At 34.0% G+C, this 144,179-nt stretch overlaps 6 protein-coding genes, 2 long non-coding RNA genes and 1 other non-coding gene across 12 annotated transcripts; 3 read left to right on the plus strand and 6 right to left on the minus strand.

The window, feature by feature from the left end:
- The first annotated feature begins 739 nt into the window (after positions 1-739).
- LOC133197723 (kinesin-like protein KIF12) lies at positions 740-46,334 on the plus strand. Of its 3 annotated transcripts, none has more exons than XM_061333903.1 (20): positions 740-820; positions 12,003-12,083; positions 13,873-13,951; positions 14,367-14,488; positions 19,711-19,786; positions 21,888-22,025; positions 23,342-23,477; positions 33,255-33,413; positions 34,409-34,492; positions 36,606-36,724; positions 37,413-37,517; positions 37,817-37,897; positions 38,361-38,445; positions 38,645-38,738; positions 39,031-39,144; positions 39,887-40,136; positions 41,563-41,684; positions 41,792-41,895; positions 44,492-44,545; positions 44,733-46,334. In XM_061333903.1, exons 1-20 carry the CDS (start codon positions 744-746, stop codon positions 44,870-44,872), a joined length of 2,220 nt encoding a protein of 739 aa, XP_061189887.1. In that variant the 5' UTR covers positions 740-743; the 3' UTR covers positions 44,873-46,334. The 3 variants fall into 3 exon arrangements, with proteins under 3 accessions (XP_061189887.1, XP_061189886.1, XP_061189885.1); XM_061333902.1 differs by lacking the exon at positions 740-820 and adding an exon at positions 5,213-5,639; XM_061333901.1 differs by lacking the exons at positions 740-820; positions 12,003-12,083; positions 13,873-13,951; ... (2 more) ...; positions 21,888-22,025; positions 23,342-23,477 and adding an exon at positions 29,445-31,084.
- Trnas-aga (transfer RNA serine (anticodon AGA)) lies at positions 19,470-19,543 on the minus strand. The gene has a single exon. It is a non-coding gene; the product is annotated as a tRNA-Ser (tRNA).
- LOC133197725 (uncharacterized) lies at positions 33,279-34,073 on the minus strand. Its single transcript, XR_009722443.1, has 3 exons — positions 34,046-34,073; positions 33,905-33,927; positions 33,279-33,373 (listed from the first exon to the last, which is right to left on the minus strand). It is a non-coding gene; the product is annotated as an uncharacterized LOC133197725 (long non-coding RNA).
- Positions 46,335-50,716: 4,382 nt separating the features above from the next.
- On the minus strand, positions 50,717-95,978 carry LOC133197726 (phosphatidylinositol 4-kinase alpha-like). 2 transcript variants are annotated; one of them, XM_061333906.1, is made up of 50 exons: positions 95,880-95,978; positions 93,982-94,098; positions 93,759-93,852; positions 93,250-93,335; positions 92,951-93,023; positions 92,242-92,726; positions 90,288-90,359; positions 90,004-90,103; positions 89,543-89,740; positions 89,353-89,453; positions 88,952-89,208; positions 88,655-88,750; positions 84,882-85,065; positions 84,502-84,605; positions 84,091-84,250; positions 83,740-83,790; positions 83,234-83,342; positions 82,908-83,038; positions 82,027-82,157; positions 81,861-81,943; positions 80,589-80,659; positions 80,013-80,137; positions 79,482-79,563; positions 79,292-79,375; positions 78,477-78,686; positions 78,142-78,234; positions 75,868-75,952; positions 72,556-72,615; positions 71,819-71,946; positions 71,458-71,616; positions 71,123-71,274; positions 70,885-70,992; positions 70,488-70,618; positions 69,390-69,527; positions 64,834-64,913; positions 63,884-64,065; positions 63,116-63,248; positions 62,672-62,698; positions 62,485-62,583; positions 61,939-61,992; positions 59,299-59,419; positions 59,056-59,185; positions 58,722-58,792; positions 56,085-56,157; positions 55,706-55,865; positions 55,177-55,281; positions 54,878-55,003; positions 54,439-54,559; positions 53,597-53,756; positions 50,717-51,924 (listed from the first exon to the last, which is right to left on the minus strand). In XM_061333906.1, the coding sequence occupies exons 1-50, from the start codon at positions 95,964-95,966 to the stop codon at positions 51,699-51,701; spliced, it is 6,213 nt and encodes a 2,070-aa protein (XP_061189890.1). In that variant the 5' UTR covers positions 95,967-95,978; the 3' UTR covers positions 50,717-51,698. The 2 variants fall into 2 exon arrangements, with proteins under 2 accessions (XP_061189890.1, XP_061189888.1); XM_061333904.1 differs by lacking the exon at positions 62,672-62,698 and having other exon boundaries at positions 62,485-62,610.
- LOC133196716 (uncharacterized) lies at positions 57,886-58,679 on the minus strand. Its single transcript, XR_009722403.1, has 2 exons — positions 58,140-58,679; positions 57,886-58,012 (listed from the first exon to the last, which is right to left on the minus strand). It is a non-coding gene; the product is annotated as an uncharacterized LOC133196716 (long non-coding RNA).
- Positions 95,979-104,290: 8,312 nt separating the features above from the next.
- Positions 104,291-107,710, minus strand: LOC133196717 (cytochrome c oxidase subunit 6A2, mitochondrial-like). Its single transcript, XM_061332574.1, has 3 exons — positions 107,552-107,710; positions 105,198-105,337; positions 104,291-104,500 (listed from the first exon to the last, which is right to left on the minus strand). Exons 1-3 carry the CDS (start codon positions 107,682-107,684, stop codon positions 104,366-104,368), a joined length of 408 nt encoding a protein of 135 aa, XP_061188558.1. The 5' UTR covers positions 107,685-107,710; the 3' UTR covers positions 104,291-104,365.
- Positions 107,711-109,963: 2,253 nt separating this feature from the next.
- LOC133196718 (uncharacterized) lies at positions 109,964-111,912 on the plus strand. The gene has a single exon (XM_061332575.1). The coding sequence runs from the start codon at positions 109,978-109,980 to the stop codon at positions 111,910-111,912; it is 1,935 nt and encodes a 644-aa protein (XP_061188559.1). The 5' UTR covers positions 109,964-109,977.
- A 6,419-nt stretch (positions 111,913-118,331) lies between these two features.
- Positions 118,332-119,015, minus strand: LOC133197026 (4-diphosphocytidyl-2-C-methyl-D-erythritol kinase-like). The gene has a single exon (XM_061332866.1). It carries the CDS (start codon positions 119,013-119,015, stop codon positions 118,332-118,334), a length of 684 nt encoding a protein of 227 aa, XP_061188850.1.
- A 12,671-nt stretch (positions 119,016-131,686) lies between these two features.
- LOC133196719 (ribosomal protein S6 kinase-related protein-like) lies at positions 131,687-137,860 on the plus strand. Its single transcript, XM_061332577.1, has 14 exons — positions 131,687-131,835; positions 132,091-132,288; positions 132,577-132,660; positions 133,482-133,550; positions 133,760-133,832; positions 134,202-134,309; positions 134,438-134,478; positions 134,821-134,848; positions 134,955-135,044; positions 135,171-135,259; positions 135,850-135,960; positions 136,422-136,523; positions 136,753-136,854; positions 136,983-137,860. Exons 1-14 carry the CDS (start codon positions 131,776-131,778, stop codon positions 137,031-137,033), a joined length of 1,206 nt encoding a protein of 401 aa, XP_061188561.1. The 5' UTR covers positions 131,687-131,775; the 3' UTR covers positions 137,034-137,860.
- The last annotated feature ends 6,319 nt before the right edge of the window (positions 137,861-144,179 follow it).

Raw genomic sequence — 144,179 nt, forward strand, 5'->3', positions numbered from 1 at the left:
ACTGTCTTAGAGATAAATGTTCCATAAAAAATAAATTGCTGTTGACGACTTTCTAAATTGGAACTTTGCGTATGAAATCATTGTTTAGAAATTTCCCGAGGCCAATCCTGTCTACGGAATGAATTACTTGATACATAAAATATACACTAACCACAAACTAAGGAAAGCGATCAAAGAGATGAAATGCTGAAAGTTTCCTTTTAGCAACTGTCTCTTAATAAAAACGAACTGTTTCAATTTAGGTCCCTCTATATAACAAATTAATCCCATGTATTCAGTACGCAGCATTCAAACCATTGTTGGCTGTGAACGTTATTTTCCACTTTATATTTAGGAACAATTTAGTCCTTCAATCTTGGGTGATAAAATCAAAAGACAGTGACGTCTTGGCTGTCTTATAAGTAAGGTGCCACCTCTGTACATACTCTTTGTGAAGTGCACGGGGTAACTTTTCTTTAAATGGATAGTAACATGCCGTGATTGTGTCTTTAAAGCAATTATTATTGAAATTACGCATGAAAAGGGGGTATATTTAAAAGTTTGTTTCTAAATAAATGCAACGTTAAAGAATTGTAATGGTTTTTGTACCAGGTGGTAAAATTATTACAAGAAAACTGCAAGCTCTAACATTTTTTAAAAATAATAAGCAGCGGAGGGTTATTTTTCCACATTGTTTTCCATCTGATTTAGTTTGTACGAACATAACTGCTGAAAATGCAATGACGTTCGAAATCAATCCGGAAATGAAAAACAGAAGAGAGTCACGTGTTTCTCTGGATTCTATGGACCGGAAGTACAGCATCATCTCCAATGCCAGTCTGTGAGTATCCACTTTGTGTACAGAATGTGTCCCACTATAAAGAGCTTTAGCAAAGTGTTAGTGATGTATTGAAAACTGTTAAGTTTTATTTACATTGGCTCAGGTAAACGTCTGCAGTCCTCTAACAGTGGATGGAGTGCATGTTCTAACAATATATTTTTTCAAATAAAAAAGGAGTAAATAAATTCTTGGATAAAGAAAAATATGTATTTGCAAACGTTTATATTATGAGTTATATACGGTTGTCATATCGATGTTTCATGTAGGCGATTGTTTTGCTTTGGGTACACCAAGGGAACGGTTTCTTAGAGAATAGCGCAAATTTCACATTCCAATATATTTATACGTTTCATGATAATGAGACACTTCTAAAAAAAAAATATGTACAAAATATCTATGTAAAAACAACTCTTTGTTCTAACCAATTTAATCTTCCGTTATTTAAGATTTAGGTGCGTTTAGCGCCTTGGATTCAAGGAACATGATAATAAAGTAGATGTATACAACTTACACTAAGGAACAGATTAGAAGACTGAAAGTCGTTTCCATGATATCATTTACGTGGAGATGTATAACGTTAGATTTACTGTCATTAAAATCCTTGATAGGGATAGTATACCGCTTGATTTATTAAAGAGAGGGGAATTCGAATCCGATCCATCACGTACTGTTTTCAATAATCCTATTCACTTTATATATAAGTAGTAGACCTTGTAAACTCTGTTGTAGCAATCAACAGATGAATATCAAATTAATGAGAAAAATAAAAGTTTTTTAAAAGCGAGAGCAATTTATCATAAGATATAGTGCATAAAAAGGTTCGAAGCTTCAGGTTTGTTCGCGATCTCGTGCACGGCCAAAATAAAAAAAAAAGACTAGTACCAAGTACTAGTTGTTCATATACTTCATAAATTCACAATAAGTATGCTGTCTTAATAAATATCTACTTTAAAGTAAGCATATTTAATACCAAATTAACATATACAGTCGTCGGAAGAATGTTTTGAGATGTTTGACACAGCTGTTTGTCGAGCCCCTTAGAATGGATACAGTTACTATAGAAAGAAGCCATGGATCTTTTCAGCAACGTACAAGAAAAAACATTTGCACAACCAATTTTAAAGGAGAAAGTTCTACAAATAATTCTGTCTGGCAAATTTCAAGTTGTTTGACTTGGGATTACTCGCTGTGGGAGAGATGCATTAAATTATTAATCTCTATAGTTATTACGAGTCATATTTTGGACGATAAATATTAGATATTTGTAATTGCTAGACGTGTTTGCAGATGTGACTATAGTGTAGAGCTAACAAAACGTAAAGTTAAAACAGAGGTCTCTAATCAAATAACTGAGTACACGTCTATAGTTCATCTTAAGGTCACGGTTCCTTTTAATTTTAATCGAGAATTTATTAATGATTTGCATTAATGTAACAAGAAAGTGTGAGAAACTATCAAAGGAAAGTTGAGATGCTGCAGTAATTGTGTTTTTTCTATAAATAAACAGAATGGACACGGAATTACCTCTTTCTCATGAGAATTATATCTTAACTGATTACGCTCACATGGGAATTTCTCACAATATTAATTGTTTGGTTTGAATTTTCTGAGCACGGTCCATTTGCGAAACAACCTCTGTTGTCCATTTGTGAACTACTATATATATTTCTTCTCTTAGCTCTACTGGTCGAAGGCCTGGGGATTTCATGCAAAGTAAAAAAAAAAGTATACTTCTAGTTTCCATACGATTTCATTAAAAAATGGTACACTTTCCTTAATCAAAACACTGTACATGTAGTTTTTGAAATTTCACATATCCTACACCCATATATAATATAATCAATGCAAATTTAACTTTTCGCCGAAATATAAAACCAATAAATAGAATTATCATAGAATGTTACCTTGTCCAGCTCATAAAAGTATTTGCAAAAGAGTTGCAAATCTCTGGGGAACAAGTCCTGGTTTCCGAGCATTGGTTCAAAAGAGTGTGGTTCCGTAGTGAAAAGCTTGTCCTTGGGATTTGTTCCGAAGTTTATAGGGTTTGACACTAAGTTTGTCACGGAATGGTGTACTAAGTTTGCAGAAATGCAAAAAGGGTTTTGAATGTTTCGAGTGACTTTATATACACGTATTTTCTTATTTTCTGCAAATTCTCGTTTGGAGATCATATAACTATCAGTGACATACTTTGCATTTGATGCTAAAATACCTGAAGGTAATATAAAGTCTAGGTTGACCAAACTTATGAAGATGTTGCATCGGTGGATTCAATGCCATTCATGTGTCGTGATAGGGTAATTCATGCGACCAACATTGTTCAAATGAAGCATCATGGAGAAGCTTTTTTTTGGTCTACTACTATCTTCTATTCAACTGGGTTTAATGATATGATAATTTTACATGACAAAATCTAACTCCGTAGATGTAATTCCTTGGATTAACACTCCATTTTAACCTCTGACTTACGTGATGTAAACGACGTATTTGTTAGCAAAAGTTCTGTTTTCGAGAGCTTCTCTCTCTCTCAAATGCATTTTCACTCATCATATTTGTTAATGATATTCAACGTCATCTTAGTGTCTTTGGTTAAACTAGAAAAAAATTCTTTTCTTCTTTACGATACTTGTACATAAATTCTAGATATTTTAATTCCATTACTGAATGGTCTTAAATTTTGCGAAATTCAAGTTTGAAGAGTCTGGCAATAAACTTTTTATCTGGTTGACGTTAACCTGTCGCTTTTCCACATTTTGCTATAAATATCGAATCATCGGTAAGTTCAATACCCAAATCATAAGTGTTGGAGGTGCATTGTTGTACGATGCAATACATCTCTGCTAGCCAAGTATCCGATTCGAATACCGATGTAGGGATACGAATCGGACACCAGGTAAGTGAAGATGAGGCGATTCAAATCGGACAATTGGCTAGCGAAGATATATTGCATCGTACTAACATTCACCCCCAATACTTCATGTAACGCGCACTTGCATTCCCTGTTTTACTGTCCTTGGATTTAAAGCAACTACAATTTTATAAATGTTGATCTAAATTTCGCTGTATATTCTTTCATTGTATTTCATTTTATTTATTTGGTCTTATACCACCTACAAATCAACGAACAAAAACATCACATTCCCAAAACACACGAGACAATATGTTTGCTGACGGTTTGGATGACGTGCACTTTTGCGTTTGCCGATGATATCTATTGCACTATCTTGTGCATCGCCTTTCTGTCTGTTTAACGATGTCGAAGATGTCCCCAATACTTATCCATCTTAGATTATCTGAAGTGTTGATTAGTCAACTCGTGTCTACGGATCAAGGTGACATGGTTCTATTCAGGGAAAGGTTGTAATGCAGTAATAAATTTGGGTCTTATATTCACGATTAATTCCCGGGACATCTACACCAAAAAATACCAAAATTATTCTCATTTGAGAAATATGATAAATGAAAACGGTATCTTTTAAAGAAAAGCTTCTGCATTTACCTTGAACAATTCTGGGCGAACATTCAATGAATAACAGTTGACTTCCCGAACTTTGAAGTTCATATTTCTGTTACAAATGTTCTCCTGTCTTTCTTTGGTGACTTTATGGTAACATAAAGAATACATAAACATTGATTATAATTAATGCGTATTGATTACCTTTAATCATGACAGAGTCAGTTTGGGACAAAGTGACTTTAATTATGCAGTTCCCTAGTGAGAATCAACTCTACTCCCGTGCTTCTACCTGTTGATTCTTGCCTTAGTTCTGTAAAAGGAATAATTTGTTAATGAAGTTAAAAGCCTCGTTGAAAATTTGTAGGAAAAAGGTATGATAGCTCTTGATTCTTGTAGTATAAGATACAATTTCCTGAAGGAGGCAATAAAATAGTCCTGCAATATATTTTAAGTTGTTGTGTTGTCGATAGGCAACAGGGGATCATGATAAAAGACCAGAAATTGTATTTATTGTTTTACATTGAATTAAAATCCGTGGGGGCATTTAATCGGGTGTATTTATATTCTTCCATTGAACCTTTGCTGAGATAATACAGACTACGGGTAGATCGGGAGACAATACAGCGACCTCATCACAACCATTTAGAGGGCGCTTATTGGATAACACAGACAAGACCTTTCTGTTTGGATTTCTTGATAATAAAATCTCTTTAGTGGAGTACTCCCGAGGGAGACCAGAAACTCTGATTTTTTTGACAATGGGGACTCTGCTGCGAAGATGGAGTATTTTGTACTAAAGAGCGGTTTTGTGCGTTGTTGCTAAGGATTTTTGAAGGTTGTGAAATATTTCATTACGTTAAAGGAATAGTCGAGAATTACCTGCGAAAAAAAGGAAAGAAAAAATCCCAACAAAATTCTTAAAGAATTATTTTTTCTGAAGGAAATTTAATTACTTAATTGCCCCATCAGTTGGTCACAATTAAGAAAACAATGTTTAATTTATCCCTACTTAAGCAACGGACCGCACGCTGTGCTGTTAATTATTAATCGTTGAAGGTACCTGCTTCGGGCGAAGTGTATACTTTCTCATAATTCAGCCTTCTTCACCTGGATGGAGTGATTCTGTAGGCTTGTCCCCTGGGATTGGAAGAAAATTTATGGAAATATGGAATTGGGAAACCCAGGAAGTGTTAATTCTAGTCGGAATGCTATTCCAAAGGAAGCTATGTCCAAACAACCGGGATCGAGTCAGGGTGGGTTAAGGTTTGTCCAAAGTGACAGCGCCATCACCAATGGGGTGGAGAAACAGGGGGACCGGAAGGAAAAATTTACAGGAAGATCAACCCTCCCTAATTCGTTTGGGTAAGTTTAGTATCCTCCTTGATGTCGTTGTAAGTCTTATGCACCCCTTATAGTCTGGGAGTGAAAACAAGTAGACGTTAGTTGCTTTTATGAAAAACACGATTGGGTCCTTCCTTTCATATCCTTTGATAATGAATTTTAATATGATTTAAAAAAGAAGAAGAATTAATTTTGATGAGACAAATTAAATTGGAAGATTTCGTCAACAAAAAAAAAAAGATGTTTGGTAAACGGACCTCAGATTTGCTTTCATAATAACAATTGTTAACATATGTTCTAGAGAGTGTAGATTGTATTTAACCACGGATAATCCATAGACTTTACAATTTGATGTAACCGCTTTTATATGAAAATTAGGAATCATATAATGACAGTAAGGCGGATAAAATTTTATCGCTCAATCTGAGAACAAAAAAAATCTCTGAAATACATAAAAACCTTTCAGAAGGGTCAAACTAGTTTGCATATATAATCTCCAAATGCTCTGAAATGACCGTCAAAGAAATTTAACCCCATGTATCTACTTTAAAGAGTGGGATTGAATAAATTCACTATAGGTCCGTAAACTGTGATTTTTTTCTCTCCCAATTATTCCTTAGATAAAAGGGTAGGTTTAAGACGAGATCGGAGCAGTTGTCAGTCATCGTACTGTTTAGGATTAAAGACGTAGGCATCAATGTCCTAAAACAGGTTCTATAATCGGTTGATTTTGGTGTTAACAAAAGGTATCTATTTACCTGTGTATTCAGTATTTACACCGCATAAAGCTCAGAAATGCAATTTCCACTGTGCTTAAATTTACATATATGTGTAGAACTAGAACTAATTAATAATATAGGATGTACCTGAGGCTGTTATAAGGGAAAACTTCTACAAAATACAAATGATGGACCCACAATGCTCAAGAACTATAAGAATATAAATTTGTTGATTATGGCTTTCTCTGACACTGTTGAGTTGACTTGGGTCCATTCTTAGGGCGCATTGTTGACAAAGTCGTAGAAAAATATCGGTAAAACAACAAGCAATGTGATTGTATCAAATCCATTGTAACCAGCAAATGGCAGGTTTCCGGGCTATGCCGGAGAAATGGCCCAGTATTGGAAAATCTTACGGGATCTTAATCAATTGGCACTTGAAGCTGAGATGATAAGAACAGCTATAAACAGCCCCGATCTGACTATGAATAATTCAGTCACAGAAGTCCGGCCAGGATACCCCAAGTGACAGTATGTCTTTGCTTTTACGTGCTATGGCTCAGTTGATGAGTTGCTGAGTTGGGGTGATTAAAAATGAATTAATCGCTAGAAAAAGAACAAGAAATGCTTATACCTCTGATGATAATACCATACACAAAAAACTAACACAAACCTTAAATGTGAAACTTTTATAGAGTAATTGTTTTTTTATTATCTGGTTAAAGTAAAGAACTCATAAAACGTATATCACATTGTGATGGCATTTTAAACCTAACGATCTTTAAGACAAAGGATATGATTTCTTGGCAAGAATTTCTTTTGTTGGCCTAAATAAGGTGTGAAACTGTCGGTCGTTCAGAAGACACTGTCGCGCAGTTCTGCTATAGCTGCATTCTGAAGAGGGTCTTTCGTCACGCCAATGAAATGTAAACAGATTACAGATTATTAAAGAACGATTTGACAGTTTATTTCTCTTCTACAAATATTTGTAAGTATTTGAGGGCTTAAAACAGAAACTTGAGGGGTCGCCCGATCGAGTGCCCGATCTACACACTGGCTGCACTGTATATTTGCACAATCATAGAATGACTTCCTACAATGTATTCTTTCTTAAATATTTCATTATACCCAAAATACCGTTATTGTAAAACATTTTTTTTTGCATTCATATATACTGATTTAAAAGACTTCAAAGAAATAGATTTTAGAAATTTCCCCAATGATCGGCACTGCATGTCATTTTTTCTCTCAAGTTTTATGAATCCACTAGTAGTAGGTATTAAGGCTCTGAGGCCTAGCAAAAATGCGTATTGTTTTTTTTTTAGCATGCAACCAAAGAATAAAAAAAATATTGTCTGAAAATGTATGATTTATTCTCGGGAAAAAACGCTTGGATTATAACAAAATATATTACCTCTAATGAACAGTTCCCCATCACTTGGTAAAAACCAAATGAAATCTATCGATGACGTCTACAACATTGTAAACGTATTTTAACAAATAGATTAAATATATTAAATCGGATTTGGAACCTGTGGAAATGTCAAAACATTGGTCATTGACCTTGATATCATCTTCATGTTGTCTTATATAAAAGATTATTTTCTTTCCATATCGGAGATTTCAAGAGAACATTAAGATGTTTTTAGTATTCGACTTCCGGTGACTCCAGAAACGTTTGGTTGCCAATAAAAATACTCAGGTCTTGCATTGCATATAGTGACATTTAAAATTTTCTTGTCTTTTTTTAATTTCAAACTTTTTTCTGTGATACACATTTTTTTTTTAAATTGATTATTTGGACTTTAAAGGAACAATTTTATTGATTGGGTCAAAAGAAAAGGTTAAAAAGTACCCTCATAATCCAAGATTAGTAATTACCGGAGTGGTTTTAATCCAAGGGTTAAGGAAATATATCGCCATTATGCTGGCCGAATATTTGTTGTTCAAAATTCATTAAGAAAATTCTCCATGAAATCAAGGGAATTCTGCGTCAACCACTGTGTTTCGCGTCTATTACTACAAGCACTGTTGTTTCATCATGTAAAAATCAACTGACCATGGAAAGATCCAAAAGGAAGAATTCTGATATCCACAGAAGTTCGCAGTCTCCAAGGATCCCTCCAAATTCCCCGTTAAAACAACCCACAGAAAACACTTCAAGAAATCCAACCGAACGCGATGCAAATGAAAGATCGACGTCAGGTGGCACCAGAAGGGGGACAGTAGACCCCAGCGCACTTAATGTTATCAACGAAAATAATGCTGGTCCAGAGGAGGAGACTGATGATGGGACGGTTACTCCTTTGTCCCTCCGTAGTATGGATTTGCGGTCAGTTCCCGGAAGTCCTCATGGCGGGACTACAAGCAGACGATCATCTCAGTCGTCCGTGACACCTCGCACTGACTCCAGGATCAGGGCGGAATCCACAACACCTCGTGAAAGTCGGCAAGGAAAACTGAAAGTAAAACAAGTTCAATGTGCCTGGTAAGCTAGGTCCGTATGTTTGTTTGTTAGTAGATGCTTAATGCATTTTGTAAACCATGTTTATACGGTTATTTCAAGCTCATATACATATATGTCAAGTTCCAAGTACATATATTTGGATGAATGAGAGATACATGTACTATGTCTTGCTTTTATGCCACTTTATATTAGTTTGTTAGATGCCTTTCATAACCATATTGGTGATAAATCTGACCTTAAAACTATAAAACAAATAAACTTGAGTGTAAATTCATCCCCATGTGAGCATTTATAGCGAAACCTATCGCTAGTCCCAATAGTATGTTCCTGTGTAAAATGGAAATCATTTAAAATTGGAGATAAGAACCTATTCATTCTCCAAAGGCAGTCAACACTAATCTTATTCATTTGTACAACTTTTTGATTCGGTCCACACAACGGAAACATTCCGACTTTAAGTTTGGTCCATTGATGGTCTTACTTTTTCCCTATAAGCAATGGTTTTTGTTTTGGAACTTTTGGGATTGCGCAGCACGATGACGTAATGTGGGATTTGACGGTTATTGAGCCAGAGAACTCGCCCCGAGAGTGTTCTTATTCTGTTCTGTCTGATTATGAAGACGAAAGGTAGGCAAGGTATACTCTGGTGCTAAAACGAAAAGCCAGGGAATTCAGTGCGATTCTTTTTTTGGCTAATTATGTTTCAGTTTCGAATGGTTTTAGACGTATTACTTTGAACTCTTCATAAAGAATGTAAAATTGACACTATAAATCGAATTTATCATTGGAGTAAGTGATTAGCTTTGTTAAATTAAGTGCAATTCACTAAACAGCTGGTAAATGGATTCCAAAACTGGCAATTTTGTCATGCCGAGAATGTTATGATACTTGTTCTCCAGAAGGTACTTTTTATACATCGTAAAGAGTATTATTGTTCAAAAACTCCTTTTTACATATCGTAAAGAACGATAAGCTCCCGCATGGGGTATTGCTCCCCTCCCAGGCAGGTGGCATTTATAAATGGCCATTTAAGGACGTCTTTAAATAAAATGGAAGATTTTAGATGAAATCTCATCGTGAAAGGACAATTTTTAAAACGGTTAGTGTTGAAAGGAATTCTCAGCATCATCGGAACTCTTCTGTATTGGAGGAAAATAAGTGGTGGCGCAAATTCTTGAAAACAAGATGATGATGGGTTCAACTGTTCAAGATGATGAGGCTTAGATGAAGGGCTGTAAATCCGCTATTTGATATCTTATAAAACGATACGCTTACAAATGCAGAACTGTCGCTTTTGATATGTACCAATGGCATACCAATTTTGAAAGGTAAAAAAAGAAAAAGAAAATGATGAACATAAGACAGGACAATTGACACGATTGACGGGGTCCCAAAAACCAAGGGACAGCCCCCATCCCCCGAAAATGACGTATTTTATTTTTTTAATAAACCATGCAGAATAACTTTTATGAAGTTTTACGAACATTGCTTAAAAGTTGAATTTTGCAAAAGCCACTTTATAGTTGAACATGTTGAATTACAAAAACCGAATATTCCAAAACTTGCATTATTGAACTGTTCTCGGTGATTGAAGCTTGTAATAAAAATGTGTATGATGAGCAGCAAGTAGTCATTATCGTATAAATTTTTATGAATTAGTTCTATTACAATTCAGATACTAAATAAATGTTTTTTTATGTCTTCTTCACATGTGTAAATTTGATCTGTTAATTTTTTATGCTTTAGTACATGTTACTGTTGGTTGCCTTCTGTGTAGGTTTGTAATCATTAAGTTGTTTTTATATTGTAAATATTACTATTATTAACTATTGCTGTTTTACCCAGAAGCATTTAAATTTCATTCAGCAACAGCAGGTTGTGAGGCAGTTCATGTTATTTTACAATTTCCGTGGTTTTGAATTTTTACATGCAAAATGGACTGTAAGGCAAACAATACACAGCATTCCGCCTGTCTGGGACAATATTCCATTGAACTGTTGTAACAATAAAGATACAATAAGGTTTAAAGCCAGCTGATAATGATCCCAAGAGCTGCTGTATTATTTCTATTTAAACCTGACACATTATATTTTGCAATTCATGGACACATGTGTATGAGTGCTGGACAGATTCCAATTGATTTAAAGCACAGAAGACAATTCTCAAAGCATCAATGATAAAGCTGTGTAGTTATGTCATGTATATGGTTAGCAAATGTGATCAAACCTTATATATGTTATATGTAGAGGTAGTTTCTTTAAAGTTTCAGTTTTGTTCAGTACTTTAACCAATGTCCCTGTTGCTTTCAGAAATTATAAATATTTTTGATTTGAAGCTTGTAAAAATACCAATGATGTCAACATATTGGTTTTCCTTTTGTTTACAATAGGGTTTACATTTTTCTCATACAATTTTACCATTATTGAGCATAATGACTTTTATAAGCAGTTGATTATATAACCAAGAAAACCACATCTGAATGGTGATCTGAATTATTGTAAGAGTGTATGATGATTGATGAAATATGTTTTTAGTTCGTAGTATTGTTGTATAGAAAATCAGAAAACATCAATTAATGATGGAAAAAAGCTTCTGATTCTGATGATCGATTATTTTTTTCTCATAATTGATTATCTGATTTACAAATCTAACAGAATTGCATCAGAATTTCATCTGATTCCAACGGATGATCCAATTAATAATAAGATTAACCGTTGTGTCTCATCACTAGTGGGTAGAATTATAAAGTATGATCATTTAATGAATACATGTATTGAAAAGAATCTGCAAAATTGATTAGTTAGTTAAATTTGAAAGTGTTATATGTTTTGACTTGAACATTCAAAACAATTTACATGTATATATTTTCAATTCATGATTAGTTTGAGAAATGTAAATATTTAATGAAGAAAGCCAAACTTTTTAAAATCAACACTTTTTTCTTTATTTATACCAAAAATAACATGTCAGTAGTCAAGTATTCCCACTATAAATGACCACAAATTCTGTTCTGTTCTATTTGGTAATAAATTATTGTATACAGTAAAAAACTTGAGATAAAAATGGAAAGTAACAAACCAGAAGTAAGAATTTAAATGTAAGGCAACACATTACATTCAAGTAAACTGGAACATTGTTTGCACAACTAATTTATGGAGTTGGTTGAAGAAAAGTTGATGTGATGTCGTCTAATTTCAGGAGTTCTACGACTTTGTCCTCAGCTGCTGCCACGGAAACCTCTGATGACCAACTAGATGACCACATCAATGTCGTCCTCAGGTAAGGCTTCTAAAGCTGGACTCTCCTAGGTATCAGATCAATGCATCAATTTTTATATCTTTCACGAGATTTTCCCATTTTGGAAAAACATGCAATGCAGCATTGCTCCTGGGTGAGACATCTTGTGACTGTATATGGGTATTACATATACTGTTTTCTATCCTTTGCTTTTTGAAGCATTTTCTGTCTTTTGTGTAGTCATATTGACCAAAATGTACAGCATGGAACCATATTAGTCAAAGGACATGCATCCGTCTATGATGCCCAGAGTAGCTTATTAGACTAGTATGTTTTTGTTGCACAAATTATGTGTTTAATCATTGAATTCTTTTTTTTGAACTGTCACCTGTCAAACAGATAAGGATATATTGAGGGATTAGACAGCACTAAATGTCTACTGAGGAGTTTGTTGACAGTAAGAGGTTAGGATTGTTAGTGCATTTATTTGGGTTCCTCAGACTGGATTTGGAGTGGTCACTGAAGTGTAGTACATGACAGTGTTGATCCCTCTACCAGGCTTTCTAGATTCACAGAAAAGCAGCAGATGATCATACATCAACTGGCACAGAAAACTGAAATAATTAAAAAAAAAACATTTTCTTTTGTGTAAGTTTGTAAATGTTCTAAGCCTGCATCTGAAGCAATGCATGGTTTTGACATGGAGTTCAGTTGATACTTCATTTCTACGTTTAAGAAGGTACCATGTTTATTTTAACAGTGTTTATATAGGGGCTTTTATTAGATAATGCACCTGCATGTCCAGTGTTTGTGTGCATTTTATTTACCTGTAGTGTCAGATGTGAAGAAGGCACCCTGGGACAGGACAGGGTATTTACAGATCTTGGAGGGAACAATTCAGGATACATTTCTCTTACCTTTCATGTTTTTATATTTCTACAAAAGAAAACTCTTGAAAATGTCAGATATATTTGTCAAGGTAACTTGAGATTATTTAAATGTTTATTTTTTTGGGATTGAATTCTTTGAGGAAATTAAAAGAGGCAATTGAAAAAAGGGTTTTCCTAATATTTGGAGACATTTTGTTTAAGTAGAGGTGCAAGTGTCAGCCTTGGTGAACAGATACGACACGATGTTTTGTTTGTGAATTCCAGGTACATGGTTTATTCTGAGCTTTATCACCAGGTTGCATGGACAATTTGAGATCAGATTTGATTGCTTTTACATTCAATCTAAAAGAAATTCAAACGAGTGCAAAATTGGTACTTCTGCCCCCCAGGAACCTGCCCTGTGTAGTATTTTTATGGTAAAACCCAAGGTCATGCTAGTCTTTATTATCTCTTATGTTACTGATATTGGAGCAAATTTCATTCTGAAAGACATGTAAATTGTAATTAATCAACCTCAGATTTCAATAGCCTGAGTTATTGGGTTCTACTGTCAGAGGAATAAGACCATTTGAGGGACATCCGTAAACACATCATTCACTCTAAAGTACTGTACTCTGCCCTCATATTCAGATGAATTAAACATAAATAATTCCGTTATTTATTCATGTCAAATCATTACCATTACTAAACTGTGTTTGATTACATAGCATAATATCTAGAGCAGTGAACTTGTACATACTTCACTACAAAAACTTTGCAATATTTAACCCTAAAATCATTGGTGGAAAATAAATAAAATGAACAAAACGAATCATGAGAATAGAATTAATATCCCAACTCAGCTCTTATTTGAAATAAGTAAAATTTTTGAGTTTGAATTAATTTGCTCCATACATATACTCTGTCAAATATATTAATTTTCCTTTATTTTTCTTTGACAGAGTTCGACCTTTGAACTCCCAGGAACAGACCAGAAATGACACGTTCTGTGCAGCATTTCATGGAGGAGGCAGACTTGAGGTACAATAATATATTGATATTTATTTGATCAGTGGACACAAATTCTTGTATTTGAAATCAACTTGAAGAAAAATGATTGAAAAAAAAAAACAGGGAAAAAATATTGTAGGTAGACAGCCTGGGCCAGGGTGAAAATAGGAATTCAAATAAGTTGAATATACTTTCAAGAATTAAAAAAGAAAAAAAAAGAGATGATTTGTCATACACTGTTTTATAAGATTTTGAAATTTTGTTCTGAAAGGGGTTTTATTTAAGATTCATTTTTTAATGGGAATATAGTGGCCGAGGTGATGAATGTGGCCCATTTTTTTAATACATGTACTTCTATAATTTTTAAAGAAACATCCCAGTAATCAGAAACCCTTCCCTTGCAGCATTAATATGGTTATACTGAAAAGATGTATATCATTTTTAGATTCAAAACTTCAACCAGCCCAAACAGTTTGGATATAATGTGGTGTTTGAGCCAGAGGCCACTCAGGAGGATGTGTTTGAAAACTCTGGGATGAAGAAACTTATTGATATGGCTCTAAATGGGTAAAGCAGCCTTAAACTCTCTTACAAATAGTTGATATGACTGTAAATAGATAACATAACCTTAAATTCACTTACAACTAAATGATATGGCTCTGAATGGGTAACACACCTTAAATTCTCTTACAACTCATTGATATGGGTTTAAATGGGTAACACAACCTTAAATTCTCTTACAACTCATTATACTCCCCGCAAACGAAGTTTAGGGGGGGTATATTGGAATCAGCTTGTCCGTCTGTCTGTCCGTCTGTCTGTCTGTCCGTCTGTCTGTCTGTCCGTCTGTCTGTAGACAAGATTTTGTCCGGACCATTTCTTGGAAACTGTTGCAAGGATTTGTCTGAAAATTTGTATACTTATTCTTTGCCATAGGAAGGTGTGCACCTGGTATTTTCATCATGATTGGATAATTTTTTTGCATTTTACAGGTGTTTTTTTCATTTTTATTACGTTGTTTTGTCTGGATCTGTTCCCAGAGACTATTGCATAGATTTGTATGAAAATTTGTACACTTATTATTTACCATATGAAGATGTGCACCTGGTATTTTCAACATTATTTGATAATTTTTCTGCATTTTACAGGTTTTTTTTTTTTTCATTTTTATTGATTTATTAATTTCGGTTCATGTCTAAGGTTTGAGACATAGAATCTAGAACATCTGAACAAAAATGTGAAGTACAGCTTAAAACTACTCATTAGAACTAAAAAAAAAATCACAAAGTATTAAAAACAGTTTTTACATTACACAGCAGAAAGTGTAAATCCATTTGTCCCTTGGGAGTAATGAGTGGACATGCATCCAGTTAAAGATTAATTAATGAGTTCAGTGTGGGAAGCTGTTAGGGCATCTCTGATCAAGCAGGTCTTATCTATATCTCCTGGGAATTGGGCAGAAAGAAATAAAGATCTCTGTTGTCTAAGTCTCTTAATTGTAATTGATGTCTGTCAAAATACATAGTTACTGGAACCAGCCTTTTATTTTTAAAATGAGTTTGATATAAAGGTATTAAGATCAATTTGATTTTGTATAATTAATTATGATATTTTTTTTTTCAACAATCAATTTGCAGAGTGTCATGTCTCACAAAGATGACAGATAGTTGCAAACTATATTTTCAATGTAATAAAAAACACTGTAATTACTAGTATTGATGTTTTATTAGGTTGCACCTTAGTTTCATTCATTAAAAAAAATATAATGAGTAATTAAATTTTCACTCTAAATGTTTTAGCAAATTGTGAACACCTCTCACATCTAGAAAACATTAGTGATTTGGTACCTTCTCTGAAAAACCCAGCGGGGGGTATTTGTCCCTTTTGGACAGTTCTAGTTGATATAGGTTTAAATGGGTAACACAGCCTTAAATTCTCTTACAAGCCATTGTGAAAAAAAGTTTAAATGTGGATAAGTGTAATTAATGAAAGCAAATTCTTGAAATTCAGATGAAAATCAAATTTCATATAATTTATGGTTTAAATGACCTTGATGCAGAACTGACTTGACATTTAAAACTTTGATGTGTATAGCTCAAGATGTGATATCTTCAACAAGTTTCAGATATACTCAAAAGAAATTTACAGATACCCAATCTTCTTCAAGTACTTTTGATATGATTAGGATTATGAGAGTTTGATGTGAACTTTGTTCAAGTGTTTATAGTTCCTAGTTTTCTGGCCCTGGTTTCTATTTGAATTAAGACGTACATCAAATCAAATTTAACAGCACTTCAACAATATCAAATTAAACCCGGAACAAAAGTGCGAATTCCTGGTGATCAAACTGATTTACATGTGTATGAAGTAAGATGATAATCTGAGGATTTTCAATCTTGATATAATATCATCATGAGGTGGACCCAACTTTCTGAATACTCTCTACTGTATAAATAATGTGCATGTTTTCCTTTATCTTCAAAATTTTACGCTTTGAATGGATAAACTTCCCTTTATTCACTGAACAATAATTGATGTAAAGTTATGATTTTTGAACAACTACGAAATTTTAAAACAACATTTTAATAATCTAGGTTAGTTTACAATTACGAGATCAAAGTTCAAGGCCAAGATTAATCCAGATAGTGGCATTTGAAACATCTCATCCTGTTCAACCTATCCCTGAGTTAGAAGAGATAATTTAATAGGGCATCCTCAACAGAAAAAAAAGTTTGGGTGCTCATCTTGAGGTCAAGGTCAACTCTAGTGACCCTCAAAATATCTAATCTTATTTTACCTTCGTTTGAGTGAGAAAATAAGAAACGAATAATCAACAGTGAGATAATTTGTTTATTTAATATATTTGTATAAGGTCAAGGCCAAGGTCAACTCTGGTATTGTTTATTCTATGGGTGTGTAATCATCCCTGTCAGATTCACTAATGTTAACATGGTCAATGTCAAAGCCCTAGTCAACATCTATAGCTTAGAATAAGCATCTCATTCTGATCTAAGTGTGGTAGTCATCCACAATTTAATACTAGAGCTAAACAAAACTATAAAACAAAAGTGGTGGTGCAGATAGATGCGTTGTCCACTTAATTTGCTCTATGATATACTTGTATGATATACATGTACTTGTATGATATACACTGCCTGTTAGTTTTAATTTTTGCTTAGTTTGTAAAAACCATTTGAAAGTTTTTCCAAATGCAAGAAATAAATAATTCATGGAAAATCTGCACAACTAGAATCTAATTATCTATCTTCTAAATTCACAGATTATTTAGCAATTGAAACAGTTTCCAGACCAATTAATTTGTAATTGAAATGAATTATTTACCAGAGTCTTAGACACGTTAGATAACTAGTATTTATTTATTGATATTATTTTTACTGTGTAATTCAAAAAATCTGATTGGTTTGCTTGATATCGCATGCAAATTAAATTATATTTTACGATAATGACTTAAGTTACTAAAAATGATTTTGGGGAAAATCAATATGTGTTTATGATTGTGGAAAGTATTTAAAACTTACAAAATCTAATAATGAATTTGTTTGTCTCTTTTTTATTCTAAAGAAAATAATATAACAAATGTAGCCCTTTCATGAGGTCGATCCATAGATATATCCGACGTCACAGAGAAGCATATTGACTTTGCATTTCATGCTTGTTATGCCTTTCTGTGAAGTCAATATATCTATGAATCGGCCTGATAAAAGGACTACTGTGGAATCATTTTGATTTGTGGGGGTCAATTAATTTAAGTCGTTCATGGGGATATAATTTCATGGGTTGCTCATTTATATGATGGATTTAATGAATCACTATGTTTACAGAATAAACGTTTGTGGGGATGTAAATTTGTGGGTAAGGGTGACTCCCAAAATCCACGAACATTGGTCCCCCACAAACAATGAAGATTTCACAGTGAGAAAAACTAGGATTAACATAGTTACAACCAATAGAAATACTGGAAATGCTTCAGTCATATAATAATACATAGCAAAAGGAGCAGTTGAAAGTTCTTTCAACTACTGTAAGTCATTTTAATTCCACGGTGTTAAAATTCACGATCTTTCAAAAAGTACCAATCGCGATGGTTTTAATTTCATGCAGCAAGAAATTAATTTTTTTTTCATATAAGCATCAAAACGTTTTTAAAAACTAATGATAGCATTCACGATGGGCTTTTATTTCGCGGATAAATGATAAATCGTGAACATAGTGAAATTAAAACCATTGTGGTTATTTCCCATTCTACAGTAAGTTAATTACTGTAGTGAATCCTGTCCTTATAACACATATAATGGTTACAATGATTCTCAAACATACATAATATGTAAGTTAAACAGTTAAGATACATGTATCATGTTATTCATGTACATTAGGAGATATAATATGGGCAAACAGTGAATTTCAAAATCTACCAAAGTCTTAAGTTTAATTTTGCATTGTAAATATGATTGTTTATATCAAAAGAAAGAGGATATGTGCAAAATGATATTCATAGAAAGGAATTATTCTACATGCTTGACCTGAATAAATTTGAATCTTGGCCAGGAGTAATTGTAGAAGTAGGTCAGGATTAGGGGATTAGGATTATGTCCTTATAAGTGCAAAGTCTCAGTCTGGGGTTTTATCTGTTTACAAATATGAACATATACTTGATAAGTAAAAGAACAAGTTGATTCAAAGAAAATAAATCACTTCATATATTTAAGGCCAAACAAAAAAATATGTGTGGTTCCGGTTACACTTCCAAAAAAATTAGGGTAGGTAGGTAGGGATTTTTTTTTTTTTTTTTTTTTTTTTTTTTTTTTTTTTTTTTAACAAAATGATTTTCTTAATTTTTTTCTAAATAATACCTATCATTGCTTTGCAAATGGCATTTAGATGTGGTGTGATAATATACTAGTCAATATTGGTAGGGGACACCTACATGCTAGCTTGCTTTGGATTTAACACTATTAAACACTTGCACTATGTTTTGCAAGGAGGCCGTCATTGCTGAAACTAAAACTTAAACTGGATCCATTGATGGAAATCGGGGGAAATTCCGGAAAAAATATGAAAATTGCCAAAAAAAGGTTTAGGATTGGGGGTATAAATTAGGGAAGGTCGGGTAACCGGAACCACACATATTTTTTTATTTGGCCTAAGTAATATGTGATAAACACAAATGTGGAATTGTTATGTACATGTATACAGTAAAACTTGTTTAGTACTTAAACATAGATATATCAAATTTATGGATAGTGAAGTTTTTTTGAATCCCTGGCATTTCATTTTTAAGTCAATTAGTAAGGAGGCATATTTATTAAATGATACAAGTAATTTTACCTGCAAACACTTAAACTGCAGTTCTGCCATGTGGGAATCCATTTGGAGACTATGATGTTCCTTATTAAAATTTATCAAAATAATTTACAATTAGTTAATATATGTTTAAAGCACACAATGTTTAAAAAAAGTAGATATGATCACATAATTAATTGAATATTCCTGACATATAGTTGTTTAACAGGAGAGGAGAATAATGCGATGGACCAGACTGGAATTCGAACCCAGGCCCCCTGAATTTCTAGTCAGGTGCTCTACCAACTGAGCCATCTGTCCACTTGTGATCAAACCCCTCTGGCCGCCACTTTCCTCCCTCCTTAAAGGTTTTCACCCCCGAAGACACCAACCCAGGCTCTTCCCTGGCAGGTCTTTCACCTGTCACATCCTGGTCACCAAATTTACTTTTTATTCTTACTGAAGAAATATTTGATTCTATTTTACAGATACGCCTGCACTGCCCTGGCCTTTGGACAGACAGGAAGTGGAAAAACACACACCATGACAGGGCCTCCACAACAGGTAAAGGGAACCATGGGATATGTTTCTCGACTTCATGATTTCTCGTTTTTTTTACCTCACTAAATACAATAGTGATGAATGCACTTACCGTCAATGGAATTCTTCTATCCTTTAAATTAAGAGGACAATTTTCCCCAAGTGTATAATCCTAAGCTATAGTTTACTTTGCTTGATATGATGAAATATTTTTCTTATGCAGTTTCTGTCAGGTTTGAAATTTGTCAGCATTAAAGACACACCAATTTTTTTTTAAGCTACAGCTCCTCTGTGATCTGTTTTTTCACCTAGATATCAGACTTTTGTGTATAGACATTAACTTAATGTAGAGTTAATCTGAAAACTATGCATAAACCATACATGTTTTAAAATATTACTGTTGTGCTGACTTCATTAAATTTGAACCTTAAGTCAGTGTATTGTGTTCTAGAACAGGTGTATAGTGGAAAATATAATATTTAGAAATTTGTATAATTTTTTTATTAGCAAAATCCTACAAAATGAGCTGTATCATTTTATTTCTTTAACTATCTATCCTTAGAAGAGTGAGGGGGTAAGGAGATGTATTGTTTGCACTCTGGCATGTAATTGTTTCTGTTGACTAGAAATGTCAGAAAAATATCTGTAGAATGTTTCTCTTTAGTCTTTGTTTTCAGTTAAGAGTAGATTTGCATTGTAATACATGTATAGATGCAAGGTAAAAAAAGACTGGCCAAGTACACTCTTCAATGATATTTTGCATGTACAAACCAGGCCTTGAGACCATAAACTGAGAACAGACTTAAGTCAAAATTTTGATTTTGAATATCTTGAGTTTTATTTAACATGTGTACTTAAAATTCTGCAGGTTTGTATATTATTCCAATTTTAACATATGATGAAAATTTTGTTTTCTTATCAATATTATTTCAAAAGTTATATTGATTTCAAATTTTGACTTAAGTCTGTTCTCAGTTTATGGTCTTGGGGCCGGGTACTTATAATTTAAAAATTAACTTAGGATACTGAAAATATTGAAATTTACATGTGGAACACACTGAGTGCCTTGGAATGAACTTTAATTAGTGGCAATGATAATGATCACATCATCATTTCTTTTGTTGAATTAATATATCCGACAAGGAAAAAAAAGCAAAATTCTCAAGAAATAAAATTTTCCCTGCATTTGTTTTTAACAATTAGCATCTAATTTTCTGTGGTTAGCAGTACTGATTCAGTTTTATTATTTGAAGCAGAAATCACAAACTGTAGTCTTTTATCTAGAAAAAGTAAATTACACAGTAGTCCCTATTCAGGCTGCTATTAAGTCTACTGGCAGTTTTCAGGGGAATTATGAATTAATTCAATGTTTAAATTAAGGTAGAACTTTGATATGATCTTTGTTTACCTTTACAGTCGTGTGAAGAAGAGGTGTGTACAGGTGTTGAAGATCCTCAATTTTGCCCCCTCCCCTTAATAATATCCTATTTTACCCTCACCTGTTTTGTCCACTCCAGACTTGACCATTGCTGACCATTACTAAAGATGCCTAGTTTCTTATTACTCACATGTTTGAAGAATTTGAACTTCTTGAAAGAAAAATTAATAGGTCCATTTTGTGCTGCTATGTATCTATAATCTATGTGCCACTGGGCAACTAGGCATGGATGTTCCCAAGATTCATGTGTACACAACTAAGCATGTTTCATCAAATGTTGGGTCTGAGAACAGTTGCCCAGTTCATCAGCTGCCAACTGGTTTGAATTAATACTTTAAGAAAATTTAAAAATTTTATATTCATTTATATAAAAATTTTAACAATCTCTTTGAAACAAAGCAGCTGAATGTTTTGTCATGCATGGGGAATGTTGCTGGGTCATTAACAATGCGAGATGTTTATAATTTCTACTTTTCACATCACTTTCACCAGTGATTTATGATATGTCACAAGTGCACTTTCTGACACCATGTATGGACATTTTGCACGTCTTACCAATCACATCACTTTTCACTTTTCCAACTTTACGTTGAGCTTGCTTTTTTTGTGATGAAGTGTAGACTGTATTTTACCTAGCACCAGTTTACATGCTGCCTCTGTGATTGATATTGATCTCCTGATTTACAGTTTGAGGGCGGGAAGCACCCAGACCCCGACATGGTAGGGCTAATGCAGCGATCGTTCGCTTACCTTTTAAAGCAGGCTGAGGGTGTGAGTGGAAATAAGGTCATCAGGGCCTCCTATCTAGAAATCTACAATGAACAGGTAAATACAACAATGAACAGGTAAATACAACACCTGGCCATCTTCATTGAACAGGTTAATGTCATATCTGGCTATCCCAGTAGTGGATATTATATAGCTAATAAACCAGGCTCATTGAACATGATAATGTCATATCTGGCCATCTTTATAATATTACCTGGAAAATTATAGGTACACCACGGCAGATACATAGGACAAGTAAATGTCACATCTGACCATATGGTTAATCATTGAACGGGTAATGTCACACTAGACAAATAACTTACCGTACATATCTACATCGAATGAATAATATCACCGGAGCCAGATCTAATTCTAAAAAGAAAAAAGAATACTGCTGAATGTTTTGATAAAACTGCAGCTTTTTTATTTAATGATCATGTCATGAATTGCATTTGAATACTCTGTTGTCCCACTAATGCTTCAGTCCAGTTTTTGTAAAAGTTTCAAGTAATTAGTCCAGGAAAAGTGTTCTGTCAAGGAAGCTAGAATCTCTTGTTGTAGTTAATACAGCAAATGTGTATGGGACAGTAACATCAAGCTTTTAGGGAATTAAAATTCTAATACTCGGCACCAATAAATGCTTTCATGACAAGAAATTGTGGAAGGCACATGGTAATTAAGCTTTTCTTAATGTTCTGAGGGTAAAAGACTGGGGAAAGTGCTTCACAATACTCTGTATGGTGTTAATTGGTCCAGTTCCTTTCTTGTGTGAAGGTTCATTACGGACAATAGGGAGAACTTCCTCCCATTAGTTTTTGCTTCCTTTAGCATTCAAGTCAGCCATTAAACCAATATACCATACTGATTAGACATACACAACTGTAACAGCACACTTTAAGGCTCTCCCCAAATACTAATATTAGACTTAGGTCCCACGAGGAGCAATTTTTAGTATATACACATGTGTATGTGTTTTGCATCTTAGTTATAGATTTGATTGAGATGAAGGAAATTTATTTGACCTATACACTTGATTGATTTACTTGTAAGGTCTTTCTTCATTTCATAATATAGATCTTTGGACTTCTTAGACCTGTGTTACAATGCATGCCATGTCATATACAGTCAACCCTTGTTATCTTGAACTTGAAGGGACATGGAAAAAAAACAAACTGAAAGATATAAAAGGATTTGAGATGTTCAGGTTAAAATACTGAAAGAAAAAGTGATTCCAGGGACTTCCAACTCCCTTTGACATGTCCTTTGTATTCAAAATATCAGCGTTCAAGATACCAAAGTTCAACTGTACAGCTAATTGATAAAATGATATATTTACTTCATTGAGGCTACTGAAATTAGACCATTACTTGTAGGTGATAGACCTTCTGAATCCAAACCAGAAGCGCTACCTGATGGTGAGGTGGTCTAAAAATAAGGGGTTTTACGTAGAGAACTTGTTTGTGGCGGAGTGTGAATGTGTGGACGACCTCATGGCAGTACTAGAGGAAGGTTAGTTTGACCAATCAAATCTAAGTTATTTCTTTGCTCTGAAGTAGTTATAAAAAAATATAGTTATTCAGTACAGTTGAGCTTTGTTAATCCAGAAGCTTGTTTCTCAAGAAGATTATTTGGATTAATGAAGTGTCCAGACTACTGAGGCCCTTTGCCCTTTGTGTAATAGGTAGATATAAAGGTAAATTCTGTTCCCCACCAATTCCCTCCCCCTCCAGATTATTGGTGTCAGGTTTATTGAGGCTCAACTGTATTTAAAATTTAGCATATTATCCCCAAGTTAAAACATAAACTTAGAGTAATACAAACAGCTAGGTTCACTTTATGCAGAAAATGGCCCTGTTGATATACCAGTTTATTTAGTAACCCCCTGTGTCTCATTTCAAACATCAGTATACAGACTTAGTGCTTCATTTCCTATATCAAAGTTTGATCTGAGAGCCCAGGTATTGGAAAACAGGCTTTGTGATATTGCAGTGTTTTTTAAATTTTGCAGAAAACTTGCATATTTGAGTACCTTCAGCAAAGAAATTAAAACAAGTTTTGTAATCTTCAGAATAACATCTATCATTATATAATGCACATTTTGGATCTGAGGTTGTGCTTTCTTCAAAATATTGAAAAACAGATTAAATTTTTGGCCACTGTAGAAGCAATTTTCAGGATATGTGAATAATGACGCAATTCATGACATCATTTAAGCATTGAATTATTATTGTTTGAAAGATGTAGTCTCATAACTGCAACAGTGTCTGTAAACAAATTGAGCAACGTGAGTTAGCATGTTATGAAAATTTGTTTGCAGACAACATTGCAGTTATGAGGCTATACATCTTTCAAAAAAATAGTAATTCAATGTTTATAATTACATTTTTTTAAATCACTGCCTTATCTGCTAATGTGATTTATATTTCAAAATCCTGTATCCTTTGGGTAAGTTACAATTAATGAAAGATCCATTCCAACAGCTTCTACCGTTAAATTCTTCAGTGTGAGCATTGATTTTGATTTTCGCTTATGATGTTACACTTGAAGGTGTTAAGTGTTTGTGACGTCAACATAAAATTCTGAACATTTTGACCTTCCCATCTGTGTTATGGTGTATTGAATGCCGAAGTTTTCCACACAGCAAAATACATGTGGAATGTAAATATATAATGCATCGAAAATTATGTCATTTTCAACAGATATACAGTCACCATGGGTCTAAGTAATACCTAATGCATTGTCAATTAAAACTAAGCAGTTTTGATTTTTCACAAATTCACAGGGCCAAAAAAGGCCCTATGTGAACCTTGCTCTTTTCAACATTGAACCTATTAGAATTTATCATTGTTGTGGAAATTTCAATAAGCATGGGAAAATATGACTGTCTTGTTAGATTTTATCAATTCTTTTTCACCCCCTTTATTTCACCCATCACTTTGACAACAACACTTCCATGGTGCTTGTAAAGCCAAAAAAAAAAGAAAGAAATAAAGTCAGTACCTAGTTCTATGATGTACTCTAATTAGGGGTAGATATCCTAACAAACTCATTGATATCTATGGTTCATCAGTCTGACAGCAGAAATGGGGCAATAATTAACGGTAAATTTATCACATTCTTTAGTTACATTATAATTATGGTCTAGCAAGCTCATTGATTACAGTTGCTGTGTGTATTTAAATGTTTTTTTTTTTATTTTCTCAGGTCTCATTTTCTGTGCCGTATGAATGATAATGTTACAACACGGCTAGTCATTCATTGATTCCTTTTGTTGGAAAATCACATGTCAGAATATAGCAATCTTTAAACCATTTATAATTGTCCCCATAAGAAGTGTTCCAAACATGATTGATTTATGAAAGGAAAATAATTTTTCTTCCATACATTTGTTTGATATTGATCTGACTTGAGAGCCTTTAAATTTAATTCCAGAAATAAAACATGTATTATACCTCTCATTCAGGTTTTTAGACATCAGTTTCTTTTAAAATTTTTAAACTTTCTTCTAACTTGCTACTTTAAAAAGTAACACAACAAGAGTGGCTTTATATAATTTTATGGTGTAGGCAGATTTTGGTTCTAAGGTCAAGACTATAATAAAGTTCCTACACTTGAGTGCCTGCTCTGCATTGGTCTGTATTCAAATTATTGATCACGGAGTCAAGTGTTATTGGTAAAACTTGGAATATAAGTTGAAATTTAATGCTTCCAAATTAAAATTCTGAACCAGGAACAAAGTTGAAGTGCATCATCAGAATACTTAATGTAAGCTATTTACAGAAAGACTGACCACTTAAGTTCTCATTAATTTAATTTGAAACATAAGATGTCATTTTTATGATACCTGTACCAAAAAATTAAAGTACCATACATTTAAAAATGTTTCAAGTGCAGTGATGAGGGTGGGAGGGGCAGAGAAAAGGGTAAAGTTTGGGCATGTGACAGATGTCTGAATGTCATTAAATCATTATATTTAGATGAACCGATATAGGGGTCAGAATATGAGGAGAAGAAAATATATAGTTTTGTTTAACAAAGATAAAAAGATTGAAGAAAAATATATCGGTTAAACAATCAGTCTTCGTTGTGATAATTAATGTATTTATTTAGTAGAAGTGATTAGTTGCTCATGCAAGTCCCTGATGTGGACCATCAAACATGCGTTTTATATTGGTGAATGGGAGAGAACTCTAGTTCAGTTTTGTTCACGGTGAAAAAAAATCAAGTTCTTTCCCTTACTCTACAGTGACTTTTTTTTCTTCAAAAAAAAAAAAAAAAAAAAAAAAGATTGCTAAAAATATTCATTAAGCATTTTTGGGGTTACCATACAAGTGCCAGCTAGGACCTTTTACATATGTATTCATTGATTAATGGAATTAACTTTGTGAATTTTAAAACTGCTCTGCACTAATCTGATATGATTACAGAAGAAGGAATTTTAATTCCATTATCTACTGGTCAGAATAATTCAAATCACTGTAGGTTTTTTATACAATTGTTAGAAGTCACTGTAAGAATATTTCAGATCTTTGTAGGTTTTTATATATTGATGGAAGTATACTCTCTGAAAAAGTCTGAAAACAAGGGAGTATCTCTCTCATTGTCATCTCATGAAATATTCATTATTATAAGTGTTAATTGACTCTACATGATTGATCATCATTACATGTTTACATGTAATCTTAGTTTACTGGGTGTTTTTTAATTAAATGTTTATCTAGTTCCTCTCAAATATTAGCCATTATAATATGAAGTCTTAAAGGGAATAAAGATTGTGCATTTCTGTCCTTGAGATTAAAATGAAAGTCCGAATATAATTTGTCTTATTAAAAAAGGAAAACATACTTATTCCTCACAGATATGGAAAAAAAAATCTTTCAGTTATATATACATGTCATAAATAATTTGAATGGTATTGATTCTATTGATGACATATTTTTCTCTGTTATTTGCTTTGTGGAATAAATAGGAAATAGTCCCCCCCCAAGCCTGTAATCATGGTATATTTCTGACTTTTTGAACTTTTCACATTTATACTAGCCCTATAGCTATTTCTAAAGTCAACAGATGAATATGCCCAGGACAAATGGAATAAAACTTGTACAACAGAAAGTTATTATTGATAATAATGGGGAATCAAGCCACGTGGAAAATTGTCAATACTGCCCAGTAAATGATTTCTGTAGGAATTCTGTATACTGGGTTGGGATTGACAATGGCAGATAGGGGAGGACAAGAACAAAAAAGTTTACATATTGAAAGGTGGGCAAACAGTGGCTATGTAAACACTGCAGATAAAACTATCTGCACTGTATAATAGAGACCTAACAACATTTATCACACAGTTGGAAATTTTTTTTGGAAATATTTCGGTGTTGCGTTTGTGATCATTGCATTGCCATCTCTTTTATATAAATTCTTGGTGTGATTCGTTTAATCCGAGCAGAGGAAATTATAGTAGCCAGATCAAATAAGCCCTGAGAGATTAAGTCCTGCACCTCTTATACCTCTGCCAAGTCTTAATAATAAATATTTTAAACCTACAAAGACATTGTAATAGTCCAGGATATATTCTCTCAGTTTGTATATACTGGCTAAATCTGATCAATATTGAATCTCGCTGTAAACAATTATACCCAAAGATAACCATTTCATTTCAATGTGGGACGCTCGCTTTGCTGGAGTTTTAAACATCGTCGGATCATGAGTTTGGTCTGTCTCTCTTGTGTTCTCTTCCTTTTGTGTTGAATGACCATATCTGTGTTTGGATGCTGGGTGGGTTTAGTTATGGAAATTTATCAGTGTAAAAACCATGTGTTGGAATGTAGAATTCACACCTGTAATTAGTGAGGTATATAAGACAGGTAAACTAAATAATTTAATCAGAAGATGCACTAGTGAATTGTATTAAAGATAGGTTTTTACTCCAGACTTAATTTTTTAATTTAAAGTTTTTGAACCTTAGATGTTTGTGTCCACAAGTAAAGGGGGGGGGGCTTTTTAAATCATGCTTTGCCTGCACCTAAGGCTATGGCTTAGAAATTTAAATTGAAAACAAAGAACTTGTCTTATCAAGTTATCTTGAAAAATATGACCTGATGAATTCCAGAAGAACAAATAAGAAAAACTATGGTATTGTTTTCACAGCTTTGTGCTAAATGAGTTTTTCTTGTAAATTCATTTGTTATTTGTCACTTAGGTTGTTTTATTAAGTCAGAAGTTTAGTAAGGTTAGCTGTAGGGTATTTAATTATCAACAAATACAACAAATGTCTGAGTTCTTATAAAATCACCATGACAGTTTACAAATAAAGATGAGGGTGGATTATTTAAATTGTCAAATTGTAGTTCTTAGCTCTTTGAAAATTGTGGCATATAAAATTCTCCACTTTGTTAACCATGTTGAAAGAAAAATTATATAAACTTTTCCTTTTATACATTCAGTAAAACCTTTTATGTACAGTGCAGATTTTCTTTTCTAAATTTTTAATTTGCCAAGTCAAGAAGTTATATCCTTGCTCTTGACTTCAAATAGGGAAACAGTTCTGTTTATATATACAGATATGGAATGGCTTGTATCCATATACAAAAAAAAGGCATCAGCATATCAAAAATAAAATATATCCATGAATTTAGCTTGTGAAGTTGGCTTATGACCATTGTATGACATAGTTTCATGTCTATGTATATTTTACTGCTGTTTAAAGGGTCCAGGAATCCAGGCCTTTCTTAAGTGGAACACTATAAGTTATAGGATTTACGAAAAGTTGGTCAAGCTCGGCCAGCTTAAGTTTTCATTTAAACTTTTCAATTCATTATACACGCAATAACAGTATCTATAATGATCATTTGTCAACAAAAGTGACTGTTACTGTTTGTCTGTGACAAATACCTGAGCTGAAACAACAGGAATTTAAAAACCATTAACAACACTACAGAACTATACATTAACTAGACACTTGTTCCTTGTTAGTACATTGTTAATTAATGTAGGAGTTTAACTGTGTCACATATAGTATTGATATGACAGATAGTTATTGGATATAACTAATGCTGGCTTTAAATGTCATTCAGGGCCTTAATGGGTGAAAGTACAGGGATTGTTTCTTTGTGTGTATGGAATGTTTCGCTCTTTGATATTTATGTAAATCAATCCAAACTCCAGTTAAAACAAAGCAGTTAGCACCTGTGAAATATTGAAATGACAAAAAAGAAAATGAAATGGGAAGAAGTGCACGTCAAATTTTTACTTTATGCGTAGATGTTGTTTATATGGAAGGATCTCGAGTCATTGATTAGGTTTTTCTTGGCAGAGGAATTGTATTTGATGTGAATTTTAATTCTGGAGGATAATCTCTTTTGTTTCTAAATCTATAAATGGACTTGATTCTTGTTCAGAATGATTTTAGAGTTGTGAAGCTAGTGTAGTTATGTGAAATTGGAATATTCACATATAAGAAATTTTGCTACCTTTTACTTCTTGTGAACAAGGATGAATACATGTATTAATTAACGTAAAGTTTATGATCATGAGTTACTGGTCAGGAGCCCCTAAAGAGTCTCGGGTAACTAAAACTAGTGAGGGGTCAAGTAGGGTAAGTCTGAGGGACAGACCAAAGTCTTACCAATTCTCTGATACCCTCAGACCGGACTACAGACCACATGTGGAGTTAGACAACAAAGGAAATAAGTCACCGAGGAAAAAGACACGTCCAACGTCCTTCCCTTCAGATCTAAAGGAACACGAGATTAAACACAACAAGGAGAATTTAAATCAAGATGTCCATCAAGGAAATAAAACTCACCGTGAAAGAGCAGAAGACATTAAGAATAATGTGAAGCATTCTAAAGTAACAAAACATAGGGTAGGAGTAGTGAAAAGTGAGGACAGCAAGCATGGAAAAGGACACAGCTCTGTACGCATAAACGATCATACTGCCCACAAACATACCCCAAAACAAACCAAAATGTCACACCATCACAACTCTAGCGCTAACCAGGTATGGGCAGAATCTCCTAGAAGTGAAGGAGGGACTCACAGAAGCAGACGGCATCAGCAGTTTGAAATCAATGTAGAGATTACACCACACCAGAGAAAAAGGGTTCCTGATCAATTAGATGATGGTCCGCTATCTACATACAGAGGCAATCCTGGGACTTTTCGTAGCCGGCCACAGGATAATCCATCCAGGAACCAGTATGTTCCGTCTCAGTTCTCTCAGCAGGATGGACGTGGAAATCATAGAGGAAACCAAACTCAAAGAGGCAAGCACTACCATGAGGATCAGACTTATGACTCAAGGTCACTCGCATCAAACCAAAGTGGAGAGAGCATGAAAAAAGTAAACAATAACAAAAACTCAGACTCTGTAGTGCAATATGTGATGAGATCCAAGACCAATTCTAGAGCCTCGTCCACATCTAAAGAGGCCCCATCCATAAGTGCTAAATATAATCCTGTCCAGAGGGTCTCTAATACGGCTCAGTATCTGGACAGTCCAAATGTTGGTGCTCCTTTTAGGGATGAAAAGGATGAACTTTATCATCGGAAGGAAGTGAAAATTGCCAGTTATGTACACAACAACACTCAGCAGAGGTATATAGATGAGAATTCTGACTCTTCTTATTCTTATAATAGTCTGCCTCAAAGTAATGGTGAACATTCTGGAAATGGAAAGTCAGTGCAGTTTTCTGATGATGCACGCAGTAGTTCCGTGTTGAGGACAACTCAGCAGCTAGGTCCTCAATCCTATCAGGGTGAGAGGCCAAATATGCAAAGAAATCTTAACAGTAATTCTAATGGACAAATGATGAATGTTAAACCTACTCAGGATAACCACGATCAAAGAAAACCTTACCTGCAGGATAACCTACCAATGCAAAACTCGGCCAATCAGACAAGCAATAAACTAAATCAGGAGTACAAGTTCCCAGAATCTGAAGATGAAGATGAGCCATTAGATTTGGGTGACATTGATTCTGTTTATGAGGGAAATGATGCATATATATGCTATCTGATGACGGATGATGGTGGAATGGCCGGTCCGTTGCGTCTGGACATTGACGATGTCCAAGTTGGCCTCCCCAGTGAGGTACGGCTTAAGGAGAACGAGCCAGGTATTGTATCCAAATTTATTCTTTAGACCATTTTATGGCTGCTAGCAGAAATTGATTTTATTTACCTCTGTCATTTTTTTTAGTGTCAAGGACCTTAACAACAAAGGGAGGGAATTTTTATGTAAATTTTTGCAGCTTGAGAACCTTTAACGGAAGGCTTGCCATGTTTGTTTTATTGTATACAGACTTTGAAGTACACACTCCTAATCTGCCTTTATTGAGGCTTGAATTGATATGTCTAATGAAAAGCTACCTGAACATGCTCTCTCTCATGACATGCATGGAAACAATATACACAATCCATAAATTTTTTTTTCATTGAGAGTAATTCTGATTGAGCTGCTATTGAACTTTACTTATGAAATACAGGTATATACATTGGGGAAATAAGAAAAATTACAAAAACGTACCAAACATTTCTGAGCTTCTTGTCAGCGTTACATGATAGAGGAATGTCCACCGAGTTTCCAGATTTATTAATGATAGGTAACCCCTACTGTTTTATCAGCTTTCTCAATTATTAAAGATTCTCTTCATATTAGCTTGATCAGGACTTAAAGGCTTATGTCCGAATCCAAGATTTAATGAATTTTCAGTAGTACCGGTATATCTGAACCATATCATTTCTACAACTGGGAGATGGTTAAGAAAAGAGAATCTAAAATGGAATGTTCACATGTCATTGGTTTGATAATGGTTATGTCTAATGGTAAATGTTAACCTAAACCAGAGTTTCATAATACAAACAGTAGAGCTATAGTCTCTCCAGAGACTTGTAATTGTTGAATTGGTACATGTATTTAGTCATATGATCATCACACAGACACATTACTTGTTATACCTACCCGGTATACGGCCTCTGATCCTGTCAAACAATAACATTATCCTATGCTGTGTATAGGGAAAAGTTTCATCCTATTTAATTTTCACCCCTTTCAGTCTCATCACAAGTGGATGAATTTAATAGATGCAAATTCAAGGAATACAGTATAATCTCAAATTTACATCCATTGAATATTTTCTCCCTTATTTCTCATGAAAACCAATTCACACATTCAATCTATTAAAGCTAAACTAGTTAGAACTGTTTGTGAAGCTGTGTGAGATTTTTTAAGCAGTGGGCTCTTCCATCAATGAAACATACAAAATTGTACCATGAGTTAAAGAACAACAATACAATATTTAAACCTGCTTTATAATTATGATTATTTACACAGACATAAATAAACAATAAAATATCTTTCTTTGTTATTACAGGATTAACTGTTGCAACTAATTACATACCCTGCTTAACTGGGCTATGTATTTTTTCTGCAATAGTTGCAACCATTAATTTCTGCATTAACAAAAAAAGAAAGCATAATTTTATTACAACTGAGTCTCAAATGGGACAAAAGACAAGGTTCACTTAGGGCCTGTTTTTGGCCCTGTGAATTCATGAAAAATCAGAAATGTTCAGTTTAGTTGAAAATACATTATATTTCACTTGGACCCTTGGTGACTGAATATCCATTAAAATGATGTAATTTTCCAGCTAGTCTGTGTATTATGATGTCATGAATCGCATCATTATCATCAAATCTTGAAATTTCATCAAAAATGGCCAAAAATTTAAGCTGTTTTCCAATTTTTTGCATAGATCCCAACCTCTCATCCAAAATCTTCATCTATGTAATGAAAGTACTGTTTCAGAAGATTATAATCCATGTTTTATTTTTTGGATCGAGGGTTGGGCTCATATTTTAGTTCTTTGCTGAAGGTAATCACACACATTTTCTTCAAAATCCAAGAACAGTGTAATTTCACAAAGCCTGTTTTTCAATACCTGGACTCTCAGAGGAAACTTTTTAATAGGAAATGAAAGCACTAAGTCTCTACTTTATACCATCAGACCATTCTTAGTGCTATACCATTGTCATTAGTTCTAGGTTAAGGTAAACTTTGTCCATGGAATGGTTACATTAAAAATTTGTTATAATTCTTGCATTTAAATATATCATCACTGGTAACCAGCATGATCGTATATCCCAAAGTGAGACTAATAAACATTTTTTTCCCTTCGAGTTAGATTTAAACAATTTAATTTGGGCATTGTCATACATAGATTACAAATGTTGTCAGGAACTAAATATTTAGAGTAATAGAGACATGGTATGGATTTTGATTTTAGGTATGAGGAACAGACAGACAGGGTCTCACGGTCTGAATGAGTTCTCCAGTAGAAGCCACAGCATGCTGACCCTGACCATAGACACAGAACAGCAGGACCCTGACGATGAAAATCTGTACCTCACAAAACGAGGAAAACTCACCTTTGTAGACTTAGCAGGTAACTGGAAAATCTGTACCTCACAAAACGAGGAAAACTCACCTTTGTAGACTTAGCAGGTAACAAGAAAATCTGTACCTCACTAAATGAGGGAAACTCACCTTTGTAGACTTGGCAGGTAACAGGAAAATCTGTACCTCACAAAATGAGGGAAACTCACCTTTGTAGACTTGGCAGGTAACAAGAAAATCTGTACCTCACAAAACGAGGGAAACTCACCTTTGTAGACTTGGCAGGTAACAAGAAAATCTGTACCTCACAAAACGAGGGTAACTCACCTTTGTAGACTTGGCAGGTAACAGGAAAATCTGTACCTCACTAAATGAGGGAAACTCACCTTTGTAGACTTGGCAGGTAACAGGAAAATCTGTACCTCACAAAATGAGGGAAACTACCCTTTGTAGACTTGGCAGGTAACAAGAAAATCTGTACCTCACAAAACGAGGGAAACTCACCTTTGTAGACTTGGCAGGTAACAAGAAAATCTGTACCTCACAAAACGAGGGAAACTCACCTTTGCAGACTTGGCAGGTAACAAGAAAATCTGTACCTCACAAAACGAGGGAAACTCACCTTTGTAGAATTGGCAGGTAACAAGAAAATCTGTACCTCACAAAACCAGGGAAACTCACCTTTGTAGACTTGGCAGGTAACGAGAAACTCTATACCTCACAAAACGAGGGAAACTCACCTTTGTAGACTTGGCAGGTAACAGGAAAATCTGTACCTCACAAAACGAGGGAAACTCACCTTTGTAGACTTGGCAGGTAACAAGAAAATCTATACCTCAAAAAACGAGGGAAACTAAGCAGGTAAAGGGAATCAGCAGTTCATGTATTAACATTTCCAAAATTTTGTTTTAACCTCTATATTTAACTGTTTAAGTTACAAATAGAAGGAACTTTATAAAAAAATAATTTTTCTTTTCTGAATTCTGATTATTATTGCATGATTATCTGTATTGACTTGCAGTAAGTTTAAGTTGATTATTTCAGGTAGTGAAAAGGTGAAAGATTCCGAGTCCAGTGACCAAATGCTGAAGGAGTCAAATAACATAAACAGGAGTCTATTGGTGCTAGGTGGGTACTGTGTGTCCACTAGTCTTACATTTACAACATGTATAATGAGTCTGTTGGTGCTAGGTGGGTACTGTGTGTCCACTAGTCTTACATTTACAACATGTATAATGAGTCTGTTGGTGCTGGGTGGGTACTGTGTGTCTACTAGTCTTACATTTACAACATGTATAATGAGTCTGTTGGTGCTGGGTGGGTACTGTGTGTCTACTAGTCTTACATTTACAACATGTATAATGAGTCTGTTGGTGCTGGGTGGGTACTGTGTGTCTACTAGTCTTACATTTACAACATGTATAATGAGTCTATTGGTGTTAGGTGGGTACTGTGTGTCCACTAGTCTTACATTTACAACATGTATAATGAGTCTGTTGGTGCTGGGTGGGTACTGTGTGTCTACTGGTCTTACATTTACAACATGTATAATGAGTCTATTGGTGTTAGGTGGGTACTGTGTGTCCACTAGTCTTACATTTACAACATGTATAATGAGTCTATTGGTGCTGGGTGGGTACTGTGTGTCTACTGGTCTTACATTTACAACATGTATAATGAGTCTGTTGGTGCTGGGTGGGTACTGTGTGTCTACTGGTCTTACATTTACAACATGTATAATGAGTCTGTTGGTGCTGGGTGGGTACTGTGTGTCCACTAGTCTTACATTTACAACATGTATAATGAGTCTGTTGGTGCTGGGTGGGTACTGTGTGTCTACTAGTCTTACATTTACAACATGTATAATGAGTCTGTTGGTGCTGGGTGGGTACTGTGTGTCTACTAGTCTTACATTTACAACATGTATAATGAGTCTGTTGGTGCTGGGTGGGTACTGTGTGTCCACTAGTCTTACATTTACAACATGTATAATGAGTCTATTGGTGCTAGGTGGGTACTGTGTGTCTACTAGTCTTACATTTACAACATGTATAATGAGTCTGTTGGTGCTGGGTGGGTACTGTGTGTCTACTGGTCTTACATTTACAACATGTATAATGAGTCTATTGGTGCTGGGTGGGTACTGTGTGTCCACTAGTCTTACATTTACAACATGTATAATGAGTCTGTTGGTGCTGGGTGGGTACTGTGTGTCTACTGGTCTTACATTTACAACATGTATAATGAGTCTATTGGTGTTAGGTGGGTACTGTGTGTCCACTAGTCTTACATTTACAACATGTATAATGAGTCTATTGGTGCTGGGTGGGTACTGTGTGTCTACTAGTCTTACATTTACAACATGTATAATGAGTCTGTTGGAACTAGGCAGCACTGTGTACCTAGTAGTCTTACAGTTATTACACATACAACAGTTGTTACAAATTTAGTCTATAAGTAGGGGGGGGGGGGGATTCTACATCTTGAAGTCATACCATTATATATAATCGGAGTGCAGTAGAGACGATCAGAGAGGCCTCTGACTCTGGGATAACTATCAGGTGCAATGAACAATGTTTACTACTGAAGAGATGAGTGAAATCGGTTGAATTACCTAAAGAAGGATTATAGATTTTAAGTTAAAGGATTACAGATTTTTAGTTAAATTTCAATTCAATTTATTTAACTTTTTGTCAGGGCAGCAAATAATAATTAAAATTTATTCAAAAGTTTTAAACATGCATTTTAGGTGTAAATGTCAGTTTGTAAACTTTAATTTAATTTGGGAAATTCAATTAGGTATTTAAATGTAAGGGAATGACAGATCCTTCTTCTAGAAGTAATCTAATGGGGATTTCTAAAAGGAACATTCACATGAAGTTGTATTATTCCTCAGTATACACCAATAAAAACAACTGTACTGTAAAGTTCACTGAATGAGCTTTGAGGTATTAGAGTGGTCCACACAATATTTTCTAGGCATATAGGTCCAAAATCCTTATTTAGAAAGAAGAAAGGAATACAAGGGGAAAAACTAAACTGTAACACACAACAGAACTGTTCAGGCAGACATTTACTTGTCTTTTCTTTTTTTTAAATTGATGAGTTATTTTGTTTCTAGAATGAATTATTCACAGTTACATCACAGTGACTTGCAGTATTCCAGTCTGTGTTATAAAAATCTTTACATCAAAGAAACGATAATGGGAAATCAATTTATCAGTTTATTTTTTTGAAACAGGAAATTGTATCTCATCCCTCGGTGATCCCAAAAGGAGACAGGGTCATATTCCGTACAGGGACAGTAAGCTTACTAAGCTCCTGGCAGACAGTTTGGGAGGAAACGGGGTTACTCTGATGGTAGGTCATGAATCTCCGACATAAATGATGCAACAAATAAAATACATCAACAAATTCTGGCCTTGCTGGCCTGTAATTCAAGCTATAAACTTTCCACCCAATCCTTGTATTTGAGTCATAATTGTGTTAGGTTACACCTGTGAGATATTATCAGAAAACTGTAAACTCGAGATTAACACAGGTTCGAGCAGGATGTCAGAAAGGTAACATTTTTAGTTATACAGCTGGTTTGTCTTTATGTGTTATCTTTCTGAATGATTGATAGGCGGGCATTTAAAAAAAAAACCTCCTTGATCAGAAACTTGTACATTGATAAAGATTTGTATATACTTCTGTTGAAAATAAAATATTGAACCTTATGGCTGGTGTGTTTTAAAAATCAGGAAAAAATTGATCTCATAAAAGATTGATGACTTTGTAGCATTTGCTCTTTGTCATTCATGGTAGAAATTGATAAATAGCATCATTAAATATAGCAAGCACTCAAGGTGTTGATCATGCATGATATTTCATTGGTGTCTGTGCTAAATAATTTTTCTATATTACTGTAATTAAAATATATAATGTGAATAGATTACTTCTTTCAGTGAAAATGTGCAACAGTTTCTAAACAGTAATAGAGAACAAGCCATATTTTTTGTCAATCCTGTTTAGCAAAAGTTATAGATAAGATTTTGATTTGATATAGATTGCCTGTGTGACTCCATCTTCTCACCATGTCCACGAGACTATCAACACCCTGCGCTACGCCAGTCGAGCCAAGAAAATCAAAACCAAACCTATCGTTAAAATGGTAAGGATTGGTCAAAGATGTGCGTATATGTGTATGAGAATACTAGCTCACCATGTCACTGTCTGCATAGGTTGTAATAAATTGCTGATATATTGATTTTATGTTTGAATTTTGACAAGATTCAAACATATCTATTTACTTTGTTCCTATGTAAAATTTGATATTGCACACATAACAATCACTGTTTAATAATCATCTCATGAAGGCATTGTATGAAATGAAAGGTATATTCTGTTAATCTTTTCAGTAAAATGATATGTGTGTGATTTATAATGACAATGGCATGATTAATTTTGTAGGATCCTCGAGAAAAGTTAATATTAAGTTTGAAGCGTGAGATAAAAATCCTAAGGAATGAAAACATCTATCTTCGGCAACAGGTAAGTTAGGAGTTATCTTTTTTTTTTGCCAATCTCAAATGTTTCTTGTCAGTTTGTTTCCCCCTATCCAGTATGTCTCCTGAACCAGGTAAGAGAGCCAAGAGTTGTCTCCCTCTCAGGTAAATGTTAACAGATAAGTCAAGATTTATCTCCCCTGTCAATGTGTCTCTGGGACTTATCTCCCTTATAGGTAGATAACCCAGTTGTCTCCCTTGTCAGTTTATATTTGATGACCTACCACTGGTTACACATTAGCGTGCCATGTGTTGTCCTCTGTTACTTAATCATTAGGTACCCAGGTGATTTATTGTTTTTTTGCACTTGTATCAAGTGTTGACTTTAGGTGAGAAAGAGGTAATAAAATAGTCTAAAAGGCCATAGTTTCATGAAGAATAATTATCTATAACCAGCCTTTTTCTGGACTGATTTTAAATTTTAAAACATTTTGTCTTCAACTCTACAGCTAGAGTTCCCAGCTAAACCCAAAGGGGAGCTACAGAAGTCAAATGATGAAAAATTCATGAAATTTTTAAAGACTCAAGGAAAAGGTATAAATTATATGGGATTGAACATTGTTCTGCAAAGTTCACATTAAAAAACAAATTCTTTAGTTAGTTATGAAATATTTATAAGGAGAGCATAAGTCATCATACAATTTAGATATGACCCAAGTACTGAAATTTGTGTTGTGTCACTGAAGTTATTTAGGACTTTGGTATAATTTTATGTCATTTTTGTTTGACTTAGAATCCAATGATCCCAAAACTAATGTGAAGGGAGGGACAGAGGCTGGTCTCTATGAAATGTTACAGGAGTACATGATCGAGAATGAAGCCTTAAGGTATTGATATATTCTGAAGACATAAGGAATGAAATGATGAAGTTTTCTCACAAGAAATTCTGTTTAGTCTTAAATTCTGTTTAAACATACATGTATATCGCTTTGTATGTAACTTAGATACATTGATTGGGGTATAAATGTTTCATGTCATTAATTGGCTCATTTGCTCTCTCTACAAGATAGTACAAGACAGTAGGGACCTTTTAAAATATTCACCAAGCATGCTAGATTCTTTATATGATAATGCAGGCTGAAAGAATTCAACATATTAAGTTTTTTTATTTCTGTATAGGTCCGAGAACTCTGAAATGCATCAAGCCAAAGACAGAGTGAAGCGGGAACAGCAATTAATGTACCGAGAGAACGAAAAACTGACAAAGCGCATCGAACAACTGGAGAAAGAAATGTACGGGTATAATGGCAATCAGACACTCAGTTTTATCAGGGACTCTCTCATTTGTTTTATGTCACCAGAAATAATATACAGAATAGCCTTTCATGTTTTATTGATTTCACATTTTTTTTTTAAAATGCATCATAGTTTTTATTTGTTTCTTCTATTGAAAAATTTTTTCGTTAAATTGATTTGTGATAAATCTTCTACACAAATACTGGCAGTAATCAATAAATTAATATTTGTAATATAAAGAATGAATGGGTCATATTGTGTACCATCCTTTTGCTAAATTCATGTATAATTTAAAGGTGAATCTGTTCTAAATTTTAAAAATCTGACTCTTGAATGACAAAAATCAATGCAAATAATAATATGCTTTTGAATTGCTCATAAAATTAAACAAGCTTTTAATGATTGCTTGGAGGACAAGTTATTTTAGTTTACAGTAGGTTGGAAATTAATTATTTATAGGTACATCAAGATAACTACATGTGTATAGGAAATCAGTCCTGCATTCTCTTAAATAATCATCAGCATGTTAACCTTCTTTAGATATTCAAAGAGCATCCATGAAGTAGTCATATTGCGTACAGAGAAATTTATATTTTTAGTTGATCATAACACACCTTTATCAGTTTCAGAGGAATTTATATTATTAGTTGATCATAAAGCACCCTTATCAGTTACAGGGGAATTTATATTTTTTATCATAAAGCAGCCTAATCAGTTAAAAAAGAAATTTTTATTTTAGTCGAATGAAGGGAGGAGGAAGTGGTGGCTGGCAAAGACAGGCAAATGGACCACCCCCTCAGAGGCAGACCAATGGACCACCCCCTCCCCGTCAGCCTAATGGGCCTCCCCCTCCCCAGCACCCCCCACCAGATCAGTATTATGACCAGGGACCACCTCCTCCAAGGCAGGGACATAACAAGCCTCCACCACCCCAAAACAACCAGTGGAAGGGTGGTCCACCTCCTCATCAGAGACCCATCAACAATAGGGTAATGTACAAATTATTTAAACTAGATGAAATCCCGGGCAAGCGCGGGAAATTGAATTTATACCATAACCGACAGAAAATGTATTGTAGTTTCTACTGACAGCCTACAGGCTTATAGCAGGAAAAAATACTTTGTTCAAAATCCTGCATGAAGTAGATGTACGTCTCCACCCCACCCCTCCATTTGTAAAAAATTGAAAAAATAACAATTTCATTAATTGACGTTTATTGTGAAACCTTTTATACTATGCTATGGATATTATAATTCAGATGCTCTTATTTCATTTCCCTCAAGGATAAAAGCAGCGAATATGCACATTTTACTGATAAATTGATTGGGGGGGGGGGGGGGGGTTTAAAAATTCACTGGTACTCGGGTATTGCTTTATAAATATGTATGTACCTTATTGATATGTAAAAAATGTACTTTACTTTTTTACATACATGTATCAATAAGGTACATGTACATACGTATTTATAAACCAAGGCCCAAGTACCTGTGTAAAAATTATCTTTTAACGCCCTAGGAATAGGCCGAGTATTTGATACAAAAGACTGTATTCAGAAAAATAACTGAAATGTATTGATTAAAGCACAAAATTATACAGCTTTGATTGTATTTGAACAATACCTTATTCATTAATTTTCTCTTTTCATGTAAGCAAGTTTATTACGAAGTACAAATTGTGCTTTGGGTTCGTTGCCACGATGCTCTCAGTGAGAAGTTTACCGATAAATTTATTAGGAAAACCTATTACATATATGTAACAGTCTTTCGATTTATAAATATATCCAAAACTTATAGTGTTATCAATGATTTACCATTATTTCAAAGACCATTCACACATAAACTTTTTTTATGTTTAGCCTCGTTTTTTTTTAAACATCGGGCTCGATGCTATATGATGTTCTGGAAGCTTCCGTCAATATTAAGATCGGTGAATGACGAAAATAATTTGCACATTTCCCTTTTTAATCGGGTATCACAACTTATTTCTTTTATATCATTTAAATCAAGTTTTGATTGAATAATTCAGTGATGACGTTTTATGAAACAAATAAACGATTGCTTGTTGTCAGTGTCATTGAAAATTGCCAATACCTTAGATCCGCCAACCGGAAACGCCACCGTACTCATGTTTTTGCTATTTCATGGCTGTTCATAGAAAATGAGGGTAGCCTTTTAATTTAATGTACGATACTAACTATGCGAGTGAAATCTAAATATAGTTTACGGACATCATCTTGTATCTAGTGTATTCTTGGAGGAGTTAGTAAGAACTCTGATGAACCCGTTTCGGAGTTTATTTGCAAAATTTATTAATTTATAAGTATAGATTATCAAAAATTATTTATATGATAATTTTTTTTGATGGAAAAATTTGGTGCATATTGGAGTGTTCAATGTAAATCTTTCAATATTGTAGGTAGATCAATTTGTCCCCAGTCCCTCACCTCAGGCAGGGAGGGGTAAACAATCTACACCTCCCAGTGGCCCCAAACGCCCTCCTCATAGACTCTCAGATCCCATACAAAGACCAGCCAATATGTAAGTTACTATTTGATTTCTAGTTTACTTTGTTCTGATCTCGAGTTGGCTTTATTTTGTATCAATCTCTTTAGCATAAGTTACACTGCTATTTCATTTGTCTACAGACCTCCAGAATATATGCAGAATGGAGTTGGTAGTTACCCTGATGATGGATACATGTCACCAAGAGGACGACCTTCACCTCACCTAAACGGACCAATGAGACAAGGTTAGAAACTAAACCCTTTGTATTTATGCAATTTTTTCCCCATTTGAAAAGTGATAAACATTTCAGCTCAAGGAGCTAATGCTATGGCAATTTGTGTGGTGTGCATCAAGTTTTGAGAGTGTGGGCCATAATACTGTAAAAAATTTTTTATTTGCAAGAACTTTATTATCGTTTAATTACATGAGACAGTCTGCTCATGAAAAATTTATTCTTGCATATATTTTTATTTAATAGTGTACATTATATGCAGAATTCATGAAAATTTTGTCTCACTTTTGAATACCAAATACTAGCTCGTGAAATTAAGGTGTCTCAAGGATTAGGTGATCTACCGTAATCCATTGGCCAATTTTTATCAAATTTGTCACAGAGTATCTTTAGCTCAAGGGCTTTCATTTATACCTGGTACTGAAAAAAGTGATGTAACCTAAATAAGGGGAGATAATTAGGAAATAAAAATCAAAGTAGTGGTTGCTGAAAAAATTTTTCTCAAGAACTACTAGGCAGATGATCACCAAACATATACATAAGAATGAGGATAAGTTATAGATTAGTAAGTACATTTTGTACTCAAAGCATCACCCTAGGGCAAAGGATGTGGTCTCAATGTCACTTCAAAGTTGACCTAAAATGATATATTGTTAAAACTTCGATATTTTGCCCAGCATAAGGACTAGAATCATAAAATCTTGTCAGTTGATGCATCTGAAGAATCTTGAAAGAAGGTCACAATTATTTACTTTTTGAATTTTGCATTTATCAGTTGGTGTGTCTTTGGGCCTGGTTGGTCACAGTGACTAGAGTTATACAATTTATCAGAAGGGTGATTCTAGGCCCTTGGGCCTCTTGTTCATAAAATTACATGTGCCACATGATATGAATATTTTTCACTAGAGGACTTTAGGTCTTGAGTACTTTAATTTTCTTAGATTCCAGCAACAGTTTACTCCAGGAACCACAATCATGGAGGTTTCCGCGTTTTTCTCCCAGTCGCCTTGGTTTACATCAAATACACAAAATTGGTCGTAGTATGCCAAATTTATCCTCCCGCAATATATATACAGCAGAAGTCAGATACGATTCTGACTCTGAAATGCCTCATGTTCGTAATATTCATACAGCCTTTGATAGTAAGTTCTTAGAGAGTGCTGACATGGTAGATACAAAGTGTGCAGTTTCAAACAGTACATCTCAGACATTGTGCTGTTATTAAGTTCTTTATTCCTTTAGGTCAGTTTAAGTTGGTTTTTATCTATCTGTAGAAACATTTCTTTGAGATCTTTATTTTTAGCAGAATATGTGCCAAAAATCATGGTTTTTTTTTGTCTTTACTGATATTGTATTTTCACTTTCTTGGATAACTTTGGATAACTTTCTGAGTTTTCTCCCCTTTATGATGCTTTAATCCTGCTCTGTTGACATGCAGCTTCCAGTAAACATCAAAATGCTGCGGAGTGACAAGGGAGGTAATTCAGCTGCTGCTTAAGCTAATAAGGGCAGGTCTTGCTGTCAGTTACATGTATTACTGAGTTTTTTTTTAGTCATTGGTATTGTAGCACTTTGTCAACATGTTCTGCACTTTGTATGATATGTAGAATTGCAATTTGATACACTTTTTTTTTCCATTGATAAAAATTGTTATTTTTCATATTCTTAAAGTAGGACTATTGTCACCATTTAGCAGTTCCTCACAGCTTTTTTTCATACAGAAATGCAGTGTGATTAGCTACAGTATATCATATGCCTTAAGATATGTATTTAACAATATGAAATTTTATCAAAGAAAAACTATTATTGCCTTATTGCATCATCAAAGATTCTTATGAATTCTTTTCCATGAGTTGGCTACTGTTATTTATGAGCTGTTGTGTGTTTTGCAGTCTTCTATGACGAGGACGATGATGCATTTAGTAGAATTGGTGGGGCAATTTACTTCTAGTACACAAGCACTCAAACACTTTTCAGTTAAGGGTGGCTTTTCCAAATTGTTTTGTTTTAAGAACACTGTCTCTTGCATTATATGCACTAAACACTCTCAAACACCCTCAAACATAATTTCTGGGCAGTTTTTAATAAATGATAGAATGGTCTTGATTGGTTGAAATTTAGGAAGTATCTAATGCACAGCAGATTACAGATATAATTTTTTTGTCACTTCTTTTTTTACAAGGCAAAATTTCATATTCACTTTTTTTTTTTAAACTCTGAAATTAAACTGTTTAAAAAGGTTCACAATTAGTAGATACTTTGCACTAAAACCATCTTTTGTGAAAACTATTTACAAAACTTAGAAGCACTGAAAGTCTGATTTAAAATTGTTTATTTTATCATTTATGAAAAGTGACATTTTCCATGTTTTCATTTCATATTAAGACTTTTACAAAAAAAAAAAAAAAAAACCCAAACAAAACAACACTTAACATACTTTAACATGAGTGATGTATTTCAAAATCTGTCACAGACCTGAAAATTTTGTTTAATACAATCATATTTAAAGAAAAAGTTCCTTTTAAAATTCAAACTTGAAAGTAAGTCTTTATAAATAAGAAGGGAAGAACATGACATTTGTTGACTAACTGCTGTGTTTACTTTTCAGAGTCACCGATGCGTTATAATGACAGTCGTCGGGCTTCCCAAGTCTCCACATCAGGTCAGCTTTATATAGCATGATCCAATAGAAGAAATTCATGTTTTATTGACAGATAGAATTTTGTGTTTTGTTTATATGGCAGGAGAGGAATAGTAACACCCATAATGAAACCTCTATTACATATAATTTACTTGTTGTTATTTACTTGTTGTGGCATATCATATATATATGATTTTTACTTTTTCAGATTCCATACGAAGTATGAATGCGAAATTAAAACAAGAGATTTATGAATTAGAGGGTGAAATAGAGCATCACCATCTTGTGAACCAACGGACTAAGAGTATATACGGCTCCCAGGCCTCCGTACGGTCGGGGCCGCGATGACGACAAAAGTCTCCTATTTCTTCCGTGCTTTCTTTATTGATATCAGCCAATTAATCGGTGTATTGTTTGACTGATTTAGTGCATTAATTTGTGTCGTATACCAAAGATAATATTACAAAAGATGTGGATTTTTGTTAGTTTCTAGGATTTACCAGATCATTAGGTATATCAGAGGAATTTCTGTAACATATAACACATCTGGTAGTCAGAGGATAAAGGTTGAGGCAAGGTTCTGATTTTGACAATGGAGGTTGAAAAATAAACTGCCATTATTGGATGCTCCTATTTTATAAAGTGTTGATACTGAATGTGATCCATAGAGACTAAGGTTATCAAGCCTAGAATCACCCTGTAGTGTTTGGAGATATGTCAGAATATAACTATGAACTGACGTGACATATTGGATTCTTGTTAAAGGTTGAGGATTGCCTTTGAGTCATTGTATTAGCCGTCCTTGTCAAGATGACTAAAATCCGTCCATTTTAAATTTACATATCTGTACTGACTTATTGGAATGCATGTGTGAAGTCTATTTTAGTTGTTGAGTTTTTACATGTTTATCTTTGTTATTATTGTTTACTGTTTTTGTATGATTTATTTAATTTTTACATATTGTACATAGTTTCTTTAAATATAATGGCCTCACTGTATATGAAATTCAATCCATTCCTTCACTGGGTGCTGTAATTAACATATTCTTAGAACATGTATGTAAAATTATGAAGGCAACTTTTCTGAATGTTTGATGACACACATTCAAATTGGTAACAAAATACACCGTGTTAATGTTAAACTATGTTATTGTAAATGACCTTGACCAACTCTTGTACATGACCTTGACACACTCATCTTGATTTACAGTATTGTAATGAAATATTATTCTATGTTATTGCCCTTTCCCATATTGATGCATGCATGTTTATTGGAGAATCTGGATATTTTATTAAATTACCGGTATTTAACATGTTTAAACTATTTTTTCATGATGAAGGGCTGAATGTAACTTAAATGTTTACTGATGAATGTAAGGAGTAAATTTTGTTTTGTCATATTTATTCAGAATCTTTGAATCATTTGTTTCAGTGAATTATTTTATTTTTGTTCAGAAAATTAAGAATAAGTGCCAGAAAGTTTTTATCAACTGATTCAATGTCATATTTTACATAAAAGTAATAAATGAAATAATCAAAAAGCAGGTAATAATTTTTTTTTCTATATTGAAAAAATTAGAGGGTATCACTGATTGGCCAAAAAAAGCTTTGTTTCAGAAAGGGAAGATAATGTAGTCTTTCACTTATTGTAATATTTTTCTTCCCAATTAGTATAATTTTTCACCGAGGAAGTCCTAGAAAAGAGAACTTGCTCTGCTTTTCTTGGTAATTTTTCTTGTATGTTTCTTAAAACTAAGAGAAAAACGATTTATTTCTATATGTGAATGAAACTTGATTAAAAATAAACTGAAAGAAATGGTGCATTTTCATTTTGTTTTTTAGGGCCCCTCTCTGCAGGTGCCCTATTGTGATCAGTATGTTGTCCATTTTCAATGTTCAGAGCATATTTTCTCTCCCCTTGTGCTAGTCGGGCTCAAACTTTGCCCATAGATTGCCCATGGGTAGAGGGTGTGCAGTGACCTTGAAGTAATTTCTAGATCAAAGGTCTAGGGCGGATAAAATCTGTATAAAATCCTTGTCTGGAACATATTTTCTCTCTTTTATTAGGTCACCTGAGTCACTCAGGTGACCTATTGCTATCTGTTTTTGTTCGTCGTCGTGCGTTGTCCGTCGTGCGTTAAATTTTGAACATTTTTAACTTCTTCTCTAGAACCGCTCAACCAATTTCAACCAAATTTGGTATATAGCATCTATGGGTGAAGGGGAACTAAAATTGTGAATTTCATGGTCCCTGCCCCCCTGGGGCCTGAGGGGTGGGGCTAAAACCACCAAAAATAATGCAATCTTTAAAAATCTTCTTCTTTACTCCTGGACATCAAGCAGTCAAACTGTTGGCATCATTGTAATAAGCATTGAGCCCTCTACCAAAATTGTGAAATTCATGGCCCCAGGGTCAGGGGTTCTGGCCCCAGGGTGGGGCTATATAGATCATATAGTGAAAGTGCATTATTTCTTTGAAAATCTTCTTCTCTGCTCCTGGGTATTATATACAGTTACTTTGTGCATAGTTATGATGAGCAAGAGTGCCTCTTCCAAAATTGTGAAATTCATGGCCCCAGGGTCAGGGGTTCTGGTGTTAGGGTGGGGCTCTATTGATTATGTAGTGAAAAAACATTAATTCTTTGAAAATCTTCTTCTTTGCTCCTGGGTATTAAATAAAGTAACTAAGTACATAGTTATGATGAGCAAAAGTGCCTTTTCAAAAATTGTGAGTTTCATGGCCCCAGGGTCAGGGGTTCTGGTGTTAGGGCGGGGCTCTATTGATTATATAGTGAAAATGCATTAATTCTTTGAAAATCTTCTTCTCTGCTTCTGGATATTTAATAAAGTAACTAAGTACATAGTTATGATGAGCAAGAGTGCCTCTTCCAGAATTGTGAATTTCATGGCCCCAGGGTCAGGGGTTCTGGTGTTAGGGTGGGGCTCTATCAACTATATAGTGAAAATGCATTAATTCTCTGAAAATCTTCTCCTCTGCTCCTGGGCATTAAGGTGATAAACTAAGTACATAGTTATGATGAGGAGGTGGGCTTCTTCCAGAATTGTGAAAGCCATGGCCCCTGGGTCAGGGGTTCTGGTGTTAGGGTGGGGCTCTATTGACTATATAGTGAAAATGCTTTAATTCTTTGAAAATCTTCTTCTCTGCTCCTGGGTATTATTTAAAAAAACTAAGTGCATGGTTATGATGCATAAGGATGCCTTTTCATAAATTGTGAATTTCATGGCCCCAGGGTCAGGGGTTCTGGTGTTAGGGCGGGCTCTATTGATTATATATTGAATATGCATTGATTCTTTGAAAATCTTCTTCTCTGCTCCTGGGTATTATTTAAACAAACAAAGTGCATGGTTATGATGCATAAGGATGCCTTTTCAAAAGCTGTGAATTTCATGGCCCCAGGGTCAGGGGTCTGGTGTTAGGGTGGGGCTCTATTGATTATATAGTGAATATGCATTGATTCTTTGAAAATCTTCTTCTCTGCTCCTGGGTATTATTTAAACAAACAAAGTGCATGGTTATGATGCATAAGGATGCCTTTTCAAAAGCTGTGAATTTCATGGCCCCAGGGTCAGGGGTCTGGTGTTAGGGTGGGGCTCTATTGATTATATAGTGAAAATGCATTGATTCTTTGAAAATCTTCTTCTCTGCTACTGGAGATTATTTAAACAAACTAAGTGCATGGTTATGATAGACAAGGATGCCTCTTCCAAAATTTTTAAATATATGGCCTCAGTTTTTGGGGTTCTTGAGGAGGGGGGAGGGGGCTCTATTGATTATATAGTGAAAAAGCATTAATTCTATTAATTAATCATTAATTAATCCTGTCTGCTCCTTAGTGTTGAGCTGATAAATAAATTGCTTAGCTATGATGAAAATGGGAGCTTCGAACAGAATTTTTAAATCTAATCTTGTCGTCCTAGGGTCGGAGGTTCTGGCATAATGGCATAATGGGGGGGGGGGGGGCTTTTGATAATATAGTGGAAAAGTGTTAATTCTTTGAAGTCCATAGTTATGATGATGAGGGTAACTCTTCCAAATTTGTAAATTTCTTGACCCTTGGTCTTGGGTTCTGGTGTTAGGGTAAGGCTTTGTTGAATCTATAGTGAAAATGCATTGTACCTGTGAAATTCTTCTCTGCTTCTGGGCATATCGGAAGCAAACTGAGTAAAAGTTTAAATGATATGAGTAAGCGTATTTCTACCAGATTTTTAAACATCTGGACCATTCGTCTAAGCATTCTGGTCCTGGGCAGGGCTCTATTAATTTGTATTCTACAGAGAGAAGTTATTCCCCTTTTCCATTCACCTTTGATAATTAATCACTGTAAATAATGTATTTGAAAGGTTAATAGAATAAGATAATTATGCAAGAATGTTTATCGTATAATTCAAAGAGTACTTTCTTAGTTTTAATAATCAGGTAGACCTGTAAGTAATAGATAAATAAAAATGAGACAAAAATAACTTATCTTATTAAAAGTTCTTCAAATACCATAAGAGAGGTCAATGCTAAAGGTCTTAATATGGGTTTAAAAATAGTACAGAAGCACTAATAGTTTGTTAATAGTCTGCATGGTGATAGTGTTAAGTGGGGGACAGATTAGAACTTAATTTATGAGTTGATACTGAATACTAGACTAATTATTTTGTTGATCCTGATCTTCCTACTTCTCTTGCTTTAGGGCAACAATGCTTCATCTATCAGTGTATTTAACTTCTAAATTGTTGTATTATACTCAGGTGACCGTTAAGGCCCTTGGGCCTCTTGTACTCAGTTGGGCCCATACTTATCTGTAGTGTGCCTATGGGTAGTGAAGTGCAGTGACAAACCAATTTTCCAATTGAAAGTCAATGTCGAGAAAACCTCACTGTATAAAATCCTTGTTCAGAACACATTTTCTCTCTTCTTGGCCCAGTGGGCTCATACTTCAATCATGGAGTGCCTGTGGGCAGAGGGTCTGCAGTGACCTTGAACCAATTGAATTTTCTAAATGAAAGGTCAAGGTAAAAAAAACTGAATAAAATAAATCCTTGTCCAGAGTATATTTTCCCCTTGGCCAAGAGAGTCTTAAACTTCACCCATAGAGTGCCCATGGGTAGAGGATGTGCAGTGACCTTTAACCATTTCCTTGAGAAAAACCAAGGTAAAAAATCTGCTCTATGTAAAATCCTTGCCTTAGTTGGACTCATACTTCACCAATAGAGTGCCCATAGATAGAGGGGGAGTATGACCCTGAACCATTTTATATAGATGAAAGGATAAGGTCACAAAACCTTTTTTGTGTTGCATTCATCGGATATTTTCTCTCCCCTTGGCCCTACCTGGCTTAAACTTCACTCAGAGAGTGCCAATTGGTAGGGGATGTGCAGTGTCCTTGAGCAAAGGTTCCAGGCTAGTGGTCAGTTATAGCACATCTTTGTAAATTTTTTTTTTTCTTGTGCATTTTTGGCTCCATCAGGCTAAAGTTTTACATTAAGAGTGCCCCTGGATAAAAGGACTTTCATCTTCAAGTCCTTTAATAAATTTAAGTCCAATAATAAATAGGGACCCTTTGAGATGGTCACTATCTCAACAATGTCTAGTAATAATATATGTAGGTGAATGTACGAGTACCTCTCTGTTCCTTAATGTAATGGAGACAAGTGAGTATAATGAAATTATTGAAATGCCCATTTGATGTTGATAGCTTAGTGTGTTGATTACCTAACTTAGATGATGAGGGTATCAAACCGCTTTTTCTTCATTAAAATACTGAATAAAATTTTCCATTATAACAGGCTTAGCATAAAAACACCCTGTTCTCTGTGTGATTCTGCAACTCTCCATTCCCCCAAAATAATGATGTGGTCAAATAAAAGAATGACATCACAAGTGGATTTTAAATAAGAAGAAGAGACCCATTCACTATACATTTAAAGACAAAAGCCCAAATGCTGAGTGTCATGGCTTAAACAATTGTATGTACAGATACATACTGGCAATATAATCATGTTTCAATTGTGCCTTTTTTTAACTGTAAAATTTCGGATCTCTTTCAGTCCCAATGGTGATGATTTTAACCGAACTCTCTCTCTTGCTCTTAAAATCTCTCTCCAAAGGTCTTTAAAATTACAATATGTCATCCTTGTACCTTTACAATTCCATAACGACTAAAAAGACAACCAAAACAGAAAATTTTTCTTAAATTTATACACATAGTTAAGCAATATTGCACATCAAATATCACAGACAAAATTTGTTCATACAAGTTTTCAAAAATTCTTATTATGCAGGGTTACAAGACTTACTAGTGCAGTACACAGCATCTTTTAAATGATATAATTTGACATACATGTTGATTTACATGCTATAAAGCAATGTGAAATGCATATGATGTATTAAATAGTTGAATTTCATTTGGTGCTAAACATTTTATTACAAAGTGGAATATCAACAAAATAAAACTTTTATGATTGATCAAGTAACATACATTTTTTGCCCATCAAGGAACATTTTTTTGACATTTAATAATTAAAACAATAAGTCAACATACATTTTAAAGCCTTTAAAATAAAAATTGTAAAAACTAAAATAAAATAGAAAATTTGATGCTGAAAACACAAAGCCGATTAGATTTAGATTGTTCTTTGAGTTGTCACAATATATAAACAATGAATATTGTAAAATATTTAGGAATAACAATGCCCATTCAAAAATCTTTATTAAGAGTATGAATAAAATAATGTTTGACTCAAGAGACATGGATGCTGATATTTCACCATTTAGTACTACCAATAAAACCTTGACTTGTAAGGGACAGATTTTGTTCCTAGTTAATATCAATTATTTCCTGGAATGTTCTGTACAACTTCTACCTTATTATTCTCCTGAATTCATTCTTGCATTTAATCTACATGTATATTAATGTTTTAGTTATAACATTGATGACAATGATAACTGAAATATTTGTCCAAATGCCAAGACAACATTCCTTAAACAAAGACAAAGTTACTCAAATAATCTATCATCGAGGTCTTTAACTGCCACAAACTCCTTGGTTGTGAAAGGCTGTTGACTTGTCAGTAGGGGATGTTTTGTTGGTAGAACTGTATCCAGTCGTAAGACTTATCAGTAGGGGATGTTTTGTTGGTAGAACTGTATCCAGTTGTAATACTTATCAGTAGGGGATGTTTTGTTGGTAGAACTGTATCCAGTCGTAAGACTTAGCCCTCCAGCTCAGGAAGCACTCCTTGATGATTCTCTTCATGAACTCTGCAGCTTCACGCTCCGTTGCCATTGGCTGAAATCTGTCCCTCAGTTGTTTGATGGTCTGACCTCTGAAACATGGCAGTCCTGTGTCCAGCATTAGAGACACTAATGTAATGATGGTCTCCTGATATGGCCTGTAAACAGGTAACAGAAAAGATTAGAGACACTAATGTAATGATGGTCTCCTGATATGGCCTGTAAACAGGTAATAGAGAAGATTAGAGACACTAAAGTAATGATGGTCTCCTGATATGGCCTGTAAACAGGTAATAGAGAAGATTAGAGACACTAATGTAATGATGGTCTCCTGATATGGCCTGTAAACAGGTAACAGAAAAGATTAGAGACACTAATGTAATGATGGTCTCCTGATATGGCCTGTAAACAGGTAACAGAAAAGATTAGAGACACTAAAGTAATGATGGTCTCCTGATATGGCCTGTAAACAGGTAATAGAGAAGATTAGAGACACTAATGTAATGATGGTCTCCTGATATGGCCTGTAAACAGGTAACAGAAAAGATTAGAGACACTAATATAATGATGGTCTCCTGATATGGCCTGTAAACAGGTAACAGAGAAGATTAGAGACACTAATGTTATTATGGTCTCCTGAAATGGCCTGTAAACAGGTAACAGAGAAGTTCAGAGACACTAATGTAATGACAGTCTTCTGATATGGCCTGTAAACAGGTAACAGAGAAGATTAGAGACACTAATGTAATAATGGTCTCCTGATATGGCCTGTAAACAGGTAACAGAGAAGATTAGAGATACTAATATAATGATGGTCTCCTGATATGGCCTGTAAACAGGTAACAGAAAAGATTAGAGACACTAAAGTAATGATGGTCTCCTGATATGGCCTGTAAACAGGTAATAGAGAAGATTAGAGACACTAATGTAATGATGGTCTCCTGATATGGCCTGTAAACAGGTAACAGAAAAGATTAGAGACACTCAAGTAATGATGGTCTCCTGATATGGCCTGTAAACAGGTAACAGAGAAGATTAGAGATACTAATATAATGATGGTCTCCTGATATGGCCTGTAAACAGGTAACAGAGAAGATTAGAGACACTAATGTTATGATGGTCTCCTGAAATGGCCTGTAAACAGGTAACAGAGAAGATTTGAGACACTAATGTAATGGTTTGTAAACAGGTGACAGAGAAGTTCAGATACACTAATGTAATGCTGGTTCTCCTGATATGGTCTGTAAACAGGTAACAGAGAAGTTCAGAGACACTAATGTAATGATGGTCTCCTGATATGGCCTGTAAACAGGTAACAGTTAAGATTAGAGACACTAATGTAATGGTCTGATATGGTCTGAAAACAGATACAAAGAAGATTAGAGACACTAATGTAATGGTCTGATATGGTCTGTAAACAGGTAACAGAGAAGATTTGAGACACTAATGTAATGGTCTGTAAACAGGTGACAGAGAAGTTCAGAGACACTAATGTAATGATGGTCTCCTGATATGGCCTGTAAACAGGTAACAGAGAAGATTAGAGACACTGTCTGGTTTTGCTTTATTTCAAACCAACAAGAAAGGAAAAAAGTTTTACGATAAGTGGCTTTACATCAAACTAACAATAATGTGTCTAAAGGTACTGTACATCACATCATGCCTTAAAATTTTGTTTTCAAACTTTTCAGCAGGTAATTATCTTTGCCTCATAATCTGTACCCAAGAAATCATTGTTTTAGGAAACTTGAGCCCAAAATTGCTTCAGCTTCTCATATTATGCCCCACACATAAAGCAGTTAATATAAGGTTTATTGTTTATCATTTTACCTGACAGCCAAGTACCCCTGGACACAAAGCTCCATAAACCACTGGAATGGAGCTGCCTCCATTGTCCCTCCCATGATGTTCACCATCTCATCCGTCAACTTAAAATGAGGCTCCCAGCCTAGGTTACCACCAGGAGAACTCTCAAACATAAAGCCAAAATCTGAAACAGAAACAAGGAGAACTCTCAAACATAAAGCCAAAATCTGAAACAAAAACAAGGAGAACTCTCAGAAACCAGAACTCTCAAACATAAACTCAAAATCTGAAACAGAAAGGAGAACTCTCAAACATAAAGCCAAAATCTGAAACAGAAAGGAGAACTCATAAACATAAACTCAAAATCTGAAACAAAAACAAAGAGAACTCTCAAACATAAAGCCAAAATCTGAAAGCAGAAAACATCCTTAGTTGTTAGTGTATATGGGGTTGCAAGATTTTAGACAGTGAATCTGTGTCTGAGAAAGAAATTGACACATCTCTTACACCTTACTGGCCTCCTCTTTGACTTGGAACTTTTAACAATCTATAAATTTTTTCAGATTTTTTTTACCTATGAGATGTTCTGTATTGTTTATCACCAGTTTACTGTTGTGTCTGTCTTTTATCTATATTTTTTTTTACCTATATGTATGGCATGCATTATTTATCTTCAGATTGCCATTGTGTCTGTCCTTTCTATATATTTTACCTATATGTATGAAATGGCCTGTATTGTTTACCCGAATCTGACTGCCATTGTGTCTGTCCTTTATCAATATTTTTTTTTACCTAGATGTATAAGATGACCTGTATTATTTACCATCTGTTTGTTGCTGTGTCTGTCCTTTATCTATATTTTTTACCTATATGTATGAGGTGGCCTGTATTATTTATCATCAGATTGCCATTGTGTCTGTCCTTTATCTGTAGAAGGAATGTCACCAAACTGTAGGCTGCCATGCTGACCACAAAGTTACGACGAGCCTGAAAATAAATTCAGTCTTGATTCAATTTCTACAAATATAAAAATATGAAAATACAAGTAAAACAAATACACATACAGCAAAACTTGTCTAATTTGGGCACCACTGGTTCCATAGAAACTTGCCGTAGTAGACAACATTCCGGATAAGACAGTATTTTAAACAATGAAGGACTTAAAGTTAAAATCATATTAGGCAAGATTTTGGAATACTCAACATCCAGATTTGACAAGTTTCACTGTACATATACATAAATTCATTTACTGCTTGACAATAGTAAATGTTCATGTACAATAACTAAAGAACAAACAGAACTCACAGCCTGGAATTCTGGAGTATCCTCATCTCCAAAAGTTTTCTGGAAATAGTCATACAATGTAATGTCTGTCTTCTTACCAATTTCATCTCTGGATTTACTGTTGGGAACACATTCAATCACACCACACTGTAAAGTACATTAGAACAAAGCTCAAATCTCAAATGACAAATATACATGCAAGTATACATAATATGTATTATCCAGTAAATTCACAACTCAGAGTAAGGAATAGTCCCCCCCCCCATGTTTACAAGAAATTTCAATTTTGATGCCTTTTCCTGGATCCAAACAAAACCTACCCCTGGTCCAGTGGCGACAACTCTGTATGGCACCAGGTACAACTCCAACCCAGTCTGTTCAAATATGTTCTTACACAAAGATATCACCTGAAGGGCCAACATGTCCTGAAAGATACAGGGAGCATTTAGTATATATACAGTAGGATCTCCCATTTGAGGTTGGATACAATTTTTATCCAACGAGTTGTGTGTTTTTATCCCTGAGCCTTGGCGAGGAGACAAAAATCACACGAGTTGGTTTCTAATCATATCCAACTACAAATTATGGGAGATTCATTTTATCACGTTTCATGGATAACTTTCAATGTTTACACTGTTTTTATACATGAATCAACATAATTTTGTCATTATGAATCGACATAATTTTACTTCATTACTTTCACGCAAAAACCATTTTGAAGTCACAGCAGTGGGATATGAAAAAATATCCAAAGAGTGATATCCATGGGATAAATTGGTAAACATGTGATAAATTGTTTTCTATTCTGTCATACAAACTCTATAAATAACAGAATTATATGACAGTTACCTGTCTAACATCATCTCCTACTTTGAAAATGGCTGCCTGCCAATACTCTGCTGATGTACTAATGGCAGGGTTATCCTCGTCACTCATCCCCAGCATCTCAAGGTCATGAACTCCACAGCGTTTAACACGAAAGCGAGCCAAAAAAGGAGCTTTAGCCGCACTAAAACATTTGTTTCATTACACGTGATCAACAGAATTTCTTCTTTAGAATGTGTAGTATACAATTTATCTATTCATTTTAAATAAAATTATAGACCCCAAGGAGGGAGTTGATTTTTGGACTTCCTTTTGATCTCAGAAATCTTGAAAAAAAAAAACCTGCTTAAAATGTGAGATTTTTTTTGGTAGTATTTTGCACTTAGAAGGCACAAGATGGTACCTTTGTAATGGTATGCCTGAGTTCTTGTCAATCTCTGTAACTATTGCCTCAGGGTTTGAAGGCAGGTAACAACCTGAAATATCATAAAATTATGACAATAAGATGTGACCATACAAAATAAAAACATAGGTAATCAAAGATTACTAAGCTCACCTCGACGAATGTTATCTATAAGTAAGGTAAATCTCACATCATATTTTTTTCCTAGTTAGTGTACATTCCAAGATTAATATCCATCAATATTAGATTCAGAATCCAAAGTAAGTCTGGAACTGTCCATCTCTAGATACATCATCATTCATGCTAATTTGGTTAAAATATGGCTAAAATTCACTCATGTGGAAAATCTAGGTCAGATCCAGAATCCAAAGCAGGTTAGTTAGTGTACATCCCTAGATGCATCATCCATGCAAGTTTGGTCCAGGTAGGGCTTATATTTACTTGGGAATGGACCTGCTCCAAATAAACTTTAACCTGATCAATCATCTGGAAAATCTAGGTCAGATCCAGCATCTGAAGCAAATATGGTAGTGTCTATCCCTAGATGTATCATCCATGCAAATTTGGTCCAGGTAGGGCTTTTAGTTACTTGGGAATGGACCTGTTCCAAAAACTTTAACCTGGTCACTCATCTGGAAAATCTAGGTCAGATCCAGCATCCCAAGCAAGTGTGGTAGCGTCCATCCCTAGATGCATTATCCACGAAAGTTTGGTCAAGGTAAGGCTTAAATAATCACTTGGGAATAGACCTGCTCCCAAACCTTTAATCTAGTCACTCATCTGGAAAATGTAGGTCAGATCCAGCATCTGAAGCAAGTATGGTAGAGTCCTTCCTTTGATGCATCATCCATGCAGGTTTGGTCCAGGTAGGGCTTATAATTGGGTACCTGCTCCAAAAACTTTAACCTAGTCACTCATCTGGAAAATCTAGGTCAGATCCAGCATCTGAAGCAAGTGTGGTAGTGTCCATCCCCAGATGCATCATCCATGCAAGTTTGGTCAAGGTAGGGCTAATAGTTTCTTGGGAATGGACCTGCTCCAAAAACTTTAACCTAGTGACCCATCTGGAAAATCTAGGTCAGATCCAGCATCCAAAGCAAGTGTGGTAGTGTCCATCCCTATATGCATCCTCCATGCAAGTTTGATTCAGGTAGGGCTTATAATTACTTGGGAATGGACCTGCTCCAAAAACTTTAACCTGGTCACTCATCTGGAAAATCTAGGTCAGATCCAGCATCCGAAGCAAGTGTGGTAGTGTTCATCCCTAGATGCATCATCCATGCAAGATTGGTCAAGGTAGGGCTAATAGTTACTTGGGAATGGACCTGCTCCAAAAACTTTAACCTAGTGGCCCATCTGGAAAATCTAGGTCATATCCAGCATCCAAAGCAAGTGTGGTAGTGTCCATTCCTAAATGCATCCTCCATGCAAGTTTGATCCAGGTAGGGCTTATAGTTACTTGGGAATGGACCTGCTCCAAAAACTTTAACCTGGTCACTCATCTGGAAAATCTAGGTCAGATCCAGCATCCGAAGCAAGTGTGGTAGTGTCCATCCCAATCTGCATCATCCATGTAAGTTTGGTCCAGGTAAGGCTTATAGTTACTTGGGAATGGACCTGCTCCAAAAACTTTAACCTGGTCACTCATCTGGAAAATCTAGGTCATATCCAGCATCCGAAGCAAGTGTGGTAGTGTCCATCCCTAGATGCATCATCCATGCAAGTTTGGTCCAGGTAGGGCTTATAGTTACTTGGGAATTGACCTGCTCCAAAAACTTTAACCTGGTCACTCATCTGGAAAATCTAGGTCAGATCCAGCATCCGAAGCAAGTGTTGTAGTGTCCATCCCTAGATGCATCAACCATGCAAGTTTGGTCCAGGTAGGGCTTATAATTCCTTGGGAATGGACCTGCTCCAAAAACTTTAACCTGGTCACTCATCTGGAAAATCTAGGTCAGATCCAGCATCCGAAGCAAGTGTGGTAGTGTCCATCCCTAGATGCATCATCCATGCAAGTTTGGTCCAGGTAAGGCTTATAGTTACTTGGGAATGGACCTGCTCCAAAAACTTTAACCTGGTCACTCATCTGGAAAATCTAGGTCAGATCCAGCATCCGAAGCAAGTGTTGTAGTGTCCATCCCTAGATGCATCATCCATGCAAGTTTGGTCCAGGTAGGGCTTATAGTTACTTGGGAATTGACCTGCTCCAAAAACTTTAACCTGGTCACTCATCTGGAAAATCTAGGTCAGATCCAGCATCCGAAGCAAGTGTTGTAGTGTCCATCCCTAGATGCATCATCCATGCAAGTTTGGTCCAGGTAGGGCTTATAATTCCTTGGGAATGGACCTGCTCCAAAAACTTTAACCTGGTCAATCATCTGGAAAATCTAGGTCATATCCAGCATCCGAAGCAAGTGTGGTAGTGTCCATCCCTAGATGCATCATCCATGCAAGTTTGGTCAAGGTAGGGCTTATAGTTACTTGGGAATGGGACTTGCTCCTAAAACTTTAACCGGGACGCCGACGCTAACGCCGACGCCGACGCCAACGCCGGGGGTATAGCATAAGCTCATCTCGACTTCGTCGAGGTGAGCTAAAAATAATACCAGTTATTCATTAGTTTAATAATGTAATTACCCTTTTGTAATTCAATCTTCCTCAGTTCTCGTAAGCAAGCATTCCTTCTCTCGTCTCCTTTGGGATATGGTCTACAGAGTTATCATTGGAAAAATCAGATGCATCGACTTACATAACAGGAACTCAAAGAATTAATACATGAAATAATCAGTATGCACACTGAAATTTATGGACAATCATGCAACTTTCAAAGAATTCTTAATTCAAAAGCAAATATGTTGCATTTTAGCAACATTCATATCATACATATTCTATAAAATTTCAAACTATAAAAATGAAGCACATATTAGATTTACTAGCTGTGGATACCCAGCAATGTATGTGTATGACCTACTTAATGATGCCTGATATGGCAGTAATTTTTCCAAAGAAGTCAAATTCTCTCTCATAAAATTTCCTGGCAGGACCAGAAAAGGATTCTTTCATCTTTTTCATCAGTAACTCCATTTCCTCTCCAATTTCCTCTGTAAAGATGTCAAAGTTACAGATTTACTGACACAGAAGCATGATTACAATACTATTTTAAGAACAAAAGCTTATGCTTCAAAATTTATACTACTGAACACACGTTGCTCACCATCTTTGATTGTGCCTTCCTCGTCCCTGTAAACATTTGTCTGCATGTTCCACAATAACTGATGAGCTAAAAGGGAAGAGGTCTTAGCTGCCCACATCACGAAATCAGCCACGTAGCCCATCTACAACATTCAATAAATACATCAGCCACATAGTTCATCTACAATTTTATATGAATACATCAGCCACATAGCCCATCTACAATGTTATATAAATACATCAGCCACGTAAAATAAATACAATATATAAATACATCAGCCATGTAGCCCATCTACAACATTCAATAAATACATCAGCCACATAGCCCATCTACAATGTTATATAAATACACCAGCCACATAGCCCATCTACAATGTTATATAAATACATCAGCCACATAGCCCATCTACAACATTCAATAAATACGAGGGCCGTTCAAAAATTACACGGACTCTGCTATTATTTACTCTTATAGACGTCATATAGAATTGAAATTTCACAAGAACATATTTCTGAAAAATTCCAATAACTTCTTGGTAATTTTTTAAATTTTATTTAATATCTCATAAAATTATTGCCGTTTTGATACTGCTGATGGTGATATATGGAGCATGGCAAAAATGTTGAAAACCAAACATGCGGTATCCAAAATTTTATTCATTTATTTTCCATATTTCACGATATTATTCAACAATTTTCTCTAAAAATTCTTTTTATTGTTTTATTATTAAGTATTTTGATTTCTGGCGTAATATTTGAAGTACTAACAGAAAGATTGTAATTTTTCTCCGATGTGACCCCTACGAAATCAACTGCAAAAATGACGTCTTGTGATTTGACGGAGCAGCGCACTTTTATCAAATCATGAATCATGCTGGGAAAACGCCAATAGACACCTAAAATAATCCTAATGAAACATGTAGTAAACCAGAGGAATATCCGACACATCTCTACAACATGTAAAAAAGAATTTTAGACTGTTAGACCTCAGTGAAAAGGCAATCCGGGATGGATGGAAGAAGTTCATCGACAAAACACTGATCTGGGCTGTTAAGAATGTGATTGAGATCGACTGAGATCAAACTTTACTTCAGAAATATCTGCAGTTTTGGGGTTTAACACAAACTAAAACACACAATAATAGTTTTATAGTTCTTAAGCTGAATTGGAAATGATATATGGATGTTTATTTTGAGTGGTTAAAGTAACCCAAACTATACAGTAACAAATACTAAGGGAAATATTGAGAAAATGAAAGCTCCCATTTTTTAAAATGCCCGAAATGTTGAAAGTTTTACTGCGCCGTGACTTCATGACATGTCCTGTTAAATCACTTGAAATTGATACCAATTTACAATATTTTGATATGAAATTTTTATGATCATATCTGAAAAGATTCTTTTATATCATTTATGACTTTTTGATTGATTATGTCGTCAAATATGTTTTCTGTGCAACAAGTCCGCGTAATTTTTGAACGGCCCTCGTACATCAGCCACATAGCCCATCTACAACATTCAATAAATACATCAGCCACATAGCCCATCTACAACATTCAATAAATACATCAGCCACATAGCCCATCTACAACATTCAATAAATACATCAGCCACATAGCCCATCTTCAATGTTATATGAATACATCAGCCACATAGCCCATCTACAGTGTTATATAATTATATCAGCCACATAGCCCACATTAAAACTCATTTGGTACGAACACGGATATAGTGAATTTATGGATATAGCAAAGTTTTTTGCAATTCCCAGCGAAATTCTTAACAATTCCGTGTAAAAATATTATTAATATAACAAACTCAGATATAGGGAATTTATGGTTAAAGCAAACTGATTTTGTGTCCTCTAGAAGTTAAGAATAATGAAATTTACATATTTTATAGCCAAATTGAATTTTCAAGATCTAAATTTTTTAAAATATTGAACTAACATTAATTTAACTCCAAGTTAAATGTTGTATTTTATACATTCCTAAAATACTTTAAGTATGATTAAATTAGTCATACTTTAATGAAAAAAATCCATATTGCGAATTCGCTATGTATACTTTAAGGAATTTATTTTACAGATATATACTGATATAACAAATTACGATATTATACAAAGTAAATTTGAAGGTCCCCAGAACTTTGCTACAACAGTTTTACTGTATAATGTTATATAAATACATGTACATAAGCCACATAGCCTATCTACAACATTACAAAATACATCAGCTACATAGCCCATCTACAACATTACACATGTATTAATATAAGCATTAAATTAACATGCAATATTCAATTTGTCGACAAGGCCAGGTGCTGTTATATGACCAACGACATCCAAAAATACAAATTCAATGCTTAGAAATCTAGAAATGTTTAAATCATTCCAAATAAAGTGATTTATATTTGCTGTATTGTATTTTAGGTCCTGTACAAGTCTGTCTGTTGGTTACTGTGTCGTATCTTAAAGCCTGTACAAGTCTGTCTGTTGGATACTTACTATGTCGTATCTTAAAGCCTGTACAAGTCTGTCTGTTGGATACTTACTATGTCGTATCTTAAAACCTGCACAAGTCTGTCTGCTGGATACTTACTGTGTCGTATCTTAAAGCCTGTACAAGTCTGTCTGTTGGATACTTACTGTGTCGTATACTTACTGTGTCGTATCTTAAAGCCTGTACAATCTGTGGGATGTAGAAAAGGAGGGCCTCCTGAAAAAATACACAGTGTCACAGAAAATACAGAGAAAGGAAAACTTTATCTAAACAATAACCATCAGGTCTGTTCTAGTCTTTGATTAATACTTTTAATTAGTAATTTTCTAATAATTAAGCATGGTTATCTCAATTAAGTACATATGTATTCATTATCAGGGGAAATAACTTAAAACTATATATCAATTGGAAGATAAAAAATAATGTCACATGAATAAAGCAATAATAATGTTTCATAACGGTATTAACCTTTGTTTAATTTCTTTCATCTGCTTTATATCTTATGCAAACAATGTCTAAAGGTTAGATGTGTACATCTATACATAATACGGCTTTACAATCATACTTGCATATATAAGAGAAGTTTAGCTGATTACATAACATCTATATTACAAATGAAATTATTCACAGTAGAAACTGAACTGCGGTGAGGGAAAAAAATTGCAAAAGAGGATTCATTCTTTGTTTCTGATAGAAACAAGATCTTACTGGTGGGTGTGACCTCAGAACTCGAACAGCAAACTGGGCAGTCAGTGGATGTGGGGGGTACTGTCTGGAGAAGTAAGAGAGGGCCACACCAGGAGCCACCTGGCACCACGTTAACACATGACTCAGCTACAAAAGAAAAGAATGTGTAAGTTATCAATGAACAATGCAGGGTTACACCAGGGGCCACCTGGCACCAAGTTAACACATGACTCAGCTACGAAAGAGAAGAATGTGTAAGTTATCAGTGAACAATGCAGGGTTACATCAGGGGCCACCTGGCACCACGTTAACACATGACTCAGCTACAAAAGAAAGAATGTGTAAGTTATCAGTGAACAATGCAGGGTTACATCAGGGGCCACCTGGCACCACGTCAACTCAGCTAACAATGACTCAGTTACAAGAAAAGTGCAAGTTATGAACAAAAATAAAACAGTTGGAAGCTCTATTTTTATAGCCAAGAAATCTTTTTTTTTAACCATTAGTCATGATGTCACAGATAAAGTGGTGGGATATGATCCTTATATCCTCACTACAATGTCCTAATGTTATTTCACGTGCAGTGTGTCATACAGAGTTGTCAAGAGAGCTAATTTTATTTAAATAAGACTTATCTTCTGATCTTTTTTACCTCTGGTGAATCTGCCTCTACACTCTGAGCTGACACCAGGAAGTGGATGGCATCAGGGATGTGTCTCACGGCCCCTGGGTTCAGCCTCACTAGCCGCATCACCTCTCTCTTCAGGGTCTCCGACGTTTTCATCCTGTTAATCAATAGTAACAATTTGTAAAAAAGTAAATACTGCTTATGAACCTGAGGTACATACCTGAGCCAAATTTTGAAACAAGTTTTTATAATCAAAGAGTGCAGGCATCTGTCTGTCATCCTTTAAGCTTTTTCTCCAGAACCATCGGGCAAATTTCAGCCAATCTTTCTATAATGATCCCTTGGGTCACTGGGGTTTGAAGAGCCAAACCCTCCTTCAATGTGGCCACAATTTGGAACCAAACACTTAAAATTTTTTTCTAAAGAACATCAGGGCCATTGATATACATAGAAGTATCCCATAATACAGATTAAAGGTAGTTCAAAATTTTGGATGAACCAGATGGGGTCAATATTTTACAGAGAAATATATGTTTTAGGAAAATCTTTTTTGTTCAAGAATATAATGATCATACAAAGGCATACTGATACATGTATGTAAGCATTCCTGTGCAGGAAGGATTCACATTTTACATTAGAAAATTTATCTCTTTTAAAGAATAACAGGTTCAAGATACTCAGGTGAGCATTGTGGCTCATTGGCCTCCTATTATGACTTTTTCTGGGGGTGGGGATGGGGTGGGGTTAGGTTGTGGGGAGTTGTTACATAACAAACCTAGGTGAGGGTCTTACCTGGGAGGTAAGTACACAGCCAACACAGGTGAGATGTCCCATGCAATGCGTGCATACTCTCTCCATTGTCTCTCTGAGATAGGGTTGGTTCTCCACAGAGCTACCTTGTCTTCATCTTTTATCTTGTTCTCTGCCAGTTCTAAAGGGTTGTTCCACGTACTGAAGGCGTCAATCAGATTGGCCTGAGACAAAAGAGCAGATGTCTCATCAAAGGATTTTTAAAGTATATCACTGCTCTCTCTCTCTCTTTATATATAATAAATTTATGTATGTATACCAAAAGATTCTTGGAAATCAGTATATGCTCCCTCTTTTTTTACAGCAAAATATTCTGTAAATGGAGTTTTGTGACATGAATGACTCATGATACTTCACTTACAGAGCTTACACTTGTCACAATACTTCCCTCATTGAGTGAATGTGATATGTATATAGTATTGCAGCATGAGTGTAGTATTCCAATACTGGTGTACAGTACTGTAGTTTATTTTAGTTTGAAACAATTATGAGATGTTTGTGAAACACTTATGCCCCCCCCCCATTACGGGCAGTATACATTATTGGCAGTGTACATGGAAATGAAATTGACCTTTTGAACTTGAAATCTACAGGGGACATCTACTCAAAACAGAACTTGACCTAGATATTCTTATGATAAATGTGTATACCATAAATTAGAAGCTTTCCATAAATCCTCTCGACTATAGTCTAGATCATTCAGATGCATGCTTTTATCACACAAATCGAAGAAGTTTGATGATCAAGACTAATTTCCATTGTTATCGGAAGAATTTTCCCAGACAACAATTGATGGCAACATCAATGTTTTCTTGTGTAGTACTGATCGACATATGTGTAACTTACATAGACATGTGTAGTATTGTGACAACGAGTGTAGTAATGTTACATGGTAATTTGACAAAAGAGTAGTTAGTAGTATTGTGACTTACTAGGAGTAGCAGAATTAGGTTCCTCTTCCTGGCATACTCTTTGATGTAACTTGTGCTCTGTCCTGGACTTTTCTTAGCACCTATTAACAGACAGAATAAGCATGGTTACAACAAATGTGGGTGGATTATACAGTTTACATTAAGCAGTGTATTAATACTGTTGGTACAAGAATAGTAGATTTAATTGCAATTATGTTCCTCTGAAGTAAAAAAAGGAAGACAAGAAGATAGAAAATTAGTTTTAATTTAATAACTGATCAGTATGTTTAGGATTGTTTACTTTAGGTCTTTATCGTATCATTCAGTTTTGTAATTATAAGTATATATTAAAGTGGTTCTCATTCCCAGTAATATCACATCAGAATTTATGAAACAAATACTCACATATCAAAGATTATTATTCAAACAAGCTTGGTAGTAACTACCCTAATAATGCTCAAGCATTGAGAAAAGTTAAATATCAAACAAATATGATGATACAAGAATGAACTCTGTCAAGATTTACTAACAGTAAAACTTGTCTAATCTGAATACCACTGGTTCAATAGAAATTGGACGGAGTAGACAACATTCCAGATTATACAAATTTAAACAACTGAATTTACTGATAGGGACTTAAAGTTTACATCATTTTAGACAAGATTTTGGAATACACAACATCCCGATTAGACAAGTTTCACTGAACATTCCATAAAATTTTGAGAACATTCCATAATTATTTTACAAAGAAATCACAGGGGGCATGCATACATAGTGACATGATGATAGAGGACCAGTCTATCTTAATGTATGCTGTACTTGATTCACAATATCTTATTCACATTCCATCCCAACAATGGACATCTTTATATGGCTTAATTATCTGAATAGATTGCCACAATGATGAAGACTCAAGTCAAATACAGTAAAACAAGCTTATAACGCAGTACCAGGGATGGACAATTTTGCTTCATTATAAATGTAATTCTTTTATATCCATTAGTATCACAATATGTTTTAAAGCCACTGGGAATGAAAATCACTTTACTTAGTGTTAATTCATTATAAGCATGTTTGCGATAAGCGTGTTTTACTGTATATCATTAATTTTCTTTTTAGTAATTTGCCATATTGTGTTATGGCCATTAAATGCAAAAGTATTCCATTTCAACTTTTAGTATGAACTTTTCTTTATATTGCAAAACTCTTCTCCTTTATAACATACTCTATAGAAAACAGCATTATCAGTAGTCCATTACTCTCCCTTTCATGCAACATTAGAAATCATTGTAAAAAAAGGAAAGTTTACTAAAAGAAATCAGGGCTTAGACAATAATGCAACATTCAGATGACAGAATAGGGATATTCCCAGAATTTACCATATAAATGTCTGGACTCACGAATCTGAGACTGACCTTTAAAAAAAGGTCACGTGGAATTCAAAGATTAAAAATTAATAAAATGTTTAAAAATTTCTTCTTATCTTTTGTTTTCTTTTGCACCATTCATACAAGAGCTGAGGAATTTCACTTTACAATAAAAATTAGTCGAGGTTATCAATATGATAACAAGAGAATTGTCTCATTATTATGAGAAAAGATCTCAAAATAATGTGAAAAGGTTTCATTATAACTAGTAAAAAGCAAAAAAAAAAAAAAAACAACAAGAAAATACCTTGCTATAACAAAAAATATCTTATTATAAGTTACAGTTGAACTTTGATATCTCGAACACTGATATCTCAAATACCATGGATATGTTGAAGCAATTTGCAAGTCCCAACCCCTTATTCTTTAAGTATTTTACCCTGAATATCTTGAATCCTTGGATATCTTGAAGTTTTTCCTCAGTCCCATTGAGTCTGAGATAAATAAGTTTGACTGTATATCACTTATAACTGTTTTTTTTTTCCTATACAGAGTCTTGATTCAAATTTATCTCCCTTGTTTTGATTGTTATTTACATGTATGAAAGCAAGTGTTCCTAACTATCAAACATGTATCATGCACAGATGTATTCACACAAAACATTTAATGTCTCATACATCTATTGTATACCAGAGGTAAACTGTAAACCTGCATGCTGTTAAGATGCCAACATCCACCGCAATAACCCAGTCGCATGCATTTTATGTAAACAATTCAAAATTAGACAGAATATACACTTCATGTACACTATACACTTCATCTAATGATGATATATCTTCAAAACCACAGTTAACGTCCATGATACTTCTCTCCTTGTGGAGACCCAATAAGTATGAAAAGTCTCCCTTTCCATTTGTATTACATAAAAATAAGTATTAAACATTCAAGTCTATAACACAGACTTGAACAATCCTTTTCTCATTATAACAAGACATTTCTTCATAATAATAAAATAATTTACCCATTATAAGGAGAATTTTTTCTCTCAATTATAAAAAAATTATCCTGATTAAGGAATAATTTATTATGTGATCTTTTTGTAATTACAAAAAATCTTATCTGTTTATGATGAGAATTAACTCTTCTAAAAACAAAATAATTTTCTCATTGTTACAAGAAAATCTTCTGTTTTTTTTTTTTTTCTCTCCAAGTGGTGCTTCTAAGCTTTTGTATCTCACAGATCCATTATATGCATGATATTGAAATAACAAAAATTTCAGTAAAGAATCTTTATATATAAACATGAAACTCTACTGAACATGAAACAATTTTTGTTATACAAAAATTCCTTCCTTAGTCTCATTCCTTACTTAGTTTTATTTTTTAAAAAAATCACACAATTGGAATTTGAACTGAAAATTGAATGTAAGTTCATAGATTCACACAGAATGACAGTTGATGATTGTTGCGTAGATGGAATGAATAATCAATAGAAAATGATAGATATATATGGCAGTGCATTAACGTACGGCGCACAAGTGTGTCCCCAAACACACTAACAAGACCTGCAAGTCAGAGTTGGGATATTAGTTTGTATTATGATTTATATGAAATATGAGAATCTGTTTAATTGTATATATCAATGTGTAATACATATTGACAAGACCTGAAAATCAGATGAAAACCAATTGTTCTAAAGATAAAAACGAAAGCAATTTTAATGGCTAAAACACTTCTAATTAAAACTGTGAGTTCTACTTCTAAAATATACGACTATAACACTGCAAGCAGGTATCAGCTATGATAAGTTAGTTGAAGTAAAAACATCGGAGTTAAAATCTCATGCAAATCAGGTCAGACAGTTTTTCCAACATATCGTAACACAGATTTGGTATCAGACAATCTGACAATACAAGTTGGACAAGAGGACACCATTCTTCATTCTGGAACTTGTGCCACTGCTAACTTGAGACATACTCATTAGTTTTAGTTCACTGGAGGATGTAGTCTTCTCATGTCATTCTTATTTCAATCACACAGAGTCTCATACAATCTATTCAGTATTTAAAATAATTTATCAATGGATTGTCATCATTATCTACATGTATACAGGACTTTGACTACAAAACAGATATTTTTAGGTTGAATTGTTGGCTCCTTGAAAGCTAGTATATGTATACAAGAGAAATGTTTTCTGTTGAAAAATTTTTTTTTTTAATGGACAACCTTACAACACGTGCAATTGTAAGCTTAATTTCATTCCTTTATGGTTCTCTGGTTGTGTACATATCATATTCTTTTTCTTTGTATCTAACTACAGTTCTGAGGCCCAGCACACTCAATTTATATCTCTCTGTCTGTGTTGAACAGTCTGAATGTGGATAAGACTACATCCTTAGTGTTATTCTATCGACTGCTACTGAAATTGTTAATTCATATTTTTATCCACAAGTAAATCTCGATTCTACATAAGTCAGCATTTTGTGCTCAAGTTAGACTGGCGCCAAACACAGATACTTGCCCTCCCCTTGGAGAGTGTTGTAACCCAGGTGAGATTTCTCAATAGGACCATACAGGCCCATAACAAAACTGTTCCTGTGCCTAGCAGGATCTAGGTAAACTACAACAAACTCAAATCATCACTGATTGGTCAAATCAAACAGGCTCTGATTGGTCAAATCAAACAGGCACTGACTGGTCAAATCAAACAGGCAGTGATTGGACAAATCAAACAGGCACTGATTGGTCAAATCAAACAGGCACTGATTGGTCATATTTTAACAAAAGATCTAATAAAATCTAAATGTTCTATGGTTAACTCAAACTTATCAATTACTTAAGATCTAAAATACATGCTTCTGATTCATTGGAAACACAGTATTCTGTAGTCTAAATAATTTTAAGTATACAAAGAAGTGTGTGTCTTATTTATCAATAACTGTGACTTTGAATTGAAAAGATAACACCAGTAGGTACTGCAACACAAAATAATTAAGTTTCAATTTTTTTTTACTGTGTATGATTATGGACTTCGATTGAACACACTGTTTAAGATATCTTTAATACATGTACATGTATTATCAAAATTTGTGGATACATTTACATGTAGATATAAATAACACAACATACATATACATGTATACTACCCTGAAGCCACAAAATAAGGCTATTATGCAGGGGGAATAACTAAGGGCATCAAACAAAACTTACTGGCAGATCTTTTAGAGTTGGTGGACATTCCAGAATTCAATGTCAGATTGATCCACTTTCCCTGTAAGAGGTCTGAGGGGATTCCCCCAGACTGGGAAAGCCCCAAGGAATCCTGTCTCTGAGTCTCATCTGGAACAGCTGAAAAAGATCATCATGAGTATAAAGAGACAATTCTAAAATATTAAAACAAGAAATCAGAAAACGCATATCATTATTTAAAAAAAAAACTTCTACAATATTGTTGAAAATGAATTACAGTAAAACTCTTTAAGTACGAACACGGATATAGCGAATTTATGGATATAGCGAACAGAATTTGTGTCCCCTAGAGGTAAAAAATAACGAAATTTACATCTTTTATTAATAGTAATTTTTTAAAGATCTCAATTTTTCAAATATTGAACTGACTTTTTTTTGTAAGTATTTTAAATCTGAAATTCAATTCATCCAAAATGTTTGAATTTCAAGGTAACCTTTGTTATAATACTTCCCAAAATACATTTGGTAGTCATACATGAAGGAAAAATTCTAAATCACGAATTCACTATTTATACTTAAACAAACTTGTTACATGGATATAACGAATAAAGGATATAGCAAAGTAATTCGCAGGTCCCCAAGACTTCGCTATAACTGAGTTTTACTGTATTCATCTGACACATTTTTGTGATTTGCTTACAGTATAACCTAAATACAATATCTCTGTCTATATAATGATGTACTTACATCCTAATGGTACAGATTTGCCTACAGTGTAACCTAAATACAGTACCTTTGTTTATATAATGATGTACTTACATGTACCTCCAAATGGCACAGCTTTGCTTACAGTGTAACCTAAATACAGTACCTTTGTCTATATAATGATGTACTTACCTCCAAATGGTACTGCTTTGCTTACAATATAACCTAAATAAAGTACCTTTGTTTATATAATGATGTACTTACATGTACCTCCAAATGGTACAGCTTTGCTTACAGTGTAACCTAAATACAGTACCTTTGTCTATATAATGATGTACTTACCTCCTAATGGTACTGCTTTGCTTACAGTGTAACCTAAATACAGTACCTTTGTCTATATAATGATGTACTTACCTCCTAATGGTACTGCTTTGCTTACAGTGATGTACTTTTTATCAGTAAACAACAGTCTCCAGAACTTGACCATGGTGTTGATGTCCTCTCTCAGATCTGATCCACGCTGGGAGGGGTACATCAAGGGGCCTCTGATAAAATAAATCACTTTATTGATAAATCTGGGAGGGGTACATTAAGGGACCTTTGATAAAATAAATTACATGAAAAAATGTTGTAAAATCAATTTTTTTTGCCCTGAGAAACAAAATAAGTGGCATTTGAATAGATTTCTGCAATCATATTTAAAATCAGAGGTATCATTTTCTGTAATAACTCTTTATAAAGCAAAAACAACTCATTTTATATGTGAAATATGTAGACCATATTGTGTCTCTGGGCAGACTTCATTACTTACGCAAAGTAGTCTAGTGCTGCAGCATATATCCTTTCTCTGAGGACACTCTTACTGGTGTTGTTAGGGAGGAAGGAGCCTTGTAACAGTTGTAGACCCATACTTAGTAGTCTATGAAGAAACAAATGTGCACATCAAAGAAAACATACATCTATACTGAAGATACGAGAGTATGGTTCCTATAGCCTCCGAGTGTTGGGTCATAAGGTGAAATTTTTCGAACACCACCTGTTTAACTTACCTAAGTCTGGGTCCAATAGCCTCTGGGTGTCGGGACATAGGTGGGGGTTTCCTACCCACACTGATGGACAGGGACTTACTAAGAAGACTAGAGAGGATGCTGACTTGATCTTCACTGCTGTAGCGGGCCACCTCCACTCTCTCTGCCAAAAACTACAGAAAAATAGGTATCAAAGATGAAAGACTGTATCATGTTTTTTAATGCAAGTTTTGCTTTATAGAATTATCACTACACAAACCTGACTATTGTAACAATTTTTATTCTTGGAATTTCATTATACCTTCCAAAAACAACTTTACATGACAGAGTATGATTACTAATATCATAGCTATTACCTTTGTCCAAATGTGATGAGGTTTGCCAAAAGGAGGGTCAGGACCCAGAACATCATTTTCAGCTTTGGCGAGGGGATCTGGTCTCCTCTTGTCCTCCTCAAAGATCCCCATCTTACTGTCCACAGTACACTGCCAGGCAGCGGCCATCTCACACAAAAACTGGAGGTCAAACAAATATCCAGAATAGATCTTTGTCACTGACAGCAATTAGCCAAATTAATTTACACATACATGTACATTAGTACAAACATATGTACCAGGACATGTATATCCTCTTGAAATGAACCATTTTCCTTATTGCAGATTTTTACATTCATTACAACTATTATTTTATTGTACCTGCGAACTTATATTGATTTACCTCAATACTTGAACCAGGTCGGGCTGCTAGAAGCCATTCCCAGCATGCAACACCAGCCTCCATTGTTTTAACCGAAAAGTTACGAACTGGTGCCCAGCAAAGATCATGTAACAACTGCTTGTTTATTTCTATAAAAGACAGGCCTTCCTAAATATTATATATCTATAAGAGACTAAAAATAATACTGCCTAATGAATTTATCTTTAACATGAAAATAAAGTAATACAAGAAAACTGGTGAAACCATAGAGGACCCCACAGACTGCTGCTATCAATAATCTTGACCTTTAAACCTTGACCTAAAGCATGTGACTTCAAAATCTGTATACATGTATATCTCTATATAACAATCATTTTAACTATCTGTAGGCACTGATTATGAAGTCTGTTGATTGAAATCCTGTAATTATAATTAATTAAGTAAGGATTATAAGGATCTTATGTAAGGATTATAATTCCACGAAAAGTAATTGGGTAGTCTGTAAATTAACAAGAAAAGTGTCCATAAGATATGAATTCTCTGTCTGCAGGGTACACTTTACTGCTGAAGCAAAGTTGAAAAAGTATCCTTTCATCTTCAGTAATGTCCAATAAGGCAGTAAGAACACTCCTGTATTTGTGATAATATGTGCAGATTTACAATTAAATCACACACTTATTTACATATAAATGGATTCTTTCATAACTAACTGCTTTTATCCTAAATTAATTACTGTATGTTTTGTAGAACAGACTCACCTGGTATGCTGACCAGAAAGGCACAGATTCTGAACATGGCTGGTATGATCTTCTCATCCTCTGAAAATAGACAGTAATTATTAATCACACTGCTCAACGCGTTATCGGCTATTCGGTTGTTATTGGGCATTCGGTGGATAACAAATTTTGACAGGTTAGTAAATTGTTGCAAATAAACACTGTAAAAATAGAAACAGAGAATGTTGATTGTCCTTTTTGTGAACAAGAATGAATACAGATACAAAATAAAGCCCGAGTATATCTTATTATAGTATTTGTAAGTCTTGAGAAGACTTTGAAAGTCAAATTTGTTATATTTTGCAAGTTTTTGGCCGATTGGCATTGCTGCATATAGCTCCTCTCTTCAAAATCCTCATATTTACCTCAAATTAATTATTGTCCACGATATGACATCGTCAGAATTTCGCAAAGATGTAATTAAAGGGTAAAAATAGCCCTTTTTTAACTTTCAGGATGTTATCGGAAATGCGGTTGAATGGTTCACTTTGTTATCGGAAATTTCGGTTTTAGTTATCGGAAACAAAGGTTGTCATAGGTTAGGAAAAATCTAAAGAAAGAACAGAAATCTTCAATAAATCTAAATATTTAAAGTGGCAAGAACACAATTCTAACTTCTGGATATCATTTGTCTCTTTTTAGAATATATAACTTTAAGAAAAAGGAGTGTTTTTTGATCAAGGATGTTTTGGCATTTCTCATTATCACTTAAATGTCACTGTATGATCTTGGCGTGTTCGAAAATATCGTATTAGTTAATTCTCTGAATTATAAATCTCTGTTGTAACAAAAATACAAATGCCAAATTTATTTATTGAGATTCTTACGTTGCATTATTTCGCAATATAAAAGCATCGCAATAATTGCTGAATTCACAGTAATTTACTCTTAGTTTTTCTGTGTGTTGCCTTCCAGTTATGCACTGTTCTTCGCTTTTGTTTCTGTTTTCCTTGCTTCGTTTTTATTCCTTGACTTTGCATTTTTGATCTCCCCTTAACCATTGCTGTTCCTTTTGTTAGAACTAAGTACATGTACATACATGTATTAATTTGGTATAAAGCAATTAAAGTATCTAAACTCAAGGGTGGTTAAATGAATTTTCCAAAAGGGTGTTAGACCAAATATGACCAAAAATTCCAACTTTTGAGAAAAAAAGTGACTTAACTAGTTTACAAAAAGCATTACTTACGGAAAGAAACTATTTTTAATGAAATAAAAACTTAACTTATTTAAGTTCAAAAGTTTATTGAAACAGTATACATTTGGAGCAGAGTAAACACGGAACACTAACAACATCAGATCTTGGTTCAGGGGCAAAGAAGGGATCATCCCCTGTCGACCGATCACACCTGCGGTGTGCTCTTTGCCTTATCGGCCGAATGAAAAATCTGTAGACAATTCAATGTGTAGGTGGAGCTCATATTCCGATTTAGGATGGGGTGTCGGGGAGGTTCGGACCTCACCTGGAATTTGCAGAGTTATTGAATATTTATAGTGAAGTAAATTAAAAAAAAACCTTTGGCACACCCCCTTCCCCATTGAAAACGCAGATCATTGTTTGTAGAAAAGGTTAAAAAGGTTAAACATGTGAAGAATTGAAGTGAATCGACCAGCAACCCCCCCCCCCCCCCCCCAGGTATTTTTCACGCTTGGAAAATGAGTTCAACGTTTTTTTAAAGTCAATTTTATTTATTTTTACTGAACCATGTTTTTGTACAAGGATAGTCTCCTTAATCTACTTCATACCCAGTTATAACAAGAAAGAAATATTTCTTTGCGGTATATTTGCACTTCATTTGATTTCTTTTATTTCAAACCTTAAAATGGTTTGACACAAACAATGCTTTCGCTCTGCATTGGACAAAACAAACTTTTAGCTCATTGGGGCACTTGAAGTGACGATGTTTTTTTTTTTCAAAAATGACATAATAGATCGTAAGACCTGACTAACTAAAGAAACTAAAGATTTGTTATATACATGTACATTTACGTCTAAAAGCCAATAGTGCCTATCTTTAATGGAAAACAGAAAAATGATTGAGCAGATAAGTGGGTCTATTATAAAATCAGAAATATAATTATATACATGTATATCAAAAAACTAACAATGGACAGGTAGAAAATTTTCAAAAATTACTTAAAAAACATCACGTTTGAATTTTTCAAAGATTGACAGATTATAATGGACTTTTTTCCAATCTATTTCTAAAGCTGAAAAAAACTTTTTAACCTGAGTTTCTGATAACATGCACTCGTAAAAACCGAATTATCCGGCGACATCAACCTTGTTGACGATAACATGTTTTCACCTAATGAGACATTTTAAATGCCTGTTAACTAACCCTTCATTTGGATTTTTGATCTTAGTCTGCTTATCTACAGGTATATTACTGTCCATAGAATATATACATTATTTTGTTTAATATGAAAAGCTGAAATTGACTTCAAAAAAAGCTAAAATGTGATGACATATTCCGAAATTTTTATAAAATATCATTTAAAAGAGCTGTAGATCTTTTGAAAGTGAGTGATTTGGTTTGTGCTTTTTGCTGCTGAAAGTATAATCATATATCTGCCAAAGATCACACACTTTGTTTGCTGGAGTACGCAATTATCATTGAATTAAGAAATTTAAAATCACATACGTTTTCTAAACATCGCTTTTCTTACACCGAATGCCCGATAACAACCGAATTGCCGATAACGCGTTGAGCAGTGTGTTAATATCATACTTTCATGTACATTAGTTGAATCTGATTCAGCAAGAAACATTTGATAAAAAACCCCATTATCCTCTGAATGATGAAACAATGCCCTCCAGCATGACAGAACATAGCAACAGTCAACATTGCTTGATATCAGGTGATATTCAAAAATATTGACTGCACACAATTTATGCACAAATACTTCACTGTTATATGTATTTGTATGAAACATTCAGTATAATATAATAAATTGCATGTAGTTGAGTGTAACATTGAAAATTTTCACCCCTCAGAAACCAATTTTAACCTCGGCTGCTCCTCGGTGGACAATGCTTTTCTTGGGGTGACATTTTTCAATGTCACACTCAACTACATGCATGTTTATATAAGATTGATGCAAAAGAGTAATGGTTAATGGGATATCCTGCAATAATAAATGCATTCTTCATGGATTTAATAACAGTTCTTACTGAATATTACAAAATACACATAGAAGAGAATATTCAGCAAATTTTTTATAAACCCTTTATAAATACTTCAACTTTTCAATAACTAGAAATCAGGTCTATTTACTGATACTAAATATTACCTTTACTCTTCAATGAAGTCTCCAGTTTTTCATCCAGTAACCTAGAAAGCTCCTGATCTGAACAAAGGGACTTCATCCCAGAAACCTGCAAGTTACACGTACATCATATATGTAAAATTCTATTAAGGTGTCATGCATTCAAACTTCAAACTTCTACGCATATCTGGTAGTGCTTTACATTTTCATATATAGCAAAAAAATTAAACTAAGAAGAAAGTATGGTTTGGGCTTTATGGTGCCCTAAAAATTTAATGTTCTTAAAAAGTTATGAAATTGGCTTAAATATGAGTTGAGTAGATGAATGTGAAAAATCATGAAAGAATATGGCATTAAGGAGGACCATTGTGGAAATATGATATCATTAATGTGTTACATTTTTAAGTTTTAAACATAAAAAGCCTCAAAATGACTCATTTCAGGGGTTATTTTCCCTTAAGAAAATAGCGTCCACATCCGTCTACCACTTTAATTTTTGGATATGTTGAGTAAAGTCCTTTAAAAAAATCACATTTATCAAAATCTTTGTGGGCAATGCCCTTGCTTTATATTATTTTATAGAGAATTCTACTGAAAATTGATGTCTTCTGCTACTTTTTAAGACAAGAGGCCCAGGGGCCACATCTCTCACCTGAGCACTATGGCTAGGAAAAAGCAGAAAATAGTTCAGTCTTGAAAGGTTGAAAAGTTTAAATATAAAAGTGGTTTGGGGGGGGGGGGGGGGGTCATGAATTGAACAAATTTGAATCTACACTACCTGAGGATGCTTCCTTGTAAATATGACCAATCATGGCTTTGCTGTTCTTGAGAAGAAGATTTTTAAAGATTTTTCCTCTATATTCCTATGTAAAACTTTGATCACCCATAGTAGCCCCACCCGACCCCCAGGGGTCATGTTTGAACAAACTTGAATGTACACTATCTAAGAATGCTTCCATATAAATATGACCAATCATGGCTTTGCTGTTCTTAAGAAATAGTTTTTTTTTTAAAGATTTTTACTATGTGTTCCTACGTAAAACTTTGATCGCCCATTGTGGCCCCACCCGACCCTGGGGGTCATGATTTGAACAAACTTGAATCTACACTACCTGAGGATGCTTTCTTGTAAATATGACCAATCATTGCTTTGCTGTTCTTGAGAAGATTTTTAAAGATTTTTCCAATATATTCCTATGTAAAACTTTGATCGCCCATTGTGTCCCCACCCTATCCCCGGGGGTCATGATTTGAACAAATTTGAATGTACACTATCTGAGGATGCTTTCTTGTAAATATGACCAATCATGGCTTTGCTGTTCTTGAGAAGAAGATTTTTAAAGATTTTTCCAATATATTCCTATGTAAAACTTTGATCGCCCATTGTGGCCCCACCCGACCCCCAGGGGTCATGATTTGAACAAACTTGAATCTACACTACCTGAGGATGCTTTCTTGTAAATATGACCAATCCTATGTAAAACTTTGATCGCCCATTGTGTCCCCACCCTATCCCCGGGGGTCATGATTTGAACAAACTTGAATCTACACTACCTGAGGATGCTTCCTTGTAAATATGACCAATCATGGCTTTGCTGTTCTTGAGAAGAAGATTTTTAAAGATTTTTCCAATATATTCCTATGTAAAACTCTGATCGCCCATTGTGGCCCCACCCGACCCCCGGGGGTCATGATTTGAAAAAACTTGAATCTACACTACCTGAGGATGCTTCCACATAAGTTTAATATTTTCAAGCACAGTGGTTCTTGAGAAGAAGATTTTTTAATGATGCCATTAATTTTTCACGAATTCTTAATTATCTCCCCTTGGAAGAAGGCGTGGCCCTTCATTTGAACAAACTTGAATCCCCTTTACCCAAGGATACTTTGTGGCAAGTTTGGTTGAAATTTGCCAAGTGGTTCTTGAGAAGAAGTCGAAAATGTGAAAAGTTTACAGACGAATGGACAGACGGACTACAGACAAAATGTGATCAGAAAAGCTCACTTGAGCCTTCGGCTCAGGTGAGCTAAAAATATGGGAAAATGCACAAGTTTATGACGTCATAATTAGCATTTAGGAGGTCATTTGAGCAAAGCAATTTGTATCTTCTTACTGCATGGAATTTCAATGATTCAAAAGGCACGAGTTTTATTTTCTTACATCTCTTTCATATTTAAGTAAAATACAGGGCAAAATTTGTATTGAAACCATACCTTGTTCTTTGAATTACCAACCAGAAAATAATATGGATAGTTTTAACACAATGAGGATAAGAAAGCCTTCCGAACATGACATACCTCCCCTGTATATCTGCTTCTCAGGCTGAAGTTGGCCATAAAGCTGGAGCTATCAGTTGTCACACATGTAGGCCTTCTGTCTAAAGTGGCCATCTGGAAGTACATGTGTAGGTACATGTATAAGGTATAATACTGTAAATCTTATTTTTTCATGAACTTTATTTTTTCATAATTACATGTAGGTGAGACTCTTTGCTCACAAAAAATTACATTCTTGGAACATCCACTTCTGCAATGGCCCTCATTATCCACAAATATTAAATTCCCATGTTCTGCGAACTTGGGGCTATAGAAGTTTCAATAGAAATGACAGATGAATATACTAATGTATTTACCCCAAGTGGTTTAGAGGTGGCATTATATCCAGCAAAGCTGAGTACACTTTGTGTGGCCAGAGCCAAGCCGCTGTGCTGGAACAGCCCCTGGGTGGTATTGTCCATCTTAAGGAGGTACTCAATCAGATGTGACCGGGTCGTGTTTGGTGCCCATTTCATTGCCTCCTGTAGAATCTGCTGGCTCCTGGCTGCAAAGTCCTTCACAGTATTCTAATTAATGACAAAAGTCTTTATAAGATATCACTGACAATACTTTTGAACAACAACAGCATACACACCGTAAGTAACAATGAGCATAAAAAAAACTCTAATTGAAAAAATGTGCATGTATGTTTTTCACAGAAATATTTGACTGTTTTTATTTCTACCATGAAAAGCAGACAAGTTTAAAACCACTGAAATCAATTCTAATACAATACAGAGGTACATGTACAGATACACTGAAATACACAGGTACATGTACATATATACTGTAATACATAGGTACATGTACACGTAAGACATGGGTACATATACATGTACACTGTATATGTACAAGGTACCGTATAGCAGGTTTCTTTACCAGGTGTAAAATTTGGCGTTTTGCTTGCTCAAAGGTATGCCAATAAGTTTGGCGGCTCCGCTAAAATAAGCCAGTATATGTACCCTGTATATGTACAAGGTACCGTATAGCAGGTTTCTTTACCAGGTGTAAAATTTGGCGTTTTGCTTGCTCAAAGGTATGCCAATAAGTTTGGCGGCTCCGCTAAAATAAGCCAAAGTTAGTACCCTGCTAAAAATTCCCTCTATACAATATTTGATTAGGTACCACTGACCTCTCTGTCTGCCATGTTGTCTTGTACCCTCAGGGTGAAGGGCGTGTCTGGAACTAGGAACTCTGGTGCCTCCTGGTTAGGATCCTGGACAGAAAAACATCATCAATTTAATGTACATATATAAAACAATCACCAACCCATTAACTGTTGCTTTCATTTAAATAATTAGAGAAATATTGGTAAAACATACTATTTGTAAAGAACTGGAAAGGAGTTGTATCAAATCCAGCATAGTTTTCAGCATTGCACCACTCCACAGAATGTGTGGGAATCTGAATAATTAAGTAAGTTTGTTGAACTTATTCTCTTTCTAGACTTTAGTTAATTAATTTATGTATCTATACAGAATATTCTTCCAGTGTGCCTTCTTTTAATTGTAAAATACACATTTTTAGAGACATTAAAGGTACATGTATCAAAATCTCACCCCCCTCCCTTTTAATGATGATATTTGTTGACTCAAATGATAAAAATATTGCATTAAGTAATGTTAATGCTGCATAAAAGAAAGTAGAAATATTGTAATATAAATATTGATATTAACTAGCAAATACATTAAGAATTGTCATTTATGCAATTATGATAGAAAATAACAGATGAGTGAGCTTTATTTATTGAAATTTATTGCAATTGGTAATGATAACATTTTCAAACAGAGGAGAATATTCTTGAATCCTTTATACCAAAAAACTTACATACTGTGGTTGTAATAACAACTGACCTTTCTACCATGTTGGTGAGGTATCGGTCAGCCACACGTCTGATCCGTTTATGGATGTGGTTAAAACACACCAGGAGAAACTGGGCATGGCTCTCTAACTCTGCATCACGAGCTTCAGTCCTTGGCTGAATATAGAAAATTTCAGCAAGTATTGATTAAGTAAAAGATATACATGTAATTAACACAGTCTTATGAAGTATCAAATGAGTAAAATATATACCAGGTCCTGTAATTAACATAGTCCATCAAGCTGGTATAAAATGAGTAAAAGATACATGTAACAATAAAGCTCTCACCAAAAATACATATATACATATATAGTTAAAAGTGTCTGCATCATTATTCCCATCTGTTACTTACATGTACATGAATAGGAGTAAATAAAAATGAAGCATCATTTTCCAATAAGTTACAAAATGTTTTTAGCAGTTACATGTACATGTATATTCAAACATACCAAGCAATCCTTTATAACCTCAATTATGGAACAATACATACATGTACATGTATGTACATGTTAATAAACAGGCATATACACACACACAGAGTCAAATTAATAATAATAATATAGCCTACTTTTTGGTCTGTGACATCCAGATATCTTTCAAAAGCCTTGTCTGCCACAGCGCTTACACATTGCCACATTCCTTTGTAAATATAGAACTGTACCTATCAGTCACTGGGCTAATAGAAATCATGCATCTTATTGGCAGTTTTATGTGTGTACAGTTACATGTACCTTACTTAAATGAAATTAATTTCCACTCATAACAAATCATATTTTGTAACTACTACATTGTACTTCAATTCAGTTAAGGAACTTGAAATGACAAATTCTGAATACAGTGTTCTGTAAGTAAGCCTGTTTCTGACCATTTTATAACCAGTTTAACAGTTTAAAATATTTTTGACAGCTCACAAACCTAGCCAAAAGCAATTAAAAAATACTGAATCAAAGAAGAGGCCCATGGGCCACAATGCTCACCTGAGTCACTATGGCCCTGCTGTTCACGTAGCAAATTTTTTTTTTAAAGTTTCCCTTTTTAATTTCATAAAATTGTTGAGTACAATCTAGCCCTAAGAAAGCCATGATTTAAACAGTTAAAGTCATGCACACAACATTAGGATGCCTCAATATCAATATGATCAATATGGCCCTGCTGCTCTGTAGAAGAATTTTTTTCCTGTACGTATACATCAGTAAATTTTGATCTCTGATTTCAGTCCAACCCTCAACCAAGGACTCATAATAAAAAAAAATGATTTCACAAAACTTATGATAGGAAATGCTTTGTTTATTAATATGATTTAGTGTGGTCTTGCCACTCTTGAAAAAAATTCTTCCTAAATATTCCTTTGTAAAACTCTGATCCTCTATTGTAGCCTCAACCTATTACCTAGGGCTGCACAAACTTGAATCTTAATTACCTGAGGATGTTTGTGTATCAATATGACTAATAATGCCTTTGTTGTTCATTACAGGAAGAATTATAAACAATTTCCCTATATATTCCTATGTAAAACTTTGATCTCCTACTGTGACCCCAACCTATCCCAAGGGTCAATTATTTGAACAAATTTGAATCTACATGACCTGGAGATGCTTCCATATAAATATAATAAATCATGGCTTTGCTGTTCTTGAGTAGAAGATTTGAAGAAACTGAATAGTGACAAACATCTTGACAGAGAGAAGGACACCGGACAAAATGTGACCAGAAAAGCTTACTTGAGCTTTCAGCTCAGGTGAGCAAAAAATTACAAATGAGAAGAAACTATTTTTGTATGTGTATTTTGGTAGAGAAAGGATTTAGTTCTGGTTGCTCTGTTAAAACAGAGACAACTTACCAGCTTTATCTTTATAAAGTGTAGGATCTTCAAGATAAGCAAACAGTCCATGAACAGCTGATCTCTCTGTGGAATGTTGAAGTCTGAAGAATACATCAAAATCAATCCTGACATTGTGCTACAATCAAGCAATGACCTTGCTATAAGTTCACACAATACTAAATACCTGAGAGTTTCCAGTTTGAACACAGAGAGTAGATAGGTACACTGGGCAAACGAGAGGTTCATCACCAGCTTGTAGATGTCAGAACTCTCCAGCAGGGAGGAGATTGTGGTCCTTAGCTCGTTCAGCTCCGCCTGTAAAACCAGAGAAGAAGTCAATCTCAAATATTATATATACTCTTATCATAAATGATCAAAATACTATGCTGGTAAAGTGTTAAAATCAAGCCTTGAAATAGTATGCTATTTTCTTTTGTTTTTTTTTATGTATATATATATTTTTTTTTACAAATCTCCTTGAATTCTGTTTTTAATCCAAGGTTTTAAAGTAAATTTATTTCATGATGTACATATATGCATGATCTACCACATATACAGATATCATATATACATTTCAGATATCATTCAAAATGAAACCTTTTAGCAGATGTTGGTAAACTTTCATGTTGGTAAGATTAAACTAGAACTGTCCAAAATGGACAAAAAACCCCACTGGGTTTTTCAGAAAAGGTCACTAAACATATTTTTACAGTAAAACCTTGACACAGAAGTTAGTAACCTTGCCCTCCTGGTCCAATGTGTCATGACAACCTCAACACATCAGTAATCAAGACATACCAGTCCCCCACTATTGTAATAACCTTGACATATTTATTAGTGTCCTTGACCTACTGTTCCACAGTATTATTCTAACCTTGATATAGATGTTAGTAACTTAGTAACCTTGACTTATTGCTTCCACGGTGACAAGGTCCTTGACATAGATGTAAGTAATCTTGTCTTACAGGTCCCCCCGTGATATCCTAACCTTGACACATACTGTATGGAAGCCTTGATCTACCATCACATTGTCATTATAACCTAATGTCAGTGTCCTCGACTTACCGGTCCCACAGTGTCATCACGCAGAGCAACACTATACTGGAGTTCAGATCTCAGGTGTTCCTTGGAAATTAATAATGGTGATTTGGTAGCAATCTCACATACGCCATCATACCACTCTCTAGGCCAGATCACTAGAAGTCAAATCATACCAATGTATTTACAGCTGCTTATAAATACTGTATTTTAAATCAATTAAATTTTTCATAGTACTTTAAATTGTACCCGACCATCAATGATGAAACTTTTACAAACAACCTTTCTAGAAGCTACATAAAAACATTGATACAATGTATACTGAATTAAGTTGAGCTCCTAAACTTCCTCACCAGAATCTTCCACTGTAAAACCAAACACAACACAATACTGCCAGAAGTCTCGAAATAACTTCAACAGACGCGACTTTGGATCCTTAATCACTGGGAGTCGTCGAATTAACTACAGGACAATTCATAATCAAAACAAACAATCAGTATATCTTAGAACTATTGAAATAATACAGTGTTTTTAACAAGTTTCATCATATAATTTTCTAATATTCTATAAACCTACTCGTTTGAGCGGTATTCATATTTAAGTGTATCTAGCACTGCTTCTTGTCCGTTGATTCAAGTAGATGCTAATATATGATTAAATCCATTACAACTAAAAGCTTGCCACCAAATATGTTAATTTTTCATTGTGCTAATCATATAATGAGGAAGATTGGACTTAATTTTGAGTCTGCTGATTTACAAATGTATATATTATATTACAGAAAGCAAATCAGTAAAATATACCTTGAAGTGTTTAGATAATGCATAAAACTAGAATATTTACTAAAAGCTAAACTTACAACTCTAATGACAGGTATCAAAACTCCAAGGTTTCCTGCTGTTCCTGAGGCCTGCATGTTACATTGAGAAGCAAAATAGAAAAAAAATTAACAATATTTTTAACGTCGTTGCATAAGCCGTTTTGAAAACTTCAATTGATATTTTGAGTGCTTTGTTGAAAAATTTTCTCTCATCCTATTTTTTAATCTGCATTTTGCAAATGTAAGGACTTGACCTTTCTTCTTTTTTTTTTAATGTTTTATGCACCTCTCACTGCTGACAGATAACATGTTTATTCTATTACACTTTCTCCTTACAATACTCCTTCTAGTTTCCTCTTTTAGCTATTATTCTGTTTACATCAGCCTTACCTTCATAGCCCCTGAGCTTTTCTCACTGGCTCTCTTGGCTGCCAGTCCCATATTAACAAACAGTTCCAGGAGTCGGACCAACAACTCATTCTGGTCCTCTACCCCCTGGACATTGGAGGCGATGTTAGCCAGGGCGTTAATCACAGTCTGGGAAACTTGTCTGTCAAAAGTCAAATTGTCACTGCATTATCATTTAATAAGTGTGGGAAACTTGTCTCTCAAAAGTCAAATCGTCACTGCATTATCATTATTAGAGATGAAAAACTTGGTTAATATCTACTAGATAATTGTTCCTCAAATACTACCAAACTGAGTAGCATACACTTCCTTCTGAGAAACAGAATCAAGTAGATTGTACATGATTTCAGTGTCCCTGACCTTCCCCAAGAACCTTGTAAGCCTGACATATACCTGTATCCTCTGATCTTTTCATCCTTCTCCCCTGAGCTGTATGGAGAACTGCTCTCTATACTGATCTGAACAAACATCCTCATGACCTCATTGTACACTGTGGTCTATAAATAGTAACACATAAACATTTAACTCACTCCAAATACAAATACTGTACCATATTTCAATACATTTGATTAGGCATAGTTAACATCAAAAATATGAAAGTGTTGAGCATAATACCATATATGTTATATATGTCTGTATATCATTTTGACTTAAAACTTGAAAGGATATTCAATAAAGTCTTTACAGGTTTATTTCTTGGCTATGAAGTGATATAAAACAGGCTAGGAGAGCTAATTACATATTGTATATACTACTTCTGTTTTTACACTTACACATCCGGCTATGATCATGGAGCCGAGTTGGTCAACAATCAGAACATCAAGCTGTGAGGGCGGAGAACAGAAACGCTGCTGGAAAATCTGTAAAACAGACTCCACAGTCTTAGGGGTGTCCTTCAGGGCCACAGCCACATGCCCCAGGGTCAGGATTGTGTTGGTGGAGATCAGATTAGACTCCCTGTTCAAACATCAAGTCTTATTTCACATTTTACAGAGTATAGGACCAAATATTAGTACATGTATATATATAGTGTATCATGCCAAATAAAAGTACAGAAAAATAAATAATGCAAAAGAAATCAAAGAATATAATTATCATCAACAGCATTTATCAGTTGCCATAGAAACATTGCATTCAAAATGAAAATTAATCTCACAGCACATCAATAGAAAGTGATCCAAAACAAAATTTTGAACAAAAACTACACTAGCAGCACAACAAAGTATTTCAAGCATTAATGCATGCATATTAATATACCAGTAATCTAAATAATGTAAGAGTATTTCTTGAAAGAAATAACTGCTACATGATAAATACATATAATGGAAATATAAAGAATATTATTACATGCATAAGCAAAAATATTTCAATAAGGAAAAGCAATTTGTGAGTAATGAAAAAAAAAAACCCCATTCACCTAACAAAGAATCTAGTTGGTTTTATTCTCCTATTCAGTTATTTGTAAAACAAGTTATTGATTTCCTTCGATGAAAATGGACAATTAAAATTCTATTTGTTGCAAAGACAAAACTGCTTTAAAGCAAATCAAAATCAAGTCATCTCATATCAATGTCAGATTAATTTTCATTTAACTAAAATAATTTCATTTTTTTCTGTTTTGATTTAATGTTAAATATTTTATTCCTAAATAATTCTAATTTATTTTATTGTAGATGTCTCTTTTTTCTGTAATTAGTAAGCTAATACAACTTTAAGATGCTGTTATATTTAATCTTATTGAAAGTTGCATCTACTTTATTCATTGAATTACAAGCCACACACAACGTTCTCCCACCATATTAAGTTCATAACCTGTAAATGATATCTGAAAGCAGTGATATGACAACACAGTGTGTACAAAACACTGCCGCCAGGGTTTATGAAAAGTTAAGTGTGCAATATCTAAATCTCTAGGATAAATTAGCATTGCCTCTCAACATCCTGCAGTTCAAGGTTTCCTGATGATGGTCGAATGAATTTCATAACCAGTTTCAACTGGTTCCACCTTTCTTCTGCAGATTTCCCACTCCTATAGGATTCATGAAGAATATTATGAAACTTAGAAGTTCAAATAGGTAACAAAAAGGCCTATGTTCCACAAAGCTCACATGGGGAATACTACCGGTACACTGTCAAATGAAAATGTACCTTTAAAAAGACCTCTTTTATGTCCCCATATGAAGACAATGACACTGGAACAAACATTAATTGCACCACACAAGATTTTTTTTTTAAATTATGAATAGAAAATTTAATAAAGAATATTCCTACACATTATCATATAAAACTCTGAGCTCTTACCGTGTTCCCAGTGAAGCCACTAGGAACAAACTGCCCAACATGAAAATACTTGTACATGTATAATTATTAGTCTGAATATTCATAGTCTTGTCATGTTCCTATTCTTTACAAGAAGATTTTAAATCAATTTTCAAATATATTCCAATGTAAAATTGTACAACCTCTATTATAATGTAGCCCATGATCATGACTTAAACAAATTATTTTTGTTCACCACAAGAATGCTTGCAGATTGAATATTTGTAATGTGTTAAAAAATCCTGACACCCAATTAAGCATAATGGGACATGATTTGAACAAACTTGAATATATAGAAAATTAAAGAAACTTTTGCATTAGAGGTTCTTCTAAAGACTAACCTTCTTTCTATGGTTCTTGATTACTTCCCCTTGGTAATGAAAATGTGAACAGTTCACACAGAACAAACAGGACAGACAAACTTTGATTAGAAATGCTCATTTGAGCCACCGACTCAAGTGAGCTAATAACAGGCTAATCATCAAACAGAATTTCTTTCAAATTCAAAAGTAGGAACTACACCGAAAAGTCATATAAAATGGAAAACTAACAATCAACAGTTTTAAATGCAAGAACATACTTAAAACCCTCTTATACCTTAGTTGTTTAAAGTACTGATACATGGACAAATTCAGGGCCTGAAACCTTTGGAAAAACACTAACTGATCAGTTTTTAATCCAAATCTAAACTAATCTAAGAAAATCTTTGTTCGACAATTGCCATACTTTTAGTTTTTAATGTGAATTCAAATTTCATAAAAGACAATAAATCTCACGGATGCCTAAGATTATTTTGGTATAAAAGGTGCAGATATAGTATCTCAGTTTTAGATGAGCTCTGGTATCTCAAAGCGGAGATATTGAATACCAGGGATTTTTCAAAGTGAGTCTACTGTCTCAATTACAGTTTGAGATCAAGTTTTATTATTCCTCTCCAACCACTGGACATCTTGAAGTTTGTAACAGTCCTGCTGTGTTTGAGACACCAAAGTTTATTGGTCCTTTAAAAACTTCTGCTATTATACTGATATGTACTGTACTTTTAGTGCTTTTTTAAAGCACTAAAAAAACACTAAGGTCATGAATTATCACATATTTTGTATACATTATCACAACTATATGAATTCATATTTTGGTACTGATCATGAAATAGTGCACTACAGACTGCATGTACATCACTAAAACATAAATCTTTATGAAATTTGTGCACAATGGCACACATCCTATAGTACTATGATTATCTAACTTATATTTGCAACATAGATATTGTAGTACACGTTCCAGTAATTTTGAAGAAAAAGAATGGATCACAATTCAATATGACACATACAGTCATACATTTTAGGTTATTTGTTTTTTAGGTAAATAAAGTATAATCCATATAAATATACACTACACGCAGATATTGACTTTGATGCAGAATTATTCTGATCTTAGTGATACTACATGTACCTTGTCCTGTCTAGATCTTGAAACAAATTTGCATCATAAGAATTCAGTCTTAAACTATCAAGGGTTCAGAAAATAATTCAAAGTAGCAAATTAAAATGACCTTGATCCTTGACATATATGTCCTTGACTGCAAGAAACTATACAACTCTGGGTTGTATTGTATTGATTTGATTAAATTTCAAACCACAGATTCACAATAAAGCCTTGACCTTGGAAATATGCCATGGAATGTAGACAGCCCACGACCTCTGGACATATAAAGCGAGCACCATTACAAACCCAAGGTACTGTCAAAACTACAGCATATACACTGGCCATTAATCCTTACAGACTACTGACCTCAAACAAAGAAACCTACAGACAGACAGACAAAGTCAATAATGAGCTTCCCTGAAGTATTTGAGGGGTATAAAACTTAAATGTGATGACGTAAATATACATGTACATATTGTACTTCATGCAGTAGAAAAATAGGAGGCAAATAAAGCCAAGAGACCAAACTAGGCATTTATTATCATGCTTAACCAGCGAAGACTGAGAACTATATCAATTTTCCAATGCAAGAATCTGTGGTAGATAAAATTTACACACATGTGGTACACGTACCATAAGGATTATAATACTGATACATTTACATATTACATGTATTTAATTTTTTAAATGAAAAATAATAGCATAAACATACATTATAAACATACAATTCTCTTAACATTATTTTATCAAAATCTTATACGTTTCATCTTAGATGTTCTATAGAATGTTTTACAGTGTTTACCTGTCTGACATTTCTGCTCTGTATAAACGGTTCGAGATGGAAGCCATAAAGGCCTGGACACAGTCTTCATCCACCTCCAAACAAGCCTTCAGGGCTCTGCAACAAGTTAAACAAAAGAAAACTCTTTTTACCTTAACTTTTTATAATTTATCACATGCAGTTATAAATTATTTCCCAACACATCACATTCACTAACTGTAACTACCACTGCTTCCAACCAAAAATTTAGGATATCATCCCTATGTTCATCATTAAATTTGTAGAGCTACATAAAGTTGATAGATTCCAGTACTTTACCTGCAGGCGTTGATGATAGCACTGTCCCTGATGTTTTCTAATGCCTTCAGTAGTTTGCTCTGAGGCTGTTCCCTTCGACCAGACTTTGGAGATTTCCCAGTATCAGTGACTGTGATCTTGATGCTACTCCTGCTGTCCACCGAGGCATATTTGTTCAGTTTACTTAGAATGGGAGAAGGACTCACCAAAAAATCACGTAGAGTACAGCACATGGTCCAGGCTAGCAGTGGAAACTTGTTGGCAAGTTTTCCTAAAGACTAAATTACAAAAACAGGATCTGCTACACATGTAAATACTTTCGTCTGAAACAGTGACAGAACTAAAAGTTACATGTAACATGATTTTCCGATGGAGCAATGTGTTACATGAAGAGACAGAATCTTTAAACATTGAAATTATACCTCTAAAGCCACTAGAAGTAATGGAGTGTGCGACAACAATAACTTCCTTTCCGTGTTTGTACTTATCTTCTCTGTCAGTCGTAAACACAGACTCTCAGCCTCTGAATCATAGAAAAGTCATGATAAATTGTAGCTGACAAAAGTGAAAACCTCATCAGTTGGTGCTATTTAGTCAGCAGGTGCCCCATACCTCTCTCTTCCTTGACTGCCCAGAACATCAGATCTATACAGACAGCGCAGCTCAGCACCATCATCTCGTACGTGTGAAAATCTGTCTTCTTCTCCATTTCCCTGGTTCCCTTCCCTCGTTTGTCGAGGTCATTCTGTCCGGAAGAATACATCATCTTTGAAAATTCATACACCTCTGTCATGAAACTGGTTGGCATGTCTGCAATTTATTGGAGATTGAAATACATATGTAGATGAATTACATGTAAATTAACAAATGACATGTATTTCATTCAGGATTGCAATCTAATACCTTGAAATACACACATGTACATGTACACCAATAAACATTATAAAACAATATCAGTATTTCTTTTGTATCTATTTATTGTTACATTTTGTGAATGATTATGGTACTTAATCTTTGATATTGTCTGTCTATATCATGCATATCATGGAGGACATTACATTAGCCTGACCTACCCTGTTCCTGCTCCAGAATGTCCCTCAACATGGTAACCGTTGACAGAGTGACCGCCTCACTGTAAGACTTGTATGGCCACCAACTGTACTTTTTACCATTCTGTTTAAATTTAAACCAATCAGAGGATAACACAATACATGTAACTATATATACATGTAAATAAACTTTCAAATTCTTATTCCTAATTACTGATTCTTGTTAATTCATACAGTGCTAAAGGAGAACATGACAGTACAAGTAAATCTAAATTATAAAAGGAAGCTTACAAATGACATGAACTTACTTCAACACTGATCATCCATGTAAAAGCTGTGTTGACATTCACTAAAACCTCTTTGCTAAGCAACCTTTTTGTCTACAAGGGAAATTCATAATATACAATGATTTAAAACAAAAGCATATGTAAAACATAGGTCATCAAAGATCATAAAGCTCATTTCACTGAATGTTAACTATATGAAAGGCAAAGTTTAACAGCAAACAAATGTTCTAGTAGTGTGCATCCTTATATATAACATCTTTACAAGTTTGGTTCAAGAAGGATCTACAGATACTTGAAAAATGACCTGCTTCAAAAACTTTTGCTGTTCAATCACCCTATAAATGTGAGTCAGATCCAGCTTCCAAATCTGGTTGTATGCACCCCAAGGAACATGCATCATCAATGCAGGGATCGAAATTAACATTTTTGACCACTAGCAAATTTTAGCTAGTGGATTTTTTTTTAACTAGCAATATTGAACTTTCACCAGCATTTTTTTCTTCTCCTAGTAATTAACATAGGAATTATTTGAATAATTCAAAGAAAACTAATTTACCTCTTGTAAATATTTTGGTGACGTTTTATAAAAAGATGAAATCTGAACTGATACAGGGGTGTGCAATTAAAAATTTCAAGCACTAGCCCACAGACTAGTGGCAGCAATAAAATTACTAGCCCCAAGTAAAAAGCACCTAGCTCATACGTACGGGTGGAAAGTATCAACTAACATGGAAAGAAAAATAGTTTGGAAAAGTATCAACTAACATTGAAAGAAAAATAGTTTATCGTTGATAAAGTCAGGGTCTTAAAGTAATTCTTCTTAAAATTAAAGTTTAATTCTCACTAGAAAAATTGAATTGTATATAAATCAATAATCATAATAGAAAAAAAAATGAATTTAAAAATAAATTATCTTCCTTTTTTCTGGTCATTGTACTAGCTCGTTTAAATTGAAGTGAAAATCTTTTTTTTCATCTTAAATTTTTAAATACACTGGAGATTTATTTTTTTTTGAAAATCACATAACACTTTTCCTCTAGTTGATTAAATGATCCTAAATAATTAAATAGAATATCTACATGTATTTACCAAATCAAAGGAATGGAGGAAATTCAGGTTATGAAAAAACGATCGTTTTTGGAAGTAAATAAGTCAGGTAGTACTGCAAAATGGATGAGATTATGGAGATTTACGAACTATAGGAGCAGGCTACCTGAAAATTTTTCATTGTTTGGGAATTTAATTGAAAAAATGTGTACCTTTAGTGCTTTTCATGTATACATGGGTAATTCTAATTTTCAAGACCTTTTTTTTTAACTCGCAAAAGTTGGCGACCACAGGTCGCTTTTAACTCGCAGTTTCTGTTTTTAATTTGCATTTAGCGAGTAATTCCCGTTAATTTTGACCCCTGCAATGCAAGTCACCATAAGGAATGAACCAGCTCTGAAAATTTAATCAGTTCCATTCACCTGGAAAAAGTAGGTCAGATCCAGCATCCAAAGCAAATGTGGTAATGTGTATCTCTAGATGCATCATCAATGCAAGTTATGTCAAGCAGGACTTAAGTTACTTAAGGATTAATCTGCTCCAAATGCTTTATCTGGTCACTCATCCAGAAAATGTAGGTCAGATCCAGCATCCGAAGCAAGTGTGAAAGTGTGCATCCCTAAATGCATTACCCATGCAAGTTTGGTCCAGGTACTTAAGAATGACAACTGCTCCAAAAGTTTTATCTGGTCAATCATCCAGAAAATGTAGGTCAGATACTGCAACTGAAGGAAGTGTGGTATTGTGTATCCCTAGTTGAATCATCCATGTACTTTTCATTCAGGTAGGGCTTTCAGTTACTTAGGAATGAACTACTCTAAAAAATCGGGTGTAAAGTGGGTGCCACTGAAAGTGGTAGATGTACATGAATTTAAGATATCAAGAAAATTATCATACCATAGTTGGTTCTTCCATAATTCTTGCTTACCAGTGACAAAATTCGCTGAAGTTGTGTTGGAGAGAAAACCAGGTGATCTTTTTCTGGGATGATTTCAAATCCCCAGGGCTTTACACAAGTAAAGCTGGAAGCAATCTTGCTGAAGTAGTACTTGGAGGCTTCCACGTTCTCCTCCTGGCCAGGTTTACCTGGAGCTTGTACTCCAAGAGGGGAGGGGGACCGTTCCCTGAACCGCATCGTGGATAATTCAGATGGGCTCCTTTCCGTTGGTGTGACTGGGGAGACGGGGTCAGAGTATATGAGATGAGTGGAGATAGTTCGGGGAAGGATTGAGCGGAATGTGAAAGTTTTTTCCTCCTCTTCTTCCTCTCTTTCCTCTTTGGGGGTGCCATGCTCCTTTTGAACAGATTCTGATGGATACAGTAGAGAAATTAGGGGTTTGTTTCCATCACTAGACCTGCCCAGAGCTCGAATCAAACCAAATAGTAGGGGAATGGTGGTCAGAGAGAGCTTCACTGAAAAAAAAACCCAGAAAAATGTTTTACTCCAACATTATTTTCTTAGAAATGTGCTTCATGGTTTTATAGTAATAAAGAATGTGTTGACAAGCCAGACTTTATGAGAGGACCTTAGGCTTGTTTTATTTTTACTTAATTTTCAGTAATAATAATCCATATTATTTTTCCTCATAAAAAATTACACTGTATAGAGCATATTATCAACAAAATACTGTAACAACCGTCTTTGGAATTCTCTGTGTCTTCACACTTGTTAATTAAAGCTTCCAGGACATCTAACTGTGTACTGAGAACCTAGAAAACATGAAAATGTGTGAATGAAAACCACTAACACTAGGGAATTAACTTATAACAAAGCCAAGGAAATACATGTACATTGTACTTGTAAACAGAATTTTTTCTACTGTTAAAAAAAAAATTAAGGTACAAAGGTTTTTACTATTAATATTACATATAATTGTACAATTTAATTTTTGCATACTAGTTTGAGATTTATTTTGTTTAGTTCTCAATAATTTACCTCTTCTCGTAAGTTGTCATCTTTGAATGCCAAGTCACTCAGTATTGTGTTCAAACAAAAACTGAAGTTTTCACATCTTGGTAATGCTAGAAATTATCAAAACTACTTTTAGACATATAGTTTTACTAATTATCAACATATAGAGTCTTTTTTTGCTTAACAAAATGATGAATTTGATCATATTATGGCTGTCAGATTAGGGTTATTCCAGAAAAAAATGTAGGGGGTGGGGAATGGTGGGTAGCACTTTTTTTTTTTTAGAGGACAACCATCCATACAATTAAAGTTTCTCCTTCCACACCACCCATAAAATTTAATATCAGGTACCACTCATAAAATTTAATATCAGGTACCACCCATAAACTTTAATATCAGGTACATGTATATTACAGGATGATCTTTTTTTTAAAAAACATATATCTTCAAGTACATGATTCTGTCAACTTTCTGAATTCGCTTTACTTATGCAATGGGTGATTTGATTAAATAAGAACAATAACATCTCTTACTTTGGCCTTTTCCTGGTTTATGTTTTCCAGCCCACTGTGATGTAGGCAGACATCTCAAAACTTTCAACAGATATGGTGCTATCTTGTCTTTATTCTAAACAAGAAATAACAGTTTATGTCATTTTTCTGAATAAAGCATACACATACACACACAAAACTTTTTGTAAATTAAATTGATGATTAGATATACATTTAATAGGTCATCTTCTTATGCCTGTATTACCTGCAAGTCAGATTCCAACAAAAATATACCAAGGGAAATCACTGCATCTTGTCCTCTCTGGTCCAGCGTCAAACCACCATTGATCTCCTTGGGGCAGAATGAAAATAACCGTGCAACCTGAAGTAGTTGTATATATATTATTTTACTGTGTGAATCAAGTGTGTTAATGCCACCTAACAGAATTAAAGTGATTGCTTAACTGACTTGGACTGATTTTTTAAAAAGTATTTATTTTTGTGTTGTTAATGTACATATGTCTTGTACCCCAAAGGAAATATTATTAGATTTGATTTTATTAAATAGTGTTTGTACTTACAGATACACATGAACATATTTTAGAATTATTTAAAAGCAATGAATAGCATTAATCAATGCAAGATATAGCTTAAAATATGTGCATAAACTTTAAAATATGTGCATATAGTTTTTAATTCAAGAAAATAAGCTGATCAGTGAATAAATTCTGCTATAATAGTAGTAGAATGCTTAAAATGCACTACCAGTTTTACAGACATAAGAAATTATTTTTTATGATATGGTAGTTTAATGGCTGGTATTACACAAATTCTACCAGACCTTTAGAAAATCAAGGTATATATGCCTTAGTTACATCACAATTTCAGTTAGGGAGTTACTGTAAAAGTTCCATATGATATACCTCTATTAAATACCTTCACTTTGGCCCTTTCTTGATACACATTATTGCTCATATCAGAATGAGAATAAATATATATATATAATTGGGATAATACAACTGGGTCTTCAATATTTACTGGTGAAAAAAATTTGAAAATCTCTCGTTTTCATTTTTTCTACCAATTTACTGCTGGTGATATTCTATACCACAAAGGACACTTAACCTCTGAGGTTGACTACAGAAAATGAACTTTTTAAACTCAAAGTAATCAGCCAAAATGTCTTCAGTATGCATGGTATGGTAACTCTGGACACTTAGTGAATTCTTAGATGTCTGTTTTTCATGGAGTTCCTGACTTGCTTTTCTCTTGATCACTATATTTAAGTCTAACTAGATCAATTGATCATATTTGTTGCACCAGCTGGACCTTACACAGGTGATATTTCAGTTTTTGAATTTCCACTCCTTTTTATAATATAATCTAAATTTTGGATTTCAGAAGTGAAATGTCTCAATATTTTATATTTTCAGTTAACAATTTCAATATGACATCTGTTATAAGTTTGTGTCTCATTCTATTTCTTGCATTATATTTGTGACATACAAAACTGATTTCTAATACTGCCTTCAACAGGTTTATTTACTAGTAAAAATATGTGCAGGATATTGGATTCTTCTGCTTAAAACTGCTTCAGGTTACATGGCCGTAGGAACCGGGGGGAGGGGGGGCGCCCCCCCCCCAAATAATTTTGCCAATATATAGAATACTATAGAAAACTTATAATTAGCTACTATATGCTTGTGCCCCCTCAATAAAAACGGCTGATGACCTTTTTTTTTTTTTTTTTTTTTTTTTTTTTTTTTTTTTTTTTTTTTTGCTTGTCAAGGAATTTTGGTAGTTGATAGTGCCCCCCTCAACTGAAAATGTTTGGCTGTGCCCCCGCACCCCCCCCCCCCCAAACTGAAATTGCCTCCTACGGGCCTGGGTTATTAACAAGCCATTTATAGATGAAGTGTCACAACATAAATCTATACAAAAATGATTGATCTCAAATGATGTACAAACATAGTGAAGTGAACAATCTGAACTTTCTTGGGACCACGGATATTGGACACACACATGTATATGAACTAATGAAGTGCGACTGGTCAGCTGCTTCCTACTGACACTGATTGAGGTTAAATGCTTAATGGTACGATATGGGACATTAAAAAAATCTCGTGTTTTCCTTTCATGCAAAAATATCTTTCTAATACAAACCTTATCTTCCGGTGCTGGATTGATTGCTGCAGATGATCTTGCAAACTGACGTAAAATTTTCGAAAATAAAACACCGTCGTCCGCCATGTTCTGTCTTGCATTACTTCCCTTAGATATAGATTTTTTCCGATCCCGATTAAAAAAAAATAAAAAGAATATTTTATATTGCCATTGGATGGGTCAAAAACGAAATGATATATTCTTTACTATGGTCATGTCAACATGTGTCTTTCACATGTATTCCTACGACGAGTTATGTTCATTGCGGATTTAATTTCTGGAAATATCGGGATCGACATTTTTTCCGCTACTCACTTCTCTGGTATGAGCATGGCGACCTGTCATGCCGCTAACCCTGACGTTTGTTTTAACTTCCCCAACATGCACTGCTGTCTTCTAAGGTCGGCTTCCAGCAGGCGGGGAAGTTTGTAAATAAAAGAAGCCTGCCTATACTAAGAGGAGTTGTCACACTGGGTCTTTTGCAGAATTAGTTGTGCAAGTGCAAAGACTGTCTTCCATAGACTTCGTGTCCATGGTGCATCTTTGTGCTTCTCTGGCTACTATAAGGAAAATGTTCTGTAATTGACATTTGTGTAGATTAAAAGCCGATGCATCAACCTATGTGTGTTTAGAGAAAGCACGCAAGGGGATGTAGGCAAACATTTTTTTGGCCAACATCCATTTACCTCTATATATGTGTATAATCTGTCCCACTATGTTATTGTCATCACTTTTGCAGCATATCTCAAAATATATATAAACCTTGGCCTTCGAACTAGCTTCAAACAACCGATCCCCCCCCCCCCCAACTTGCTGCGGGGGAATCTTCCAGTCTGTCCATCTGTCGCAAAAACTTTTAACTTTTGAATGAGAATAGCTGCAGAACTGTAGCTCTCCGAAAAAAAAATGACAGACTGGAGAGCTACAGTGCCACCCATAGAAAAAACTGTGTATGATTTGAATCACAACGGTTCTCCATACCCGTTACCATGCAGGCAAAAATCATCCTTTCTTCTGTAAATTTGACAAACCTCTTTCAATGCTGGTTGAAAGTTATTACAAGCATTAATTTGTGCACATCTGTGAGAGAAATTGAGATTCAGTCTTTCTTGAATACTACCGAAATCAGTGGTTGCTATGTTAAACTAGTGCTAATTGTAACGGGAACCGTTACAGATGTTCCCCAAACGGCTCCCCAATCCCTTATGATGCCCCATTCCCTACAAGCTTCAATAAATAAGACAATACTTTTGTAATGTAGATGACACTTTATTTTTAAGGGTATTTCATTGGAAAACTACTCCGATATAGCCATATGGGTATTAGCCAATCAAATATCAGCGCATGTGCTTGCACATGTTTTTACATTTTTCACATTAATGTTCTTATAGTGTCTCACAATACATACATTTGTGTTAAATATTTAAGAATCTCATTGAAAAATAAGAGAGATGTAACCCTTTAAGTATTAGCCAATCAGAATTCAGCATACTTGCATGCATGGCCTTGTATTCAATTTTGATAGTATCATAATGTAGGAGCTCTATGTGCCTATCCATGTCGTAAATTTCATCCTGTTTTGTGGAAAACCAAGGGAGTTATAGACATTTAAAGTTTCAACCAATCAGATTGCAGCACACCTGCATGCGCGTGTTTTCAAGAAATTTCCTATATAACATATTGTAGCACCTTATAATATATACTTATATTCTAAATTTCAAAGTATTTTGTCAAAAAACAAGGAAATTATTGAGATTTTTGTATCAGCCAATCAGAGAAGAGCGCACGTGCATGCGCGTGAGTTCACGCTAATTTCACCATTTTATCTTGTCTAAACTATTAATATATCTTTATATTTTGAGTTTCAAAGCAATTCATCAAGAAATATGAAATTTACGGCTTCATCAAGTATATCAGTTATTTCACTCATTGCACACGCGCGCACGTGCATGCATGTGCGCGCAAAATGACCTTCGTTCCGAACACCTACACAACATGCCTATTAACCCTAAAAAGGTTTCATGTCAATCAGATGAGTGGTTCTATGAGAACACTCCCGGACAAAAAAGTACCGGAGAAGAAAGTAGAAAAAAAGAATAATAATAATAATAATAATAATAATAGTAAGAAACAGAGTAAAAACAATATGTTCCCAAACTTCGTTTGGGGAACATAAAAATGTAACTTCCGTTTTTAAAAAGTGTGTTCGCATTATTAAACGCATCGGTAGAAAATTTAATAAAATTCATAACATGTAAGGGTGCCAATTAGTGTCCATTTTTATACCCACTATGACTAGCAAGCATGTTATTTGATGAAATCGAGGGTAAATACGGCTGAAAATATAGCGGAATCTCACTAAAATAGTGATATACCACTATTATAGCGGAATTTACGTTTCCTCCAACCTGAGGTGTGTTCAGCAGAGCGAGCGCACCCCTCTGGTAAACATGGGGCCGACTTCATTTGTTACAGATCGGCGTATGCCGAATTGCGCCGGTCATATGACCGGCGTTAAACGGCTAAGTGGCAAATGAAGTAAACCGGCGAAAACAAAAAATAATTATACTAAATAATAATCAATTGATTATAATCTATCGCTTTTTAATTATGTCTTAGCGAAAAAAAGGTTGAATAATTCAAAATTCAATGTAATAAAAAAATCATGGACCTCATGAAAAATTTTAATTTCGAAAATACATGTAACAACAGATTTTAAATATATGAATGGAAATTTGTTCAAGAAATGCAAACAATTAAAGGACTTGCCGAATTGGTGAAAAGTATCTGCATTTTAACAGTTGTTTAATCTTCCCGTCATATTTCTAAGACCGGCAAGTCCGTCGCCGGTCATTTCAAACCGGCGAGATCGGCGTACGCCGGCGAACCTTCCCCGGTCAAATGAAGTAACAAGCCGGGTTACCAAAGGTCAAGCGGCGCATTCGGCGTACGCCGGTTTGACAAATAAGTCCCACCATAGAGCACACGCTTGCCTATATGAGATTTTTATACACAAGGTGCATCTGATACTAGTAAAGGTACATGAAATATGTAAATTTGGAAGATATGAAAGCTTGTGCTTTGTGGTTTCTGAAACAAAGTGTGCTAAAAAATCAAAAATATGAGAAAATTCGGAAATTGGCAAAATTTTGTCAGTTGTGACCTTCCTGTAATCTTTGTATATATGCCAAAACTCGGAATCGATATTCATTTTGTAACAAAGATGACAACAGGTTTTAATGACAAACTATATATTGCATTGTTCTTTATATATACACCAAAACTGGGTGCCAAAAAGGGGTCTTAGCCTATCTTGTCCTTTACATCGTTGAAGTAAGTCATATTTTCATAAATTGAAAAATATAAATTTACAGAGAAATTATGATCAAGAAGCTCTGATTATAACCCTTAGACAGCCATTAAACGTCTAGATATTCTTGATATACGGTTTAAAAGTAAAAACTTAATTGATAAAGAATCTGAATATAACCCAAATGATAATGGTGATGATTTTGGGTAATGGGCCTCTTAAAATTTTTTAAACTTGCTTATAGCTATTCCACGTGCTGTTCTAAAAATATATAATAGTATATAACAATAAGTTTTGGGGCTAAATCTAATTCACAAAAATGAGCTGAACATAGTTTCCCAGTTGATCATGATAAAATAGACTTATCAACTATAAACTATAGTTTAAGAACCGTAAACTATAGTTCCACGTTAATCTATATATTTCGCATCTCTAAACCATAGTTAACGCCTTAATCTATGTTTCCCTCCACCGGTAAGTGGTGTGTCTCCATATGGGTGAAAAATTCTCGAGTGGGACGTTAAGCAACATACGAACAAAAGGCATGATAAGATTTTGCTATGCAACGATTATTTTCATTGGTTGTTAAATATATATATTTCTTGTTGACATTAAAAATAAATTTTCTATCATTTTAAAGCAAATGTAGTTGGAAATAAAAAGAAAAATGACAGGAACAATTATTTATTAAAAATTTATTTTTTACTTAAAAGAGAAATATAGAGAAAAATGCATGTTGGCGGTTTGTAATCAAAATTTTCTTCATCAGCGAAATAAATAACTGACGTTTATCCCAGTCTGATTAAAACCAACCTCCTTCTCCTATCGACGATAGAACGGGGCTGGTTTTAATCAGACTTGCATTTATCCCTGCCGTCTTTCCAACCCTTTGCGTTGATCAAACAAAAATGTCTGAGCATTGCTCACAGGTAACCAACTTGACTTATAAAGTTAAGATTATCAAGAAGAGAAATTACTCCAGTAATTCTTTATACGAAGAAGAATTTGTTTTTTGTTTTTATATAAAACTTACGGCAACACCCCTCACCCCCCCCCCCCCCCCCCCCACACACACACACATACTATTGCCTCTCGCGATTGGTTCCGCGAGATTTTGAATTGAAAACTATCGTTACATGTAACAGTTAACAAGTGTTTAGATTCATAAACCATATTTAACAGTTCTTAACTATAGTTTACGAGTGTGAATTATAGTTTATGACGATAAACTATGATTCACAAATGTGAATCATATTTTATTTCTTAAAACTATAGTTTACGATCGATTCAAGTACACCAGTTAAATTTAGTTTATGAGTATTAATGACACCTCCAAATTATGGTTAACGAATGTAAATTATAGTTTACAAATGAGAATCTATATTCATCAGCAAAATCTATTGTTAACGTTTATTTACAAACAAGATAAACTTAGATTAGTATTCGTAAACTACACTACAACCGTTAAATATAGTTTTACAGATGAAAACTATAGTTAACGAATCGTTAACTATAGTTCACAGTTCATACACTATAGTTTACAATCGATAAACTTAGTTTATCACTGTTAAACTACATTTATCTATTTTTCGTGAATTTGACGTGACATACCTTCTCTTTAAGCTAGACTTTCAATCATGAAGTTTTTGGTCTTTGTTCAAGCATAACTTTCTACAAATCTGTGAGATGGGACAAGGAAAACAAAAGCATGTTGGCGGTTGTGGGCAGGGAGCTCGTTCTACAGTCTTTTTTATTTCACATTTCTAAGTTCTAAAGTGACATAAGGTACTGGGCCCATGGGAAGGGGACCATCCCCCTTTGCTTCAATGACATATGGTTGATACCTCCCTTTATTTACCGAGTTATTGTTAGGTGTGTAATAGTAACTATAAAAATAGTAGCATGTATAGGAATAGAGGCTGCAGACTGAGTTGCTTCCATTCGGGTCTGTCTTATTTTCGCATCAAATGGAATCTTTCTGATTTCGCGTCCTTAAGCTTCGTTTGCATCTCTCGAAGAGAGAGAGAGAGAGTTCTCGTTACTTCTGCATGGAATTTCGATGAGGACACTAATGGCACATTCATACAACATGAAGTGGCATCCACTGGAAAACTGACCATACAGCCAGCAAGAGCCCCGCAGAGGGATTTGCACCTAGCAGGCGAATTGAAGTGCAAGTCCAGTACGGCAAAGGAAGTGGGGACCCCTAAAAGCCCCCCTCCCCGGCCCCGATTCCAGAAGCTAGCAAAGCCCTCGTGGGGGAGGGAGGGTCTTCGACAGAAAATGATTAAAGCAAATTTCAATCCACAAAATGTTGTTCATTATAGCAATTTTACCAGATTATATTTTTTTTCAAAATTTTTATTACAAATCATTTAAGATTCTGTAAACATGTATTAAATTCAAGAATTTACCTGATTCAAAGTAAAACTCTATAGATTATATATTTTATAATAGCTTCACTTTGCACCACTGATCGGGGATGAGAAGCATATGTAAAGAAGGAGGGATGGGTGCTCAGTAAAACTTAAATTTAAGTACTCTACCTGAAGGGAAAATGAATGAAGCTCTATTTTCCCATTCTTCCTTCAATAATTCGACCTTTGTTTTTGCATTACTGTTGTGACGGGGTCTTCCATCATAGGAAAATAATAAGACAATTCCACAAATGAAGGTTCCAATTATTTATTGACAAAGAACGAAGAATGATGATAAACGAAGGTGACCTGTAATGAAAATGACACACTCATACAAATTCACTCACACTAATATTTATTTAATTTCAATAGTTTAAAAGCAATATTAATTTATTTCTTACAAGCTTCAATGTGTACCAAGATTCCGTAAGGAATATCTTGGGCTAAACTGCAATCATGATCTCGGTAGATTTCTCGCAGGAGAACATCAACCAATAATTAAAGTAATGTCCAGATTAAAAGAAATAGTTCGTGCAAAGGTATATATACTAGCACTCACACATGCGTACATAGCAACCACACCCCATATCTACTGGTTCTACCACTCTCACCCAGGAATAACAATAGTCACAAGACAATCACGTGACATCCAAACACAATCACATGACACGGAACGCCTTACCAACAAGAATACAATACAAACACGATGACAATGACCATGTGACAATGACCACTAAGAATGAATGAATGATGAATGAAACTTTACTACAGCTATTTACTACTTAATATACTAGCTGTACTATTAAAACTAGTTATTCTAAATAAAATAAAATAAGCAATTGTCACACTGTCTTTGTAACAAATTGTTCCGATGTCTGGCTATTTATCCTGAGGTTGACATTCAGAATTATTAATATTATCCTATGTAAAACAGGTTTTTTTTTTTGTTTTTGTTTTTGTTTTTTTTTTATTTAGAAAAACATATTCCGGTCTCAGATTTATAGTGATGACGCTTGGATTTATATTTTTCTCTGTGCTTAGCACACATGTATAAATTAATTACTCACATCAGACAAGCTTTTTAGGAAAGCTAATACTTGTGTATTATCAAATAAGATTGATAAATGGTCAAAGAAATGGCTGGTTGATTTTAATCCTAACAAAACTGTGAATTTAAATTTTAGTAGAAAAAACCTTGTATATTCTCCTGTTAAATTTGGCGAACACGGCCCAGATATTATTCAAAAAAAATTCTCATACTCATCTAGGCTTACATTTTCAAAGAGATGCCACGTGGACATCACACATACAAATAATTCATGAAAAAGCTACACAAAGATTAAACATTCTTAGAATGCTTAAGTATAAGGTTACATGTAAAACACTTGTTAAAATATATTTTGCATTTATTCGACCTGTAATGGAGTATTCTGATGTTGTTTGGGATAATTGTTCTGAAAAAGATTCTAAACTCTTAGAAGACATACAAGTTGAAGCAGGCAGAATTATCACTGGATTAAGATGTAACTCTTCTCGTTCAAAATTGTATGATGAACAAGGATGGGATCTTCTAAAAACAAGGAGAAAAATTCATAAGCTTATATTGTTTTATAAAATTATTAACGGTTATTCCCCTCAATATTTGTATGATTTGATTGAACCCTATCGCCCATCAATTAATTCTTATAATCTCAGAACCAATGTTGTACAATTTAAAATTTCTAAAATTAGAACAAAATCTTATATGGAAAGTTTTCTCCCCTCTACAGTCAAACAATGGAATATCTTGCCAGATTATATTAAAAATGCTCCTGGAATATGTTCATTTAAGAGTCTCTTAAAATCCTATTTTTGTAGAAAAAGTAATGAACTTTTTCATTTTGGAGTAAGAAAATATAATATAATACATTGTCAGATAAGGAATAATGCTAGTAATTTGATGGCAGATTTATATAATCAATGTTTAGCAGAAACTCCAATGTGTGAACATTGTGCTGGCAGTATTGAAGATGCCTACCATTACTTTTTTGTATGTCCAAGATATTCAATTCCAAGAAATGTACTTTTTCAATCAATACATAATATTATAAATTGTGACCATATATCTGAAAGTGATTTATTGTTAAATGGTAGTTCTAATCATGGACTTGATATTAATATACAAATATTTGAAGCTGTACATACATTTATAGTAGCAACAAAACGATTTATATAAACACTGTCATATACATATGTGGTATATTGTAATGATTTCAATATTTCCAAACCGGAACTACTTTGTACTCTTGCTTATTTTTTTTTTTTTTTTTTTATCATTATTTTTTTCTTTCCTTTTGTAATTTTGCTCCTTTTGTCTTCTGTAACCTTGTTCATTTTTGTTTTTGCTTCCTTCTTTTGTACATTCTTACTTTTGCTTTAATAATTAATTTACTATGTATTTGCCTTGACCTTGATGTAGGGAGAGGGCTAAAATAGGCTGAGCCTGCTGCCCAATCCTATTCACTCTTACATCTGTGAATAAAATATTGTTTAAATAAATAAATAAGATTTTTCATTGATAATTAAACTCTGGATTACCAATTCAATAGTATTTAATTACATTAAAGTTTACTGATTTATGCTTTTTGCAGTACCAAGATTTTCTACTTTAACAGTCATTTATAAATGAAACAACAACAAAGAAATGGTTTAACAAATCAATTTATTTGACTTAAAAGTTCACATCTAGCATTTTTATCACAAATGTCTTTTTATCTTTTCTAGTGTTCACCGTGCATGTATTTTGACCACTTAATTTCTTCCTCAGGGGTCATTTCCATGTATCCCTGTGAGCCGGCATTTGTAATTGGACAATAAAACAGGGTCTTTTCCTCTCCACCTTCCCAGGGGAAAGCCTAAAAGACAGAAATCGCCTTTTAATAGGTGGTAGATGTACAATTTTACTATGTCATCACCAATAAGTAATATATGTAGACTGCTGTGAAGTTTTACTTCTGCCTATCATTCTTTGCAAATAGTTCACTGAAAAATGGCCAAACTATCTAAATTTCTACTCAGTTTTGAATGGAACACATCAATACAATCATTCAAATGTTTGTCTAATAGAATATTTGATGACCAATCACCATACAGGGAATTTCCAATACATTTTGGGAATGGGGCCTGGGCCCTTGGAATATTGGGAATTTAACATATTTTTACTTTTTGAGAAATTATATATACCAAGACAATTTTCAAGACATAAACATTAATGATGAATAAACTTTAGCTTAATTTAAACTTTACTATGTTCAAATGTCTTTCCCTCACATAATCCCCCCAGGGTCCCATTCCCATAGTTTTTGGTGACTTGTAAAATCCTTGAAAAAAAAGTCTATGAACAAGCTAATTAATATCCGTATGATCAATGTATGAAATTAGACATAAACTGTAATTCAAAGCACTATTTTATACAGGAAACTATATGTAGTTACACTCTGGAACAATTTAAAACACTGAAAAATTCTTACTTCTACATGAATTTTTTATCCTTTAGTACATTTGAATCAGAAGGAAATTCTTAACTTGAGTGATTGATTTCTGCTTTTATACCTTCTTCCTGATGCGGATATGAGAATAAGGTATAAATTCTGGTCTCTTGCCATGTGATTCATCCATCTTCTCATAGATACGTGTCAGGATGCACACTGGGATACCCAGGAAGAAGGAGATGCTATTCCATTTTCCAATTTCTGAAAAAAGGGTTTTGCACTAGGTTTACTTACATTTTGTGTTAACATAATCAGAGATTTTCTTACTAATTTCATGAATTTTGATTTTAAAGTATAAAGATTGTAGTTTATTTCATCATTTGAATTAAAACAATTCTTATTTCTACTTGGTAAATTTTGTCAGCTTTTAACTTAAATTGTAAGAAAGATGACTATGAAATACTTGTTCATCAGTTTTTCAAAAAACTTTAATATCATTATATGACCAGTAAAATACAGACCCCTCATTTTGAATATCTGCCAAAGTTTAACACATCCAAGATCACGAACATAGAATATTCAATTAAGGAATGTTTTTAAATTTTGTGTGAGTTATTGGTGTGTAAATCACACAGACTTGCATGTAGGCATATTTTTCATGAAGCGCTAGCACGCTTCATGAAATATGCCTACGTGACAAGTCTGTGTGAGTTACACATCAATAATTCACACAAAACTTAAAACATTCCTTACATTTACATTTCACTTGTTCAAAAGCACCAAAAATATACTCAATATTTGAATTATTCGCTGCCCTATATTGTTACATTTTTATTAACGTCTCTGTAGTTCATTGTGACATCACTTTAGCGTGAGTTTCTCCGAGCATATTTCTAGTATACACAAAAATGGCCTCCAAATCAATTTCACAGTTGGCTTAAAAGAAAAACATAGCAAATGTAAATATTCGTATATATTTTTTCCTGAAACTAAGGTCAACACTAAAATTCACCCCCATGTACTTGCAATATTGGAGCAGGTAACTCCAATGTCAAAAAAAAGTTTCTTATATGATTAATTTGGCAACTATTTTCCATACAATGTTCTTTCAAACTACTTACTCCTGGCATTAATTCTGTATGGGACATATTCTAACTACAGTGGGGGTCTGTCATAAGATACGTGTTTTTAGAACTATAAATACTCTTCTATATTTAGGGTTGGATACCCGTACTCGGTACCAATACCGTACCGAATAGTTATTTAAAAAATACCGGTAAAATACCGTTTCATTTAATACCGGTACTAATAACGGTACTTCTTAATCTTTAAAACATTTTAATACATTCAATTTGATTTAAAAAAAAAAAAAAAAACGATTCCAAACTTGCTAAAATCGAATTCTCCGCTCTTTGAAAGGGTAAGCTAATTACATGTAACGAAATGGATTCTTAGAACGATACTTACTTTCGACTGCCGATATTCGAGGTAAATCAATACGTATATCTTTTTTTTTTTTTTAAAAATTAAAATACATTCACATGAATCTTATTTTAATTTTACAAATAAAAACTGATAATAAATGTAAATTAAAAAGGCAAAATGTCGCAAAAATGTGATCTATCCATTATCTACTGTTTCATCATTTAGTGCGACCAAAAAAAAGGGATCCTGTCACCTGGATGAAGCAGTCAGCCGATTTGTGCAAATTAATTTGTTTGGGATTCAATTGATTTGTTTTGTTGATCATTATTAAAAGGTTGAAATAAAATGTTTGTAATTTGAATATTAGGAACATCTATTGTTATCTCTTAAAAGCATGGAACATAGTTTATATGCTCATTTTAGATTATATCATTGAAAGGTTAGTGAATGGTGAAAGCACATTTGTTATAAAATGAACCCTCATTCTCATTCATCAATGCATACATGTAGTACCGTATCGTTAAAAATACCGTATCATTTCAAAAATACCGGTATGGTATCATACCGCTTCATCCTTAATGGTATCCAACCCTATCTATATTATTATCAAACTTTTGTCAGTTGTCACTCTTAGGGGTTAAAGATGTGAGGAAATTCATTAACTGAGATTTTTATTTTTTAATATTTATCAAAAATTATAGTCAGAATGAACCCTGCTCGCTATAATGTGATGAAAATCAAAATTAGATACCTTATTTTAGATACCTTATTATTTTTTTTTTTAGATTTATAATTTCAGGAATGTTCCAGCTCTTTATGACGGTCCGAATTTGCTCCCTGACAATTACTTCATACCTTTTATTAGCATGTTTCTTCATCGAAGTACTTTTATAAAAACGCATGCTTTATCTACATAGTTTATACATTATTTAATTTTTGATATACAATGAAAAATGCAGTCTAGAACAACACCGGGGAAGTAGAGGAGGCTTGACCTTGGGAGGAAAGTCATAAATTCTGTCAAAAACTTCATAAGACTTAATTCCATACCATTGTGTGGATCTCTCCCAGCTTTTTTGGGAAGAAAAACTTCTGATTTTTTCACATTTGGGTCCACTTCAGTAGCAAACCGTCTTGCAAGTGGCCTACAAACACCAGTGGTCCTTCTCAGAACCTGCGCCATCTTTTTCAAGCGACCCTAACAAATATTATTTACATAACGATCCCGATCAGAAAAAAACGGAAAGAGGTTGCGAATTTCTTTATAGTTATGTCTCTGGTTAAATTGAATGTATCATATTATAATATTATGTTTACAAACGATAAGTGGAACAATGTAGACTTTCAAATGGGGTTTTGTATCGTGAGGAGAAAAGTATCACGATGCATCCCGATATTTCAGAAGAATATCACAATATATCATGATAGGCCTATATCAAGTTTTTAAATTTACAGGTTTCTCCATAAGGAGATGGGTGAACATGACGAGCAATAAGCCTATAGTGTGACAAACATGAAGACGAAAAATTGAATTTCAATTATATTAAAATTTTCCTTGATATTTCGTCTAACATTAAAATATACTTTATGTAAAATCTCTACAATTTGCAAAAATCCCTCAAAGATTGAAATTATTTGTCTGTGAAATATTAGACACACACGAAAGCGGGCAAAAAGAGTCATTTTCTCATACTATAACACTATTTTTCGATATGAGTGGGTCTTCGCTCCACCTTTTTGAAAGTTAATCCTCAAAGTTTGCATAAAAATATTCATTTTTTGGTTACCAAAAATATGGAGCAATGACCCACTATACCTTAAAAATATACTTTTATGACATAACATTCGCATCTTTTCGAGAAATACTTGAAGTCCATTAAGTCAAGGGTCATATCACAAACATGATTTAAATGCCACTATTTGTCAGGACTTGTGTAGTCCAGTGGTTAGCGTGCTAGTCTTAATAAAAGATAAAAAAAAAAAAAAAAAAAAAAAAGCGTGCTAGTCTTGAAAGAAAATGATACTCAGGATTTTTATTGCTAGGGTTAGAACCCCACGAATACCACAATAATTTTTTTAAATAAAAGAATAAATTTTGCCGAGAAAATTTTCCTCAAAAAAGTTTTGTTTATCACAATTTCATAAATTTCAATAATGAGAACTTTACTCTAAATATTAAATTCACAAACTGAACATAATTTTTATACTTCTGAAGCTATAGGCTTTTTGCACGCTATGTTCGCCCATCTCCTTTTTGGGGGATTTTAAAAAAAAAACCCCGAAGATGTAGATTTCAGCATTTTCAAAAAATCCCATTTTAAATCTTTCGTATTTTCTGGAACACAAATAAATAAATAAATAAATAAATGAATAAATAAATAAATTAAAACTCCAAATTAGTAAAATCTTGATCATCAATTTAAAAAATTAATGAATTAAAAAATATTAACCTTTGGTACAGAGGTTTTTAGTAGTTAAATCTGTCTTCATTTACATTCATTAAGTTTACTACTTTCCCCCTCATTCTCGGCCATCTTCTGTTATTGGGGTCCAGTGGTTGGCTTCTTGCTGGTTATCTCTAAATAGACATGAAATCACATTGCTCTGATATCTAGTTATGTTAAATTTTAATTGCTTATACTACATGTAGGGAACCTTTAATTAGGATATCGTTAAGGACAGACGATACGTTTCTCAATCATATATAATTTTTTCTAAGATTTTGTCATTGAAGTATTGCTACTTAAACATGTTTACTTACAAAATATTGAGGTACCTTACCAGGCATTTGTGCAAGATACCAGAGGATGTTGTTTCCTATAAAATCCTTTTGGAACAAACTTAATTTGCCAATATCACATTTTTTAGTGTTTCAAATTTTTTAAGACAATTAGAAACAAGTTTAGAAATGAGAAGGTAATTAAAATTTTGAATATTTTCCATACAATACGAAGATATACAAAACAGATATTTGAGGAACGTGTCGTCTGACCTTAAATGCAGTAAGTAATTTAAGAATACAATATACGAATATGAACATTGAATAACCAGATCTAACTGACCTACTGATCGACATGCATTGTGTATTATAACTACATGTATACGTATTTAAATGCACGGTGTGTAATCTGACTTACACACAAAGGTTGATAAATTGATTTTTTCACGGAAAAGCTAGCCATAATGCATATTTTTAGAATCGATTCCGTGTATTTAGTTTATGCAATGTAATTTTTTGGAAACTGGCAATTCACAGTCTTCCTTCCTGTGTAAATGCATGCATGTTTAATTGTGTAAAGGATGCAAATCACCATCTTACTGCTAAAGGTTCACATCCCTCAGATTTAAGGTAAGACTATACCTTATTTGTTTATATTATATTAACTATATTTTTATTGCAGTTGGATTTAATTTTCTTTTTAGAAATTAATTTCATAAATATTGAATTTACGCCTACATTTACACTTTCCAGAAAAATGGCTATCACCTTTCCCAAAATTCTAAAGGATTATCTCGACGTTTTGGACGACTGGCAGAGAGAAGTCGACAATATTAGAAAAATGCACCATGAGATATGGAAAGAAAGCAGATTTTATCCTATTGTTAAACAACACAGAGCAGGAAGCCGCGTCGAAAAACAGTGTCGCATCCTTCCAATGGGAAAACAAACTGACGTAGATTATAAATTTGAAGTAACGGGAGTAACTGTTGAAATGGAAAAAAGATCAGGACTCTTCTGGAAAGTTAGCACGTTCTCAAAGGCGCATGGGAAAATATTTGTGACAAAAGAAACAAAAAACGAACTTATGAACAAGCCCCACTATTCTGAGATATTCACAGAAAACGTCTTCGTTTGGGACTCGTCGGAGGAAGCATATTTGTTGTTGCCAGGACCATTCAAAGAAAATGTCGTGGAGATGAGTAAATTTGAATATCAAAAGGATCTAACACCACCAGCGAACAGTCCCTCAGTCCCTGGGCAAGGAGCTGTGAATGAGTATGATATTGTACCGTGCTTAAGAATTTCTCAGTGGCCACTCAGTGTCCGCAAATGGACGGAAGACAATTGTTCTGACCAGAAAGCTTTAAACAAAACATTTAGGTCAAACATGGCAAAGACCGAGTCTTTATTTGTAGTCCCAGCAGGAAATCCGACATCTCAAGAAATAAATCTTGAGTTCAGACTTTCTTTCTCTCTTCTTGAGGTCAAATGCTTCGAGGAACTTTCCTCGTATGAAAGGAAACTGTATGGTTTGATAAAATACGTCTTTAAAACGAAATTAGAAGGCATAGATTTACTGGACTCTTACCATATTAAAAGTCTTTACTTCGACATGATTGATAACGAAAGATGGAGTTCAAAAGATTATTTACAAGATCTTACACATTTCTTTGAAAATGTAGAAACTGCTTGCAAGAATGAAAGGGTTAAGCATATCTTTATAGAAGATTGCAATATATTTCCTTTTCACAAGACAGACAGGGATGATAAAATAGAAATGACTGTTGAAGTTCTTGGTCGGAAATCTGATGAAATTGTTAAAGAACTACACATACTTGTCCGACGCGATTTACATGTAGCGGCAGGTGAAGATGAAACTTGGCTGTCACTGACCGAGAAGGAAATAGAAATACGACAAAAACAAATAAAAAAAGAAATCTACATCAACGGTTATTTAACAAGGTTGCTTAGTTTAATAACTTATTCTCTGTATGAAAATCAAGAACAAAATACAATTGATATTGCTATTCGTAGAGTCAAAAAATTGTTTTGTGACTATTCCCATGATGAACATATTCATCGGATGATTCCTATGGTAAACGCTTCACTGGAGCGACTGGGAACGAGTGATCTTATAGATAAGACCATGACTAGCTGTTCAGTAGCAGATGAGGTCAGTAGAAAAGTTCATCTTGCTTTTGAGGCATACTTGTATCAGGAATTTGAACAGGTCAATGAATATTTGAAAGACATTTTACCACACACCCCTACGAGTGAATCGACTTTTATAGGAGTTAGCATTACAAGCTATCACAAGAACTTTGAACTGGACACACCCCTTCACTACGCAATTTCTACCCTGGAGAAAAAGTCTAGGGAACACAAATGTCCCCGTTTTTATCTGGATCCTGTCTTTTTTGCCCATCATTTAAAAATCCAAGTCAGGCTAAAAACCGATGATAGAAAGCCAGAACAGACAGATATAAAGAAACTGGAGGAGCTGTCCGTCTGTCTGTCTGAGAGGGAGCCGTACCTGGGACGACTCTCCTACAGGTACTCCGCTGTATTACTCTTACAGGGATATCGACCGTTACTGGAACATTATCACCTTGCTTTCAAAGCAATCGACAGAGAAAACCTTGATGGCTTTAATCAAAGACTATATGCCACAAACTTTGATCTGCGTTAACTGAAGAGTTTGACTATTCGTATGGCATTCTTTATTTTTAATAAAATACATACATATTTTATTTTTTTTAATTGGATATATTTCTTTTCATATTTTCCTTATTTTATTCAAAGAGAAATAAATGAATTTTATTTCTATGGTTTTTTATTTTCAATTCTTGTACCCAAACATGCGCTATAAATAGATCAACGTAACAGGAATATTTTAGAATTTAAATAGAACGAACAGAAGATTGGAATTAAAGACTGGATTTCCAGCGCTGTAAATACATATCATTGCCAAATACACCGTATCTGAAAAATTTCCAAGAATGATAATTTTCAATTAAATATTTAAATACAAGTCGATCTACTGAATTGGGAGGCGTTCAAATACACTGCATACTTGGTGCAATGAGTACTTCAGGTAGAAAACCAGGATGATTTTTTTCTAAAATAAGATATATACTTACCATAATCAAGCAATTTAAAGCATTTTTTTAAAAAATGGAATATTTGATTTGAGTATTCTTATCTAGTTAACGTCCTTTTTAAATTTCCCGTTCTTTAAAAAACCATCTTAAATTTATTATTGTGCTATCATCAAAGTTATGTAATACAGGACAAAAGGACATTTTAGACACACTTAAGATTTAAAGAGCCCTTAAAAATTGTTTTCCAAAATTTAATACTGGGCTTGTTTAATAACTGCGTTTTTATGAGGCGTTGCTTTTTTATGCTGTTAATTAATTATATTGCAAAGTACTCTCCTTCGGTGTTATAAAAAATGAAAAAAAGCTTTTGAAGTCTGAATTGAAGGAAATGGACCATGTAGTTGATAAATTGATCTATTGATTGTAGGACCAGCATTTGAATAGTACATGCCATCTATCTTTCAGACACGTGTGAAGAATACGAGGTAAACTCGATACTAAAAATATACTTAGAAACTCTGGATTCCCGACAACGTATGGTAGAGGGGATTCGACTTTATCACCATAATGTTTGGGCCAAGTATAAAAATCGCAATTCTCTCATAATTCAGCATCGATCTGGAAGTAGGGTTGAAAAACAAACAAGAATTTGTCCTAATGACACTCACTCTGATATTGACTTTATGTTAGAGGTCGACGGTATCGCAGTTTCTGTCCAAGCGGATGAAAATTTATTCTTTCAACCGACATCAAGTGATGGCTATTACGGACGAGTTATGATCAGTAGTTACTTCAAAAAATTTCTGATGATGGACGCAAAATTAAACGCCATATTCAGCAATTTCTGCTTTAAACCAGATAAATTTTCAAATAAATCAGTACTGGTACCTAAAATATTCAAGACAAACGTGTTGCGTGTCAGTGAGTTTGAGTATACACAAAGTAACCTACAATCTAGTTCTAGTCCATCAGTACCTGGAAAAGGCGTCGTGAATGACTATGATGTTGTCCCGTGTCTGAAGCTAAAGCAATGGCCAAACGAAACACGGTCATGGATTCAAAGAGGAAAACATCAAACAGTGTTCGATTTTTCATGGAGGCAAAAAGTATATCATGAAGCTCCTATTTTCCTTGTTGCAACAGGAGAACCGAATTCTTATTTTCAACATGAGCAATTTAGGGTTTCATTTTCAATGATTGAAATCGAGTGCTTCAAGAAACTGCCAGACCCCGCAAGACGTCTCTTTGGTTTAGCAAAGTATATATTTAGCTGCCTTCTTTCCTCTGCCGAGCTTCTTTCGTGGTTTCATGTGAAGTATTTATTGTTTTGGATGGTTGAGGAAGAGAACGATACTTATTGGGAAGAAACGTTGCCTCTCTCTTTTATTTTGCGACTAGTCGACAATATCCGCCGATCAGTTCGTGAGGGAACAATCAAACATTTCTTCATGGACGAGTGTAATATTTTCCCTGTAAACAAAAGAACATATGAGAGAGAATGTTTCTACGAACGTATTCTGTCGGATAAACAGATAATAATAGACTGTGTCGAAAATCTTCTTCAGATCGAAAAGAAGGGTTCCTTCTTTGACCTCTCAGCTCCCATAACAAATGTAAAAGCAGAAAAAAGTTCATTAAAGAGTTATATTGAGGGATATTTGACAAGGCTTTTAAGTGTGATAGTCTATGTTTGGCTGGAGTCCCATGTCGATCAGAGGCATAGCCATGAATTTAGAGAGGAAATACTAAGGGACTGCAGAGAGGAAGAATGCTTGGCCAAATTAGTGCCACTAGTGGAATTATATCTTTTTGGTATTACCACAGACAACGATAGTTTCAATTATTGGAGCCACTATGCTTTTATGTCTTACATGGGCGGTGATATTGAAAAGAGTTCAATTTTGTGTTCCCAAAACAGACATTGCACGGATGAGGAGGAGTATATAATAGGGGTCTCTATTACGAAGCACCACAGAAACTCGAAATTAGACGCTCCACTTCTCCACGCTCTCAATGAACTAGAGCGTCAGTCTGGGACATGTCCTCGTGTATGCATACATCCAACGTTTTTATCGAATCACATTCTTGTCCAGAGCGAATTGAGAAAGCATACGATATGTGCAAAACGTTTGAAGAAAACCTTTTGTAATTTGGAGGACGTTAGCAAGACCCTTTGTCAAAGAACACCATATCCTGGTTCCTTGTCGTACAAGTCCGTGGCTATGCTTATCCTCCAAGGTTATAACGAATACTTCAAAGACAAACAGATAGACATCAAATCAGAATACCTGGAGATTTATAAAGGATCCAATAATCATCTGACCACAACAGCTTTGTAGTTTTGATCTCCCTTAAATAAACATTACCAAAATGTATTTTGTAAAGTCTTAAAAATGTTTATATACATCATAATTATACCATGCATTGTCTAAATTTTTATTGTTTTTGCACGGTTCCGCCTACTTAGGTACCTGTCAATCGTTATAAAAATTGAAAATGCAACCATGGTCAAATGTATGTGCATTGATAGCCAGATAGCATGATCTCTCTAGAAGAGACATTTAATTTACTGGTTGCTATTTGAAATCTGGACAGTGTTTCCTGACATAGCCCAGTGCAGAGGAAGCATGAAATATGGAGATAACGAAATGAAATCAAGCTCAAAAGTCCATTTGAACAATACAGATAGGGAGCAGAGCAAACACGGACCTCTAAAACATCAGAGATAGGAATAGATGACATGGTAAAGTAAAATCCCCTGTCGACCGGTCACACCCGCCGTGTGCTCCTTGTCATGATCGGACAAACAGAAAATCCGTATACAATTCAGTGTGAAAATAATGGCCAAATAATTTGTAAGAAAAACGTCAGTCAATATTCGACCTAACTATAGAGTGTATTTGTTAACAAGGTCATCGATCACAGACTTTGCGAAATGCTGACTTTCAATGGGACTTCTGATATCCTTGTATCATCAAGTTATTTGTCAATAGCATGTCTTATTTTAGAAATTGTTCGTACATTTAGCATGCCCTTGTCGCATATCGAATTAACTGGGAGACATATTTTCCGTGTACAGGTGATAATGGTATATTGCTACATAAATTAAGAAAATTGACGATAGAAAAGTTGAAGTCATCACGTTTATCATGAAGTTTTGTTGTTAGTTTGCCATTATTGTCTTTTTCTAGAAAATATTCAGATATAAAACAGATGTGTCAGATTCTTTGGTTTCCTTTATTTTGAGCCGAAAGGGGTATATCGAATCAATCAAAATGAATATTGTTAATTCATGAAACTTCCTCGATTTATCTAAATGTCGATTTTGAAGACGTCTTCTTTTTGAATAAATCCTGTTTCATATGAATACCAAAATAGGTCAACCAATAACGGCACACAATTCGTACTTGTATTTCTACAGATTGTTGGAAGACTTGATCTCCATAAACTACATAGATATTGTCAATCAGAAACTCCAGCTTCTTTTTAATGTCAACATCGGAGTACTTTGTGTACAATCGAAGTGTTTTTGTAACAAATTTTGCATATGACCGACGATAAGGTAAGCAAATTTACGAGTTCCATTTTTATTGAATTTTGATTTATCGTCGGGAATGGTTTTATAAAGTATGGAAAAGTCGTACGTTTTGATGTTATTGATTTTGGTAATATTTTTTTGATTTCAAATTTTCTAAAAGATCCTTGGAGTTTTTAATTATCAACATCTGATTAACACCACTTCTCGAATATGTTGTTGTACAGTACTCCTGAAGTTTCTCCTTCACTGCTGTTGATAATTTTAGTGAGGAGTAAAGAAAGAGGCTTGGTAGAACATTTACTGGAACCCGCTATGTACCTTGTTTTTTAAGAATTTTTATGTAGTTTAAAAATCCAGTATACGTATGGTAATTCAAATTCAATTTGATTGTTGTGAATATTAAAAATATTAAAAACTGACAATATGATTTTGAATAATTCCGTGCACAGGTGGAACTATGAGTATTAGTTGGAATACCACTTTCAGAACTAGATCCAAGTTCCTTTAAATACAATTAAAATAATGAGCCTTACAATCAAAGATGATGTTGTTACCTGTTTTTTCAGCTGGGACCAGTACAATGAACTTAGGTGAAGGAAACGAACAGTGATGATCTAAAAAAAAATCTATAAAAATACAAATCTGTGAAGAGACCATAAAACACGGACCCCTGGAAATTTCAGAGGTGGGATTGAATTTATCGTCTGACCTAATTCTTTTTTCACTTCTGAATTCCTGGAATTATTGAAGGCAGAAGGACAGATTGCTTTCATATTGCCCCTCAACATCTTAATGCGAAATTTCAACATCCATCTTACTTTTACTTTTAAAAGCATTCGGACACAGTATCAAGGTCTTTTTCATGTTTGGCCCATCGCGTGGCGTAATCTTCCACAGAATTCATAATATTTAGTTGAAAGATCGGGGTTCCCTAAATTTTGGCCATTTTAAAATTAATGATTTAAGGTCCTCATTATTATCTATATTCACGTTACCAGTAATGACGTGTCCAGTGTTTGTAAGAATATGAACACGTATGAGGATTATGTTTAAGGTGTTTGATATTTAGGTATTGTAGTTGTTTTGTAATTACAAAGTTTGGAACCAATAGTCGATGAATATTTGTAAAAAATACATAGTGTGTCATTGCTACCATATGGAAAAGCCATGCCTAGTTTTCTAATCCTGTGTACTTGTCTACAGAAAGGTTTACTGAGTTTTCAATGATGGGCTATTAGTGTGATGGTAGATTATTTTTTCTATAATTCTTATTTTCATTGACAACATAGATCAGGTAAATTAAAATGCTTGAAGAGTTGTGATGGGCCCTGTTGTTATTTTGAAATCTATGCCCCGATGTTCTTTTATTAAGTGAACCTTGGTTGAAACAGGTAATGACTTCCCTATGATTGTATAATATTCTATATATATATAGTTAAGAAATGAAGTTTTGTTCGCTTTAAGTGGTTTTTCTTTAAATAGCTACCCAAGTTATACTGTATAACCTGGGTTGGGACAGTATACGCCTTTAAAACCGCGAAGCGGTTTATAAAAATTGTAAACTGTTCCAACCCAGGTTATACAAGTATAGCTTGTGAAGCTATTAAATTTATTCCTTATTATTTAATTTTACATCATAAAGAGTAGAAAATAAGACAATTCCACCTTCAAAAATGCCTTCAAATTGGTCATATTTTAAAAGTAACGTCAAGCGGATTGATACGTTTTTGACGTAAGTCATTGTGACGTAGGAAGCACAGGTTATGCGATATAAACTAATTTTCTTATCAAATGACGCGTTACAACTTAAATTAAGTCATTCGATCATAAATAGAAAATGCACTTTACATACAGATTGTCATTTTTTTTTCATATTCTCACTATTACGTGTGCACAGCGTTATAAATATGCCACGAGTCAATGTAATAGTTTGATATTCAATCTAAGGATCAAGAAAGGGCAGTCCAATGATGGATATTCCTAAATCATAATTTAAAGTGAAACTTAAACCGTGCAAATTATTTGAAACAGTTCCAAGATTCTGTTAATAATTTTCTGTTCCGTTTACGATTGATTTTTAAGTCAGAAAATAAGTCTTAGTCGGAGAAAGTTCTTAAGAGCTATGTTTTTTGCTTCCAAAACCTAGCTTTCAATAAAGATAATTTAGTGATAATATAGTAATATTTAGGAACTAGGAAGGCGTACACATCTTTCACAAACTTAAGCTAATTTATAATCGAAGGTTTGAGAAAAATATCCAAATCAATAAATAATATCAATAAAATATGAAGGTGTTAGCAGTGTTTACATTTAAAAGCGGGCCAGTACATGTCTAATCCGACGCAAAACGACGTTTATGTTTCTTTTGGAGATTCATCGGCAATTGTTAACAATCTTTTCAATCCTTAATTGAAGGACATAAAAAATTCCTTCAAAGGCTGGAAATACTTTATATTTGCATCAGGTTTCTTATCCATTTAATGCAAATACAGTACTTCCACTTCCGGTTAAAAACCATCCTTGTCTTACATGTTGTTTCATATCAGGATAGAGTTCTAATGTTGACTCGCACAAATCGTTGGCGACATAGGCATCGAACGTTTCTAGGAACTCCCTAGACGATATTGTTTTTAATTCTTCATACTTTTCTAAAGAAAGTTCTTTATAATGCTTTTCTCGGAAATTACGGTATACTTGACCGGTGTTACATTTTATGTTGGGGGTATTATACTTAAGGTCCAATGCTTTTTCATTGATTGGTTCAACTTTTTCACCAATACCCATAACATTTGCACAATCAACATCGTAGAGAAAAAAGGGAACATCAGCACCAATAGTTTCACCTATCTGACACAGTTCGTCTGTACTAAGCCCCAGTCTACAGGACTCATTTGCCATCTGTAGAAATGTAGCGGCATTTGATGAGCCACCTCCAAGACCACCAAACTCTGGAATCTTCTTGTCAACCACCACTTTGAATTTACGGAAAAACTCCTTGATCTGGTCACATTTTAGGTTTCTTTCTAGCAAAGATAGGTAAGATCTGTAAATTGTGTTTTCTTCTCGAGTGCATGAAAAGTTTCCCTCTAGAACAAAATCACTCTGAACACTTGAAATAAATTTAACTTCATCGTAAAGATTTTCAAGCCGCATAAATCTCGATAGGAATTCATGATATTCTCCGCGTTTCCTTGTCACCTTCAAAAATATGTTTACTTTCGCAAAACTTTTATTCGATTTTACCATGAGACTGAAATAGTTAGGTTCTGATACTTTGTTGCTTGACATATACTGCAGTAATCTATTTCTGATTTATTTGAACCAGCTTTTAAACTTATTGGCATGCACATGAACGCCTCTTTACAATTTATGCGGAAACAGCGCTGGCTTATGTGGATCTATATATAGATATAACTGGTTGTTTTCGGAAAGTCCACTTAAGAGTTCAGTGCTTTAACAGTTTTTGAGCATAAGCCAAAAAGATTTTTAAATAAGTATTCTGTTCTTTATTACTTTTATAATTTGTTTTAATATTTACTGATAGCTGGAAATTAAAATGCACAAGCCACTGAGCTAGCAATTTAAAAAAAAAATAAATTAATAATCGTCCCTTTACTTAATTATTTACGTTAATGTAACAGTATCAGTCCAAGGCTGTAATACTTCCAATGTGTGTAAACATATTACAAGCGAGGGAAATTTCAAAAGGAATCTAAATAATGAATCATAGTATAAAGGAAGTTATTACGTATATTTGTAATATTCTCGGAGTATATTGATTAAGTATTTCAATGTCCTTTACTTGAAAATATATACAATTTTTCAAAGGATTATAAAACAATAAAATACAACGGACAAACGAACAGAGAATTAAAAGAAAGCAAAATTAAAGCAAAGGTGGAAAATGAAACAAAAAAAGAGAATGTTCCTGAAAGGCAGAGACTGTAAATGTTTTCACAAGCAGAATGAGCTAATGTTGAAGATAGGACTATTCTGCTGTCTCTCCTACCACCTAATGGTAGACGGTTGCCATGGATATTCTTTGAGCCCTGATAGCGTATGATCCTTGACCTGTCAAATTCTTACATTATGTCTTTATTTCTTTCATCTTCATTTTTCGAGATGATTTAAGCCACCCTCGTATGTAAGTATCCAAAAAGATTTCATCATATCTGAACATTATTGTTTCTCCTTTCTAGATTATCTTCACTACCAGGAATTATCAAATAATTTTTTCATACTATAATAAATGGGAATTCAAGATTAAAATTGTTATTTACTTAATACTGATACCCCTTTTTGGGCATAGACCACCAACAGCATTCCTCTTGCTTTGATCCCTTTGCTGGGTTTTCTTCTTCAGGATCTATTCAGGTGAACACTGGTTGTTTCTTCCTCCAGGCATTCTTTGGTCGGTCTCTCTTTCTTTTCAGGTGAACCCTAGTTGTTTATTCCTTCCTCCAGACATTTCTTGGTCGGCCTCCTTTTCTTTTCAGGTGAACTCTAGTTGTCTTTTCCTTTCTCCAGACATTCCTTGGTCGGCCTCCTTTTCTTTTCAGGTGAACTCTAGTTGTTTATTCCTTCCTTCAGACATTCTTAAGTCTCTTATTGCGCACAAAAAAGTGCGCTGTTTCTCGATTTACTTCTCCGTGTATTTAAGTTACCATCTCAAAATATTACAAACCGTGTATTCCTTACATATTTCTTCACTACTTCCAGAATATAGCATTTCCCAAAACCGTGGTAAGTAGCCTTCCTGGGCCTGAAATTGAGACCATCGAAAATTTCGCCTATTTATACTGCCATCTTGAGCGGCAAGACAATTCGGTCCAACGCGCTTCGTTCATGACTTGCACATACAATATTGTTGTGGAAGTAGTAAAAGAATATTTAAGGAGAACTCGGTTAGTAATATTTATATATATATATATATATACTGAGAAATAAATCGGGAAACAGCGCTCTTTATGTGCGCAATAAATAAACACTTTTTTCAATGGGTGGCACTGTAGCTCTCTGGTCGTCCATCCCAATTTTTTTTTCAGACCAGCGAGCTACAGATCTGCAGCTATAATAATATATGTTTCATTTTATATGCCTAAAACATAAGAAAAGATTTAAGGAACATTTATTCATATCCAAGAATATTTTAAAATGTGGTGATGGTTTAAAGCCCGATATCAATGAAAAATATCGTATACCCCACTTATTTTAAGAGCTGGAATTAGGGGTAATTAACTATTTAACACTGGCATTAAAATTATCAGTCAATTATCATTGAACTGTTCTTTGCATTCAACAAAGATTTTACGGCCAAAATGCCATTAGTATTGAATTAAATGGGTGTAAAATGTAGGCGGGAATCGAAAGTTAGCGTGTGTAGTTCTTTTAAGCAATCACGAGTTTCATTCGAATTTTAAGCTAATTTTGAAATGTCGAGTCTTGAATTTTTTTGTTTATGAGACAATTCTTTATAACATGTTTATGAGCATGTTTTTAATATATGTTGATGATACTTATAAGTTTTTACAAAAAATTCTATGCACTCTATTTTATGGTTATTGCTCTGCCTCCGTGAAAATAAACTAAGAACAGACTTAATCCAAATTTATATCCTGAATATCTTGTTTTCTCGAATATCTTGTTTTCTCATTAGGATACATGTTTAAAGAGTTGCATATTTGTACAACACATAAAAAACTATTTTATTTTCAAAATTCCTTCAAAATTTATACTTATATGAATTTTCAACTCTGTTGTCAGCTTATGGTCTTCATGCTGGGTCCCCCGGCGGTGAAAAATCTTTTTTTTTTCAATTATTTTTTTTTTAATTTCAAGTTCCGTTTTTCCTACGTTTTAGATTTAAGCAGTAAATAACTTTACGCTGCTTTATGAAACAAGAGAGAACTGATCTCACGCAATAAAAAGGTTGTATGTATAAACAAAAGACAATTGATCTTTGCCATTCTTGAGAATCGTGCAGCAACCGTTACCTTTTACATTCCTTAGATTCTGAAATACATTGAAATATTTTACAATAAGAAATTCTAGTCATGTTTAAAAAACCAGTTTTTTCTCAATGGGTTATGCCAGATAAAGCTCAATCTCTCTCCATGTACATGTATTAAAATAAAAGAAAGTGTAATCAAACATTCTACATATATGACATACCTTTGGATCCTACAACAGGGGAATAAATTTCATGTTTTGTCAAACAAAAAAAGAATATTATCGATATTATATAATGCACTCAATTGGTCTGCCAAGTGCTCAAAAAAAGAATTCATAGATATAAATTGCTTTCGTAACTTTATCTTTGCCTAAATTAAGGGCTTGAAACCTAGATTTAGCATGTAAGAAATAAATAGAAGTAACTTAAAACAAACCTTGATTAAAAATTCACTATACTGAAATGGAAAGTCGGAGGATCCCGTCCTCAAAGATCAGGATTTGGAAAGGGACATTGGACTTTCGAGGAAAGTATACATTAAATAGAAATTTATAGGATAAATAAATCATCATGATCAGGTCACATCACTGATATATAGTAAATTTTAAATTTACCAGGTGACAGTAAATACAAAATTTACAATATGACAGTGTATATTGTATTCACTGCCACCCGGTAAATTTAAAGTTTACAGTATTAATATGACAGAATTCTGAGACGATTTAGGAAGTTAAATATAAGCACTGAGTGAGAAGAGATGGAAGAAAACGGACTCATAATCGGATAACAAACAGAAAGGATAGAAAGTAAATTTACGCTGTAATTAAAAGAATGAAAGGCAATGAAGTAATATCCTGAGTAGTGAAGGTAATTGCAAGAGGAAAAGGAGAGAACAATGAGCCAATTAACCGAGATGAAAGTAAGAATTAGAAACAAACTCCACAAAAGAACTAAAGTTGCAAACATTTTAAAAGCTATGAAGTTTTCTGAAAGTAAATATGAAAGGAAACCTTCATAAATTGAAACATCTTGAAGATATAAAGAAGATATACGTATATAGAAGAGCTGAATTTTGAAGAATTTCGTTGTACATCTGAAAGAACTAAAAGAAACAGCTACTCAGAATTCAGAGAGAGTCTACACCAAAGGTTAGGTGTACTCATAAGCTGCATGTAACAAACGAAATTTATCCTTTGAGGGAAAAAAACCCTTTTAATTGTAAATGTTGGTCAGTATCCTATGGGGAGCCCCTCGATTTGTAATTTTATATACCCGTGTGCTCGTATTCGAGTAGTATCCGGGAAAGTTGCAGCCACGATAAATCCTGTTTGGCTTGTCTGCAGTAGCCGGGGATGGGTGCCCTGAAGTACATCTGGTATTTACGGGAAGTTTATCAGTACAGTTAGAATCTACACCTATTTAGTATGTTTGTCCTTTTCACTATTTTTCCAGGGTCTTATTTCCTCGGGGGTTCGCCCCGTTTTATCGACACAGGTCATGGAAGGGGTACTTGTTTTCCTTTTGCTGATACAATAGCCAGTCCAGTGTGAAAGGGCGTCGGTTTGAATCAACAGCACGGCACCTCGAGAGCAGCATACAGTTAAAAATTATGTGTTTGTATTGTCTTTCGAGAAAGAATTGAACACTTTTCACTGAAAATATATTGTTTAAATCCAAGGGAAAATCCTTTAATCATCGTGAAAGTTTGGAAAACAGTGAATTGTTTGCTGTTTGTGAATTTATCTTCAATTTTATTTGTGAAAGATCATTGGGACAAAGGAAATTCTACATAGAGATTCTGAATTTTGTAAGTGCAGTAACACAATAGTCAAACGTGATGACACTTTCCGGGACTGTCAGCATATAGACTTTGCTGTAAAAATTTACTTTTGTTTATTAAATTTTGTTAAAATTCAGTTATCGTTGTTTCCTTGATTTATTCAGGTTCTAAAAGGTGTATAACTCACATCTCAACACTGCAGTAAAGACATTGATTGGTAAATGCTGTTAGGATATGGCTCTGTAATAATTATATATACTTTGTATTTACTTAAGCATATTCACAAACAGATGCAATCCAGAACATTAAAAACAATGCCTTAGCACTGACAGAGAACAGAGGTCAATATTGATCATAAAGAGTTTCTTAATATTTAGAAACAAATCTCATTAACTAGGTGTAGAATATCCCGATTCTGTTGCTTTTTTAAAAATTTCAAAATAAAAAAATATGCATATTTAACATAATTATGTGGAAAAATTCACGTTGCAAAATTATAATAGACTAAACAAAGATATTTAACTCTGTATTGTCACTTTATTAAGAAATTCTTTAAAGAGAGTGTTCCAAACCTGATTAATGCACAATGTTGAACTATTCATAAAGTGAAACTTTTCAGTAAACCAAGAGAAACATTGAATCTGAAATTTTCTCTCTTAACAAATCAAAAAATGGAAAGTTTTGAATAACAAATAACGATAAAGATATTAAAAATGACCCCAGCCGAAAATTATCTCAGTAAAAAAACCATCATAACTACTACTACACATCCCTATTTTACTCACAGGCACTTGTTTCTTTTACAGTAACCTCCTCCTTTCTCTTTCCACAAGATACCTAACATCAGCTCCCCCTCCCTCACTTCAGTCTCGTATTTTATTACTTTATCAATCATTAACCTACGCTAACATAACAGAGTTCGCTTTTAGAAACTTTTTTGCTAATAAAGACTTTACAGAAGATTCATAAACTTCCGGCTATTGTTAACGTGTGCGATAAAACCAAACACTTCCGAGCTTTCCATTCTGAAGTTCTGCTATTTTCAGATCGGTCACAGTAGCTTAGTGGGAGGGCGTTCGCTACGTGATCGGGAGGCCAGGGTTCGATTCTCGCGTCAAACCTAAGACGTAAACATAGGTAGTGACTGTTCCTTCGTCAAGCGCCCGGGGCACTAGAAGTGAAAGTCACAGGTCTTTCGGATGAGACCTTAAAAACTAGGTACCGTGTCACGGTTAACCATACACAGAGGCGTAGTCATGGGCATCGGTCTTACAATTAACCTTTGATACACGATGTCTCTTTTGATTCTTTACTACCTAATGTAAATCAGTAGTTATGTCTTCATCACATTCGCACCAAACTTTACTCTGTCCCTTTGAAACTTTTAAATAGTCTACTTGAAAATGTCAAGGAAAATCCATTTTTGCTTCCTTGACACCAGAATGCAGGCTCGGATCTGTGGTTAAGAATATTGCAAATCATCAGCTTTTTAAACTCCTACGTTTTACTGAAGAAAATGCAGCTAAAACAATCCGTTTTTTCCTTAAACTCCAATATGCCAACAAAGGAATTGACGCGATTAATATAAGTAATATTCTTAATCACAAAAGGCTCCAGTCTTGTATTCCACCATATTTCAAGTTAAAGACTACACCTTGTATTTCCTACAAATATACATCAACTATTGCTTCCAAACTTTTAATTACAAGAAAACTTTTCAGAGTCTAGATATCGAAAATCTGAAACATAATCCTCCTTCCTGATCATGTTCTTCTTCACCCTACAACGTACTATAGTTCTGCTGGACACGTTATTACTGGTGACGCAAATATAGTTAATAGTAGGAACCTTAAATTATTAATTTTAAAAGGGCCAAAATTTAGGGAACCTCGATCTTTTAACTGGCGTCATATTTTCATAAATATTATGGATTCTGTGGAAGATTACGGCAGGCGATGGGCCAGACATGAAAAAGAAGACCTTGACACGGATTAAATGTATCAGATGTATGTTAAAGTCTCGCATTAAGCGATTGAGAGGCAAAATGAAAACCAACTATCCTTCTGTGTTCAATAATTCAGAAGTGAAAAAAGAATTAAATACATGTAGATTACACGATCAGTGTGTACTGGTCCCTGCTGACAAAGCAGGTAACATCATTGTCTTTGTTTGTAAGGCTCATTATTTCAATTGCATTTTAGAGGAACTTGAATTTAAAACAATCCAACTTATAACAACTTATACCCATAGCTCCCTTTGCTAAGATGAAAATTCTTCAAAATCATATGTCAGTTTTGAATATTTTTAATATTCCAAGCAACCAACATGAATTTGAATTACCATAATTATCTATATTGGATTCCAAAACTTCATAAAAATCCTTACAAACAAAGATACATAGCGGATTCCAGTAAATGTTCTACCAAGCCTCTTTCTTTACTCCTCACTAAAATATCAACAGTAGTGAAGGAGAAACTTCAGGAGTACTGTGCAACAATATATTCGAGAAGTGGTGTAAATCAGATGTGGATACTTAAAAATTCCAAGGAACTATTGGAAATTTGAAATCACAAAATTTTACCAAAATCAACAACATAAAAACTTACGACTTTTCAAGTTTATATACAACCATTCCCCACGATAAATTAAAGTCCAGGCTTTTTGATATCATACAGCTGCTTTTTCAATAAAAATGGAACTCGTTAATTTACTTACCTTGTCATTGGTCATTTGCAAAAGTATTTTGTTAAAAAACATTCTGATTGTACACAAGTACTATGAAGTTGATATTAAAAAAGATGCTTGAGTTTCTGATTGACAACATCTGTGTGGTTTTTGGAGACCAGGTCTTCCAACAATCTATTGGAATTCCCATGAGTACCAATTGTGCCCAGTTATTAGCAGACCTATTTTTGTATTCATATGAAGCAGAATTTGTTCACAATCTTATACGTAAAAAGAAGAAAACACTTGTTGTGGCCTTCAACTCGACATTTAGATATATCGACGACATATTGTCAATTAATTAACAATGGTTATTTCCATTCTTATGTCGATACGATATATCTCGGTAAGCTTGAAATAAAAGATACCACAGAGTTTGACACATCTGATACATATTTGGAATTTTTACTAGAAAAGACGTTCATGGTTATCTAATAACCAAGCTTTATATGATAAACGTAATGACTTTAACTTTTCAATCGTCATCTTCCCTTATTTATGTAGCAATATACCTTCATCAACTGCATACGGGGTTTATATCTTTCAGTTGATTCGATACGCAAGAGCATACTCTACGTATGAACAATTTCTAAAACGAGGTTAGTTATCGACAAACAAGTTGATGAAACAAAAATATCAGCAGTCTCGTTTAAAGTCGTCATTTCTTAAGTACTTTGGTCCATACAATGAACTTGTCAGCAAATACAATTTATCATTAAGTCAAATGCTGACTTAAGTTTTTCATACTTAAGCTATTATTTACACACTGAATTGTCGACGGATTTTCCCGTTATTTCCCGATCATGACAAGGAGCACACGGCGAATGTGACCGGTCAGCAGGGGATGCTCGCTCCTCCATGGCACCTGATCCCACCTCTGATGTTTTAGAGGTCCGTGTTTGCTCTGCTCCAAACTTTGTATTGTTTATGAACTTGTGAGCTTGAATACTGTTCGTTTTTTCCATACATTTCATCTAACAATATGACTGGACTACCAGTTTCCCTTTAATTTCTTGGATTATCTTTGTCAGGACACTTGTGTGCTGAATACCTCCTTATACTCCGCATACCCCTTTTGCAATGCGATGCAGATCTCAAGCATGTAACAGTACTTTCTTCTACATGTAGCTAAAATAGCAAGGTACGCAAGGTACATGCATATCTTTCATTCTATGTTCAGGATTGATATTGCTTAAACTGTTTTGGTGCCTCCGATATATCTTTTTTGAATAAAACAGCCTTCTGTTTTGTACCAGCTATCTGCTAATTGACCTCTCCTCCAAACAAATTTTATCAGTTTGCAGAGAAGTCGCCAACCTTTGACAGATCTTGTAAACTTTTAATGGTACCCCATTGTAGCAATGTATTTCAAAGTGTGTGTGTGTGGGGGGGGGGGGGGTCCGAAAAAAAGTTAACAGGGGATAAAAAATAAACGTAAACTGTCCTAATCTAAAATCCTCTTTCGCTGGGAGGGAGGGAAAGTGGGGCTCGTCTTTTTTCGGTACATACATTTTTTCTCTCAAATGCTAGTATTGGCTTATGTTTGATCATACAGCAACAAACGGCAAGGCTAAGCAGCATCCACATCAATTTTTACATATTAAAACTAAGGCAAAAGATTATTCCCAGAAAAGCCCCCCCCCCCTTACGCGTACCACGGGCCTGCGTCTATTACTTCTTTCAGCTTTGATGGTTATTCGTGAAGATTTGGATGCAAGGAGCACACTGCGGGTTGTGACCGGTCGGCAGGGGATGCTCACCTGATCTCACCTCTGATGTTTCAGAGGTCCGTGTTTGCTCTGCTCCTGATTTATATTGTTTAATGGACTTTTGAGCTTTGAATACTGTTCGTTATTTCCATGTATTAACTGCTCCAAATATCCCTAGATCCTCTTCCCTGCGGATCACCGTGCATCTCCCTCAAATACTTCTCTACATCCTCTTTCGAAGATCTCAATGATCCAGACCCTTAATTTCTAGCAACCTTGATCATGACTGGAACGCGTCTGTAATAAGCCTTGCTCTTGCTCTATTTCGCTTCTTTTTCTTGCACCTTGTAGACTGGTCTTTCTGTTAACTCAAGACATTCTCTTACGTTTTAAACTCTGAAAGTGGTGGTTACTTCACCGTTGTTGCTTTTTTACACTATTTAAGAAGCTGACGCTGGTTTGTCTCATCCTTGCTATTTCCCCCTTCTCTTCACTCTTTTAGTCACCTTTCATGGTAACCTAGTGGTAGGGCGTTCTCTTCGTGATCGGGAGCATCGTGTTCGATTCTCGTTCGCCGCGCCCACTCAAACCTAAGACGTAACCATTGGTACTGACTGCTCCTTTGCAAAGCGCCCTGAATAAGAATTGAATGTCACGGGTTCTTCGGATTAGACCTTAAAAACCGAGGCCCCCTGTCATGGTAGGCGTTGGCAGGATAAAAAAACTCTCGCTGATAGGTCTAAATTTGAAGCCCTTCACTGGTATTTGGTGACATTTCTATATGAGTGAAAAATTCTCGAATGAGACGTAAAACAACATACAATCAATCAATCAATCAATCAATCAATCAATCAATCAATCTCTCTTTAATTGACTTTTCCCTTTCCCGAACCTGTCAAGACCTACATTGTATATAATTTATGTCATATTTCCCCGTCAATAATGCCTGCGAGGGTTGCACTTAGAATTGCATCAGCATCTAGGTCAAATTATTTCCATTCACTTTTGCTATTACTGCTTGGCCATTTTACTCAATCACTTTTGCTGTTTCTGCTGTCCATTTATTTTCCTCTTCCTTACATCGCCGTCACGGTAGCTAAGTCAGTAGAGCGCTCGCTCCGTGATCGGAAGGTTGTGTGTTCGAATCACGGCCGCGACTGACATAAGTCGATATAAAAATAGGTAGCACCTGTTCCATCGCCAAGCGCTCGGCACTTTGATTTGAAAGTTGTGGGTCCCTTGGACGAGACCTTAAAAACCGAGGTCCCGTGTCACGGTAGGCGTTGGCACAATAAAGGACCCATACTGTTAAAAGGCCCTGGGTGCCGAGTAAAAGTCTAATTTGGAAGCCCTTCACCGGTATATGGTGACGTCTCTATATGAGTGAAACAACATACAATCAATCAATCAACACCGTCTACTAAGTATATTCTCTGAATGTTCCGTTTCTTCTTGCTGTTGACTGATGTTCTCCTGTGGCTGATTGTTGTTCTCTCTGTTGTAGAATCATTGCCTAACACATGTCGGCTGTGCTCACTGTGATTTTCGTCTTAATTGTTTCACTTCCTCCTCCGTCTCATCAAGTTGCCCTGTGCGTTGTTAACCGCTGATATGGATTGCATGCAATCATTTCATGTGTATCTTTAGGTCCCATTGATTTCTCCATACTTTTGTCACAGCTGCATACACTTCTTTGTTCAAAATCGTCCTTGCTGTCCTTTGCCTTGTTGTTTCCTGGTTATCTGTCCCAACAGTTCACTCGAACTTCCACATGGTGATGAAATGTGTCCCTCCTCGCGGAAGTTGTGCTTTGGTCTGCGAAGCGTCTTCTCCCTGATTGATCCCAGTCTCTTCTGGCTTTCTCTTGTCTCAACAGGATGTAAATGAAATATTCTCGGTTGTCATACAGACTTTCCTGACTGTCCCTGGTTTCAGTCAGATAGAATTAAATACCTATATACATTCTAAGCCTGGTGAAAAAGATACGTGGCTCCGTTTTCACTTGAATCCTTCTTCCATGCTGTCCACTATACAGCCTTCAAAGCTGCGACGACTGGGGTGTCCAGGTCCTTGCTCGGAACTGTCTTTCCACTTGTATTCCTCATCTCCACAACCACACGTGTCTTCGTGTCCCTACACAGACTTCCTGTCAGTGATCTGTAATTCATGCTAACCTCAACGCGGGTCGACCGTGTCGTGGGAACGCCCTGGATCCCAGAAGAGAAGTGTCGGTTGTTAGGGCAACCTCAGTCAACCCTAGGAACCAAGAATTGATAACTTGCGTTACATTTCAGGAGACACGGTGTCGCAAAATATGAAAAATTTACAAAAGTAAAATATTTGCATGACCAATGCAGATTTTGTTCGATGCTTTGATTTAATAAGTTACAGGTTTCAGAACCTAAAACTATTTAGTTTTATGAAGAAAAAAAAATGTCTGGTCCAAGACAAAAAATATTGTTTTAAACCTTTCTCCTTTTGTATGCATGCTTGAACTGAAAAGTTGAACAAAATACCACAGTCCCCAGAAGTGGAATGTCGGTAGACCGCACATTTTGACACGATCTTCGAAAAATATTCTTAATATCTCCTACACCCTTTCTTTTCTATACAGTGCAGTTGAGTTTTTCAAAACTTCGCTATAGTTATATTTTTGATTAATCTTTCGATTTAGGACACAAATATAAAAGAAATACATGATTTTGATTCATTGACTCTTCAAGTGTTAGTTCGATGTATTTTAAAAGTATGAGGTACTCAAAAAGGTGTGTTCTCGTTTTGCACGCGTTTGATAATTAGGTATAGAACAATAGGTGTGAAATAAGTTTTGAAAGCAATTATAGTCTGATTTCCGTCTGAGATTTACCTGGAATTTACCAGTGCATTATAATATATATTTAAAAGATTTAACTTGTCCAACCCAATTTAAGATGTATCACAGTTCACATTGTTTTTTTAATTTCACAAAGATAATCAATGAGTAAAATAATGAATTCAATCTTATTTAAAAAAAAAAAAATTGATGTACAGTTATTTTCATATGAATATAGTTATAGTTTTGATTAGTCTTTATTATATTTTTTATGTTTTAAAAGTTTTTTTTCTTTGTATGAAATTAAAAACAACAACAACAACAACAACAACAAAAATCAAAATTTCAAATGCAAAATTAATCATTTTTTCTTCCTATTCTTTCCATGAATTCTCCCTTTCCAATTTCAGAACTATGATATAGACTATAGCAATTAAGTAATTATCTTACCTGGACAAATTCCCGTTTTGCACCCATTTTTTCAATGCCTGAGTTTCAATGCCTCAGTTTGTACAGACTTTAACTGCTAAAACACATATATTTATGATGGAATTCTATAAAATCAGCCTTTTTTTTTTTTAACATTATCTCCAAATCTATACTTTTATATCTACATGGAAATCCAATGCAAAAACATGAGAAAAATTGAAAATTTCCCCAAATAAATATATTTTAGTGTAATTTTACCACGTAACATATAAATTTTAATATAAACCAATGAAATACAAACAAGATAAAATAAAAACCTCATTTCCTACAGATTTTCGGTATCCTATGTAATATTTCCTCTCCGATCCCGATCTAATTAACTAGACTTTCGGACTCGTGATTCTAAAATTACCGCATCACTTTGTTTTGTGTTTTCTGGGCCGACTCAGTGACTGAAGCAATGTTTTATTAAAAATCGATGACATTTACCATAATGTACCCCATGTATTATGGGAAACAACAACCAAAAACTGCCTTTAAGAAAAGCACAGTCTGTTCCCGAATCACAGGTAACGTTTATTTTATTCAGGAAACTAGGTTCTAGTCTACAGTTTTTTTTAACATTCACTGATTCAGCATTGTACAGTTGAACCAGGGACCTATATACTAGTATATAGGTCCCTGGTTGGACATACCACGTAAAACTTGACCCCTGAGTTTTAAGATAAGAAACCCTGACAGTATGATCTCTGTTTTATTCGTACATGTATTATATATGAAATTTTGACATAAGTAGAATTATTTTATATGATTTTTAATTGTAGTTTTTACAAGTAACCAATCCTGATCTAGTCAGAAATAAAAACAGGGGATCTGGAAGACTTACGCGAGGAAAGTCACAAGATGGATTGGACATAGCGATTAGTACCCCAGAAAAGCTGGAGTTAAATGTACCCCTAGTTGAGGCTCTCTTTCTTCCAGATTTCCCAATAAAGGGAGATGCACAAGGCCAGGAATTTGAGGTATCTAATTGTTATGAAGATTCACTTAAGTCATTGTTGATCGTATTTTTTCTGTTATTCATAAATTTAAGCTAATATTAGAAGGCGGAATTTTTGTTGTTTGAAAGCCTCTGGTAAATGTTGAAGTTCAAAATGTATTATATGTATCAAATATGTTGATCTTTTTCATTTATATGATGAATGTAAGTTTACCCAATGTTGTCTTTATTACTTCTGCATGATTTTCATTCTGTAGCATTTCGATGTGTCTGTATGATGCAGATCTTTATGATGTACAATGTTCTTCAGATCTGTGATATTATAGCAAAAGGAGCCTATGGAAATGTTTTACGAGTTCGCAGGGAGGATGAGAAACAGTATTATGCCATGAAGGTAAATGAATATTCATAATGGCTTTCATTCCTACCAAAGGCAACCACTGTGACATTTCACATAAATCATTATATGTGAAATTTTCAAAGATTTTTCCATTTAGCTCAGACTCTGAATCATATAAAGAGTGCATATTTTTTAGGGTAATTGATGCCCTAAGAGAAAACCATTGTCAACTGACAATTCAGCAGAGGTTGACAATGGTTTTCTAATTTCTGGGGGGGGGGGGAGGGGGCAATTTCAACTGTTACTTTAAAAAAACATGCACTATTTATTTTATTGTACTGAATGTCTCATTGATATGTAACTTGAAATTGTTGTTAAATTGATGTTTTGAATGACTTTTAAACTCTCCTGTTTTTTCTCAATTAGAAAACTTCCAAAAAATACTCATCGACCTCTTTCATTGTCTTTCTTGTTTGTTTGATACTCAGAGAGTCCTTTATCATCTATAGTTTTGTTATTTCTACAATTGCAAGCATTTTCATCTGTCATTTCTTGTTTTCAATCAACCCTTATGTCAGATGCAAGCTTTGATTGACATCAAGTTTATTTGACCTTTTTCAAATGCACAACTAATGTTTTGAGAAATTCTATTCTCTTCTATGAAGAACCGTGCTTGCATAAAACTACACCCGTGTGACATTATCATTGTCTTACCCATTACTCATTGCCAGATGTGTAGCTAATGCTGAGGGTAACATTACAAATTGTCAAGTACATCTAAACCAAACAGATTTTAGTAATTAACATAGAAGTATAAAAAGAATATTTGCTTCTTTGTAAAATAACCTTTTCTCTGTTACTTTATGTATTTGTAGGTGATGAGCAAAACTCAGATTATTGTGGAAGGAGCCATACAGCAGTGTAAAGATGAAGCGGCTATTCAGGTTTGTGATTGGATGATATTTAAAGTAAGCGGCTATTCAGATGTGTGATTGGATGATATTTAAAGTAAGACTTTTGAATTAGTTGCAGAATGAGATATATCCCATAAATAAAAGCTATATGTATATGTTAGGTAAGATATTCTTTTTACACTTTGCTTTTGTTGAAATTTTATTCATTTGATAATTAAATTGCATATTTTATTTTTTAGGCCATGCTTGGGGACCATCCATTTATTGTAAAATTGCATGAATACTGGCAATCAAAAAAGTATCTTTACATAGGTAAGTTAATTATTTTTTTTTTCATAATTTAGTTTTGATGTGATCTGTGCATGCATTTAGTGCATTGGAATATGTACTGGTAAAATGAAAATGACATCATCACTCTACCTTGTGAACATTTGAAAACTTACAGATGATATGGATTTTCATAGGAAAAAATACTTTGACAGCAGATAAAATTATTGATAAATGTAAGATTGTGAATGTAATGAAAACATAATCTTGTGAATTTGTTGAAATTTTTATTTTATTTATTTTATTTTGGTCTTACTTTTGACCTGTTTGACAAAATTTTTTTTCTTGTGTGTGTGTTTGAAAAGTTTGTAATATATAATATGAAATGTATAAATCTAAATTTTTTTTCTCAAGTGCTTGAGTATGTTCCTTATGGAGACCTGTTTACACTGTGGTCCTTTCATGGTTACTTGCCAGAGATGTTATCCAGAGTTTATATTGCTGAAATGGCAATGGTGTTAGGTTGTTAATTTATAATATTAAAAATTATTTGTTAATCAGTTCTAGTTAACTGAAATAGTACACAAGATTTAAAATAGGATAGTTTACTGTATTATGATATTCACTGTCTTGAATCATGTCTGTTACAGATTATCTTCACAAATCTGGTGTCATTTACAGGGATATAAAGGTATTAAGTCATTAAAATTCAGGGATTTAAATGCTGCTGAAAAAATCTGAAAGAAACATTTCTGTAAATATTTTTTAAAATGCTAATAAATACACTTCATTTCTCTTATCTTTTTGCTTTTGTTTTTTTTTCTTGTAAATAGTTTGGTTTTTTTTTATATGAATTTTGAGAATAACATTTTGTTTAAAATCATAGTCAGTGTATTTTCAAGTCAACGTGCAACTTTTCTCTGTCCAAATGAGTGGAGCTATATTTCTACATTCTTGTCTGAGACTTTTGTTTTTGCTTAATATTTTAACAAGATTTTTAAACAAAGAATTTAATTTCATTATTTCTTTGTAGATGGAGAACATACTTTTAGATGCAGAAGGTAGTTTTATAAGCTTTCCTAAAAAAAAAAGATTGATTTTCTTGAATGATTTACAAGTATTTTTAATCACATTTTCATATTGTTATCTGATCTATTTTGATTTTAGGTCATATACAGTTGACAGATTTTGGTTTAGCTAAATGGTTAAACAGGGGAGAAAGAACAAGAACCATCTGTGGAACTTTGCAATATATGGGTAAATTATTTGATGGAGTGATTAAACTTCTTTAACATACATGTAGTTTTCTTTTAAGAGTTTAAAATGTTCTTTGTCAATGTTACAAATTGTCGGGTATTTTTTAATGGAGATTACATGTTACAGCCCCTGAGGTGCTGGCCACCACTCCCTACGGCCACACTGCTGATTGGTGGTCCCTAGGAATACTCATGTATGTCCTCCTTGCCGGAAGGGTAAGTCCAATATTTAAAATGAATCAAAAATACAAAAGAATCAGTAAACAATCTCTTTATTTCATTCAATTTTCTTAGTGTGGCAAATTAGGACAAGCTTTTGCTAAATGGACAGCATTACAGTTAGCATTATTCCAAAGTAATAAAACATGCCTGAACCAATCTAATGTGACCAATACAGGGATGAAGTTTGTGTTTTCCCACACAGGACAACAATGTCTTTAAAAAAAAAATTAGTAATCCTTTATATAGTGTGTGTTCATGCAAAGTTCAAATTATTGTTTAATTTTCAAACTTTTATAGAAATACTTGTAGCACTTCCATGAAAAAAAAATCATTAAAAATTTCAAACTAAACAATGAACTGCATTTGAGGTACATTAAAGCTATACTTTTAAATCATTTGCCTGTTGTACCGGACTTGATTGATAACATTTTATGGTTGAAATTCACTTGACTGGTTAGACAGATGGTTTGTGTTTTAAGGCAGGTTGTGGAATTAAAAAATTCAATTATTTACTTTATGAAAAATAGAACATTATACAGTATCTTCTGGAAATTACACTGTTTTTTGTACTTGTCACATTTCAGTACCCTGCTGAGGGGGCCCAGGATCATGATGAGATGCTCAAACTTGTGTGGGACAGTGATTATTTACTCCCCAACCACATCAGTGATAAAGCTCAAGAGGTCATCAATAAGGTCAGTGATAAAGCTCAAGAGGTCATCAATAAGGTCAGTGATAAAGCTCGGGAGGTCATCAGTAAGGTCAGTGATAAAGTTCTAGAGGTCATCAATAAGGTCAGTGATATAGCTCAGGAGGTCATCAACAGGTCATTGATAAAGCTCTAGAGGTCATCAATAAAGTTAGAAGGTCACAGTGAAGTTCATAATAGATATACTATCAATACTAAATGTATTCCCAGTTCCTTTATGTTCTCAACTTTAGAAGACTCAGTTGACTGTCAAGAATGCTTATTTATTTCAAGTTTCACACTGTGATTGGATCAAAATCATAAATCTGTTTTATAGTTAAATCAACCTGAACTAAATGTATATGTGTAATCATGTATTTCTATCTGTATAAAAACAACTGGTATCTGGTATTCTTTGTTTTCATTCAGTATGTTTTAATGATTGTAGTTTTTCTGTCTTTTTCACAGCTTCTTATGAAGAATCCAGAAAAAAGACTTACAGATCTACTAGCTCTTCAAAATACCAGCTTTTACTCCAATTTTAACTTTACTGCTGTATTAGAAAAAAAGGTCAGTTGATTATATATTCATACATATTTCTGATTTGATATCTTTGTAGCTGAGGTCTCAAATATGTCAACCAGTCATAGCTTTCAAAGTGTTTGATAATTCCTTTATTTTTTCATCATGATATGAAGGTATTAACATACTGGTTAGGTAGAAAAAAGAACATAACACCGTAGATAAAGATTGATAAGTGTATGTTTAAATGCTCTTATTTAACTCTTTACATTTTCAGGTGTCACCAAAGGACATAGTTCCCCCCGACTTTTTCCCTATGACAGGTGTTAGTTATAGTTACGCCCCCCAACCAGCCCCGAGTGAAGATGAATTTGCACAAGTAAGAACATCACTGATATTCACAAATTAGTGATAACACTTGAAATTTAAAGAAAATTATGAAATTAAAACAACCACAAGTTGTCTATTTAGTATTTTTTAAAAACTAAAACCTTCTTTAAATTTCAGTTTGACTTTGTGTGGAATCTCCCTCCAGAGGCAGAGGCAGTGTTTGTTTAAGAAATCCATGTCATTCCTGCAGCATAAGTTACAGGGACCATTGAGTAAACCTAGATAATGACATACTGTCATTTACAAGCAATGAGTAACTGTGTAATTGTGTAGAAGTATTTATGTGCAATTGCTTTTTATTTAAACAAGGTTTTTAGACAAGCTGTCTTTTAATTTCATGCAGAATTTCATATTTTCATTTGAACATTTATGTACATTTAAGTAGGTTGTAAAGAATACTGTAAATGTTGTTAAATGAACAAGTGGTGACAAATACGTACTGTTATTATGTAAGAATCTCTTAATGTTTATCTCTGACACTGTATTCAGGATATCATAACCACGAAGTAGTATATGCAGACCAAAGAAGCGTTTGTTTTTATTCTTGGTAACTGGAATCTTTTCTTGGATATTTATTTGAAACATCTCTGATATTTCTTTGAACCATCAATTTTTGTAATCAAGCAAATTAAATCCAATCTCAATTAATGTTACTAGGATTCTGATTCTATGAAGAAGGAATTCTTTTTTCATCTTTTTGAAATTCTGTCTTTTTCATGATAGATGAATGTAAAAATCAAAATATTCTGTGCCATTTATTGTTGTTTACCAGAAAGAGCCCTCACCTACAGCATTTAATGCATTTGTTTTTTTTATTTCATGGTTTTTCCATTTCTCACTGTAGTTGTACTGTACATATCAACTATAATACATCAGTATGTTAAATGTTTTTACCTGTAAACTTACTATGCATTTATAAAAATAGAATCATTTTTTTTATGTCATATAGTGATATTTTTATTTGATTTTAATGCAATAGACTTTTTTAAAAAAAATTTTTAATAAATGAGTTAGAATTTGAAAAAAGAAAATGAATCTTCAAAAATTCATATGATGAACGTATATATTGATTGTGATGAATGAAGCTTTAAACTATTGTATGGACTTGTCTTTGTAAAGTTTGTTCCATGTTCACAATTTTCTCTTAGATGTATTTATATACAACGAATGAATGTGTTTCACAAATCAAAAATTGTCTGCCTGATACATATAGAAATCAGTAATTGAGGATCAATCCATGTTAAATTTGTCTTTGTCTCATGTGATTAGATGAATGGTGTGTGTTGTTTTTGTGATGTCTAACAATGACTGTTAGAAAACTAAGCAAGATAATTAATATTCAGGGAGTTAAATGTTTGTCATCATTCAATCTGTGTACCATATCAGTGTTTTTGACCTTTCGTTGTGTTCATTTCAACAGATATTTGATAACTGATGCTACACATTCCCCTAAAGCAGGAACACTGGTATTCTTCCATTTACATACATGTAGTTTTAGTGTAAAATGGTGTAATTTCCATGTCATGAATGGTATGTCAGTGTCTAAGATTTAATTACCATTGTAATCAAATTGGTTGTCTTCTTAATTTAAGAGCAATAGATAAAAATATGCATAAATACATTACTATTTTTTTTATGTATGTTTTAAAGGTGAATAATTTCTTTTCTCTCACTCAATTACAAGATCAAACTTTTTTTAAACAATAAATAAACGTTTTACTTATATATATATATATATATATATATATATATATATATATATATATATATATATATATATATATATATATATATATATATATATATATATATATATATATATGAGAAAGTTATTTAAAAGTTTTGGGTATCAGATTTGTTTTACAGGTATGCAATTTCTTCATTTTTTTGAAGTTATTGTAAAATTACTGCAATTTAACCAGCAAATTTTATTAAGGTAAAGAACCTTAATAAAATTTGCTTTTAAATTGCTTACAGCAACCCTCAACTCACTGATTATTTTATAATGTTTGTATTGAGTAGAAGAAATTTGCATATATTAATTCACTTGAAACTTACAAGTTTAAGTTTAGCTCTCACAGAGTCATTAATTAAGATAATCTTTACAGTAAATATTGAAATATTTTGTTTCCATCATGTTACAGATTCTACACTGACAATAAACTTGGGAGTCTGTGTCTGTTATTAAAATATGTACAGTTGTATTTTAAACTAGATTCCTGGCTGTGAATTTTCTGCTATAAGGATTTTTTGTTCAAATGATACAGGTTTGGGGAATCAAATATCAAAAATTCACATTGTCATTTGATTAATCTGAAGATGACATGACACCAGTTTGGTTCAACTGCTTAATAATTTTGATAAAAAAAATGATTACATATTATATTTAGAAATGTGACTGATACTGGTTAAGTAAATTATTCAGAAACTGCTCATGTGTATTTTTGTTTTATTTTTTTTTGGTCCCCTTCTATCACTGAAAGTTGGGAATATTGATTTGGGTCTGTCCGTCCGTCTGTCATTTTGTCTGTGTGTTTCTGGAAGATATCTAAAAAAGCTTTTGAGCTTTTGCCGTGAAATTTCACATCACAACTCACTGTGGCTAAAAGATGACCCCTGTTGATTTTGAGTTCAAAAGGTCACAGATCAAGGTCAGAAAATGATACACATTTGTTTCCGGTGATATTTCAAAAAAAGCCTCTGAGCTTTTGTAATGACATTTCATACCCAAATCCTTTTGGCCTAAAAAAAGACCGCTATTGAGTTTGAGGTCAAAATGTCAAGGTTAGAAATTCATACATTGCAAATAACAGTTTCAAGATGATAACTTTAGTGTTTTTTTTTGAGTTTTTTTTTTCAAAGAAATTCCATACAACTCCCTTTGGCCTAAAGAAGATGACCATTGATTTTAAGGTGAAAAGGCCAAGGTCAAAATTTCATACATTCTGTCTGTGTGTAACACTTTCATTTCTGGATGAAATCTGAAAGCATTTGAGATTTTGAAATGAAATTTGCTATCACAACTTCCTATCACCCCTATTGATTTTAAGGTCAAATGTCAAGGTCAGAAATTCATACTCTACAAAAAATGATTTCCAGATGATAAGTTTAGTTCTCTTTGAGCTTTTTCCTGATAATTTTAGTTCTCTTTGAGCTTTTTCATTAAAGTTGATTATCATAACTCCTTGTGACTTAAAGAAGGTCCCTATTGAATATCAGGTCAAAAGGTCAAGGTAAGAAATTCATACTATGGAAAAATGCTCTTTAGTGAGAACGTGGAATCCACTTTGCACAAATTATCTAGTACACATTGTACTTTAATATACACTCTAAAATGGTAAAAACATGTATTCATAACATCACAATGCTCTAGCCCATAAAGCAATAGTTACAAAGGCATAACGCTCTCGAATTTCAACGTAGTTAGGAGTATTTATTTTTGAATGGATTAAACGACTTCAGCACGTTATAAAAACAAAGATTACTTTGAGGAATGCGAGAAATATAATTAATATTCAATCTAGTGTGTTTTGTGCTGTAATGCCCTTTTGATAAAAATATTGAATGCCCCTCATACATACCAGCATTTTTAAGTAATGTAGATTCAATTTTGTTCAAACCATAGTCACAGGGAGAGGTATGGGGCTTATTTGGAGCTCTGTAGGTCGCTGAGAAAAAGTTGGGGTAAACGACCAGATCCCATATTTTTTTAGATCGGCAACCTGCAGATATGCAGCTAGGATGAGCCTACAAACGGGGTCAAAATTTTATAAACTTATTTTATTTTTTAAATCTTGAAAAATCCGTGAGTATAAATTGTCAAAGTTTTACGCAAGCATTCTAACATGTAAAGAATAAACTTTTCCTCAACTTTCTTGTGTACAACTTCATACCCTTACTGTTTTCAAATCTCAACAGAGATGACGAACTATTTCTAAATGACTTCTTATTAATAAGTGCTTATTTAACTATTTTTCGCAGTATCTCAGTTTAAAAGACAAAATTGAACTTGATAAGAGCAATCTGAATTCCATCCCTTAAAGGTTTACGAAATAAACTTTTTTTTTATCGTTCTTTAGAAAAAAAATTGAGAATGTCAAAAGTTTAGGGCCTATCAGGCACGATAGGTTACTTGAGATTCCACAATTACATCTCATCTTTTGAATCAATAACAATTACCTGTATTACCTGTATTATAGCAAAACGTATTATTTCATATGTAGAATTGTCTTTATCATATATCCTATTCAAACTGACTCTTTTGAAGTGTTTACCAAACATTTCAGATAGTGTATGAACTTGAATGGAAACATACATTGAGGGTATGACACTCGGAGTCAACTCTTCTCAGCTATGCCAATTTAATTTGATAACAAACAAAAAGGCTTAAAATCACACCTTCAGATTAGTACAATGCATACATGTAGTTGCAGAATGTATTTATAGCAGTCGATCTCTTTATACAATCCAGCATTTAATGTTACTTCCACGTTTTAATGTATTTTTAACCAGTGAAGCTGGGTTTCATATAATCTTTTTGGTACAAAAAACATTACTCTTTATTAAAAATGATATCGAAAATTCCCGAGTTTTTTTTAGTAACAGATTTGGCAATGTATTTGGCACTGGGCATAATAGCGGGAAGTATTTTGAAATTGGTACTTTTAAAGTACAAATTACAAATGAGAGTTTTACACCACCTGTATCAACGCGGTTCCCTCAAAAGAATTCAAAACGACAGCTGTTCTAACTTCCAAGCCTACTAAACACACACAGAGTTAAATGTTTACGAACTGTAAATTTTGAGCTTCAAAATATTTCTCCCGTGTTTTCGTCTAATTAGAATATATCCCTTACAAACATATATATTGTCTTTTTAGACGAGAGTTTTGACATGCAGTTGATACTTTCAATAATAATGTTCATCCTTTTTTTAAATTTCCTAACACCATGGGGAAATTAAGAAAAACAACTGGTATTTCAGAAAGGTTTGGGTATTTAAAGAGTATAAATATTTTAACTCATGAAATATGAAGATAACGAACAGTCATCATGCTCAAAAGTCCATTGAAATAATACAAAATGTGAGCAGAGCAAACACAGACCTCTATAACATCAGATGGGAGCAGGTACCATGGAGGAGTAAGCATCCCCTGTCGACCGGTCACACCCGCCGTGTGCTCTTTGTTTTATCGGGTAAACGGAGAAATCTGTGTTCAGTTTAGCATGAAATAATAATGGCTTAACAATTTGCATGAAAGACGTCAGTCAAATCTCGACATAACGACACACTGCTTTTGTAAACAAGTCCATTGTATCGACCATAGAATTTGCAAAATATTGCCTCAAACGAGATTGTGGATACCTTGTAACATCAATTTATGTGTCAGTAGTCTGCAACAGTTGAGAAATTGATTGTAGAATAAAATGTTTTTGAGGTTTGAATCAACTTTGAGACATAAACCTCATATATACAGGTGATAATGATATATTGCTACGTGAGTAAGGGAAGTTGCCAATAGAAAAGTTGAAGTCATCACTCATCCGAGCCAGCTGCTTAATCGAAGATTTCTGATGGTAGATCTTTTCTAATCCATCTATCTATTGGGTCAACTAGGTAATCATATAAATTTAATAAATTTTTCACTTTTTTAACTTCTTCACCGGAACTATTGTCGCTATAATCATCTTTGTTAACTTCGTTTTTTATCCATGAATACATAATAAAATCATTGTAAAGACCATCTACATATGTATATTGGGGTGCATTGTTACATATGACTTGTGTTTACTTACCAAAGTTTTGTGTTACTTTCATTTCTATCAAATGAACTCATCAGGTTTTTGTTAAACTAACATAGAATTAAAATTAGACGAAATACGAAAATGCTTGAACTTGTGTAACCTCTATAATTGTTTGTTATTTAAAATGCATATTTGAGATACACACTTGGGCTCTGAGAGTTGCCTTGTTGTACATGGGACAGGTTTAACCTTGGCAATGTCCAAATGAACTTGGGTCAGAATCAAGACACAAGATCTGGTATTACCATAACGTTGTCCCAAATATGAAATTTTTATTCATGTCAAAAGTTATAAAGAAGGCTGAGATGTAGACAAAAAACAAAGGAAGAGCTAGGCAGACCATAAGAGTTCAATCCCAAATCTTAAAATTATGCGATATAAAAATATAAAGAAGATGGGGAAAATATTGTACATATATAAATTATTAATTTTAAACGCAAACATGAGACATAGTATTTTACTGACTATAGACGTTTACAAACGTAATGACTTCAGTTTTTCCACCGTCAACTTTCCTTATTTATGAAGTATGTTCCAGAATCACTTGCATATGTCTCACAACTGATTCAAAACCGAGCACGATTTATTTTTAAACGAGACAGACTACAGACAAGTAAGTTGGTGTTAAAGCCAGTATTTCTCAAATCTCATGGTTATAATGGCCTTATTTGCAATACAATCTATCGCTGAATCGTATTTTTACTGACGTGTTTTCCACTTATTGTTAGGCTATTGTTTTCCAAACCAATTAGAATACGGATTACTTCGTTTACTTGATCAATACGAAGTGCTCACGTCGAGTTTGACAGGGGATGCTCACTCCTCCTGGGCATATGATCCCACCTCTGTAAGAATGTTTTGCCCTGTTCACGATTCGTGTTAGCTTGACTACTGTTCGTTGTCTTCACCTTTTTCATTTTCACATGATCATGCATTACACACAATTTGAGTTCATTTCGATAGCATAAGTGTTTTGTCAATATCTCTTGTTCTGTTACACATAGAAGGATTAATAGATATTTAACCTTGATGTAGAGAAAGATTGATAATGCATTCTTTGCCTCTGTGAGTACTTCAAACGATGAATAGAGAACGCTAGTATTCACTTTAAAGGGGTATTCACCGTAGTTTTTAAAGGGTTTTTAAACTTGAAAATTTTCTCGATGTGTCAAATGTGAAACTCTTCTAATTAATAGGTGGATCATGCTTTTGTGTCGTGTGAAACATTTTGAACTCTATTGATACCCAATGCTATATATAAAAACATTTTTCTGCTCAGTCCTAATTTTGAAGGGTCACCAAGGGCGTTTTTATCAAGGATGTAATTCCCAATTTATCATATTTGAAATAGAATCACAAGTTTACTTACTTCAAAATTTCTTGGAAAGAAATATTTTGATGTTAGTTACTTTTTTTCACATGTGCTTTCTATTTTGCTCAGAACTTCTTCTAGAATTGTGCTTTTTCTGCTTTGAAAGGATTTCTTGGTTTCCTCAATAATAGATTCGT

Source organism: Saccostrea echinata, unplaced genomic scaffold (genome assembly GCF_033153115.1).
Source record: "Saccostrea echinata isolate AGI-Se365-2 ecotype Australia unplaced genomic scaffold, CSIRO_AGI_Sech_v1 ptg000030l, whole genome shotgun sequence".
Classification (NCBI taxonomy): Eukaryota; Metazoa; Mollusca; class Bivalvia; order Ostreida; family Ostreidae; genus Saccostrea; species Saccostrea echinata.

Bases quoted from the DNA above. Each gene is read 5' to 3' on its own strand.
- LOC133197723 (XM_061333901.1), top strand. From the start codon at position 29,491: ATGATCATGAGTTACTGGTCAGGAGCCCCTAAAGAGTCTCGGGTAACT. The intron at 37,518-37,816 runs GTAAGGATTGGT...TTAATTTTGTAG, and splicing joins CCAAACCTATCGTTAAAATG to GATCCTCGAGAAAAGTTAAT. The intron at 44,546-44,732 runs GTCAGCTTTATA...TTACTTTTTCAG, and splicing joins TTCCCAAGTCTCCACATCAG to ATTCCATACGAAGTATGAAT.
- LOC133197726 (XM_061333904.1), bottom strand. From the start codon at position 95,966: ATGGCGGACGACGGTGTTTTATTTTCGAAAATTTTACGTCAGTTTGCA. The intron at 62,611-63,115 runs GTAAAAAAGATC...TTTCTTTTGTAG, and splicing joins TAGAGGCAGATTCACCAGAG to CTGAGTCATGTGTTAACGTG. The intron at 58,793-59,055 runs GTAGGTCATACA...ATAACTCTGTAG, and splicing joins GCCATATCAGGCATCATTAA to ACCATATCCCAAAGGAGACG.
- LOC133196717 (XM_061332574.1), bottom strand. From the start codon at position 107,684: ATGGCGCAGGTTCTGAGAAGGACCACTGGTGTTTGTAGGCCACTTGCA. The intron at 105,338-107,551 runs GTATGGAATTAA...CCCTTTTTTCAG, and splicing joins TGGGAGAGATCCACACAATG to AAATTGGAAAATGGAATAGC. The intron at 104,501-105,197 runs GTATAAAAGCAG...TCTGTCTTTTAG, and splicing joins ATATCCGCATCAGGAAGAAG to GCTTTCCCCTGGGAAGGTGG.
- LOC133196718 (XM_061332575.1), top strand. From the start codon at position 109,978: ATGGCTATCACCTTTCCCAAAATTCTAAAGGATTATCTCGACGTTTTG.
- LOC133197026 (XM_061332866.1), bottom strand. From the start codon at position 119,015: ATGCGGCTTGAAAATCTTTACGATGAAGTTAAATTTATTTCAAGTGTT.
- LOC133196719 (XM_061332577.1), top strand. From the start codon at position 131,776: ATGGGAAACAACAACCAAAAACTGCCTTTAAGAAAAGCACAGTCTGTT. The intron at 133,833-134,201 runs GTAAGTTAATTA...TTTTTTCTCAAG, and splicing joins AAAAAAGTATCTTTACATAG to TGCTTGAGTATGTTCCTTAT. The intron at 136,855-136,982 runs GTAAGAACATCA...TTTAAATTTCAG, and splicing joins GTGAAGATGAATTTGCACAA to TTTGACTTTGTGTGGAATCT.